Below are 144,179 nucleotides of genomic sequence, written 5' to 3'. Positions count from 1 at the left end.
CAAGCCTTCTTCCTCTCCCTCTCTCACCCTCTATGCAAAATGGTCACTCTCTTTCTCACTCTCTCTCTCGAAATGTTTCACAAATGCGCGAAATGAAACGCGCTCGGGTTTCGGCCCGCTTTTTTTTCTCTGTGGGGCGTCGCTATTTGCGACGCTAATAGCGACACAAATAGCGACCCGCTATTCCTGCATTGCTACTCGTCGTCGCTATTCTTGCGTTTCCTTGTAGTGTTTGTAAAAATTGAGTGAGAGTGAGGACAAAAATTATCTCATAGAGAAATTTTCACAATTACAAGAAGAAAAACTGAATAGACAAGAGGTGTGTGATCATTAGAAAAGAAGCCAAGGAAGAAATCTTCAACAAATTAATCAAAAAATCAGAAATAAAAATATAAAAAAAGGGGATTTGGTTTTGACATATAACAGCAACTTGGATCATATTTTCCAAAACAAATTCCGAATGAAATGGAAAGGACCATTTAGGATCACAATAACTTATAAAAATGGGACTTATGCATTAAAAGATTTAGATGGAAAGGCACATAAACAAAGAATCAATGGATACATATCAAAGAAGTATGTCTCAAGATTGATGACAATTCAACTGGAGAAGTGGTCAGAATAGAAACACATAGAACAAAAGAGTGAGGAAATTGATTGGATGATAAATGTAGCATCATTTTATGAAAGCAACTAATACGAATGAATACTTGGAGACTAGGGGGAGGGCTAAGTGTGTCAAGCACTTTTACGTAAACAAAAAACCCCTTAGAACACCTTTAGATAGGTAAGATTTTTGTAGCTTAGTTATTGTGTGATTGTTTGTTTTGTTGCTTTGTAGTTGGATTTTTGTGTTTGTTTAGATCAATAATGGTTATTGTCGTTTTGTTTGGATTTTTTGAGTGTGAAAACATGATAGCCTTGGTCAAGATTGGTGTTTCCTTGGATAGGTTGGAGCTAGAGTTTGTTGATAACTACTAAACATCTTAAAACATATGTATTTTCTTGCATATACTCTTGCACATCATGAGGATTACTGATTCATGAGCACTTCACATTGTACTAATTTAGATACACTGCACCCACGGGTTGTCTCTAGATTTTATCAATTACTTCCATGCCATGGGTTGGGTTGATGCATGTTCTACACCTCGTTGAGTACTAGCATGGCATGATGCCTCCTATAGCTATATGCAGTAACTTTTAGACGTAGGCGCACTTGAGAGAGCACCTTCATGTTCATCTTAAAACATATGTATTTTCTTGCATATACTCTTGCACATCATGAGGATTACTGATTCATGAGCACTTCACATTGCACTTATTTAGATACACTGCACCCACGGGTTGTCTCTAGATTTTATCAATTACTTCCATGCCATGGGTTGGGTTGATTCATGTTCTGCACCTTGTTGAGTACTAGCATGGCATGATGCCTGCTATAGCTATATGCATGTTCTGCACCTCGTTGAGGACTAGCATGGCATGATGCCTGCTATAGATATATGCAGTAACTTTTAGATGTAGGCGCACTTGAGAGAGCACCTTCATTGTGCACGCACAACTCTTTGTACGCAGGAGAATGATATATTCATCACAAGACTTAGAAATACTAGTTGAGCGGCAAAGGTGGTGGTTAGGTGAGTCTTGAGAGTTGTGTAGGATGCCTTTAGTTGTGGCATGTATTGTTTTCTTGATCAATATCATGAGGACAATATTTTCTTGAGAGATTGTGAGATTTTGGGAGAGTAGAGAAGAGTACAACATTTTTCATTGCCAAATGATAAGATGTGAGGTTAGGAATTTATAGTAATTAAAGATTTGTATTTGCATCTTGCATAGCACACTACCACATGTAGATCGACTAGGCACTATGTTTTTACCAATGCATACATCTTTTTGAGTGTAGCATTGCTTGTATGATTGCATAGCATTGATTCAATTTTGTAGTTCTTCTCAATGTCATGTATAATTGTTAAGCACGAAATTTGATTTCAAAAGTATACTTTTAGTAGGACACAATGCATTATCAAAGGTAAGTACATCTGAAGCAAAAGTTGTTTTTGAAGACTCAAAGTGTGTGTACATTATTGTAATATTTCCATTATGAGAATATTTCTAAACCCACGTGATAGTCATGCAAGGGAATTCCAACATCCAAAAATATGCCGATGGTGTGATTTTCGAATTACATACTACGTATCTTGATCTCCGCTTGCATAAACGAGTTAAAGGAATTTACGTGGGAACCTCCTCCTAGAAGGCCAAAAGGATAACCTTTAGATTAAAGGAAATTTTTTTATTACTTCCCCTTTTTTCCCCCAGCGGCTGTCATGCTGGAAGGGAGGGGAATAGCAAGGATGACTAAGCATCCTTGCTGGGGGTCGTAGGGTGGGATAAGCCCCTGCATGAGCAGCGTGGGGAGGGGAGGTACCTCTCCCCCTCCTGTATAAACCCTGTGGGAGGAAGGGAAGGATAGGAGGAAGAGAGAGACGGACAGCCTTCGCCCTGTTGAAGCCAGGAGCTGTGTGAGAAGGGATGATGCTGCAGATTAAGGAGGAAGCTACGGTCGCCACAATCGTGAGGAAGGAGGAGCTGAAGCAATGATATGTTGCACCAGTCGTAGCTGAAGGAGGGCCATGTGGTAGTCATGAAGGGAGAAGGGCATTATAGCTGAAGGACGCAACCGTGAGGGAGAGGTGGGTGTGGCTTGAGAGAGGTGGGGGGGGCTGCCGTGGAGCAAACGCCGCCAGTCAGCAGCCGTTGTTCAGCCGCCATCCCTCGCCGTTCAGCCACCATCGGATGCGAGCTTGCCACGTAACCCCTTTTTCTTCCCCCACGTGCCTTCTAGGAAGCCTTGGAAACTTCCAAGGGTGGCTTCCTAAGCCCCCCTTCGTGTGGCCTTTGGAACTAACCCTTCTCTCCAATTTTTCCCCTAAGGGCCTTAGGTCTCTTATCTATAGCCTTTAAGGCTACCTTCTCCCCCTTTAAATTCCTCCCTAAGGGCTCCCTTAGGGTCTCTTTTTTTCCCCCTAGAGTTTCCCCCTTAGGGCTTTATAAAACCCCCTTTCCCCCTTTGCGTTCTTAACAAAGGGATTCTTACCCCCGGAAAACAAAGCCTTTCCCTTGCCTTTTTTTCCCCTTTTTTTTTCCCCCGGTTTTAAAAATTCCCTTAGCCCTTCCCATGGTTTTAAATTCCCTTTTCCCCCGAAAACAACTCAGACCTTAAAAGGTCTTATTTTTCCCCCCTCCGTGTTGGATTGGAGATTTTCCCCCATAAAGGGGTTTTTGACCTTAAAGGTCTTATCTTCCCAGTCTTTATTTCCCCTTAGGACCCTTGCTCATTATAACCCTCAAACTACCCCCTTATATCTTCTCCTAAGGCCTTGTTAGGCCCCCTTTTCCAATAACCTTTAAGGATACTTCTCCCCCCCTTGGAGTTCCTCCCTTAGGATTCTGTAAAGCCTTTTTTTTTCCCAAGAGAATTTGTCCTTAGCCTTTCCTTCAAAACTCGCAAAATACCTTGAGGTTTTGTTTTTCTTCCCCCACTTGAAAAAGGGAAGAGAGTGCTAAGTGTTTTCCGAAAGAAGTGTAAAGCTGCCTCCACGTTCAACAGACTACAATTGCGATGCCTCCTAAGAAAGTCCAAGGCGGAGCCGCGGGAGGGTCATCTCCCAGTATCCATGTGGATATCTCACCTCAAAGCCAGGTTTTCTTCTTGTTGTTAATTCAGGTTTTTAGTCAATCATGCAAAGAAAAATTGTTAAGGAAATATATTTATTTGTTCAAGTTATTTTTAACAAAGGAGCTAGCTTATGAATGACAATTAGCTTTCTTCAAATTGCATCAAGCATTATAGAATAATAGGCAAAACTATCCATTTACTATAGTAATATAGTCCTAAAATGAAGAAATTATATCTTGCACCATTAGTCTTGTTCCTTTCGCAAACGAATCATGGTAAAATGGCTAAATTCATGAAAGGCTTCTTTCGATGCTCAAATTACTAGGGAGTTATCTTTGCTAATTGTACATCTTAGCAACTGTTGTTATTTGGCATGAGTTCATCTTTAAAGAAAACGGAAGTTAGATGTTAGGAATTAACAAGTATAAAAATTAGATATACGAACTCATTTGGAAAGAAAATGTAGTGGGGAATCGCTAGATGCCACTCTATTAACACTTTTCCCCTACTATTTGAGGACTTGGAACTAATAAAGTGTGTATACACAAATTCCTCAGCTAGGCCTTTTTGTCCCAAGGAGTATTGTCATCTTTGTATCATCTTGGCATTATGCTATATGCCAAATTAAACTGTATTGATTAGGAAGGTTAATTGTCACAAGGATAGTAAAACCATGACAAGACCAGTGAGATTACCTTCCAAAAGATAACCAAACCAATCTAAACATAGAAACATTCATACCCTAAACACTTGATTACTTTCCTTACCGTAGGGACAATAAATTCATAAAGATAAGAAATTAGGGTTTGTCCATAAGGTTCTTAAATGAAGAAACCCTAGACCTAACATACGCCAGCTTAAGGAATCTAAACAGATTATTCCATCGCCGGACTTGCGCAACATGTATGAAATCATTTTGTGATTGATTCACAAGGAGAAAAGGGAAAAACCCTCTACAAGGACGGCAGATCCTTACGCAAGTTATCTTGCAAAAAGACGTAGTTTTGGATATCCTTCTAAATAAGGAAAGTTGTAAAATAGGAACTAGCATATCTAAGGTACCTTAGGGTTAACCAAGTTGGGTATACCCTACACCCGAATATAAGGGATCTTGCCAAGTTTACAAGACATCTTGAGAACGACTGGTGATACACTCAAAAAGGAAAGAACACTTCCTTAGCAGTTTGCCATACAACTGGGTTGATTAATGGAAATGTTTGTGCTTGCTAGAGATTTTAGGGCTCTGTTTGAATTATGAATTATAAATTAAAAAAGTACCTATACTTCAGGTTAAAGGCCTGAAGGGAGAGGCAGCTTCAGTTACCCCCGACTGCCTGCCTGACCCTAACCAAGGGGGTTGTTGACCGCACCGGGAACGTTGACCGAACCCGCCGCGAGAGGTCTCTCCGTTGAGTTCTACTTGGAGCAGGAGGACACTTGGGTGCCAGGGGGGGCTCTGGCCGTAAATTCCTCGCCTTCCGAGTCCTGCACAAGAGGCTAACGTGACTCGGGATTGGATCTCGAGGCCCGCATACTAGTTGATAGGTGGAAGCTTGGAATAGTGATCCCTCGAGATTACTGGTTAGCCTTCAGGGCAGATTATGGACAAGCCTACAGGCGGAACTTCTTATAATTCAAAGATAAAATGATGAGATGTTAAAAGAACTTGCTTGATATTGTTTTTATATGTCACATGATAAGATTACGTGAAGGAACCCGTGCTTAACAAGATTAATTAAAGAAGCTGATTGTTATATGTCAAATTAATGTGTTAGATAATTACATAACTAAAACAAACCGAGGAAAGTGCGGAGGATGGACCATGGGTCCATCCTACGGTTGGGTGGTCCCGGTTAGCCTGGAACTTTTCTCATAAATCTCGAAAGACAGCGGAATGATCATCATCATCAAAAAGAATAACGAGAATGATGACCTAGAGTTACGTCTTACCCGATTTACGTTGTTTTAGGGGAACGGAATGGGACTATGCCTTATGGCAGAGAGGTTGAGCTTTGCATCCCTCTCGTTTCCCATTCTCCTTGAACCAAGTGCAGTGTGAATCCGCTTCAGACCTGGCGTTTCTGCGTAAATTAGTTCACTCGGGTCTGGCGCTAGTTGCTGTTAGCTAATGACCCATTAGGACAACCCTAATTCCGATCGATCCTAAGTGGGAACGGCCAGGATACTTCCGCTACGTGGCAGACGCGGGAAGAACTAGATCGCAAAACCCATAACATTCCATGGGAGTGTCGGGTGGAGCTTTCTAGACGTCCTTTCCGATGGACTGCTAAGACGTGTCCTGGATGATACTAGGGGACACGTTACAATTATAGTGGTGTTTATGGAAGAATACATGTGGACAATTATGAAGGATTTTTCAATTTGTCTTGAATGCACAAGGCAAGTATCGTACCTGCAAAAAGTGCTCATATGGGTCCACACGATAGCTCATTGTTAAGGTGGCCATGTGATTTTGAGCAATAGTCAATTACTCCTAACTTTTATGGAAATGTCAAATCAAGAACTTATTTTCATATAGAAATCAAATGGAATTGTATAATTTGTGCTTGATTGAAAATTTTGGAAGTATAAGAGATCATGGACCTTGCATGAGGACTTGGGAATGCATGTGATGGAGTATAAATGCTATGAGTTGGTTAGCAATTCAAAGGGTAAAACATTTTCTGATTTGGTTTAAAGTTTTGAAGTTGCTCAAAGATATACTCCTTTGGTGTTGTTACTAAAATGTTTTGAATCCTTGAGCAAGAAGAAGTGGTAGAGATTTGCAAAGAGAGATATTTTTTGTTTATCAATTGGGATGATGGTTGTGTAAGATTGTTTACTATCAAAGATAGGGAATGTATGGTCTATGCTCATACATTCTCTTAAGCTAAAGGACTCATCTTGAGTGTCACATGGCGTGCTAATGTAAAAAAGTATTTTTTTAGAGGATTGGATGGATGCATTAGAAATTTAATTGTGAGAATAGAATCACAACTACATCAAGGGAGGAAGGAGTTCTTGGTTTGTGGGCTGGTGCTGGTCCCACAGCCATAAGAAATGGTGTAAATCAAGAAGAAAATTCTAGATCTGTTGGTGGGATTGTGAAAGCATGTTGTTTGCAACCAATATATGTCATTAAGACATGGATTTGGTTGATAGAGGGGGTCATTATAAGGGGATATTGCACTATGGAAAGTCAATTGTCTAGCAAGATGGAGTAAGAGCTTTAGGGAGGGGTCTCACTCCATTTGCAACACACTTAACCCTAAAGAATACTCTCCTGATGGGATCAAATGCAGCTCTACTTATGACATTCAAGGATCCTAAGACCAAAAAGAGTAGCCCTATTGACCCCTTTTGAGGTTGTGAAGATCAAAGTTCAGTAGCATTGAGGATTGTTTCTACATTTTTTATGCTACAACAATTATCCATTGTGCTAGAAAAATTATCTAGGAAAATGAGGGGTAGAAAAACTTAGAATTGGTGATTGAAAAATAATTGTTGAAACAATGTCCCAAGGAAAGTGTGAATAGATGTAGTTAGACTTTATCTTTGACAGGAAATTCACTATTTCTCACAATAGTACTTTTAGTAGTGTTTATTTCTATGGGTATACAAAATAGATGTTGTTGACAAGGAAGACAAACCAAGCTGAAGACTTACAAGCAAGAGGCCAAGCCAAAACTTGTTACAAAGGTTCTTGCAGCAAAGATGAGAAAACACTCAAAGAGTCAAAGACTGAAGAGAAAAAGTAGGAAGTGAAGCCATTATAGGAACTAAATAGCAAGAAGGCAAGAAGCAATCTAAAGTACCTAAAGCTGCAAAGGCAGATGAAGAATGTGACAAAGAGAAATAATATGAGAAGTAATTTAAGGAAGAAGAAAATGTAGAAACAAATGGACATAGCTAGACCACTTTTTCTAACAAGCGTAAAATGAAATGTTCTTGACTCTTATAAAAGCAAAATTTAATGATAAGAAATTAGCTCATAGTGCCCAAGAAGGGATCGGCCTTATTGATGAGTTATTTGTGGAAAGGTTTGGACTTGTAGCTCTACAGGAAGAAAACCCTAAGATAAATAAATAAATAGATATATATATATATATAAGATCAAGCTTTTAGCTAACTTGCATGAGTAGCATGGGGCTAGTCGACCGAAGGCTAGCTGCTTTGGATATTACGTCCAGATTTCGTTAGCCCAAGAGGGCCACTCAGTTTCTTTAGAGGAAGTGCTTTATTTCATTAGGCCAAGAGGGCCTATTGTTTGTTTAGTACAGGTGTGGTTAATGGTTTCTTGTTTTAGTTCTGTGCTAGAAAGGTTTGAAGACGAGCTTGGAAGGAGCCTTTGTTGCGTGGAAGCTTCTCGTGGCCCTATCCAGGTGATATCTCTCCTTTTTGAGTACCGTGTTATTCTGCTATATGTGTCTGTATACTTGTTGGGGGATTTTTCTTTTCTTATTGGGGACCAGCGTCCAAGGCATGGAGTCCCAGGTTTAGGTTAAGTATGTCTGAAGGGAGGTCTGAGTAGTCGTTGCCTCCTGTAAAGACATTGTCAAGCATTGAAAGAACTATTTTAGAAGGGAGTTCTAGTGACCCTATTCTGCTAGCCTCCTAGGCAGCTGTTCCAGGAGTTCTTGTTAGTTGTGAGGCAGTTAGAGAAGCCTGCCGAAAAAGGAAAAATGAGGATAAAGGAAAAGAAACCCTGAATATCCCAAAAGACAATAAATATATACAAAGGTGTGTAAAAAGGGGTTCTAACCCCTATAAAAATAGAAAAGAAAAGAAAGAAAAATTTCTGAGTAATTGATCATCGCCTAGCGGAAGGCCTGGTAGGTTCCTGGGGACGAGTCAGACCCGGGGCCGATGCCTTGTCTTCCTAGGGGTGGCTTCTTAGTATCGCCTTGCGAGGGCTTGGTAGGTTCTTGGGTACCGAGACAGGACCTGAGGCCGATGCCCTGTTCTCCTTGGGTCACTACGCTCAGCTCCCTCCTTTTTACATGCCCAAGTATGGAAAAATGAAAACCCTAAAAGAAGAAATGTGCTACAAGAAACTACTTCTTGATCAGGCTATTGGAGTCCTCGCCTAATAAGAGCTCCTAGTTGTGTTGTCCTTAGTTAGGTAGGTAGTTCAGACCACCACTTAGGGTAACCTCTTTGACAGTTCCTTTTAGTTTGGCCGTGTTGGAGCGGGTGGTTAATGACTAGCTTCGGACCTTTTATCAGATTATGCTAGGCCTACTCCTTGTGGATGTCATGCCTTGGTTCTGTCAGGGGGTAGGGTGAGCATTGTGCTGTGTCTAGTATATATCTATTTTTGTATCAGCTTGATGCTTCCTTTGGTTGGTTTGTGCAAATCTATTATGGGATTCAACGGGCTGAGTCACCCTATCCCGTGGTCGCCAATGAGAACGGAATTTTGATGCTGAGAAGTGCTTAAAAATAGCTAAAAATTACCAATATCAAGGGAAAAATATTCAATGTCGAAGGCGGCAGCTCGACTAGGATGATTTTAAGCGTCAAAGTGCTTTAAAGGCGCCCGAATGACACTTGTTGATTTTTGATAATTTTTCAGACTGTCGTGCGGATTGTCAGGAGATACTGGCCAATGCGAGATGTCAAGCCAGACACCCAAGATTTTTCAGAGCTTGAATCGGAGCTAGGATGGCGAAATGGCCACAAAATGGTCAAGATATGAAAAGGTGGACACTTGGGAGGCCAAAATTGGGCATGCCTTTTGAGTTTGGACCCCCTCTCTAAAATTTTATGCACCTTATGAAGCAAAAAACATGGAGAGAGAATGAGGGATGAAGAAAAAACGTGGAGCAACATGGCGGCCATTTTTTGCGCCCTCTCGTGATGGAGATGGAGTATGCAGGCTGAAAGCAACCCATACAATCGATCATGGGGCTGATCTTCTCCCTCTTGATGGATCTTATCGCCTGTCTTCGCCTGTCAAATGGTGGCCTCAATAGAAATCTCTGATTTCAGTCTTTTCCTCTCCTCTCTCTCTCTCCTCTAAGGGCAGATTCATGTGGTGAAGAAGAAGAAGAAGAATGGATGACGGATGCTTATCCAATGAAGACCGGATTGCTCCATGGTGCAAGAGGAAGGAAGATTGCTGATTGTGGTCTGTCATGAGTATTAATGGTGGCTAGAAACCAGTCCCGAGACATGGCAAATAAAAACGCGCAACCCCCAAAGAACGGTAATTTCATTTTTACAAAAGAAATTGGTATTTTATGCAATTTACTTCATGAGTATTTGTTCCCATGGGATGATTATGCATCATAATGTTGTTTGCTATGAGTTTGATCAGTTTATTCTTAGAAAATTAGAAAATCATAAGTATTATGATTGAAATTAATGGTGTAAAACTCGTAAAACACGCGAAATAGAGGAAAATTGGGTATTTTTGATATATAAATGGAAAATATAATAAGACACACCAAGTAAATTTGTGTTTTGTTGCAAACAAACCTAAGGCCTACAGCCCACAACTCATTTTGTATTTTCAGTTATTTAATATCGCAAAAAAAACAATAAAAATAGGAAAAATGGGAAAAAATAGATTTTGAGTGCCGAAAATTAAGGAAAAATAAGAACCATGCTTGTGGATGTATGGGGGGTCTGAAGTATAAGGTTTAGCCTCAATTCAGACCTACCTTTATGTTTTAGTGAGTTTTTATTGCTTTTTATACAATAAAAATGTGAAAAATGAACCCTAAACCGGTTAATAATGCACAACCTAAACGGGTGAGGGGGTAGAGTGTATAAAAGGTGTTTAAATGCTGAATGAAATGATGAAAAGCTTGCTGGTTTTATGCATACCATTTAGGTTGGTCGATAAGTAAAGATTAAGAATCTAGTAGCACGAGGGTTTCTCGGTGCTAGGTTCATGCAACGCCGCATACGAGCGATAGTCAAAATCATTGAAAGAAATGTTTTCCACATGTGCACAATGCTAATTTTTCTTTGTTTCAGCATGCAGACATTCACAATTTTCATGAAGCATAAAATGATAAAAGGTATCAGACAATACCTCCTGGATGCATTGCACCTGTATTCTCTAGATCGTGACCAATGTTGAGTGAGTAAGGTTGTCCCAAGCTATAGGTAGGCATTGGGTCCTAGGGGAAAGGAAGTGAGGAAAATGGTACATTCCTGGATACAATCAACTGGTACCTTGAGTGGAACTATGTGCAATATAGTGTTATATATGTTTACGACGCATCGAGGGGCCAATCCCCAAGGTGTAGGAGAGTCGCAGTGAGGTAGCGGCAATCAGCCGTGGGATGACCTCCTATGTTTGTACTTCGTGCTATTCGGCAATGTGTTAGGGACTCCCTCTGAGGAGTGTTAATTGGGTTAGAGTTGGACTACGAGACGTGATACGAACGCAAGATGTTTAGGAAGATGATGTATGTGTCATCCACGCTCCTGGCCGCGAGGCCATGGGATTGTTGAGTGCATGATAGGCTAGTGCATGAGCCAGTGCGAGCCAGTGCCGGCTCATTTTAGGTCCCATCAGTTTGGATTTTTTTGATCAATGAATTAAAATATAAATGGATATCTAATACTTCAGGTTGAAGGCCTGAAGGGAGAGGCAGCTTTAGTTACCCCCGACTGCCTGCCTAACCCTGACCAAGGGGGTTGTTAACCATGCCATGAATGTGGACCGAACCCACCGCGAGAGGTCTCTCCATTGAGCGCTACTTGGAGCAAGAGGATGCTTGGGTGCCAGATGGGGATCTGGCCGTAAATCCCTAGCCTTTCGGGCCCTGCACAAGAGGCTAACGTGACTCGGGATTGGATCTCGAGGCCCGCATACTAGTCTACGGGTGGAAACTTGGATTAGTGATCCCTGTGGATTGCTGGATAGCCTTCGCACAGATTATGGATAAGCCTATGAGTTGGACTTTTTATATTTCAAATATAAATATGATAACCTGTTAATAAGGAACTTGTTTGACATTGTTTTTCTATTTCAAGTTATATGATTACGTGAAAGAACTAGTGCCTAACGGGCTAATTAAAGAAGCTAATTGATACATGTCCAACTAATGTGTTAGGTAATTAAATAACTTAAACAACCCAAGGAAAGTGCGAAGGATGGACCATAGGTCCGTCCTACAGATGGGTGGTCCCGGTTGGCCGGGAACTTTTCTCAAATCACGATGGAGAGCACGAAGATCGTCAAAGAACACAAACAACAAAAGCGTTGACCTAGAGTTATGATTGATCTCGATTTACACTGTTTTAGGGGAACTGAATGGGACTATGCCTTATGACAGAGAGGTTGAGCCTTGCATCCCTCTCGTTTCCCATTCTCCTTGAACCAAGTACAGCGTGAATCTGCTTCGGACCTGGCATTTCTGCGTAAAGTAGTTCGCTTGGGTCCGACGCTAGTTGCCGTTAGGAAATGACCAATAAGAAAAACCCTAATTCAGGTCGATCCTAAGTGGGAATGGCCAGAATACTTCTGCTATGTGGCAGACGCGGGAAGCCCAAGATCGCAAACCCCGTAACATTCCATGGGAGTGCCGGGCAGAGCTTTCTAGACATCCTTTCCGATGGACTGCGAAGACGTGTCCTGAAGATACAAGTGGACACGTTACAGTTGGTATCAGAGCGAACCAACAAGGAATTGTTTTTATGAAATCTTAATAAGATGAAGTAAAGTAAATGTTGATGTTCCAAACGTTTTCTTACTTCCAATACTGTCTTGTAGAATTACAAAGCGTGGAACAAGTTCTTAGTATTTCGAGTCATGTTTATGACTGCAATGCATTCTCTGCATTATCGACAAAGGGTTGAGATGATGAACATCTTGGAGCAAATCTATAATCCATCACCTTTGTACATGGAACTGGTACACAGATCGGATGTTGTATGCTCGCATAGTGAATACCCGAAGGTCCTCAAGAACAAAAGAACTCTACTTTTTGCACAAAACTCAAGGTAAAAAGCATGCACGACATGAACAAGAGACTAATTGGGTGCAATCTCCCCCTATGCCTTGTGTGAGCGCTCCACAAAGCATGTATTTTATGTATTAATCATCTTCAAGCTCAAATAATAGCCCAAATTACAAAATAGCACGCTTTTGGCTTTTGAGTTTGCTTTAGCACAAAATAGAAATAAAGCTAATGGGCAGGCGCCCAAAGAGTCAGGCGTATCCAATACAATGTCCAAATACAAATATCATAATCGTGCGCCCATGCGCATACAAAATAATAAATAAATATCCAACGCCTCAATAAGTAGGCGCGACAAAATATAGGCACCATGCCTAAGGTATGTGCCCATCAAAATATAAGTGATAACTCGAATACACGCTATCCTCCAATGCTTTCCTCCGCCACTGCTGCTATCTCTACACATCAACTGATCAACTGGTTAAAAATCAATCCTAACCTTAATTTATTACGAGTGCGCACTCTAAACTCATAAATGCTTATTAATTTAATATGTATTTTGTGGAATCACCCGCTATGGAATCACCCATGTACACACTAAATTAATGAAACGCCCGAAAAGGATAGGCATCCCCATCAACTTCTCGCACCAAGAATCCACTTTGTGTATGAGCCCCGGTCAACAAAGTTTACGGAATCCACCGTAAAACCTCACGGAATCCACCGTGAAATATGCCTCCTGGCATCATACCCCCGGGGTGGGATAGCAATTGACCTCAATTGCTATTAGCTCAATGTGGAGCTAAGAGAGTGGGGAAAGCATTTAAGTCTCTAGCATGCATCCATTGGGCTTCATCTACATGATAGTTTTTAAACTTGACCAAATATCTAGAATATCTTCGGCCAGTTCTAGTGGTCATAAAGTCTATATCTAGAATAGCTTTAGGTTCAAGTATTTCAGTCTCTTCATCTAACAAAGGTGGGTTTTCATAAACAGGGTGTACAGGTATTTGGCCTCTAAAGGGTCGTAATAAACTAATGTGAAATGTGTTGTGAATTTTCTAGTGAGGTGGTAATTCTAATTTAAATACATTGTCATTGATTTTATGAATGATCTTAAATGGTCCATAGAATGTAGGTGCTAATTTTACAACGGGATGTTTATCTACACTTTGTAATCTACATTTTTCTATTCTCAACCAAACATAGTCATCAACTTTGAAATTCATTGCTTGTCTTTTCTTATTGACTTGTTTGGTATATGATTGCTGGGCTTTGGCAATCATGTCTTTAACCTCATCAAAAATAGTAGCGTGCATAGTAGCAGTATCATCAGCACTCTGAATTGTATTTGATAATGATGCAACATGTGTAGACAATCTATAACCATAAATCACTTCAAACAGTGCTTTCTTTGTAGATGTGTGTGGTGTATTGTTATATGAAAACTGAAGTAAATGCAAATGTGTGTCCCATGTCTGTGGTTTAGAAATAGTGTAAGCACGTAAAAGATAAAAAATAGTACGATTAGTGGCTTCTATTTGTCCATTAGTTTCAGGATAAAATGTAGATGAGAAATCAATCTTTGTTCCTAGGTTAGCAAACAAAGTAATCCAAAAGTTGTTACAAAATCTAGAATCACGATCAGAAATAATAATTTTTGGTAATCCATGATTAGTGAAAATTGTTTTCAAAAACAATTGTGCTGTCTAAGATGCTGTTAAAGTTTTCTTACATGGGATGAAATATGCTTGTTTACTAAATCTGTCTAGTACAGTCCAAATCATGTCATGGTTAGCTTTAGTATTAGGTAAGCCAGTAATAAAATCCATAGAAATTTGTTCCCATGGTCTTGATGGAATAGATAAAGGCATAAGTAATCCATACTATTTACCATGATGTCTCTTAACTCTTTGACAAATCAGACATTCAGAAACAAAGTTAGATACATCAGTGTCCATATGTGGCCAATAAAAATATTCAGTCAATGTACATAAAGTAGATATGATATCTCTATGACCTTAATATGGAGGACAATGAATCTCATGCAAAACAAAAGATCTAAATGGAATTGTAACACAATCTCTTTTCATAAAACATGAATCCATCATTATAAGACAGTGAATCAATAGAAATCCAGTTATTTCCAACTAATTTATTCCAATCAGCATGAAAAGTAATGTCCTGATGATAAGTATCTTTCATAGGAGTTAGAGAATCAAATGATATAACAGAGATATTATGAATGGTGGGTCTTCTACTTAATGCATCGGCCGCTACATTTTCTTTACCTGGTTGATATTGAATAATTGGATGAAAACTCTGAATAAAAGCTGCCCATTTGATATGTCAGTCAGATATTTGAGGTTGACTAAGTAAATGTCTAATACTTTGTTGATCAGTCTTAATCATAAACTCAGAACCCATTAAGTAATGTTTCCATTGTCTTAAATCTTGTACCGCAGCTAATAATTCTTTATCATATGTGGAATATTTAAGTTCGGAGGGTTTCACTTTACAACTAGAATAGGCTATGGGATGATTATCTTACATAAGTACAGCTCCTATTCCAAATCCACTAGCATCAGTAACTACTAAAAAGAATGGTCTATTAAAATCAGGTAGTTGTAATACAAGAGCATGGGTTAATGCATGTTTCAATAAATCAAAGGATTTCTGTTAATTATTAGACCAATGATAAACAATACCTTTCTTTAAAAGTTTAGTCAAAGGCAAAGCTAGTAATGAAAAATTTCGCACAAATTTCTTGTAAAAACTAGCAAGACCTAGAAAAGAATGTAACTCATGCACACTTTTAGGTATAGGCCAGTTCAATATTGCTTCTATCTTCTTAGGGTCAACCTTAATACCCTCTGATGATACAATATGACCTAAATATTCAATTTCCGTTTGAAAGAACTCACTCTTTTCCAGATTAGCATACAATTGATTATCTTTCAACAACTTGAAAACCAAGGACAGATGTTCATAATGTTCTTTCTCATTTTTACTAAAGACCAAGATATCATCAAAGAATACAATAACACAATACTGATATTTCAAAAATATACGATTCATCATTCTACTAAATGTAGCAAGTGCATTAGTCAATCCAAAAGGCATCACTAAAAATTCATAATGACCAAATTGTGTTCTAAATGCAGTCTTGAATATGTCAGAATTATCTAATCTCACCTGATGATAACCAGATTTAAGATCTATTTTACTAAATATGGCAGAACCTTGCAGTTTATCCATAAGATCATCGACTCTAGGAATTGGATATCTATTCTTTACTGTAATCTTATTTAAAGCACGATAGTCAATGCACATACGATAAGTATTATTATTCTTCTTTACCATCAAAACAGGTGCACCAAATGGAGAACTACTAGGTCTAATCAGTCCTCTATTTAGTAATTCCTCAACTTGATTTTGAATTTCTTTTTACTCTATCTAGTTATGCCTATATGGTGCTTTACAAGGTGGTTGTGTACCAGGAATTAAATCTATTTTGTGGTCTTCAGGACGTGAAGGAGGTAATCCAGGTGGTAGATCTTCAACAAAACAGTCTTTAAATTGTGCAAGGAATTCTTTATGCCTAGGGTGCATATGTTTTTCTTTAGCTTGCAGTTCATTCACCCAAATTAGATAAGATTTACTACTTTTGCATAATGCACGTTTAGCTTGGGTATGAGAAAGCAGTGGAAAAGCATTAGATGCATGCATACCATACAATGTAATATGTTTTCCTTGAAAATGAATATTAATTGAATGCGTGGAATAATCTATATCAGGGTTATGCTGATGATGCCAAGGCATACCTAAAATAATATCACTGGACTGTAATGGTACAACTAGAAAATTCCTTCTTTCAGTGTATTCACCAATTTGAATTTCTAAATCATGCACCTCTTGTGTTCCATTATACCTTGTACCTAAGAATGTTACTTTAATGTGATAATGCGCAGGAACAGTTTGTAATTTCAACTCTTTCACTAACTTTGTAGAAATAGAATCACGTGTATTACCATCATCATGCAAAATGATCTTTTCTTTTCCATGCACTAAACATTTCATTGTCAACAAAGAATGTGAAGTTGGTATACCTGGTAAAGTATCCGAAGGAGTAGTAATGTCATCTTCATCTTCTGTAAAGTCAGGCATTTCTTCATGTTCTTCATCTTCCATTGCTCCAAGATAGTTGATATGGATAGGTGGCTTCTTCGATTGGCAATTGGCTACTAGATGTCCAGGTTGATGGCAGTTGTAACACACTATAGGTTTGGCTTTAGATACATTGTTTGCAATGGTAGGAAGTCTAGGAATATATTTAGGATTTGGCTGTGAAGTTGGCTTAGGGTTTTGATTGGTATTCGATGGCAAAGCAAGTGGTTTTACCCAAGACTTACGAAAAGATGATGAAGGAAATCGACCTTGATTGAATCTTCTAAAATTTGAATTGAATTGCTTAAATCCATAGTTACCATTGGCTTGAAATTGTTGTGGACGCTTGTCTCTTCCTCGAAGCTTGTCTTCACTATCATGAGCTAAATAAATTGCATCTTCAAGAGTTGCAGGCTTGAACATATTGACTTCAACGTAGTAATGCCCAAGTAATCCAGACATATACTTGCGCTTGTGAGTCGCTTCAGGTACGTCTTCAAGCATGCGTAACTAGAGTAATGCATTCCAAAAGCATTCGGTGTACTGAGCAATAGGCTCATAATCTCTTTGCTGAAGAAGGTCCCATTGCTTTATGGCTTTTTCATGGAATTGTGGAGGAAAGAAATTCTGCATAAACTTCTTCTTGAAACTCTCCCAGGTAGTGGGACAATCTATACTCTTACAAACCACGGTCTACCAAAGAGATGCTCTATCCACTAAATGATTAGTGACACACTTGATTTTATCTTTTCAGCGTATGTTTCCTCATGAAAGTAATCATCAAACTAACTGATGAATGCAAGAACAGTTTTTCCATCTCGAGTGCCATTGAAAGTACAGAATTTGAAATTTCTTTTACTTATATTTGTTTCTTTGCAGATGGATTGAGCTTCGAGAGTTGCATCGATGGTATGTCGGATAAGGTCTTCAGATTGTGGTTCCTCCTTGTCGGTAGTTGATCTTTGTAAATTGGCCAATTGAACTTGCAATGCTTGCCAAGCTCATCGTTCTTTGTCCAACTGCATCATAATTAAATCCAACTTTTACTCCATCGTAGGTTCAGGAAGATCGCCTTTAGCCATCAAATCATCCATATTTTGTTCCGTCATCCTGCAAAACTTCAAAAGACCTCACACTCTCAAAATCCAATTAGTGGGATGAGCGTAGCTCAAGATCGAGTGTACAAGGCTTATATATTTGTATGTGGCTTTCACAGTCTTCGTCTTTGGCAATTTTGGAATTTAAAATCTTTGAAAAATCTGCGTTTTGTCCTTCTGCATGTGCTGAAACTGGTTCAGCAAGTCTGCGTATGCGAACAGTATCTTCCAGGGAACAACTTTGCAGTTCGGTACTTCTGCGCAGGAACAGTCCTTATAGGAGTTTTGAACACAAGTCAGTTTTGACTTCAGGTTACTTGCTAGACTTGCAAAGTTGCAGACTTACGAAACTTGATCAACTTGGTAGATTTATGTGACTGATGACTTACAGAACTTGCAGGATAGGTAAATTTGAACTTGAGGAGTTGGAGAACCTTAGTAAACTTAGATTACTAAGAAGCTTTAAGCTTCTCAACCAGTCGTCAATTTTTAGGACATATTCATGTCCTCGACGGAATTTTCACCGCCGAGCACGTCCTCTTGCCATTTTTGTTGACGATTTTGATAATAAGCTTCTTTAAGCTTAAAACTAAGCTTTCTCCCCTTTTATATTAAGCTTTTAAGTTTTGTGAAAGATATGAGCTTATCTTTGTATATTCACGACTTGGAGAAGAGGATGTAGGAGTGGTCCTTTGCCGTTGCATGCCCGTCCTTCGCGATTAGAGGCTGGAAACAGAGGTTCTTGACCGCCAAGAATCCACCCGTATCGACCGTTCGCAATGAGACTAACCGTAGAGCTCGATCGTTCCAAGAGCTCCGCCTTCGCACAAGATGGTTAGCGATTGGAAGCTCTCGATCTCAACTTCGCTCTGATACCACTGGTACATAGATCGGATGCTGTATGCTCGCGTAGTGAATGCTCGAAGGTCCCCAAGAACAAAAGAACTCTACTTTTTGCACAAAACTCAAGGTAAAAAGCATGCACGACATGAACAAGAGACCAATTGGGTGCAATCTCCCCCCATGCCTTATGTGAGCGCTCCACAAAGCATGTATTTTATGTATTAATCATCTTCAAGCTCAAATAATAGCCCAAATTACAAAATAGCACACTTTTGGCTTTTGAGTTTACTTTAGCACAAAATAGAAATAAAGCTAATGGGCGGTTGCCCAAAGAGTCACGCGTACCTAATACAATGTCCAAATACAAATATCATAATCGTGCGCCCATGCGCATACAAAATAATAAATAAATATCCAACGCCTCAATAAATAGGCGCGATAAAATATAGGCGCCATGCCTAAGGTATGCGCCCATCAAAATATAAGTGATAACTCGAATACACGCTATCCTCCAATGCTTTCCTCCGCCACTACTGCTATCTCTACACATCAACTGAAGCATTCACAATCATTAGTAAAATAATACAATTAAACCGGTAAAAGTGAATACCTAGTAGTCTTCAGCTACATAAATAAATCAGTTGGTTAGAAATCAATCCTAACCTTAATTTATTATGAGCACACACTCTAAACTCATAAACGTTTATTAATTTAATATGTATTTTGTGGAATCACCTGCTATGGAATCACCTATGTACACACTAAATTAATGAAACGCCTGAAAAGGATAGGCGTCCCCATCAACTTCTCGCACAAATAATCCACTTTGTGTATGAGCCCCGGTCAACAAAGTTTATGGAATCCACCGTAAAACCTCACGAAATCCACCGTGGCATGGAATCGACAGTGAAATATGCCTCCTGGCATCAGGAACGAAGATGGACAGGTGCCTCAGGAATCTACTATATAGCCGCCCACCGATTTGCTTATCTACAAACCAACCTAAAAAGGATTAAGTGGTTGGAAGACTTGTAAGTCGTGAAGCTGTTCATTTTTGTGGAAGCTCACGTAAACTCAACTTTACATATTCGAGGTTGAAGGGTTGAGATGAACTCATATGTGTATGAGGAAGTAACCCGTGTGATCCCCATCAACAGGATTAAAGTGTTGGGGCACCATGAGAAGAATGGGTTCCAAAGGAAAGGATACCCCGAACTTCCAATGACTTACTGATTCCTGAAGATCCACGACCCGAAACCATACCATTATACAGTTCCTGTAGATAAATGTAATACAACGTTGTTCTCCCCAAATTAAATGTAATAGTTGGCTTATCATCGCAAGAAATGTTGTATTCCGAAAGGGCTATGTCCATATAAATACAAATAAGACTTCTTTTTATCAATGCCTGATTGTGCATGAGAATTGATAAAAATTTAAGTGGTTAGATTGCTTGGGTGATAACGGAATTGAAGAAGTAATATAAGTCAATAACATCTATCGTATAATAACGTTAAGAAACCTTTATATAGGCACAATCCCAGGTACAGGTTCCTAGTTCGCCTCCTACATCAAGTACTGCTGTAATCCAGGAGAAGAAGTTTCTTCTCAAGCAGATTAAGCCACCCTTTGACAGGAGAGGCAGATCCGTCCAAGCAGATGCTGAAATTTAGATTGAATCCATGGAAGATTACTTCGAAGTAGCTGGTACTGCATCCGCCAAATAGGCTATGTTCGCCAAGTTGAAGCTCACCTGCGAAGCCAGGCTTTGGTGGAAGCAATGGTGTAGGGATCAAGGGATCGCGAAGGGATCCGTTACCTGGGAGAAGCTAAAGAAAGCCATGCAGGGAAGATACTTACCACCTGCATATCGCATGCAGAAAATGAATGAGTTCTACGAGCTAAAACAGTTGGGACTCACTCTTGAAGCATACTATTCCAAACTTGTCTCACTTCTTAAGTATGCGCCGCAGATGGACATGACACAGCAGGTGTCCAAATTTTGTGCTGGCTTAAATCCACCAATAAATACTCGTCTCGAATCTATGCGTCCATCAGATCTTCAGGACGCACTCATTCGATCTGCCCCTATAATTCAGGAGGTGCAGGCTAGACCAAGAGGCAACAAAACTTGGTCTTATAATGACCCGAACAAAGGCACATTCAGACCTCAAATGAAGAGAGTTCAAGGTCATAATCAGGGACAAAGAAAGAAAGCAAGGACTAATAACGTCAACAACTTTGTTCCTACTCAAAGCAATGGTCGAAACCTTCGTTGTTTCCACTGCAACGAACCCGATCATTTCAATAGGCAATGTCCCAAACTTGGAGGAGGACATCGCCAAGCACCTTTCCAAGGAACGGGCCGTGGTCAAGGGGCCGCTACTCGAGGCAGAGGAAGAACCTCCTGCATTGCCAATAGGCAAATGTGTGAAGAAGAAGAAGAAGAAGATCCGACCATGGAAGCAGAGTTTGAAAGAGTGACAGTCCATGCCATTCTACACAAGAAAGGGCCGAATCGCCAATTCTCAGTGATTCAGACACCGTCAGACTATCAAGGTAAAAGTTTCAAGACCTTGATTGATTGTGGCAGTACACATTCCTTTATCTCACTAGTTTGTGCAAAAAGACTAGGAATAGCCAGAGTAGAAGCACCTATCTTGCTTGTGGAATTGGAAAATGGTCATGAGGTTACTTGTACCAGGCAAACTGCTAAGGTGGAATTCTTTCTGGGAGAAAAAATGATTTCGGTCAAATTTAGAGTCATGAGTTTAGGTATCCATGAATGTCTACTCGGAATGGATTGGCTTAAGCCTAATGATGCCCACATTCATTGTGGAAAGGGTCAAGTTTCCTTTCGGAACTCTGAAAGGGAATTAGTCACAACTCAACGTAAGGCTGTAGTGCTAAAAATCCAATTGGCCAAAGTATCTCGGATCATAAAAGGAGTCAGAAAAGGATTACCTATGTACTTAATTAAGCTCAACAAGTTAGATCAGAAGCAAAAGTCTAGTGAAGAACCTTCTTGGCTAAAGGAATACGCGGATGTATTCCTTGAAGAGTTGACAGAGCTCCTGCCTCAAAGAGAAGTGGATCATGAGATTAAGTTAGTACTAGGAGCTGTGCCAATTGCAAAGAGACCTTATAGAATGTCCATACCAGAAGCAATTGAGCTGAAGGAATAACTCAAGCAACTACTAGATTAGGGCTACATTCGGCCTAGCAGTTCACCATGGGGAGCTCCAGTATTGTTCCTAAAAAAGAAAGTTGGAACACTTCGACTATGTATTGATTACTGAGGATTGAATCAATCAACGGTCAAGAACAAGTACCCTATTCCTAGAATAGATGAGCTTCTTGGTCGTCTTCAGGGTACAAATATCTTCTCCAAGATTGACCTTAGGTCAGGTTACTATCAAATAAGGATCAAGGAAGAAGATATCCCAAAGATAGTCTTCAACACAAGATATGGGCACTTTGAGTTTCTAGTTATGTCATTCGAGCTCACAAATGCACCTGTCACTTTCAACATGCTAATGCAAGATATCTTTAGGCCATATCTTGATGATTTCGTGCTCAACTTCTTCGACGACACTTTAGTCTATTCTAAATAGGATGAAGATCATGAACCCCAACTTCAGATTGTCCTTGAGATAATGAGGTCACATAAGATGTATGCTAAAATGAAGAAGTGTGCATTCTTCAAGCATCAGACTGAATATTTGGGATTCATCTTATCAACAGAAGGAATCTTAGTGGACCCAGCCAAGGTCAGAGATGTGCTAGAATGGCCAATACCAACATTCATCAAAGAAATACGCAGCTTTCTTGGATTGACAGGATGGTATAGGGTCTCCATAAAAAACTATGCATTGACTGCAGAACCTCTAATAGACTTACTGAAGAAGCAAACAACCATTGCATGGTCAACTCCCAAACAAAATAGCTTCGATAGATTGAAGCAAAGTTTGGTATCAGCACCTATCCTAAAACTTCTAGACCTCAATAAGGAGTTCGAGGTAGTAATTGATGCTAGCACACTTGCCTTGGGATGTGTGCTCATGCAGGAAGGCCATCCTGTAGCATACTCTTCAAGGAATCTGAAGAGTCGTGAGAAGAATTATGCTACCCATGATCTAGAATTGCTAGCTGTCATCCATGCTCTAAAGCTCTGGAGACACTACCTATTGGGTAACAAGTTTACACTAGTAACTGGCCATAAGAGTCTCAAGTGGATCTTTACCCAGAACAAGCTCAACATGAGGCAACGTCGGTGGATAAAAGTACTGGAGGAGTATGACTTTGAAATCAAGTACTGACCAAGGTAAGAGAATGTAGTTGCCGATGCACTCAGTCGCAAGGCATTCCTTAATTCCCTAATCTTGCAGAACCCATCTCCCTAGCTACAAAAGTATCTATGCCAAATAACCCGATACTTGAGTTAGCTAGAGAGGATGCATGTCATGATCCAACCTATCAGAAAATGCTAAGGGAAATCTCTATCAAAGATCAGGATCAAAAACTGCAGGCTAAGTATCATGAATTCTCTATTAATAGTGGACTTGTCTACTATAGAACAAGGCTGTGTATACCAGCAAGCCAGTCACTTAAGCATAAGATATTATCGGAAGCTCATGATTCCCCCTTTGCAGGACATCCTAGCTATGCCAAGACTCTTAATGCAGTTAGGAAGAGCTACCATTGGGAGAGGCTTAAAGGTGACATTCTCAAATATGTCACCGAGTGTTTGTCTTGTCAACGTATCAAAGCCGAACATGTCAAGATGCCAGGGAAGCTGCAACAGCTTGACATTCCCCAAATGAAATGGGAATTCATCAGTATGGATTTTATTGTAAGGCTACCCCAAGTCCAGGGAGGATACAACTCCATCATGGTTGTGGTTGGCATGCTTACTAAGGTTGCACACCTTATTCCAGTAAATACAAACTATAAAGCCTCAGACATTGCAAGATTGTTTATCAAGGAGATATTCAAGCTACATGGGCTACCAAGAAGAATTGTTAGTGATCGTGATTCTCTCTTCACATCACACTTCTGGAGAGCCATCTTTGAAGCCATTGGGACTCAACTCTGTTTTAGCACAGCTTACCATCCGCAAACGGATGGCCAAACAGAGCGAGTAAATCAAATCATCGAGGATATGCTTAGGGCATACTGTTGTCATGAGCCAAAAAGGTGGATTCAATACTTACCTTTGGTTGAATTTTCCTACAATGCTTCTTACCAACAAAGCATTCAGATGACCCCTTTCCAAGCATTGTATGGTCATGACTGCCAAAGTCCCCTAAACTTCTCAGATCCAACCTTGAGGGTTGAAGCTTCAAGGCAGATGTTGGAAGAGATGGATGATCAAATAAAGTCAATAAGATAGGACATCCAAGCTGCCAAGGATAGATAGAAGGCCTATGTAGATTTGAAGCATCAAGATAGAGTCTTCGAAGAAGGAGACATGGTCTTCATTCGCATATGCCCAAAGAAGACTTCCCTATCCTTAGGAGATTGCAAGAAGATAAGTCAGAGGTATTGTGGACCGTACAAGATCCTCAAATGCCTAGGACCTAATGCTTATAAACTGCAACTCCGTGAGAACCTAAAGGCTCACAATATATTCCATATCAGCCTATTGAAGAAGTATGTACCTAATCCTAACCATATACTTGATGACCAACAAATTGTAATGCCTAGTCAAGGAGTCCTTGAACTAAGGCCTGGCAGGATCTTAGATGTTAGGGAGAGAGACAATTGAGATCCAGAACCTTGAGAGAATGCCTCGTCCCAGTGGAAAGATTATCCCGAAGAAGATGCCACTTGGATAGATGAAGGCACTCTCAACCATCAATATCCCCAATTTATCTCGAGATGAGGACATCTCGATTCCTCTAAGGGGGAAAGAATGTAATATTCTGATGGCTTTAGGCTCATGTGAACTGGCCATTAGGAGATAATGGAATTATCCTTTAGATAAAGGCAAATTTTTTTATTTTCCCTCTCCTCCAGCCGACTGTCGAGCTGGAGGAAGAGGGGATTAGTAAGGTGGGCAAGTTCATTTCTGGAGCTTGCCAAAGCTTGTAGCCATGCGCGATGACATGCAAGGGAGGGAGGATCCCCCTCCCCTCCCCCCTATATAAACCATGGGAGGCTAGTGGCTATGGTAGCCTGGGGAGGTGGACGAGATGGAGCTGGAGACGTTGTGAGGAAGGGAGAGCTTGAGGCATTGTTGCCACTATCTGAGGAAGAGGAGGAGTTGAGGGGAGACGCGGCAAATCAACGCTAGGAGGGCCCATCATTGCTTGGCCAAGGAGGAGCCACCTGCAAATTGCCATTGTTGATGTCTGTCGATTGTACCCCCCCCACGAGTGCTTCTAGAAGCTTCTAAGCTTCTAAGGGGGGGGAGGCTCTATAAGCCCCCTTCCCCCCCCCCCCAAAAAAATTTTGACCTTAAAGGACTTACTCTTCCCTCCCCCATGTCTTAAAAACCTCCCCTTAGCCCCCTTCCCATGGACTTTGGGATTACTCCTTTCCCCCCCTCCAATTTTTCCTTTAAGGGCCCTTATGCCCTTTCCTATAGCCTTTAAAGGCTACTTTTTTCTCCCCTTTAAAATTCCTCCTAAGTCTCTATAAGCCCTTTCCCCCCAAATTTCCAAAAAAGGCCTTCATATGGTACCTTTAACCTTTATTTCCCCCCATATAAAATTCCCTCATGTGCCTCTTTAAGACCTTTCCCCTTCTCACACAAATTAACCTCATGAAGGTCTTACACACTTTTTTTTCCCCTTTCTTTTCCACTGAGCCCCAAGACCCAAAGCCCTTTTCTGTGAGCCCTCCTATTGCCCTATCAAGTGGGGTTTAAAATCTAGTTACCCCATTGAGATCAAGGCCTTTTGCCCACTTTTAAGCCGGGGTTTTAAAGACCCTTCCTGGAGGAAATCCCCACTCAGGTTCGTAGGAGGAAACCTTCTAGAAACCGTTTCCGACGGATGGTGCAACTTATCGCAAAGGAAGCCACGGTGGAATTTCAAAAAGGAATTGTAAAGTTTCTTCGATGACAGAAAGACTACAATTCCGATGCCTCCTAAGAAAGTCCAAGGCACAGCCGCCGTGGGAGGGTCGTCTCCTAACATCCAAGTGGACATCTCACCCCAAGTCCAGGTTTTCATTCCTAATTTTTATTTGGTATTTTTATAATTCAATTGTGCAAAGGATAAATGTGGAAAATAGGATGCATTCTTGCATCTTAAAGGCTTTAGAAAAATTAGCTCACGACGGAGGAATTTAGTCATTAATATTTTCAATAAAACAAGCAGAATAAAGGCCGCATAAATGCATTTCTAGTAAATAGCTTTACGCAGTGCAATGAATTAAAATTGGATTAATGTCCATTGTTATAGAACGGAATTAAAATAGTATACTTCGTTTAAGCATGGAAGTATAAACTGCATATCACACTATTAACCCATATTCTCTTCGCAATGAATCATCATGGAAAGTGCTAGGAGTCCTTAGGAAAGTGCAAGGCATGAAATGATTCTTACGATGCATAACTCTAGGAAATTATCGTTTGTCAAATACATAAATTATCAAGTAAAAGGTTGCTTGTTTAGCATGAATTTTGTTCGCAAGTTATAGGAAGATTAGTTGAAATTAACCTAACCTATGCCTGACCCTAAATTGATAAGTTAGGGTTGAAAGATCAATTTATGCGTAGACAACGAGTCATGTGTTTATGAAATGATAATGTAGCTATCTTCAAGAGTTAAACAAATTGGCACAAAACCTAAACACTTCAACCGCGGAGTACTCGTTTAGAATGAGTTAAATTCCAAGAAATTCACTAGAAAATTAATACGTGACCTAATCATACGTATTGCTAAAACTGAAACTCCTATACCCTAAATACTTGCCCACATTCACCAAATGTAGGGACAGTGAAACATATTTGGGAAATGATCTAGGGTTTGTCCTTAAGAATCTTACAAGATGGAACTTGGAACCCTAGGACTGACGACGTCAGACCAATGTAATTAGGAATAGATTGTTTCATAACTCCACTCGATGAGTAGAATAGTCTCATAGTTCGATGCGACACTTGCGCAACAAGTGCAGAGTCATATGATCTTGTGATTGGATCACAAGGAATGGCCAATTCTCGCAATGAGGTTGAAGGGTCCTTACGCAAGCTATCTTGCAAGAGGATGAATAATCATCCTAATTTAGTATCTTTCTTGAGTAAAGATAATTGCTTGGAGCAAAGGACAAACCAATAAATTGGTATAACATATGAACTTAAGGTATTGACCAAGTTAAGTTAGTAGGGTACGCCCTAACCCAAGATATAGGGATCTTTCCAAGTCGCAAGTCATCGCGGAAGGAGTGCTGGACGCATTCAAAAGGAAGGACTCATTCCTTAGTAGTTTGCCAACAAAAACGACCAATGGATGTATTTGTGCTTGTTACAGATTTAAGAGCACTGTTTGGCTTTGTTTGATCAATGAACTAAAAGATAAATGGATATCTAATACTTTAGGTTGAAGGCTTGAAGGGAGAGACAGCTTCAATTACCCCCGACTGCCTGCCTGACCCTAACCAAGGGGGTTGTTAACCATGCCCGGGAAAGTGGACCGAACCCGTTGTGAGAGGTCTCTCCGTTGAGCGCTACTTGGAGCAGGAGGATGCTTGGGTGCCAGAGGGGGCTCTAGCCTTAAATCCCTTGCCTTTCGGGCCATGCATAAGAGGCTAATGTGACTTAGGATTGAATCTCGAAGCCCACATACTAGTCTACGGGTGGAAACTTGGATTAGTGATCCCTATGGATTGCTGGATAGCCTTCGAGCGGATTATGGATAAGCCTACGGGCTGGACTTTTATATTTCAAATATAAATATGATAACCTGCTAATAAGGAACTTGTTTGAAATTGTTTTTCTATGTCAAGTGATATGATTACGTGAAAGAACCAGTGCCTAACAGGCTAAATAAAGAAGTTGATTGATACATGTCCAACTAATGTGTTAGGTAATTAAATAACTAAAACAACCCGAGAAAAGTGCGGAGGATGGGCCATAGGTCCATCCTACGGATGGGTGGTCCTGGTTGGCCAGGAACTTTTCTCAAATCACGATGGATAGCAGGAAGATCGTCAAAGAACATGAACAACAAAAGCGTTGACCTAGAGTTATGATTGAGCTGAATGGGACTATGCCTTATGGCAGAGAGGTTGAGCCTTGCATCCCTCTCGGTTCCCATTCTCCTTGAACCAAGTGCAGCGTGAATCCGCTTCGGACCTGGCGTTTCTGCATAAAGTAGTTCACTTGGGTCTGACGCTAGTTGCTGTTAGGAAATGACCAATAACGAAAACCCTAATTCAGGTCGATCCTAAGTGGGAACGGCCGGAATACTTCCGCTACGTGGCAGACGCGGGAAGCCCAAGATCGCAAACCCTGTAACATTCCATGGGAGTGCCAGGCAGAGCTTTCTAGACATCCTTTCCGATGGACTGCTAAGATGTGTCCTGAAGATACAAGTGGACACGTTATAGTTACTTTCATAAAATGATGCAACATTTATGAGTCGATCAAAAATTGAATCGAACACTCCATCCCTAAATTCTTCAAACTCAAAACCCAAAAAAATCAATGGCACATAACTTCAAAGTAACTTCTTAGTGAACTCACAAAATTTATCCACAAATTTCTATTTAAAATCCAAAAAATAATCCAAAATTCTCAAACCATCCCACACTATCAATACAAAACATCTCATCATCCACAACAATTGGCATACCCCTCCCATCCTTCCAAAAGGGACACATGACAATTATAGGGTTTTGCAGTAATGTTATAACCCTTTTTCTATGTTGTCAAATTCATTTCCATCCACAAAGACATCAAATATCCTAGAAAAATTTAGAAAAACATCTATATCCACATCTATATCCTAGAAAAAATGAGAAAAATATCCACATCAAATGTCCTAAAAAAATGAGAAAAAGATCTAAACACACCTATATCCACATCAAACTGAGACTCATCAAAACAAGAAACCTCTCCAAGACATCAATCCAAACCACTTCTTCAACAAAACAAGACTCCAAATCTTCAACTTCACAAATAGAATAATCAACCCTTTCCACAACATTCTCACAAACTCACTCAAGATACTTTTCACAAATAGAAACCTTAGGCAACACATTAAGGTCATAGTCCATTTCCAAACACAGTATTGTCCAATCCTCTTCAACTTTAACCTCACAATCTCTTTCAAACTCTTTCCCCTTAGTGTTAAATCTCTCTTCCCTCAAATTTTAATACTTTTTATAGCCTTATCCAAATTACCTCTCATATTCTCATCTGTATCACTCTCACGATCCTCAAAACCCCAATCAAAATCATAATCAAAAACCTTATAAGAACTCAAAGAAACCAAAAGGCTGCTCGATCAACCACATAATAATCCACACAACTATAAAGAAGCATGATATCGGGTCTACTCAAAACAACATTAGCAACACAAAAAACAAAACCCTCTCCAGGGCTACTCAAACAATCATCAACCAACTCGCAAGATTCACCAGAGTCTACAACACCAACGCCATCAAAATCACAACATGAGTCAGAACCCATAACCTCAAAACTCTCTTAATCAACAATCTCACTACCAAACTCACAACAAATATCAACAAACTCATCAAGTAACAAGTTTAAACCCTCAACTTCATCTTGGAACCTTACAGTTTCTAAGCCCTCCCCTCAAGGTCTTCTAAAAGACTCAAAAAATCCTCCTTGATTCTCTCTTCATCTCTCAAACACTCAAATCTATATTCAAGAAATTCTCGACTTTCTTATCTCTCCCCATCTCTCTCAAGATTAAGTACCTCAATTGCAATAGATGACACCTCCTGATCAAAATCACTTTCTAAACTCTCGTCCTCACTATCATCTTCTCCAAAACTATCACTCTCTTCCACATTTTCTTCTTTACTCTCATCCTCATTCACTAGTTCTTTTCTCGAAAGACATATCAAACTTGTTTGTTGTTCCCCTTCAATCATAGATTGTTGTGATTCCTTTTCCCCAGTCTTGTATTGATTTTGCTTTCCTAAGCCAAGGTCTATCCAATATGAGCGGAAAAGCTCCCAACCCTATTGGCATAACATGACAAATAATTTTCATAGACACTCCATAAACCTCCACTTCCAAATTCTGAATGATACCTAAGCACCTCACTTTAGCATGATTAGAAAGCCTGATTCAAAATTTTGATCGTTCAACAATTCGAAGTCCAAACTGCTCTGCACAAACCTAAGGAATCACACTAATTTATGCTCCTCCATCAATATTTTCTTCACCTATGTTCTGATTCTTATACCAATCATCAACAATAGGAAAAATATCGAAAAATTATTCTACACTCAAAAATTGAGAATTTTCTCCTATTAAAACCTAAAAGTTTTGTCCATTCCCTTGCCGATTTTGGTCTTTATCTTCAATGTTAGGTGTTCCAAATGATTCTTTCTTTCTAATTTTCTCAAATTTTCTCTTTTTCAATGGCAATCACTACAACTTCTTCAAAAGTATCCAATTCCTTAATTTCCAGTTTTGTTCTCACATTTCACTACAAATTTTTAACACAATGTTTAGTTTTCTACATTTCAGGTGCTCTTTCTCTTGGGTCTAGAGATGCATTCCAATGATTTCCAAGTCTACTGTACTCAAAGGCAAAAATTCTACAATCTTATGTTCTTTTTTCTAAAAAGTCTGTATTCTTTTGCAAAGATCTTGGGAAGTTTCAGTTTCCTTAAAAGGTTCAAGAAATACATGCTTGGTTGCTTCATATTCCATTGGAATATGAGGATTTCTAATTTTGAGATTTTTTCATAATTATGAAACCAATTACAACCTTCATCCAATAGTTTTAGAATTTGGAGTCTCAGCATTGAGTCACTTATTTGCTACTGGATAATACATCCAAGCTCCAATTTTTCGAGGAATCGCTTAGAGGATCCTCTCCTTTTTTTCCATAGAATTTAGGAAATGAATTGGTCATCAAAAAACAATGTCAAACAAGAAATTGATCCATAAAGCACAAACAAAGTCAACTTTTTCGACACTCCTTAGCAGGGGCACCGAAAAAGAGATGTTAATTGAGCAGTGATAAACAACAAGCCTCACTCACTACCCACCAATAATGAGATGTTAAGGTGTGTTGGATAGGATATTGAATTTGTTATCAAACAATTCAATACAAAAATTTGGAAAGTTTCACAAACACGACTCGAACAACACCCAAACCCAAATAAAAGTACTATAGCTCTAAAAAATTTTAAGAGACACATTGGGTAAAGCATACAAAAAAATTCAAACATGAAAATCTTGAGTCCAAAAACAAATAATCTTCTTCATACCTCTTAAATATTCGATACAAGAAGTGTCATCTCAGCAGTGTCCAAAACTCTCCAGTAAGTTGCTCATGAATATGTGTGTATCACGTGGGTTCAAAATAAGGTATTTTTAAAATACTATTTTTTTACATTTTTTAAATACAAAAAGGTAGGGATTATTTATAGATTGAATAGAAAAGGGTTATGTTTTATTTCATAAAAATTCATAAATAAGGATATTTATAAATAGACTATGAATGCACGTGATGTACAGGATATACATATAATAACTTCCCCGAGCCAAAACTCTTGTAGTGACTCATAAACTTTTCATGAAGAATCATAAGTTGTGTATGGGACCCTCCTCTTACAAGTCCACAAATTTCATTCAAAGCACGAAGGGCCCTTCCTCTTCACTTACTTATCCTTAAATAGATGTCTATACACACATTGAGATTTTTGAAAGATTTTGCTTTCTAAAGGTTAAAAAAACTTAAACATTTAGGAAATATATTAAGATTTATATCTTTTATAAGTTTTGTATATTCCTAAATTTTGTTGACTTGTTTGTCATACAGGTTCTCCACTTCTTTCCTAAGGTCTTCCTCTCAAAGCTTTGACCAATTGGAGCAATTCTTTCTTACGGCTTGTCATGCCTGCTTTGCGGGTTAGAGTGATACATTTGTTTGTATAGAACTCTAGCTAGAACTCTTTCAAGAAACCGCTTAAAGACAAATCTTTTCTAGAGGTTTATGATATTGCTATACGGAAGACATTTAGAGAGTGGGTTTATTAGCCCAACAAAGGATTTGTTGCTTCTGATTTATTGCAAGAATTTGAAGAGCGATACAACCAGTTGAATGCACTAGAGCAAAGAGCTCTGAACTCAGAGAAAATGGAGTTATTCTTATAGGCAGTTGATCCCACACTTCACGATGAGTTGGGAGAGCTTCTAGAGGAACATATGCAACCTATGGGATTGAAGAAGGATTGGCAAGATGTTGTTGATGTAGTTTCTACAACATTGACAAAGAGGCAGAGATGGAAGGTTCACTTGCAGAACATAATGTAGTTACCATTAGCGATGTCTTCTCCTCATTCACTTCTCCTACTTCTCTTATTGCACCATCCACTACTTCTCCTATTACTCATCCTGTGTCTATGCCTATGCCTATTCATGTTGCACTTGTCAGACCATCTGCAAAACTGACTATCGAAGATATGGTAGAGGATATTTCAAAGAACTTAAAAGACCTACCAATCAAGCTGACTAGAATGGAGTAGTAGCCTAATCCGGCTCCAATTTTAGCCCCAACTTCTTCTACTCTTGCAAATTCTTCCAAGAATGATCTTGTGTATCATTGCACGTGGTGTGATAGTCCAGGTCATGAGTAGAAGGAGTGTCAGGATTTTGAAGAGCCAAAAAGGCTAAAGCTAGTAGTTTGGAGGGACAAGATGATATGATTTAGAGATACAGAGCAATTGATTAAACCAAATTTTGGTAAGGGTGGTATGAATAAATTGTTGGAGGAGTCTCTTTTGCACTATTCTTATGTGATGCGAGAGGTGGCAAGAGAAGTTGTTCTCTATGGCCTTGAATTAGAGAAATGTTCGAAGGGCACATCTCCTTTATGGTCCTATGCACTGCATGCAGAGAAAATGGGGAAAGCTTCAATATCTGAGATTTCATCTATAGGTGATGCGATCAGGAAAGGGACTCGATGGGATGATTGAGTTGATATTTTTTCTATCTATGCTTGTATTTCAAAATCTCAAGGATTTGAAGCGCTTATTGAGGAGAAGTAGAAAATAGATAATGATCAGCATGAAGGTTCAAAGAGGGTGACTAGGAGAAGTGATCCAATTTCTCGTCCTTCTTCTTCATGTCTAGAGCAGATCTTGGCTGATGTTCAGAAGCTAAAAATAGAGGAGGATTAGAAAGGCCCAAAGACAAACGATCCAAAGCCAAAAAAGCAACCTCGATTCAAGCTGTCGTTCAACATTGAGAGGACTATGGACTTTGAAGAAGGTGGTTGAGGATCAGATTCTTAACTACAAAATTTAATTCAACCTTGGAGAAGTCTTGGGGATCGCCAAAAGAGAATTTCATGATGTTATCATTGACATCATTAAAAAAAACTTCATATTATTGAAGAGTCGACACATGATATGATCCATTGAGAGTACTAATTCGGATGCTCATATGATGAATGGGATGAACAAGGTCTTACAGGATTTTATTCTAGAGCTTTCTATGTCTTTCATTGATGATATGCCTATTAAGGGTTGTCTTGAGAAAGAGAAAGATGATACTTTAGATGATCATGGATGCACGTACTTTGTGGTTGTGCATATAAGAGCTATTGAGAGGATTGTTTGCAGGCTAGAGGAAGTGAATTTGACCTTGTTGGGGACTGATGTCTATTTTTGGTGCTAGAGACATTTTGATTGTTGGAAATATGTGTGGTTATTATGGCAGGAGACCTTCCCCTGTGAAGGTTGATGCAATAGAAAAGATTACAAAGACTTGCTTTGCTACTTCGTAGGTAGGTTCTTGGAGCTTGTGTATTTTATCTTGTTTGGATTCCTCATTTTTCTCATATTGCAAATGATCTCTACCAGCTCTCGAGGAAAGGGCAACATTTTTATTGGGACATGAGGCACACTAGAGCTATGTAGAAGCTGAAGAGATTGTTAAGAGAGTTTCTTAGACTCTTTGGAAAGAAAATTATGAGTTTGGGAGACCTATTATACTCATTGTTGATACTAGTCCTATGGCATTGGATGGGCTATTGGCCAAGTTGATGTAGATGGGAATAGGTATGCTATTTGGTTTAGGGTGAAAGTCCTAAACAAATGACAATGCAGGTATCCACAGATTAAGAGGGAGCTCTTGAGAGTTGTCATGGCTCTCAAGAATGATAAAGAGTACTTCATTGGTGCTGTTGTGGTGGTCGAGACTGATTTTTTTCCTCCTCTAGGTATGATCACGAGTTGTTCTACTCCAAACATTGCCATGATTATGTGGATTGGATACATAAAATCCATGAATATTGAGTTCAAGCACATAGCAGGTAAAGACAACCTAGTAGTAGCCGATATGCTTTCACGAGCAAGGTATGATGATATGGATTTTTCTTGCATTGATGGAGTTGATGATGGGGCTACTCTTTCAGCCATGTATGTTGATCATACTTGTCATGTATCTACTTTGGAGAGCTTTGATGAGTCTTTGTATAAAGGAGAGTATTTGCAGATTGGTCGTTATTTGAGTACCATGTCTGGACAAGATGGATGGACTGATGTGGACTTCAAGAAGATTAGGAGAAAATATTATGGTTTCTTCTTGCGGAGTGAACTACTTTGGAAGCATCCATGGAAGCAAGGAGGACAAGCATTGAGAGTTGTATGTGATAGAGCTTCACAAGTGCAAATCATGAAAGAGTTTCGTGAAAGTCTTTGGGATGGATAGAGCTACTTGGGTAACCTATGAGAAGATTAGAGAGTGCTATTGGTGGAGAGGCATGCACATAGACATCTCATAGTTTGTTGAGACATGCATTGATTGTTAGTTGTTTTCTTCAGTGAGGCATAGAGACAAGCTTCACCCTACTTATCCATTATGTATTCACTATAAGTGGGTTCTTGATTTGATTACTATGCCTATTGGATTGTGAAAGATGTGTTACATTTTTTTGACACAAGAAGATCTCACAAATCAAGTGGAAGGAAGAGCATTGAGGACAAAGACTTGGAAACATTATAGCAAATAGAGGTGAGTTCGATGCTGATGAGGCTAAGGAGTTTTTCATATACCTTAGCATTAAACTTTCTTTGACTCACCAGAAGAGTGAAAGGCCATCTGCAAATTGTGAAAGCCTTGGCCAAAGCATGTGTGTGGTAGACGGATCAAGGAGTGAAGGAGTGGCCTAGATTGTTGCATTACGCTTTATGGGCTGATTGCACTACCCATAGTGTGACCACAGGTTATATGCCAACTGAGTTGATGTATGGACAGAAATTGGTCATGCCTACAAAGACTTGCACACTTACTTGGAGTGCTTTATCGTGGCAGCAAGATTAGATGACTAGAGAGTATTTTTTGGCTCTTCGTATTCATTAGTTGGAGAGGAGATCTAAGGATATGGAGAGAGATTTTCAAAAGCTCAGAGTGGCCAAACTTCAAAGCAAAGACCGACTTGATAGGAGACATAGATTGAGACCTAGAGAGATTGAGAAGGAAGATTGGGCGTTGGTCTATGACAATAGTCTAGGTAACCAGTATACTGCTATCCACAAGGTCCGCCGTGAAGTAGCATGAACAGACTCTACAAAAAAAGAAACAACTACACATCAGTCCACCATACAATAATGCATTTTAATTAAAATTAGTAACTACAAACAAGAAAGATGAGTGACTTATTGGGCCACCATGTGCATACAATTGGTCGATCAATGCAGTGAGACCGTGTCTCTTTGCATATCGAGTCCCTAGGTCAGTGAAATCACGGTTTGTAATGGAGTACTGGAAAGAAAACAAAATACAACTGTTAGAGACACAATTGTCAGTACAAGGGATATTGCAAAAAAAAAAGCGAGAAGAACAAAAGAAAAACTTACAAAGTCCTCCAGATAAGTCATATGGCCGCCACTCCCAAGATGATGAACCACTCATTCCTCCAGTCATGTCCTCACTCCCTCGCACTGTTGTCTCCAACATCTTGGAGAATTTGTAGCCTCCTCCCTGAGTCGGCGTGAGTCATTTGCGTCTAGCCACTTTAGCTTTGAGGCCCCACTCTTAAGTGCCTTGCGTGCGTCCGATCATCTATGTGACATGTACACATGCATGTACTCCATCATCCAACTTATGGAAAACCTATTTTTTGCGGCGGGTACTAGAGAATCCTCATGCAAGGATTCTACCATGTAGTCCTTTCTCCCCTCCGGTACGTTCTTCCAATGATCCAAAACGTTGTGCCAAAAAACTTGTTGGCACAACTCTCTCATACAAGCCATGACCCTCCTCCCCTCATCATTCGGTATGACGGCTCCTGTCCTATCATCTACAAGGTATTCATACCCCTCTGGGATATATCTAAGATGTGTCCTCTCCCACCTGTGAGCAAGCTCATGGGCATATCCAGGAGACCCCATGTGCATCTGGTGTACCTACAAGGGTGGTTTATCTTGGAGTAGCACCCATAGAGGTGCCACCTGTAGGCGGGTGGGAAAAAGCTAGAGTGACTAGAGTAAACATCCCCATAGGTGTGACAAATCCCACAAATGATGCAACTCCAATGAAATGATGAGATGGATACATTACGTTGGTACCTCCACAAAAACCACATGAGCCACGCTCTCTCGAACCTACATGAGAGTGAGGAGTAGCACATGTATCTTGAGCCAACCGTAGGCTCACTACATCCACATCTTCGTAGATCCCCCTGAACCACTCAATGGCTCGTATATTGGCAGACTGTCGACCATCGTGCTTGCTCATTTCTTCCATGGCGACCCCCTCCTCCCACAAAATCTTAAGCTCATCGACTAATGGATGAAGCTACATGTCCATATTCTTGACTTTGTAGTGGCCAGGAATGAGCAAGCTAAGGATGAGGTTTCCTTTCTTTGTAGAAAGCCATGGAGGGATGTTGTAGTTAACAAGGACTACAAGTCATACATTGTAAGAAGTTGAGTGTAGACCGAATGGATTCATGCCATCCATAGCAAGACCGAGCCGAAGATTCCTTGGCTCTCGAGTAAATCTTGGAAAGGTAGAGTCAATGTGACTCTATGCACATGAATCCCCTGATATTCATTGGACTCCATCTGTGGATCTATTCTATGCATGCAACGTTGTCAAGCTCGCCATACCAGAGGTACAAAATATGTGATGTATATGGGGGATAAGCGAAAACTGTCTAATAACTTTTTGAGGGATGTTTTGCCCTTGGAAGTCCTGTCGATAGCTGTGAGCACCACACTTTGGGCATGTCTCCATAGTTTCATATTCTCCTCGAAACAGTATGCAATCATTGTCACATCCATGGATGCTGTTGTAGTCCATGCCAAGCTTTCGTAAAACATGTCAGGTGCCATTACGAGACTCAGGCATGGTATTTGCAAGTGGTAATAAATGATACTTTAGTAATGTAAAAAGAAATCATTAAACACCTTGAAAAAGCACAATTGTTTCTTATGAGGGTGCCAAAAAGAAATCAAGAAAGTGTATGTAGAAGATATCTAAACAACTCACTCACACTTGCATCGCTCCACCCATATCTTGCTTGCACACTTAGAAGTGCAAGCAATGTCTTCAAGGGAGACATTCTGCACCCATCATATAACGGTATGGATGCTTTTTCTCTAAGCAGATCAAATGTCTCGACATCCATGGGTATCAATGCATCAATCATTGCCTCCATCTCAAGCTCCAAGATTGTAGGAAAGTCTGAAAGGCTACCTGTCTCCTTTGGTATTGATGGTATAGATTGGGTAGTGCCTTCCAAGTGGTGGATTGGCTCAGGCATTCCATCCATCACCCGCCCACGAACTCTTCTAACTGGCCACAAAATGTGTACTCCTCCTTGGGATGAGACGTCACCTCCCTGTAATAAAATTTACGGCCACATCCAATGTTTTTGTATATGATATTCAATTAGTTTGTGAATACAATGCATGATTGATATACACTTTTCTTATTGTTTGCTCAAATTTTGAGATCACTTGATCAATGATCTCTAATGTAAACTCACCGAAGCATTGTACGTGTTCTATAGACAATCGACGTTTTCGTCTAATTTCCAACTTACATTGAGAGCAAGCACATGGGACCAGCTCATTAAGATACGCCTCCGGATCTTGAACATCATGGCCTTCATCATTTTTCATTTTGTCTACGTTATGACAAACAATTTGTTTTTGTTATCATTCTTTTTTTTCTTTCTTAAACTATTTGAGAAGGGATTTAAATTAATGTACGTAAAGTCTCCACCCACCTACGAACAAGTATATAGTATGTAAATTCTAATATGCTATTCATGGGTACCAACAATGGATTCAAACAATAGTATACTATGGTCTCACTAAAGGACGATGATAGATTGATAGAAGATGTGGTGGTTGGAAATGCAGTAGAAAAAAATATGGATGCTACAATGGAGGAGAAAGTGAATTGTTTTTGTATGTTGCACCATTCCTCCATGGAGATGTGGCTTGCTAGGTATAAGTAAGTTCCAAGGAAGATCAGGAAGAAGCACGATCTGAATTTCGATGAAGTATGCGCCATTGACCAATTCAATATCCCAAGGGCATGGAGGAGATGCCGTGGTTTATGTCAACGCGATGGTTGCATGGAGCTTTGAGGTCAAATCAAGGAACATATTCATGTGCACATTGTTGCATCCATAGTGTCATTACAAAATCTTGCATCAATAGGGTTTGTATCCTTTTATCATGTCTTCATAATCACCTCTATGTTTATAGTAAGACTTGTATCATTTAACAAAAAGTTGCAAGACAATGTCCAAGTCTATAGTAGGGTTGTATCCAAGATTCAAATGTTTCTCCCATTTCTTTCCTTCACTATCTGTGCTAGGAAGAGTGGTATCCAAAGAGGCTACACTATCATCACTTACTGCTTTGATTCATGCATTGTGCCCTAGCAAGAAAATATGCTTTGAAATAGAACTTCATATTCATCCACTCGTGATTCGAGATCAAATGCAATGTCAAATCCATGATATGAAATCAATCAAACAATGTCCACACAAAAATTATGAATGCACTGAAGAGAATGTGCCTAGCATAACTACATGTGCTTGTGCGTCATGCAAAAATGCAAACAAAAAGACACGTACAATAGAAAAAAAAATCATAATGATGCTAACTAATGAGATCAAAATCCTGGAAAAAAAATCCGCCCTTAGGTTCGTATTGGTGGACGTGCAGCATCACTACATCTGCAATCAATCAAACAATGTCCACACAAAAATTATGAATGCACTGAAGAGAATGTGCCTAACCTAACTACATGTGCTCTTGCGTCATGCAAAAATGCAAACAAAAAGATACATACAACATAAAACAAATTCCTAATGATGTTGACTAATGAGATCAAAATCCTAGTAAAAGGCTCTGCCCTCAGGTTCACAGTGGTGGATGTGCAGCATCATGACATCCACCCCCTCCAAACCTGCACATCCTCCAGATGGGCCATAGCTACCCATCCTCATCACCGCTAAGCTCGACAGCCAATGTGAGCTCCTAATCTTTTGCAAAATCATGTACAATGTCCACATACTTATCTACATCATCTCCTACCTCAAGTCCATCATAAAACTCATCATCCAACTCCTCAACTGCATAGGTTGCATCATCTCTCCTCTTGAACAATTTGATTCTTTTTCCTATAGTCAGAATCCACAAGGCCGTACCATTAAGTTGTGCTAAGGAATACGAAGCACTGTTATGGACATGCTACACTGTGTTGTAAACTCTGGTGAATCTTGCGAGTTGGTTGATGATGGTTTAAGTAGCCCTGGAGAGGGTTTTGTTTTTTGTGTTGCTAATGTTTTTTTGAGTAGACCCGATCTCATGCTTATTTGTAGTTGTGTGGATTATTATGTGGTTGATTTAGGCAACAATGATGAAGAAAAAACTTCATCGGGCAACCTTTTGGTTTCTTTGAGTTCTTATAAGGTTTTTGATGATGATTCTGATTGGGGTTTTGAGGACCGTGAGAGTGATACACATGAGAATATGAGAGGTAATTTGGATAAGGCTATGAAAAGGATTGAAAATTTGAGGGAAGAGAGATTTAACACTAAGGGGAAAGAGTTTGAAAGAGATTGTGAGGTTAAAGTTGAAGAGGATTGGACAATACTGTGTTTGGAAATGGACTATGACCTTAATGTGTTGCCTAAGGTTTCTATTTGTGAAAAGTATCTTGAGTTTGTTTGTGACAATGCTTGAAGAGTTGGAGTCTTGTTTTTATGAAGAAGTGGTTTGGATTGATGCCTTGGAGAGGTTTCTTGTTTTGATGTGGATATATGTGTGTTTAGATATTTTTCTCATTTTTTCTAGGATATTTGATGTGGATATCTTCCTCATTTTTTCTATGATATTTTTCTCATTTTTTCTAGGATATAGATGCGGATATAGATGCTTTTCTCATTTTTTCTAGGATATTTGATGTCTTTGTGGATGGAAATGAATTTGACAACATATAAAAGGGGTTATAATGTTACTTCAAAACCCTAGAATTGTCATGTTTACCTTTTGGAAGGATGGGAGGGGTATGTCGATTGTTGTGGATAATGAGATGTTTTGTATTGATAGTGTGGGATGCTTTGAGAATTTTGGATTTTAAATAGAAATTTGTGGATAACTTTTGTGAGTTCACTAAGAAGTTGCTTTGAAGTTATGTGCCATTGATTTTCTTAGGTTTTGAGTTTGAAGAACTTAGGGATGGAGTGTTGGATTCAATTTTTTATCGACTCATAAATGTTGCATCATTTTATGAAAGAAACTATTGCACATGAATGCTTGTAGATTGGGGGGAGGGCTGAATTTGTCAAGCATTTTTGTTGCTAAAAATTAAAAACACCTAGAAAAAATGTAGATAGGTTGGATTTTTTATAATTAGATTGTTTGTGTGATAGTTTGTTTTATTTTTTTGTAGTTGGATTTTCTATGTTTGTCTAGCTCAGGATTTGTTTTGTCATTTTGTTTGAATTTTTTAGTGTGGAAACTTGATAGCCTTGGTCAAGGCTGGTATTTTTTTTACAGGTTAGAGCTAACATTTCATAGAAGCTGCCAAACATCAAGGAACATGTATGTTTTCTTATCAAGACTCTTGCACATCACATGGATTTATGGGTTCATGAGCATTTCAAGTTGCACTTGTCAGATACACTGCACTTGGGGGTCGTCTCCTATTCTTATCAAATACTTCCATGCCATTGCTTAATTCTATGAGTAATTTTACACCATCATTGTGAGCATTAGCATGGCATGAGGCCCCTTTCAGCTATATGCAAAAAAATTTAGTTGCACATGCACTTAAGAGAGCACCTTTCATTGAGCATGCATTGTTTCTTACATGCACAAAAGTTAGGATATTTAGCACCGAGTTACAAACCTCTAGTTGGGTGGGAAAGGTGGTTGGCTGAGTTTGAGGGTCATGAAGGACACCTCCAATTGTTAGATGGATTGTTTTCTTGGTTGTTATCTTGAGGATCATTATTTTCTTCAGTAACCATGAGATTTTGGGTGGGTGGAGCGGAGTATAACATTTTCTTTACTCAGTGTTGAGAGATGAGGTTAAGGATTTAATTTAAACAAGGCACCCTGTTTGCACATTGCATGACACACGTGCACATGTAGATAGGATGGACATTATTTCTCCAATGCATACATATTTTTGAGTGGAGCATTGCTTGTTTGATTGCATCACATGTATCCGATTTCGCATATTTCTCAACACATATGTGATTGAGCATTGTGTGTACAATTTCGTGGCGGGTTCGGTCCACGTTCCCGGCGCAGTCAACAACCCCCTTGGTTAAGGTCAGGCAGGCAGTCGGGGGTAACTGAAACTGCCTCTCCCTTCAGGCCCTCAACCTGAAGTATAGATATTCATTTAATTTGTAATTCATAAATCAAATAGTGCTCTAAAATCTCTAGCAATCACAAACATTTCCATTAATCGACCTTGTTGTTTGGCAAACTGCTAAGGAATGATTCTTTCCTTTCGAATGCATCAGCACTCGTTCCAAGGTGTCTTGCAACTTCGCAAGATCCCTTATATTCTAGGTTAGGGTGTACCTTTTTAACCCAACTTGGTCAACCCTAAAGTTCATTGGATACTTTAGTTTCCAGTTTTTAACTTTCCTTATTTAGAAGGATATCAAAGAATACATCCTTTTGCAAGATAACTTGCATAAGGATCCGCCATCCTTGTTGAGGGTATTTAACCTTTCTTCTTGTGAATCAATCACAAGACTATATGACTTCGTACTTGCTGCGCAAGTCCTACAATGAAATAATCTATTTTAGATTCTTTAAGCTGACGTATGTCGAACCTAGGGTCTCTTTTTCAGAACCTCAGGGACAACCCTAGTTCTTTTACCTTACGAATTTATTGACCCTATAATTAGGGAAGGTAGTCAAGTGCTTAAGGTATAAACATTTCTTTGGTCTTTAAATCATTCCCAAGGCATATTTTGCAGCATGGTATTTCTAATTTTAGATTGATTTGGTTATCTTTTGGAAGGTAATATTGAGATCACCTCGGCACGATTTGTTATCCTTGTGACAATTGATTTTTCAATCCTAAACTTTATTGCTTTGAGGTAGGTAAATTCAATTTAAACTTCCTTTTTCCTTGCAAACGAAACTCATGCCAAATAACAATCTTTTCCTTGCTAAGATATGCAATTAGCAATGATAACTTCCTAGTAATTTGAGCAACATTTAAAAAAAACCTTTCATGAATTTCATGATAATTCGTTGCAAAAAAAAAAGAATAGGGTTAATGGTGCAAGATGTAGTTTTTATACCTTCAGGATTTAACTGAAATATACTACTATAGTAAGTAGATAATCTGGTTCGTAATTTGTTATAATGCATGATGTTATTCGAAGGAAACTATGTTCTATACATTATCGTTTGTTCAATTAAACTAAATTCCTTCATTGTAAATAACTCGAAAAAATATATCCTATCCCTAACAATTCATCTTTGCATGATTGACTTAAAATCGATAAAAAACCAAGAAGGAAAAACCTGGTTTTGGGGTGAAATATCCACATGGATATCGGGAGACGACCCTCCCACAGCTACTCCTGGGACTTTCTTAGGCGGCATCGCAATTGTAACCCTTCGGATGTGAAGGCAGCTTTTACTCTCCTTTTCGGATTTCCACCGTCTCTCTTTCGAGGCAAGGAGCCGTTTAAATGATTGATCTCGAGAAGGGATAATAAACGGCTCCTTGCCTCGAAATCAAGAAAGTGTATGTAGAAGATATCTAAACAACTCACTCACACTTGCATCGCTCCACCCATATCTTGCTTGCACACTTAGAAGTGCAAGCAATGTCTTCAAGGGAGACATTCTGCACCCATCATATAACGGTATGGATGCTTTTTCTCTAAGCAGATCAAATGTCTCGACATCCATGGGTATCAATGCATCAATCATTGCCTCCATCTCAAGCTCCAAGATTGTAGGAAAGTCTGAAAGGCTACCTGTCTCCTTTGGTATTGATGGTATAGATTGGGTAGTGCCTTCCAAGTGGTGGATTGGCTCAGGCATTCCATCCATCACCCGCCCACGAACTCTTCTAGCTGGCCACAAAATGTGTACTCCTCCTTGGGATGAGACGTCACCTCCCTGTAATAAAATTTACGGCCACATCCAATGTTTTTGTATATGATATTCAATTAGTTTGTGAATACAATGCATGATTGATATACACTTTTCTTATTGTTTACTCAAATTTTGAGATCACTTGATCAATGATCTCTAATGTAAACTCACCGAAGCATTGTACGTGTTCTATAGACAATCGACGTTTTCGTCTAATTTCCAACTTACATTGAGAGCAAGCACATGGGACCAGCTCATTAAGATACGCCTCCGGATCTTGAACATCATGGCCTTCATCATTTTTCATTTTGTCTACGTTATGACAAACAATTTGTTTTTGTTATCATTCTTTTTTTTCTTTCTTAAACTATTTGAGAAGGGATTTAAATTAATGTACGTAAAGTCTCCACCCACCTACGAACAAGTATATAGTATGTAAATTCTAATATGCTATTCATGGGTACCAACAATGGATTCAAACAATAGTATACTATGGTCTCGCTAAAGGACGATGATAGATTGATAGAAGATGTGGTGGTTGGAAATGCAGTAGAAAAAAATATGGATGCTACAATGGAGGAGAAAGTGAATTGTTTTTGTATGTTGCACCATTCCTCCATGGAGATGTGGCTTGCTAGGTATAAGTAAGTTCCAAGGAAGATCAGGAAGAAGCACGATCTGAATTTCGATGAAGTATGCGCCATTGACCAATTCAATATCCCAAGGGCATGGAGGAGATGCCGTGGTTTATGTCAACGCGATGGTTGCATGGAGCTTTGAGGTCAAATCAAGGAACATATTCATGTGCACATTGTTGCATCCATAGTGTCATTACAAAATCTTGCATCAATAGGGTTTGTATCCTTTTATCATGTCTTCATAATCACCTCTATGTTTATAGTAAGACTTGTATCATTTAACAAAAAGTTGCAAGACAATGTCCAAGTCTATAGTAGGGTTGTATCCAAGATTCAAATGTTTCTCCCATTTCTTTCCTTCACTATCTGTGCTAGGAAGAGTGGTATCCAAAGAGGCTACACTATCATCACTTACTGCTTTGATTCATGCATTGTGCCCTAGCAAGAAAATATGCTTTGAAATAGAACTTCATATTCATCCACTCGTGATTCGAGATCAAATGCAATGTCAAATCCATGATATGAAATCAATCAAACAATGTCCACACAAAAATTATGAATGCACTGAAGAGAATGTGCCTAGCATAACTACATGTGCTTGTGCGTCATGCAAAAATGCAAACAAAAAGACACGTACAATAGAAAAAAAAATCATAATGATGCTAACTAATGAGATCAAAATCCTGGAAAAAAAATCCGCCCTTAGGTTCGTATTGGTGGACGTGCAGCATCACTACATCTGCAATCAATCAAACAATGTCCACACAAAAATTATGAATGCACTGAAGAGAATGTGCCTAACCTAACTACATGTGCTCTTGCGTCATGCAAAAATGCAAACAAAAAGATACATACAACATAAAACAAATTCCTAATGATGTTGACTAATGAGATCAAAATCCTAGTAAAAGGCTCTGCCCTCAGGTTCACAGTGGTGGATGTGCAGCATCATGACATCCACCCCCTCCAAACCTGCACATCCTCCAGATGGGCCATAGCTACCCATCCTCATCACCGCTAAGCTCGACAGCCAATGTGAGCTCCTAATCTTTTGCAAAATCATGTACAATGTCCACATACTTATCTACATCATCTCCTACCTCAAGTCCATCATAAAACTCATCATCCAACTCCTCAACTGCATAGGTTGCATCATCTCTCCTCTTGAACAATTTGATTCTTTTTCCTATAGTCAGAATCCACAAGGCCGTACCATTAAGTTGTGCTAAGGAATACGAAGCACTGTTATGGACATGCTACACTGTGTTGTAAACTCTGGTGAATCTTGCGAGTTGGTTGATGATGGTTTAAGTAGCCCTGGAGAGGGTTTTGTTTTTTGTGTTGCTAATGTTTTTTTGAGTAGACCCGATCTCATGCTTATTTGTAGTTGTGTGGATTATTATGTGGTTGATTTAGGCAACAATGATGAAGAAAAAACTTCATCGGGCAACCTTTTGGTTTCTTTGAGTTCTTATAAGGTTTTTGATGATGATTCTGATTGGGGTTTTGAGGACCGTGAGAGTGATACACATGAGAATATGAGAGGTAATTTGGATAAGGCTATGAAAAGGATTGAAAATTTGAGGGAAGAGAGATTTAACACTAAGGGGAAAGAGTTTGAAAGAGATTGTGAGGTTAAAGTTGAAGAGGATTGGACAATACTGTGTTTGGAAATGGACTATGACCTTAATGTGTTGCCTAAGGTTTCTATTTGTGAAAAGTATCTTGAGTTTGTTTGTGACAATGCTTGAAGAGTTGGAGTCTTGTTTTTATGAAGAAGTGGTTTGGATTGATGCCTTGGAGAGGTTTCTTGTTTTGATGTGGATATATGTGTGTTTAGATATTTTTCTCATTTTTTCTAGGATATTTGATGTGGATATCTTCCTCATTTTTTCTATGATATTTTTCTCATTTTTTCTAGGATATAGATGCGGATATAGATGCTTTTCTCATTTTTTCTAGGATATTTGATGTCTTTGTGGATGGAAATGAATTTGACAACATATAAAAGGGGTTATAATGTTACTTCAAAACCCTAGAATTGTCATGTTTACCTTTTGGAAGGATGGGAGGGGTATGTCGATTGTTGTGGATAATGAGATGTTTTGTATTGATAGTGTGGGATGCTTTGAGAATTTTGGATTTTAAATAGAAATTTGTGGATAACTTTTGTGAGTTCACTAAGAAGTTGCTTTGAAGTTATGTGCCATTGATTTTCTTAGGTTTTGAGTTTGAAGAACTTAGGGATGGAGTGTTGGATTCAATTTTTTATCGACTCATAAATGTTGCATCATTTTATGAAAGAAACTATTGCACATGAATGCTTGTAGATTGGGGGGAGGGCTGAATTTGTCAAGCATTTTTGTTGCTAAAAATTAAAAACACCTAGAAAAAATGTAGATAGGTTGGATTTTTTATAATTAGATTGTTTGTGTGATAGTTTGTTTTATTTTTTTGTAGTTGGATTTTCTATGTTTGTCTAGCTCAGGATTTGTTTTGTCATTTTGTTTGAATTTTTTAGTGTGGAAACTTGATAGCCTTGGTCAAGGCTGGTATTTTTTTTACAGGTTAGAGCTAACATTTCATAGAAGCTGCCAAACATCAAGGAACATGTATGTTTTCTTATCAAGACTCTTGCACATCACATGGATTTATGGGTTCATGAGCATTTCAAGTTGCACTTGTCAGATACACTGCACTTGGGGGTCGTCTCCTATTCTTATCAAATACTTCCATGCCATTGCTTAATTCTATGAGTAATTTTACACCATCATTGTGAGCATTAGCATGGCATGAGGCCCCTTTCAGCTATATGCAAAAAAATTTAGTTGCACATGCACTTAAGAGAGCACCTTTCATTGAGCATGCATTGTTTCTTACATGCACAAAAGTTAGGATATTTAGCACCGAGTTACAAACCTCTAGTTGGGTGGGAAAGGTGGTTGGCTGAGTTTGAGGGTCATGAAGGACACCTCCAATTGTTAGATGGATTGTTTTCTTGGTTGTTATCTTGAGGATCATTATTTTCTTCAGTAACCATGAGATTTTGGGTGGGTGGAGCGGAGTATAACATTTTCTTTACTCAGTGTTGAGAGATGAGGTTAAGGATTTAATTTAAACAAGGCACCCTGTTTGCACATTGCATGACACACGTGCACATGTAGATAGGATGGACATTATTTCTCCAATGCATACATATTTTTGAGTGGAGCATTGCTTGTTTGATTGCATCACATGTATCCGATTTCGCATATTTCTCAACACATATGTGATTGAGCATTGTGTGTACAATTTCGTGGCAGGTTCGGTCCACGTTCCCGGCGCAGTCAACAACCCCCTTGGTTAAGGTCAGGCAGGCAGTCGGGGGTAACTGAAACTGCCTCCCCCTTCAGGCCCTCAACCTGAAGTATAGATATTCATTTAATTTGTAATTCATAAATCAAACAGTGCTCTAAAATCTCTAGCAATCACAAACATTTCCATTAATCGACCTTGTTGTTTGGCAAACTGCTAAGGAATGATTCTTTCCTTTCGAATGCATCAGCACTCGTTCCAAGGTGTCTTGCAACTTCGCAAGATCCCTTATATTCTGGGTTAGGGTGTACCTTTTTAACCCAACTTGGTCAACCCTAAAGTTCATTGGATACTTTAGTTTCCAGTTTTTAACTTTCCTTATTTAGAAGGATATCAAAGAATACATCCTTTTGCAAGATAACTTGCATAAGGATCCGCCATCCTTGTTGAGGGTATTTAACCTTTCTTCTTGTGAATCAATCACAAGACTATATGACTTCGTACTTGCTGCGCAAGTCCTACAATGAAATAATCTATTTTAGATTCTTTAAGCTGACGTATGTCGAACCTAGGGTCTCTTTTTCAGAACCTCAGGGACAACCCTAGTTCTTTTACCTTACGAATTTATTGACCCTATAATTAGGGAAGGTAGTCAAGTGCTTAAGGTATAAACATTTCTTTGGTCTTTAAATCATTCCCAAGGCATATTTTGCAGCATGGTATTTCTAATTTTAGATTGATTTGGTTATCTTTTGGAAGGTAATATTGAGATCACCTCGGCACGATTTGTTATCCTTGTGACAATTGATTTTTCAATCCTAAACTTTATTGCTTTGAGGTAGGAAAATTCAATTTAAACTTCCTTTTTCCTTGCAAACGAAACTCATGCCAAATAACAATCTTTTCCTTGCTAAGATATGCAATTAGCAATGATAACTTCCTAGTAATTTGAGCAACATTTAAAAAAAACCTTTCATGAATTTCATGATAATTTGTTGCAAAAAAAAAAGAATAGGGTTAATGGTGCAAGATGTAGTTTTTATACCTTCAGGATTTAACTGAAATATACTACTATAGTAAGTAGATAATCTGGTTCGTAATTTGTTATAATGCATGATGTTATTCGAAGGAAACTATGTTCTATACATTATCGTTTGTTCAATTAAACTAAATTCCTTCATTGTAAATAACTCGAAAAAATATATCCTATCCCTAACAATTCATCTTTGCATGATTGACTTAAAATCGATAAAAAACCAAGAAGGAAAAACCTGGTTTTGGGGTGAAATATCCACATGGATATCGGGAGACGACCCTCCCACAGCTACTCCTGGGACTTTCTTAGGCGGCATCGCAATTGTAACCCTTCGGATGTGAAGGCAGCTTTTACTCTCCTTTTCGGATTTCCACCGTCTCTCTTTCGAGGCAAGGAGCCGTTTAAATGATTGATCTCGACAAGAAAGCAAGAATATCAAAAATATTATACTCTTTGTATGAAACAAGAACATGGTCATAGTGTGGCTTGGATATATCGGAAGGAAAGAAGGATGTTTTAAGACTCAACATATCAAATGCAATAGTTGGAATCTCTTCTTCATACACAAGTGTATACATAGAAAGATAGGAATGAATTAGAGCATTTTGCATCGAGAAAAGGTGTTATGATGTGCCATAGAATTTGTATCAGGTGATCATTTACAAGTTGAGGAAGGCAAGCCATGTTACAATGATAATGAAGAAAGTATTGTTGCAAGTTTTAGGAAGAGAAAACAAAAATACTCATCATGAAGAATAATGAGAAGGCTTACAACATCAAGTCTATTGCTTCCAAAATTGTGTTTACTTGTAATTAGGACAAAGTATATGAATGTACAATAATCATGAAACTAGAGCCGACCAATGCTATCAACATACTCTTGAGGAGCTTTAAAGGTGTTATGAATTAAACAGAGTCCATCAAATATGAAATTAATCTCTTGTTGTAATATTAAAAGAGCATTACTAATGTCATAATGATAAGGAAGTCCATTAGCGATGTTGGAGGGGTTTTTGTCGAAAGGTCATATCCACCGAGGATTAGAGATAGAAGGAAGTAGAGATAGGAGATGGAAGAGAAGAAAAACAATAGACAAGAGGCAAACATGATAAAGACAAAGCACAAGTATTGATAGAACCTAAAATCCCTTGTTTGGCACTACTCAGAAGCAATCTCCAAGCATTAAATCTCCTCGAGCTTCCTCATAGACCAAGAACGTGGATCAAAACAATAGCTTCCTCTCTGCTACTCGGAACCCAAATTTGATGGCTCTGTTGGCTTTGAAAGGGGGTAAAACTCCAAGATAGATGCATATCCTAGAATCTCCCAGTTCACTCCTTCTTCTAGTTCAAAGTGTTGTTTTCAGACTATGAACTGTGATCACGATGTGTGCGATTTCTCCCATCTTTTCTTATTATTAAAAATCCCAAAACTAGTTGAAAAAGTAAATTACTTTTTGCATGCCATCCTAATCTAGAAGCTTTTCTAACTTTTAGGATTTTTTCAATAAATATATCAAAAATATGCTAAAAATTTCCAAAAATCTAGTATTTTTAGACCATGCATGCCACGGATACTAGCACTAATGACTCAGATCACATTGACTCTCTACATCAATAAGAAAGTCAAATAATGATGTACTCTAGAGTTTTTCACACTGTGCTTGCATAGTGGCACAACAATGGGCTAGATAATTATCATATCCTAACCATGGGTTTGGTTAACAACAAGCTCATGTATTGCATGCTGGGAGAATATACCAATTTTGGAAACTAGACGATCATTTGCAACACGAGTGAATTGTACAAAAGAATATATGGAAGCAAAGGTGATTGGCTTGTTTGCGGCAATCATTGACATGAAGAGTCCTCATCTTCATATTATTGAGTAATGGAGATATCTAGTAATGATTGTACCAGCTTGATGGATATGATCATGGTTGCTACACTCAGGTTAGATATAACAAAGACCATAGGTGATCTTTTGGAGAATATATTGCACCTGGTGGTGTTTCAAGAGACATACGACCCACTGTGCACAAGGTTCAAGGCACTAGGGCAAAGGTGAATCTAATTTTTAAGAGCCAAGTGAACTGAGGAACAAAAGCAAAAGGATCAAATGGCAAAGGTTTTGAAGGCTATGACACAAGTGGTTATCATTAACGTGCTCTTAATAAATGGCATCATTTTTTTTCGAGCTTGCTACAAAGACTTACAATATGTTGACCTAAAACTACAACATCTACTTTGGCAATATTCTGAAGATCATGGCACAAAAAATGAAACGCATATATGGTAGCCTCAAAAGCATCGCAAATGAATGCAGAAAGGTGGAGACTTCCGTGTTTTTCAAAAAAACAAAGATGAAGAATAATAAATGAAAAGATAAAATGTTTTGAAAAGCTTATAAAAGATATAAAGCTTAATGTTTTTTCTCAACCTTTAGAAAGAAAAATATTTCAAAAAGCTCAATATGTGTGTAGATATTTATTTAAGGAGTAAGTGAAGAGCAAGAGGTAGATATTTATTTAAGGGGTAAGTGAGTATGGTTCTTTGTGAAGAGCTTATTGAACTATTCTAGAGTTTTGGATGTCGCTCAGATGAGGCTTAGTGTATCGAATATTTAAAAGGTATGAAGAAGACTATTTGTTTTTGGCGGACTCAAGATTTTCATGTTTGAATGTTTTTATATGCTTTATCTAGTGTGTGTCTTCCAATTTTTTAGAGCTATAGTGGTTTTGTTTGGGTTTGTGTGTTGTTCGAGTCCTGTTCGCAAAACTTTACAAATTTTCATTTTGAATTGTTTGATACAAAGTCAATATTCTAACCCCCACTCCTTATTGACTCATTCGAGTAGTGAGTGAGGCTTGTTCTCGATCACCGCTCGCTTAACAACGAAACAAATGCAAGTTCATCCAAAGCAAAAGTAGTTTTCGAAGACTCAAAGTGTGTGTATACCATAGTGGTGTTTATGGAATAATGCATGTGGACAATTATCAAGGAGTTTCTATATTGGCTTGAATGCATAAGGGAAGCATCGTACCTAGGGAAAGTGTTCAAATGGGTCCACATGATAGGTCATTGTTAAGGTGGTCATGCTATTTTGAGTTGTAGTCAATCACTCCCAACTTTTATGAATTTTTCAAATCAAGAAATGTTCTTCATACAGATTTCAAATGGAATTGTATAAGTTGTGCTAATTCAAAGATTTGGAAGTATAAGAGATCATGGACCTTGCAAGAGAACTTGGGAATGTATGTGGTGGAGTATAAACATATGACTTGGTTAGCAATTCAGAGGGTAAAACAATTTCTACTTTGGTTCAAAGTTTTGAAGTTGCTCAAAGATATACTCCTTCACTATTGATGTTGAGACTTTTTTAAGTCTTCCGCAAAAAGAAGTGGTACAGATTTGCAAAGTGAAAGAGTTTTTTCTTAGATACGATGATGGTTGTGTAAGATTATTTACTATCATTAAAGAAGAGGAGAGCATGGTCTATGCTTGTAGATTCTCTTGAGCCCCAGTTGTCCACCTATAAGAAATCATCTATATAATGTGCATTCAAATGATATTAAGAAATACCTTTTCTTTATATGCTACAAGGCCTTAAAATGACTCCTTTTACTTTAGTAAACTTATGAATCTTATTTAAATTGTAATTAGAAAATCCATTTTGTAAATGTAATCCTATATATTATACTAAATATAACGCCCTTTCTTTTGAACTTAGGTGGTATCTTGCATTTTCTCTAAGGTGGACCCCCTAGGCTCTTGAGCTGAAGGACTCATCTTGGGTGTCACATGCATGGAGAGAGTTTTTGTTTATTAGCTGCAATGATGGTTGTGTAAGATTGTTTACTATCAAAGATGGGGAGAGCATAGTCTATGCTAGTACATTTTCTTGAGTTGAAGGGCTGATCTTGAGTGTCTATGGTTCTTTTTAGAGGATTGGATGGATGCATTAGAAATTTGAATGTGAGAATACAATGACAACTGAATCCGGGGAGAAAGGGGTTCTTGGTTTGTGGGCTAGTGGTGGTCCTATAGTCATGAAAAATGGTGTAAATCAAAAAGTAATTTCTAGATTTTTTGGTGGGATTCTGGAAGCATGCTATTTGGAACTAATAGATATCATTAAGACCTGGCCTTCGTTAGACAAAGGTGGTCATTATAAGGGGATATTTCAATGTGGAAAGTCAATTGTCCAATAAGGAGTGAGAGCTTTATGGAGGGGTCGTACTCCATTTACAACATACTTAACCCTAAATTATACTCTGCAAATGGGATCAAATGTAGTTCTATAGATAGCATTAAAGGATCCTGAGACAAGAAGATTAGCCTTATTGATAGTTTGGCTGTGGAATTTGGTGTAGGTGTCTTGGAGGCCCTCAGGATCCTGGCTCCTTTTGATGTTGTGAAGATCAAACTTTAGCATCATTGAGGATTGTCTCCACATTTTTTATGCTAAAACAAAGGTCCTATCCATTGTGCTACAACAATTATCTAAGAAAAGGAAGGGTAGAAAAAGTCATAGTGGGTGATTCAAAAATATTTGTTGGAACATTGTCCCAAGGAAAGTGTGAACAAATGCAGTTAGACTTGATCTTTGAGAGGAAGTCACTCTTTCTCATAATAGTACTTCTAACAGTGTCTATTCTTGTGGATACAAAATGGATGTTGCTGTAGATGAATCTGATGACTTTGATGATGAAGACTCAAAAGAAGAAGATTTTGTGATGAGGAAGACAACCCAAGCTAAAGGCTTTTGAGCAAGAGGCCAAGCTAAAACTAGCTACAAAGGCTCTTGCAGCAAAGCATGAGAAAGCACTAAAAGAGTCTAAGACTCAATATAAAAATCAGGAAGTAAAGCCACACAAAAAAACAATGAGAAGGCAAGAAGCAAATTACAGTACATGAAGTTGCAGAGAAAGATGAAGAAAGTGAAGAAGAGAAAGAAGAAAAGGAGTATCTGGAGAAAGTATTTTAAGGAAGAAGAAACTACAAGAACATGCGAATATAGCATGGCCACTTTTTCTAACAAGCTTAGAAAGGAAGGATGATAATTTGTAGTCAAATAATAAAAATAAGGAAGATTGTTAGAAAAGTTTAAGAAAAGTGACCTACAATGAAACATTTTTGGCTCTTAGAAAAGTAAAACTTAATGAAAACAAGCTTTTTTGTTAGAAAAAACCTATATATAAGAGAGAGGACACTGAATCAAGGACCCTTCTTCAAGTTAATTTCACACTTCTTATGTGAGAAGAGAGGAGGGACTTTTATAAGCTTTCACGGGTTTTTTTTGTCAAATTTCTACATGCCTAAGGTTGAAGGCTCAATGTATAACCACTACCCAAAAGATGTATGAAGAATACACACAATTATGTTCTTTTGAACTCACATTTTTTAAAATTTTGTTTAAAGGTCTTAGAAGTTCTACTTTGTGCATGATTTTTCTTGTAATTAAAGTTACAAGTGGCATAATCCTTCCTTTTTGCTTGTGTCTTGGTTGTTAATGTTCAAAAATTCACGTTGAGTGTAGTAGATAGACAAAGCCAATGAGATAAGTAACACTCCTTGTCATCTCATTCTTGGGTTTTGTGAGAGGATTATCTTTGATCACAACTTGTGACACATCTCTTTTAGGTCCCCCTATTGAGGAGTGCCAAAAAAAAAAACTTTGTTGAGATTTGTTGAGTTGTTTTCAATGGCTAGTTATTTTCCATAATTTCACGATACAAAAGGAGAGGATCCTCAATGATTTCTTAGAAAACTAGAGCTTGGATGTATCATCCAATGAATAACAAACTCAACCTTAAAACTTCAAATGTTAAAATTTTAATTGTTGGATGAAGGAAGAAATTGGTTTGAGGATTATGAGCAAACTCTTGGATTGCACAATCCTCTTGTTCCTATAACTACCAAAAATGCATTTCTTGACCGATTTAAGAAAACTAAAACTTTGTGAAGACCCTTGGCAAAAAATAGAAACTTGTCATAAAAAAGAAGACTGAACCATATAATTTTTTACTTTAGAGCACACTTGACTTGGGATCATTTGAACATATCCCTAGCCACAAGAGAGAGCACCGAACATGCTAAAAATAAAAAATTTTGTGGAAAAATGACAAGGAGAGGTGAGAATAAAAGTAGAAATTAAAGAACAAAGCACCTTTGAAGAAATGGTGACGATAGCAATAGAAAAAGAAAGAAATTTTGAGAAACTTAAAAAGAGGAAACCATATAGAACATCTAACAATGAAAACAAATATAAAAAATGGCACAAGGGGATGGACAACATTATTAAATTTTAGCAAGAGAAAATTCTCAATTAGCTCCACAAGTTGAGGATTAATTGTCAGGACAAATGTGCATCATGAGGCTAGGAGCTTTGAGAGGCACACCTTTAAGAAGAGGTAATGGGGGACTAATGGGACAAAATAGTCAATAAAATATGAGACCAAAAAAAGGAGGAAATGGAAGAGGATATTTTACAATATTGTTGATTTGTTATTTATACGAGGAGATAGGTCACATAAGCACAGATTGTCCATATCCACCAAAAGTAGGAGGGGAGATGTAATGTTTGCCTAGAATCTTCACAATCAACAAAATGATTATGGTATAGAAATAAAAGCCCATACTTCTTAAATACCAAGGCGTACGAAAGAAGAGAAAGGAAAGACTGACATAAACTATATCTTTGTCAAAAAAAGGGTGAGAAAAAAAAACTATACATATGATGCCAACAATGAAAAGGAGGAGAAATGTAGCGAGAGGTGAACCTGAGACTAGTAAAGTTTGTGAGAAAAGAGGGGGAAAGATAAAAAAAAAGAAAATAAAGAAGGAGAGAGAAAAAGAAAACCTAGAAAATATTATCATGCTTATGATATTCCTTTAGGGGAAGGGGAAAATGATTATTATTTGAGAAAGGATTTGACAGGTAGAAAAGCAGATATAACATTTGCTCAGCTGATGGAGTTGTGTCCTAGGATGAGAGGATGGTAGACGAAATTAGTAAATCCAAAAGAGAGAGAAAGAAAAAAAGGAACAATAAGAGTCTTGAGTGTAGAGGAGTTATCTAATAAATACCATATTAGAGAATCTGAAAATCTTGCATGTTTCACTTTCAAATAAGGATTAAAGATTTGAACAAGTGGCTAATTCTTAACCCCACACACTAAAAGGCTATAGGGGAATAGTGATGGCCACTTGCGACACTAATTAACAATGTCACTATTTGTGTCGCAAATGGCAGTCACTATTTGCATCGCTACTTAGACGAAAAAAACGGGTCGAAACTCGAGCACGGCATTTGGCGCAGAAGAGCGAAAGAGAGAGTGAACTACATCATGCATTTGAGAGGGAGAGGGAGAGAAAGAGGGAGAAGGAGAGCTTCTCACCGCCACCACTGGCATTCGTGAAGAAGAGGAGGAAGTGCATGAAGGGCGAAGAGGAGCCACCATCACAAAGAAGAGCCACACCGAATCCATCCTTGGACCTTTGTGGTGAGTGCATTGCTCCCTCTTGCCTTGTTCTTGTTTTTTATCATTTTCTTTTAGTTTGTTTTTGTTAAGAATGATGTGTATTGAAGGAGAAAGAGAGGAAATGAGAGAGGGAGAGGAAGAGAGAGGGAGGGAGGGAGAGAGGAGAAGGAATGGATGAAAAAAAGAGAGGGTAAGATCTTGTTCTTTAATTTCTTATTTTCTTGTTTGTCGTAGTAGTATTAGTAGTAGTAGAGAGAGAGAAAGAGATATTTTGTTAAAGGTGCACCTTGGGTGTGTTCGACACTTTGGGAAGGCGAGTAGTGGTGGTGGTGGTGGTGGTAGTAGTAGTAGTAGTAGTAGAGAGAGAGAGAGAGAGAGAGAGAGAGATAAAGGTTTTGTTAAAGGTGAACCTTGCGTGTGTTCGATGCTTTGGGAAGGTGAGTAATAGTAGTAGTAATATGTCTTCGACGCTTCGGAAAGGCGAGTACTAGTAGTAGTGGTAGTACTAGCGAGAGAGAGAGAGAGAGAGAGAGAGAGAGAGAGAGATTTTTTTAAAGGTGCACCTTGGGTGTATTCGATGCTTCGGGAAGGCGAGTGCTAGTAGTAGTAGTGGTATTAGTAGAGAGAGAGAGAGAGAGGTTTTGTTAAAGGTGCACCTTGGGTGTGTTCAACGGCGAGTATTAGTACTAGTAGTGTGTGTGTGTATATATATATATATATATATGTATGTATGTATGTATGTATATATATATATATATATATATATGTATGTATGTATGTATGTATGTATGTATGTATATGTATATATATATATATAGTTAAGATATATCTTAAGTGTATTCGACACCTTGGGAAGGCGCGGAAAGCCTATGTCTCTAGGCTCGATAAAGCGAAAAAAGGTAGCGAAGTCCGGTACAATACCACGGGACTGGGAACACTCAGACATAGGGTAGCTAGTCCCTCCACTCAAGTCTGGAGTGTCAACCTCATCTTGTGGAAACTGAAGCATCAAAGTGCACTGAAGTAGATCTATTAGAACGGCTTGATGGTGTTCAAGTTAGCTCTTAGTCCACCATATCTTTGAATCAAGTCATCTGCTCTAGAGACATATGTGTGAATATCTCATGTAGCTCCTTGTCACTCATCCCTCGACTCATCGTGCAAATCCAAATATCCACAAAGGTCACCTGCATAGACAAAATTTGATGTTGGCATAATCAATATAAATCAAGCAAAGCATGGTAATATAAATATTTAAAAAATGATCTTACTTAAAACGCATATCTTATGTACCCTTATAAGCGATTCTTCAACGAATTAAGTATGTGAATGCTCCAAGTATAACAAACCCTATGGTTCCATGTCAATCTCCTGACACAATTCCGCATACACTAGATGTTGGGAATAAAGGGCCATTGTGCCTTTTATATGTGCATGGGTGTGAACACACCCTTAGCACATTGTACTTTCATACATATATCTATCTAAAAACCTAAAGTGGTACAATCGTCATTGTACTGAAAAACATGTTCACTCTCTACTCCGCTCTCTCATACTCTCTCTGTCTCTCTCAGTGTGCGTAACGACTTTTTGCCTCGATCTCCATGCTTAATCGATTCCTACAAACTGGTATCAGAGAGCAGAATGCATGCTCCCCGAGGTCAAGCAGCTTATGTATAGCAGTTGAGTGTGTGACCATCCGCAGATAGGAAATGAGTAGCAGTTCTAGGTTGCAGTCACAGGTAAAGAACGTCAGTAAACAATTGAGCTAGTCGTGAGCTGCAGGCATCGTGGACAGTTAGGTGCGAGTAGGAGTCACTGGCGGATTCCTGGTGGGCAACAATCGGGGCTGGCTGCATGATAGGTAACGGACTGCAGCTGGTCCAGGGTCCAACTTGGACCAGGGCGACTACAAGCGTAACATGACGGGCGACAACTGAACGGCGACAGTAGGCGCTGACGAGTGCGACCAGCCAGGGGGGTTCCAGGCTCACAGTGATGCCTGGCGGGTCAAGGGACCTATCAGAATTTTTTAAAAAATCAATATTTAAAAAAATATTCATTTTATCCACTGACAGGGTTTTACGTGTGTAAGTACAAAATCTCAAATTTGTGTAATTCTAGCCCAAAAAGTTGGGGCTTTGCTAGACTAGGCACTGTTTGTGAAAAATTGAGGCATCTGCATTAGAATTGCATACATTTTGCGCATTTGAATTGGGGAATTCACCAAAATTGTTGAAATTTTACTCATTTGAGTGAAATTTCTCAACATTTGGCCCATAAATTTGGGCCTTTTCAGAGATTTGGGAGATTTGATGTAGGACAAGCAAATTTGTCTCAAAAATTGCAGGAATTTGTGACATTTTGTCCCTAACATTTGGGGCTTTTTATGTACATGCACAAATTGGGTTGAAATTGACCAAATTTCTTTACATTGAGGCACATTGGACCCCATGCAATTTGGGGCTTTTGTGATTTGGAAAAATTTTATGCAACATTTGGTCACTTTATGTACATGCAAGTTGAATCCTGTGCAATTTGGACATCAACACTTGGCAAAATTTGGGGGTTTTGCTGAAATTGCTTTATTTTGGCAAAATTGGACAGTCCTATGCATGATAGAGGAAATGCATATGTGTGTTTGATGCTTTTGAGTGAAATATTTTGGGGCTTTTGACCATTCATGTCAAATTTTATGCTCGTAGGTACATGTACAACAAAAGTTGCAGCTGAAATTTTGGGATTTCTCATGGAATGTGATGCACATGCCCTTTGAACAGCTATAATTAGGTGGATAATGCTGTAGCACTTGTTTTGGTGCTTCTAAAAACTTAATTACAGATCTAAAATCTATACTTCTAAGTGGTGATTTATTGTAGATTGATACTTGTCTGTACCTTGGTCACTTGAGTGACAATTTGGGCCTGTATTTGTTGGTTTTTTTATCACATTTGGGCTGAAAATCATGGCTAGCAACAATGACAGCAGTAATTTGATGCACATAAAGAAGCTTGAAGGTGCACATAATTTTGTAGTTTGCCAAAAACAGTGCTACAATATCCTGTTACAAAAGAAGTAGGCAAAGCTGATCAAAACCAAATTGGCAAAGCCCGTGGACATGGATCAGGGTGATTGGGATGAGTTGAATGAGCTTGCATGCTCAACCATAGAGCTATCAATTTCTGATGCATTGTTGTTCAACATTGAAGGTTTGGTTTTTTCATATGCTTTATAGACTAGACTAGAAGAATTGTATGCACACAAGAGTGCTGCAAGCAAAGTGTATTGGCTGAAAAAGCTTATGGATTTGCGTATGAAAGAAGGTACATCAATGTCTACTCACTTAAGTGAGTTTAACTTGATTTTCAGCCAGTTGGTTGCCTTGAAGTTCATGATTGATGAGGAATTTAAGGCTACTTTCTTGCTTTGCACTCTACTAGAGAGTTGGGATACATTCAGGAATGCTATGAGTAATTCTAATGTGATCCTTTTGTATGCTGATGTAGAGAGTGCTCTACTTATGGAAGAGATGAATCCGCAGAACAATGCATCCATTAAGTCTTCCAGTGCTTTGCATACTAGGGGCAGATCACAACAAAAGGGCAAATATGATGGCAAAGGGATGCATTAAATCATGTGGCAAAGATGTTGAATGCTATCATTGTGGCAAGAAGGGTCTCTTTAAACGTGACTGCTACAAATGGAAGAAAGAGAAAGGAAAAGGCAAGAAGACAGATAATTGCAAGGAAGAGAAGAAGGACAGTCAACCTAAGAAGAGCAGTTTAAAAATTAAAGAGGTGAATGTAGTCACTCATGACAATGACAGTGGGACTGATATACTCTTTGTCTCTTCACATTTTGGTGCACATGCTTTACTTGCAGATATAGATGATGACATGCATACATGGATTCTTGATTCAGGTGCTTCCTTTCATGTCACCCCTCATCGTGAGTGGTTTTCCGCCTATACACGGGGTCGACATGGTGTTGTCCATCTTGGGGACAACTATGCACGTGAGATTGTAGGTATTGGCAATGTGCAGTTACAAATTCAGCATGGCTTTGTCTTTACACTTCAGCATGTATGGCATGTACCTCAACTCAAGAAGAGCTTAATTAGCACAGGGCAATTAGATGATGATGGTTTTCATACCACCTTTGGTTATGGAAAATGGAAGATCTGTAAGGGATCTAGCGTTATTGCCAGAGGTTGCAAGGAGTGATACTTTGTATCCACTGCATGTATCTAGTGTGTGTGACCATGTTGTTGACATGACCAAGCAGCCAAGCGTTTCTTTGTGGCAATATGGCCGGTTGGGACACATGAGTCAAACAAGGATGAAAGTGCTTTCTCGTTTGGGTTACTTGCCTTGTCTTCGTTATGCTGATTTTTAGCATTGTGATCATTTCATTTATAGCAAACATGCACAGATGTCTCACAAAAAGTCTCTTTCTTTGAAATCTTCTTCTTTAGAGTTAGTACATTCTGATATATGCCAAATGCCAGGATTATCTTTAGGGGGAAAGAAATATTTTGTCACCTTTGTTGATGATACTACATGGAAAGTATGGGTTTACCCTATTCATAGCAAGGATGAAGTGCTTGACAAGTTTAAAAAATTCTTGGCATTGGCTAAAAATCAGATATATAAGACACTTAAGTGTCTTCACTTTGACAATGGTGGGGAATATGTGTCCAAGGCCTTTCTGGCATTTTGTGACATCAAAGGGATAAAGAGGGAGCTCATTGCCCCTCATAATCCACCCCAAAATGGAGTTGCAAAGCATATGAATTGGACCGTATAGGATAAGGTCCGTACGATGTTGTCTGATGCTGCATTACCCCATGGTTTTTGGGCAGAGGTTGTTATGACAGTCGTTCACTTGATTAATTGATCACCAAATAGGTCTTTGGGGGGGGGGGAGTTTCCCAAGAAGCGTGGTTGGGCAAGCCACCTTGATATGCTCATCTTAAAGTATTTAGCTGCAAGGATTTTGTGCACATTCGTAAAGAAAAACACAGTAAACTTGAGCCAAAGTCCTGTAAATGCATTTTCCTAGGATATATGCTTTATGGGCTGATCTCACTACCCATAGTGTGACCAGAGGTTATATGCCAACTAAGTTGATGTATGGACAGAAACAAGTCATGCCTAAAGATACTTGCACACTTACTTGGAGTGCTTTACTGTGGCAACAAGATTAGATTACTAGAGAGGATATTTTGGCTCTTCGTATTCATTAGTTGGAGAGGAGATCTAAGAATATTGAGAGAGATTTTCAAAAGCTCAGAGTGGCCAAAATTCAAAGCAAAGACCGATTTGATAGCAGACACACAGATTGAGACCTAGTGAAATTGAGAAGGAAGATTTGGTGTTGGTCTATGAGAGTAGTCTAGGCAACCAATATAGTGCTATCCAGAAGGTTTCAAGAGGATGCTTTGGGCTTTATTTGGTGTAGCATGTCCACGACAATGCTACATATTCCTTAGCACAGCTTAATGGTACGGCCTTGTGGATTCTGAATAAAATTGTTCAAGAGGAGAGATGATGCAACCTATGGAGTTGAGTAATGAGAAAAGGAGAAAGGAGATAGACATGAGAATAAGGAACGTGTTGTAGAGGAGGAGCTAACATCAACTAAGAGTTATCATTGACTGTCACTTTAGGGAAACCACCACAATGATTGCCATGGCAACACAATAATAGCAAATAGGTAACACAACCTCCAGTTCATCCACAATATGTAGTAGGAGATGGATTTGTATCATGAGAATACTTCCAAGCAAGTACTTCTCAAAAAGACAAACAATCTCCATCACTCCTTGCCTACCATTTGAATTGAGGATGTCCTTATCTCCATTCGAGAGATTCACTACTCTAAGTTCAATTAACTTATAAATGGTTAGCTGTATCTTTGAAGTGATATAACTCATAATCCTGATTGTAATATAAATAGTCCCAATTCTAACACATTATATATTACATATTGTATATTATGAATGAATATACACTAGAAAATGCAAGACCACTTAATCAAGTTAGTGACTATCTTGGCCTTTACAACCCTAGCATATCCCATGCCAATTGTAAAATTTAAGTCCTATTTCAATTCTTGAGAAATTCAAACACCATCAATCTATTATGCATGTGAATAGCTTGGTCACACTCTCATCACTCCATCCATACTTTGCTTGTATACTCGAGAGTGTGAGAAGGTTGTTTCAAGATGATGCACTCAACACTCCTTGTTTCATGAGTAGTGATTGAAGGTAATCCTCTCACATAACCCGTCGAGGGGTTCACTATATATATATCCTCTATATAACGTGCGTTCATGGCCTATTTATAAATATCCTAATCTATGAATTTTTCTTGAATAAAACACAACCCTTATCTATTCAATCTATAAGTAACCCCTTTATATGACACCCTTCTGTATGTAAAAAATGTATCAAAATGATGCTTTAAAAACCCCTTATTTTGAACTCACGTTATATATACATATATTTATGAGTGACCCCCCCCCCCAGCATAGCCCAAAAATGAGATGATAAGGAGTGTCAGTTATCTAGCTGACTTTATCTATCTACTACACTCAGTGACAATTTTTTTAAATTGGCAACCAAATTAACACAAGCAAAACCGAAGGACTATGCCACTTGTAACTTCAATTACAATGAGAAACATGCACAAAGTAGAGCTTCTAAGACCTTCAAACAAAGTTTTAAGAAATGTGAGCTCAAAAAAACATAAGTACGTATATTCTTCATACCTCTTTTGGGTAGTGGTTATAGATCAAACCTTCAGTTTCATGCTTCCAAAAATGTAACAAAAAAAATCCCCAAAAGCTTATAAGAAACCCTTCTCATAAGATGTATGTTCTTTTTTTCTACTGCATTTCAAACCACCATATCTTCGGTCAATCTATCATCGTCCTTCAGTGAGACCATAGCATACTATTGTTTGAATCCATTGTTGGTACCCATGCATAGCATATTAAACTTTACATACTGTATGTCCGTTTGTAGATGGGTGGAGACTTTACATACGTTAATTTAAATCCCTTCTCAAACAATTTAAGAAATAAAAAAATAATAATAAAACAAAAAATATTTTTCGTAACGTGGACCAAATGAAAAATGATGAAGGCTATGATGTTCAAGATCGTGAGGCGTATCTTAATCAGTGGGTCCCAGGTGCTTGCTTTCCATGTAAGCTGGAAATTAGACAAAAACGTCGATTGTCTATAGAACACGTACAACACTTCGGTAAGTTTACATTAGAGATCATTGATTGGATGATCTCAAAATTTGAGCAAACGGTAAGAAAAGTGTATATCAATCATGCATTGTATTCGCAAACTAATTGAATATCATATACAAAAACATTAGATGTGGCCATAAATTTTATTACAAGGAGGTGACGTCTCATCCCAAGGAGGAATACACATTTTGTGGCTAGTTAGAAGAGTTCGTGGGTGTGCGATGGATGGAATGCGTGAGCCAATCCACCACTTAAAAGGCACTATCCAATCTATAACATCAATACCAAAGGAGATAGGTAGCCTTTCAGACTTTCCTACAATCTTGGAGCTTAAGATGGAGGCAATGATTGATGGATTGATACCCATGGATGTCAAGTCATTTGATCCGCTTAGAGAGGAAGCATCCATACCATTATATGATGGGTGCCGAATGTCTTACACTTCTAAGTGTGCAAGCAAGATATGGGAGTGATGCAAGTGTGAGCGAGTTGTTCAAATACCTTCTACGTACACTTCCTTGATTTATTTTCGACACCCTCATAAAAAAGAATTGTGCTTTTTCAAGGTTTTTAATGATTTTTTTTTATATTGCAAAAGTATCATTTATTACCACTTGCAAATACCATGCCTGTCTTGTAATGACGCGTGATATGTTTTACGAAATCTTGACATGGACTACAACAGCATCCATGCATGTGACAACGATTGCATACTGCTTTAAGGAGAATACAAAACTATGGAGACATGCCCAAAGTGTGGTGCACAGAGGAATTGACAGAACTTCCAAGGGCAAACCATCCCTCAAAAATTTATTAGACACTTTTCGCTTACAAGGCATCACATGTTTCGTACCTCCGGTATGGCGAGCTTGACAACGTGGCATGAGTAGAATAGATCCATAGATGGAGTCAACGAATATCAGGAGATTCATGTGCATGGAGTCACATTGACTCTACATTTCAAAGCTTTACCTGAGAGCCAAGGAATCTTCCGCTCGGTCTTGCTATGGATGGCGTGAATCCATTTAGTGTGCACTCAACTTCTTACAATGTGTGGCTTGTAGTCCTTGTTAACTACAATATCCCTCCATGGCTTTCTACAAAGATAGGACACCTCATCCTTAGCTTGCTCATTCCTGGCTACTACAAAGTCAAGAATATGGATATGTATCTTCATCCATTAGTTGATGAGCTTAAGATTTTCTGGGAGGAGAGGGTCGCCATGGAAGATATGAGCAAGTGTGATGGTCGATAGTCCACCAATATATGAGCCATTGAGTGGTTTTGGGGGATGCTACGAAGATATGGATGTAGTGAGCCTACGGTCGGCTCAAGATACAGGTGCTACTTCTTGTTCTCGTGCAGGTTCGAGAGAGCGTGGTGTTGAGATATCAAGCTCCACTCGTGATATGCCAAGGTGACCATTGTGCATTTATGTCACCGATTTGTCAGTTTTGCAGATGCGGTTGGTACACCGCCCATGAATAATAGCTAGATGACAGCTATCCTTATCTACTCCAGTTCGTGGCTTAGTTAGTATGCCACCTTAGTTAGTTGAGTTTGGTTTGATACCCATATATAGGGTTCTTCTATTTCTATGTACTAGAGTTCTTTTTGGCTTACACAACTAAGAAGAGGAAAACTGTTTTCAGCCTCCACCTTTGTGTGTATTCCCCCATTGTGCAAGCAAGAAAGCTACAAGTGAGACTCCTTCCTTCTCTCCCACAATCTTGACATGGTATCAAAGCCTTGTTCGTGGTAAGGAGCTCAAGAAAGCAAGCCAAGCTCGCGGTGTTCTGGTAAGAGGACCAGTGTTGCTTTCATTTTTCTGTTTTGGGAGCAAGTCTCTGTAGGTAGCATAGCCAGAAAGTGCAAGAGTGCATTGTCTCAGATTGAGATGCCCTTCGCGGTGTAGCAAGAAGGCAGTATATGCTGCGGGAAATGGGCTTTAGCCCTAGGTTGCTCTGTTTTTTTTATTTGAGGCCATTTCAGGGCCTGTTTTGGAGGCAGAAGTTTTCTGCACACACTCAGAAAAAGGCCCAGTTTTATACTGTGCGACCACTGTTCTACAGGTTGGTGAAAAGTTACTGTAGAAATTGCATCGTATGCCTATGCGCAGAGACATTGGGAGTTACAGAATCATCCTTGTTGCATGTTGATGAAAAATCGTCACTAGGAAGTGACTGTGTGGTCAAATACCACTTTCATCAAATTTGCAAATTTTCCCTTGTGAGGCTGAAGCTGTGTTCTTTGCAGTGACAGAATTTTTTGCAGTGTTCTGTAATGGCATCTGATTCTCTTTCACAGATTGTCACTGAAAAGCTTGACAAGAACAACTTCCAAGCATGGAAGTTTAGAATGACAAATTTCCTTATGGGAAAAGGATATTGGGAGTTCGTTGCAGGAAATGAAGAGGAACCAGTTCTTCCTGATGTTCCCAATCAACAGCAAATGCAAGCATTTAAAGCATAGCATGAGAGAGCCAGGAAAGTTATGTACTGGCTGTGTATCAGCATTTCAAACTCTATGATTGTGCATATTCAAGATGCAAGTACGCCAAAGGAGGCATGGGATACTTTGTCAAAAATGTATAGCACAAATACGCAAGCCAGGAAAATGTAGCTCAAGTAAGAGTTGCACAATGTGCAAAGAGAAAATATGAGCATCAATGACTACCACATGAAGGTGAAGAAGATTGCAAATGCACTTGCTTCCATTGGGTCGCCAGTGGAAGATGATGATTTAGTTTCCGTGACCTTGAATGGTCTAGGAAAGGATTATGCACAGTTCCGAACATCCATTTCCGTCCGTGAAAGATTTCTTGATTTTGAGGAGTTGATTGCTCTTCTAATTTCTGAGGAGTAGAGAAATGGTGGTGCATCTTCTTCAGGAGGAACTTCAAAAGAAACTGTCTTCTACTCAAATGCTGGAAGAGGTAGAGGCAGAGGTAGAGGAGGCCGATTTGGAGGCCGTGGTAGAAATCAGAATATGCAGCAAACTCAAGAAAACCAGTCCTATGGAGGAGGACGTGGTAACTCTAGAGGCAGGGGGAGCCAAAGAGGTCGTGGTGGATGGCAAAGAGGCCAAAATGCAAACAGAAATGTTGAATGCTACTACTGTGGAAAAATGGGTCATATGGCTAAAGACTACTATAAAAAGCAGAATGACATCATGAATGGAAAACTGCAACAAGGAAATTATGCATCTTCTAGTAGATAGGGTGATGACAGAAATGGCAGCAAATGAACAATTCTATGACAAGTGTAGAAGAAAGCAACGATGTATGGTATGTTGACTCAGGTGCATCAAACCACATGACAGGTCATGCAGAATGGATGGAGGATGCAAGGAAAATGGAAAAACCAGGATTTGTGGAGACTGGTGATGATACTACACATCCTATTGTGCAGATTGGAAAAATTCCTTTGTCTATGCAGGATGGGAAAAAGAAATACATGTCCGATGTATTTCATGTCCCGAATATCACCAAGAATTTGGTTTTTGTTGGTCAAATGGTTGAGTAGGGCTTGCAGGTCAGATTTAATCCTCATGGATGCTTTGTTGAGGATATGAAAAATAAAGGTTGCTTGATAGCAAAAGGAAAGAAGAAGGGCAGAATGTTTACGTTGGATGCAGACATGTCTGAATTGAGTGCAACAATGTTTGCACATGGGACCGGTGTAGTTGCAGATATTGATATCTGGCATAAACGCATTGGTCATGTTAATGTACAGCGACTTGCCTAAGGTCAGATGGAGGGGGAAAGTACCTCTCAAATGAGTTTGCAAGGTTCCTGCAGGAGCATGGCATAAAGCAGCAATATTCATGCAGTCATACCCCACAACAAAATGGAATTGCAGAAAGGAAAAATAGGCATATTGGAGAGGTATCTCATGCCATGCTCAACGAAAAAGACTTGCCAGATTTTTATTGGGCTGAGGCAGTTGCTACAGCAATCTACATAATGAACAGGACTCCCACTGCACCAATACATGGGATGACTCCAGAGGAGAGGTATACTGGTAGAAAACCAGATATTTCTCATTTGAAGATTTTTTGTTGCATTGCCTATGTTCATGTGCCAGATGAGTTGAGATCCAAGTTGGATCGAAAAGCTGAGAAGTGTATCTTTATTGGTTACTCTCTGCAGTAGAAAGGGTATAGATGCTATAATCCTTCTACTCATAAGTTTACAATGAGCAAATATGTTTTTTTTAATGAGATGAGTAGCTGGTATAAACCATTAAATGTGATTGATGATGTAGATGCACAAAATGGTAATGCTACACAGAATTCACAGCAGCAGTCACAAAATATTAGTGGACCTGGAACGTCCTCTAGCAGTGGTTCACATTCTTCGCCATGGACAGGCAGATTGAGATCAGGAGAATCTTCTCAAAGCAATGCAGATAGTGATATTCAGATATCACAAAAAGGAAAAGAGAAGGTAGATCAACCCATGTTTGATGTGAATGCAGGTCACTCTTATATGGATGGTGAATCCAGTGGCTCAGAACAGAGCATTGATGATGAGTTGGGTATTCCTTCTATTGTTACACCTGGAGTAAGGAAGACCAGGGATGTTTTGAGAGCACCTAGGAGTGAACCTACTTTGCGCAAGTCTACCAGAGCTAGGTATCCTATGGATAGGTTGAAATATGATGGATTTACAGCCATTCACTATGCCTATATGGTCAAAGTAATACATGAACCAGAACCCACTTCTTTTGAGCAAGCCATGGGAAAAGAAAAATGGGAGAAAGCCGTGGATGAAGAAATGGATGCCTTGGAAGCAAATGCTACATGGGAATTGGTACCTTTGCTTAGAGGTAAGAATGCAATTGGTTGTAAGTGGGTTTATAAGGTGAAACACAATGTAGATGGTTCTGTGAATAGATATAAGGCAAGATTAGTAGTCAAGGGGTATGCACAAACATATGGCATTGATTATGAAGAAACATTCAGTCCGGTTGCAAGGATGGCAATCATAAGAGCAGTCATTGCTATGGCTGCATCAAAGGGATGGTCTTTACATCAGATGGATGTAAAGAATGCCTTCTTGCATGGTGATTTGCAAGAAGAGGTCTATATGGAGCAGCCACTAGGTTATGTGCATGCTGTTCATCCTGAGTTTGTTTGCAGGTTGAAGAAAGCCTTGTATGGCTTGAAGCAAGAACCTAGAGCATGGTCTGACAAGATAGGACAGTATCTTGCCACTATTGGCTTTCAGATTTCCAAGGCAGATTTCTCACTTTATGTGAGAAAAATAGAGAAAGGTATTATGCTGCTTGTCATTTATATTGATGATTTGATTATGACAGGTGACAGTGATGAAGATATCCTTCATGTAAAAATGCTATTGAAGCATAAGTTTGAGATGAAGGATTTGGGAGAGCTGCGTTATTTCTTGGGCATTGAGGTGATTAGATCACGAAGTGGGATACAACTCTTGCAGTGGCAGTATGGATTGGATATGTTGTCCAAATATGGGATGAGAAGCTGTAAGCCTATTTCAGTTCCTTTGGAGCAGAATGTGAAGCTGAGCGCAGATGCAGGTGAGCTTCTGGAAGACCCTACTATGTACATACGCATAGTAGGAAGCTTGATTTATATGACTATTACCAGGCCAGATTTGAGCTATGCTGTTGGATTGGTAAGTCAATTTATGCAGGCTCCAAGGAAACCGCATTTGGATGCGGCTAGATGCATACTCAGGTATGTGAAGTCCACATTGTAGTATGGACTATTTTATGAGACTGGGGTTCAGATACAGTTGCATGGATACACTGATGCTGATTGGGCTGGTAGCATTTCTGATAGACGATCTACCAGTGGATATGTGTTCTCTTTTGGGAGTGTTGCAGTCACTTGGAGCAGCAAGAAACAGCCTATAGTTGCCTTATCCGGCACAGAGGTTGAGTACAGGGGCGCAATAATGACTGCATGTGAGGTAGCTTGGTTGCATAAGCTACTTTATGATATGCATCAGCCTACAGATGGGCCAGTTGTCATTTATTGTGACAACATGAGTAGTATACACTTGGCAAATAACCCGGTCTATCATGCTAGAACAAAGCACATTGAGGTGAATTATCACTATGTGCGGGAGAGGGTTTTACTAGGTCTTATTGATCTAGTTTATGTCAGCACAAAGGATCAGGTAGCCGACATATTTACGAAGGCATTGGGCGCAGAGAAGCTGCGCAAGTTCAGAGACTTGCTTGGTGTGCAGGAATTGGGATTGAGCTCGAGGGGGAGTGTTGAGATATTGAGCTCCACTCGTAATATGCTAGGGTGACCGTTGTGCATTTATGTCACCGACTTGTCAGTTGCAAATGCGGTTGGTACACCGCCCATGAATAATAGCTACATGATAGCTATCCTTATCTACTCTAGTTCGTGGCTCAGTTAGTATGCCACCTTAGTTAGTTGAGTTTGGTTTGAGACCCATATATAGGGTTCTTCTATTTCCTTGTACTTGAGTTCTTTTGGCTTACACAACTAAGAAGAGGAAAACTGTTTTCAGCCTCCACCTTTGTGTGTATTCCCCCATTGTGCAAGCAAGAAAGCTACAAGTGAGACTCCTTCCTTCTCTCCCACAATCTTGACACTCCTATAGCCTGATCAAGAAGTATTTTCTTTTGGCACATTTCTTTTTTTTAGGGTTTTTATTTTATACTTGGGCATGTAAAAAGGAGGGAGCTGAGCGTAGTGACCCAAGGAGAATAGGGCAGCGGCCTCAGGTCCTGTCTCGGCACCCAAGAACCTACCAAGCCCTCGCAAGGCGACACTTAATCCTTTTCTGACGCTCACTTTTATTTACGCTCCAACCTTCCTAACTTTCTTCTTTTGCAGCAAGATGCCACCCCTAGGAAGACAAGGCATCGGCTGACTCATCCCCAAGAACCTACTAGGCCTTCGCTAGGCGATAGATCAACTGCTTATAAATTTTCGTTTCTTTCTTTTCTATTTTGATAGGGAGTTAGAACCCCTTTTTACACACCTTTGTATATCTTCATTGTATTTTGGGATATTCAAGGTTTTGTTTCCTTTTATATCATCATCATTTTTCTTCTGGCAGGCTTCTCTAACTACCTCACAACTAACAAGAACTCCTAGAATGGCTGCCTAGCAGGCTAGCAGAACAGGGTCACTAGGACTGCCTTCTAAAACAGGTCTTTTGATGCCTGGCAATGTCTTTACAGGAGGCAACAACTACTTAGACCTCCTCAGGCATACTTAACCTGAACCTGGGACTTCATGCCTTGGACGCCGGTCCCCAACAAGAAAAGAAAATCCCCCAACAAGTACACAGACACATATAGCATAAAACACGGTACTCATAAAGGAGAGATATCACTTGGATAGGGCCACGAGAAGCTTCCACGCAACAAAGTCTCCTTCCAAGCTCTTCCTCCAACCTATCTGGCACAAAACTAAAACAAGAAACCATTAACCGCACCTGCACTAAACAGACGACTGGCCCTCTTGGCCTAATGAAGTAAAGCACTTCACCACAAAACTTGATCGGCCGTCTTGGCCTAATGAAATAAAACAATAAAACCTCACAAAATGGGCCCTCTTGGCCTAACGAGATCAAACAGAAGAGCACCTACACATCCCTCCCCAAAAGAGTACAAATATATAATAACATGCCCCTTTCCAAGGAGGAAAACCTAGGGCTCGCAGCCCTAAACTAAATGCATAAGGTTATGACCCATCCCTCCTGCATATATAGCAAGAGGCGTACGCATAATATGTTGTCTAATCAACCTATGGGTCTAGGATAATAATGCTAGATTGGTCTCGACTACTCTTTTCATCACCCATATCAACCATTGTCTACCATATATTGCATGCTCAAATAACATTCCCCACAAGCGACCGAGTCCTGTCTCATCATTGATCCCAATATCCAAACTAGCACCACAATTAAAGAAAATGTCTTCTTCATAAGCAAGATTTGCCTGTGAATCCGCAAACTGATTCAAGTAATGTGGAATCAGTTGAAAAGGCACTCTCTCAAACTCCTCAAGTAGGGTCATAGCAATACGATGATACATACAAAGAATGGGATTCCGCACTGTGTATGTCCCATCTAGCTGATTCAGGATCAACTGGGAATCCCCTTTTACTAACAACCGCTGAATACCACCTTGCTTGGCAATATGCAGTCCCATAATCAAGGCTTTATACTCCGCCATATTGTTAGTGAATCCTATCCCGAGATAAGCAGCTAACTTGATCATAACTCTACATCGGGGATCTCGGATTACTACTCCAACACTCCCTTTTTTATTAGGGCCCCTGGACGCTCCATCAAAATATAATGTGTATGTCCACAATGGGTTTATAGAGCCTGCCATCACGAACTCCTCTACTCGTAATTATGATAGTCAAAGTTTAGCATGTTGAGAGGATGAACTGACGGCTCCATCCCACCTTCTTCATTGAACTCAACAGGAATACTTGTTAACAGTTGTAAGCTGTGATGGCAGAAGACTTTGATCTCCCACACAAAGGTTCCATCTTCTTGCTCAATCACTTTGTATCCTTTGCTCCACCAGATGAGTTTCCCCTGATGGTATCTCTGCTCTAGATATGGGTGCTCCAAATAAGGAATTAACCGATCCATCAACTAGCTCTTAGCTCTTTTGTAGGTCTCAAATCATCCCCAGCATGGACTTGCAATGCAGTTCTCTAGATTAGCATACTTAGAAATAATAAGGTTTAATCTTATTAAGATTAACCTTATTTTTAAACTCTACTCCCTGTAGATCAACTAATAAAGCCGTAGACCTATTTTTCCCCAAGCCTAACAATCTTGTAGGGCCCATCCCATTTAGGTTCTAGCTTTCCTGGAAACAGCTCCCTACACGCATCGTAGTACAGAACTAATTGCCATTTCTTAAAGGTATACTTCTTCGCTTTGAGGTCATGCAACTGCTTCATCCGACGTTTAGCTACTCCTGGTGTAATAACCTCTGCAATTTCAGCTCATCCAAATGGGCTATGGTCGTAAAACATTCAAAAAGGGAATCCTCATCTCCCAAAGAGTGGTTAATTGCAAACCGTATGGTTGGTAACTCGATTTCTAGGGGTAACACATACTCTTCCCCATAAACCAATTTAAATGGAGTATGGTCGGTAGCTCGCTTGAACGTTGTATTGTACACCCATACTGCCACATACAACTTCCTGTCCCAGTCTCGTTTCTTCTCAGAGACTATTTTGGACAAGATACCCACAAGCTGCTTATTAGTACTTTCAACTTGCCCGTTTGCTTGTGGATTATAAGGGGTTGTTTTATTGTGCTTGATTTGCCAAGCTTTAGTCAAGCTTTTAATCATTTTATTTAAAAAATGGGTTTCACGGTGCGACATTAGTTCCTTCGGTGGACCAAAACGGCAGATAATCTGCTCTAAAAGAAAACTTGCAGTCTCTTTTGCATTATCCTACCTTGTCACCCGCGCTTCTGACCATTTTGTAAAATAATCAGTGGCTACTATAATGTATCTCTTCTGGGTAGTAGATGACGGGGTAATAAGACCCACAAAGTCAATGCCCCACTTCTCAAATGGAAGGATAGCAATGATAGGCGTAAGTGGGCATTTCCTATTCTCTTTGTTGTCATGTCTTTGACAGGTATCACACCTCTTAACATGCTCAAAGGAATCTTGGAAGATGGATGGCTACCAATATCCTTCTCTTAAATATTTCTATGCCGTCAACCGTCCAGCGAAGTGCCCTCCACATGCAAAGTCATGACACTCCTCCAAGATGAAAGGAACCTCATAAAGCATCACACATCAGTGATAGATATCATCAACTCCCTACTGATATAGTGTCCCTGCTATTAAGGAAAATTTTAAATCCTGTTGTTTGATTTTTCTCTTTTCTGACTTTGATAAACCAACTCTAGTCTCTCCTATCGATAGATAATGCGTAATAGCAGCATACCAAGATGGGATAGAAGCTGTATCAATTTTAAACATTTCTTCAATATCACTTCCTTCAGTCAAAATCTCTTTCGGCTCCCCGAAATCCACAAGGAATTCCACAATACCCTGCAACCTCAGTGGCTTACTCTTAATCTCATAATCAAACTCCTGCAAAGTGATTAACCACTTTGCCAAACGATCACGCGGTTGTAGCTTATTCATAAGCAATCTAAGCCCTTTCGCCTTCGTATAGAACACTACCTTTTCATAGAGGATGTAGTGCCTGAATTTCTTAGTCCCAAAGACCATTGCAAGACACAACTTCTCCATGTAGGTATAATTGATCTCTGAAATGCCCAATTTTCGACTAGCAAAAGCTATCGAATGATACCACTTTTCCTCCTAGATTTGGGCTAAGGAGCAGCTTATATTGTGCTGCTGAAAATATATAGAACACCTCGCCTCTTTTAGGTGTTTTTAAAACGGGTGTTTTTACTAGCTCTTGTTTCACATCCTCGAAAGCTACGTTACAAGGGTCGCTCCATTCAAATAGACAGCTAAAGGATAATAAAATCATTAATGGCAACATCCTTTCTACCAAGGCATTTATAAACCTCCGATAGTATCCTATCGATGAGAGAAAGCTATGAGCCTCTTTCGGAGTGCGTGGTGGACTTATAGCAACTATGACCTTGATCTTTTCAGGGTCAGTTGCTATCCCTAATGAACTGACCACATGGCCTAGCAATAGCCCATAAGGCACTCCAAAGACACACTTCCATGGTTTAAGAGCGATACAAAATTGTCAGCGGTGCTCAAAGCACTTTCTTAAAATAATCAACATCCTTTCCCTTACAGTGGCTGCCCCTAGGTCATCGATAAATACTTTCAACTCATCTGGGGAGATGTCACCAAAGGTCTTGTCTGTTGTTCGTTGCCATGATCCAGGTGCGTTGCACAGACCAAAGGCCATCACATGGTACGCAAAAGTACCAAAGACAGTAATAAAAGTTGTTTTCAACTTATCCTCTTCTGCAATTGCCATCTGGTTGTATCCTGAAAAGCAATCAATTAATGAATATATTTTCCTACCCACTAATTGATCCAAAATTTGGTCAATAAATGGCAACGGGTATTAATCCTTAAAAGTCTGCTTATTCAGCTCTCTAAAATCCACACATAGTCGGATCTGGTTGTTTTTCTTCTTCTTGATAACAACTGGTGAACACCATTCCGTCTGTTGTATAGGGAAGATTAAACTAGCTTTCCGTAACTTCTGTAACTCTTCAAATAGACCGTCCCTCAATTCAAAAGGCATACGCCTTACCTTCTGATGCACAAGACGATTGCCTTCTTTTACAGGAATAGTATGAATAGCCAGGCTGGGAGAAATGCCTCTCAGCTAAGCAAAGATATCACAGAATTCTTGAATCAAGGACACATAATCCTCCCTTTCTGTTGAAATGAGCATGGAACCTAACTTAATTGGCCGCGAATCATTCAGCGTACCAAGGTCTAACTCAATCACATCCGCGTCTCTTATCCTATCTTGCGGCTCTATCGGCTCATTTAGAGTTATCTTATAAATATCTTCTATAGTGGACCCCTCTTTAGACTCGTCACTGGATGATGTCTCACTACCAGATGGATCATCTGCTGTCTCTAATTCAGTAGAAGATAAAGGATCTCTCTCACTCTGAGGAGACTCAGGGTAAGCATCAACTATTACTCGATTAGCACCTCTATCTAGAATCACTCGACCGGCAAGTATATCAACTTGACAGTCTGTTCGTAAGATCCAAGGCCTACCTAGCAAAACTCGATAGCTAGAATGTCCTGCAAATCTTATCACCCTAAAGTCCAAGAAGCATTCTACACTTGCAACTGTAACATGGACCTTAGTAACGCAACCTTCTAGTTGTATTAGACTATCATCAGCCATTCTAAGAAGGGTGGAGCTGTCTTTTCGGATGCCTAGACCCAACCTCTCCATCAATTCTGAACTCATGATATTGACGAAGGATCCAGTGTCTACAATAGCCTGTTCCACCAATATTCCATCCACATAAGCTGGAACCCTAGGGCAATTCTTTTCAGCATGATCAAACCAATCTTCCCCTGCTCATGCTATGCCCAAAGGTTCTACAATATACCCGATACGCAAGATCTTCTTAAATTCCTTGCATACTCCTGGAGATAATTTGATCAACTATAGAAGGTTTATGTTTGGTTTAACTTCACAAAGAGAACTTGCTAAATCAAAGTCATGATAAGTAGCCAAAGCTCTCTTTTCTCGCCAAACCATCCTTTCTTTTGGTCTTTGGACCAATTTTGATGCTTCTTTCTTAGCTCTTGCCTTCATTCTTGGCACTTCCTCATCCTTCTTAGGATCGACTTTCTTGTCAGTGGGCCTTAGAGGTCCACCTTCCATATTAGGACTCTGGACTTGTGTCCAATTATCCCCTTGCCTAGGGTTTTCCTCAATCGGTTTTTCCTTATCTTTGTCAACCTATTTAGCCTTTTGGCCTCTTGTCACGACTCTTAGGTTAGAGGTTTCAGCATCATTGACTCGTACAGCCTCAATAAGGCTGACTCCATTGCCTTGTGGCAACTTTTCTATAGTGGTCTTTCCCCTCTGCAATATTTGTTGGTGCATCATTCTGCTGCAAGTTATTTCCTTGCACTCTATGATTCACAGGGCCTGGCTGTTTACTCCCTTGTTGGAGGGAACTAATCTTACTCCGACAGGTAGTAGCTAAATGGCCCAACTTCCCACAAATGTCACATTTAACATTTGGACAGTTTCTAGGGAAATGCTGTCCACCACACCACTTACAACTGAATCTTGAGGGTCCACCCTCTTCAGGGCGTCGACTCCCTATCAGATTCTACTGCTTCTTCAAGAAATTAACGTCGACAGCTATTTTTCGATATTGTTCGGAAATCATGTCGGTATAATGCTTCATCATATCCTTAACTTCACCAAGGACATTAGATGCACTCGGCTCATAGCCTCGATCATTGACCCGTTGTTCCATTGGCCTAACAATCTGATTTGGCATTGGTTGTTGAACCACAGGAACGACATTAGAATTCGAAACTTGGCCTCCAACATTTGGTGGAGTCAACTGACTTGCCATAGGCATAGTCACACTGGAAGGAGCTGGCAGCAAAGGTACATTTTGAACCATACTTCCTCTCCCATTAGGGTTAGTCATAGGCATCCCTTGACTTCCATTCGTCAATGGCACATTGCCTCCAGGTACTAAACCTGCATTAACATTCATTCGAGAGGAGTAGGCCGTTTGTAATCGTGCTTCTACTCGTTCTGCCCACGTAATAGCGGTGTCTATATCTGCCAAGACCACACTGCTCAATTATACTTGAATATTAAAATCCAACCCATGCAAAAAGTATTGCAATTGGGCAACCGGTGGAATGGGAATGTAATTTTGTAAGTTACGAAACACTTCCTTAAGATTCTTGGCATATGCTTTCACATTCTCATGAGGGTCTTGGCATGTTACATTCAACACACGCAACCAATATTGGCCACCTCCTTCAGGGGCATATTCTCCTCGAAAAGCTGCATAAAATTGATCAATTGTGGTTATGGTTCCAGACTCTATGATGTGATACCATACCGCAGCCCTTCATTTTAACGTCATATTAAAGAACATCATGAGATGTCCCTCATCTTGGATGCGATAATTGAACATCAGTCTTTGGAATTCACAAATGTGAAATTCTACATCCTCTTCAGCTAACCCATTAAAAATGGGCAAGGGAACTCCTAAAGCTGGCAAATCTGGCGTCCCTGCAGGAATTGCAATAGGTTGTGCCATGGTGACAATCGGATTAGCAATGGGAGTTTGAATTGACGGAATCACACCCCCACTTGAAGTGGGTAGACTTGGTGGAAGAAAGGAAGAACTTGCGCTTCCTCCTGCACCTAATGGACTATGTGGAGCAGTTGGGTTACTAAGACCACTACCTCTTATGCGTATCGAGCTACTCCTTTGAGAAGAATAACGACTTACGATCTGTAAACCGCCGTCTAGCTCTCTCACCACGTTCTGTTTTTTGTATTTTCGCTTGACGGTCCTTGTCAGAGGACATAAACCAACTTCCTTTTGGTCCCTAGAAACCCTAGATTCAAAAACCACCACTTATAGGCAGCTCCTGGTAGATGCACCACTGATGGGACCTCAAATGGGCCGGCACTGGCTATGGCACTAGCCGGACCTCATGCTTATGACACACAAACACCCTCACGGCCTCGCGGACCAGGAGCGTCAATCTAATGCTAAAGGACAAACTGTCCTAAAGCTTAATTCATGCGTTTATAGTTTATAGTCCAACGGTTCCCTTAAACTCCTCAGAGGGAGAACCCATACTTATTGGCAATGCCATGATCACACACATATGGAGGCAACCTTACCAACTAATAGTCAGAGCCCCACTGCAGCTTTCCTACATCATAGGGATTGGCCCTTTGATGCCTTGCTCGACATATAATACAATCGAACAAAAAATCCTCTCTTTTATATTTCTCGTATTTCCAAGAGATATACCATGTCTCCTCACTTAACAATCCCTTAGGAAACCAACCCTCTATCATACGGCAAGGGATAACCTCACACTCTCAATCGTGGATCAAAGTCCTAAGAAAACAATTGCTATGCAGTCCAGGAGATTTTCCTTTGATACCATGAACCATGCATAAGGCATAATGTGAATGATTTAGTGCACAAACAAAAGAAAATCAGCATTGTGCATCGTGCGAAACCAATCTTTCCATGATTTCCATGCTAACGTTTATGTATTGAAACGAGAAGAGACACCAAGCCTTACGCTCATGCTGCCTATTTTTTTTATTTTAAAACAACGCTCTGAAGGCATGATGCAACACATAAATATGATTTAAGATTATACTTTGAGGCTTTACCTCTCTGTCACCCTACCGTTTAATGTTTTGCATTCGTTGATAGGTGTAAGAGTCATTTTATGTGTATTTCTTTATAGAGAAAGTGATAAACATACACAAAAACATAGAAACGAGGGTAAACCAAGCCCAACCTCATGCTCTGCCTTCGTTAGACATTGAAAAAACACTTATGTAATTTTTTGGAATTTTCCTTTTATCGTTTCCTAATTTTCTCCCATTTAAAACCTATTTTTCACCATTTTTTGGTATTTTTTCCTCTATTTTCTTCAATGAAAAATGACTAAAAATTAAGATTGATTGTGGGCTATGGCCTTAAGGTTTCTTGACAACAAAATTTCAGGTTTTGTAGATGTTATGTCTCATATTCCCCCTTTATTTTGCAAAAAACTCCCATTTTACCCCTTAAATGCATGTTTTACGGGTTTTAGAACATTACTTTTAGCCATATCACTTATGATTTTCTAATTTTCAGAGCATAAACTGATAAAACTCATAGCAAATAACATTATGATGCATAATCAGCCCATGGGAACAACATTTCATCAACCAAATAGCATAAAAACTCATTTTTTCTTCATAAAAATTGAATTGCCGCTTAGGCTTCATGTCTCCGGATCTCAGTTTTGCTATGGGACTGCGGGTTAGCCCTCATTCAATGTCCAACATCTTCAAGATCAGCAATCTTCATGTCTACATTCACCCAGAAGCAATCCGGTCTCATCCGGACAAGCTTTCCTCCACCATTCTTCATTTTTCTCTTGCACACAAGAGCAACCCTTTAGGGGAGAGAGAGGGAGGAGAGAGAAAGACTAAAATCAGAATTCTCCATCCAGGCCATCATTGGACGAGTGAAGGGTGACAAAATGATCAGCAGGCAGAGGGGGATCAAGGCCCATGATCAATTGGGTGGGTTGCATTGAGGTTGCAACCTCCATCTCCAAGAATCAAGCGAAAAAATCAGCGCAGCTGGCGCCCCCTTCTCATGTTTTTTGCCTCTTCATCTTGCCCACGATTTGCATGCTAAGTTTTATGTTGTATGAAATTTCTTGGGCTCCCAAAGGTCACCACCCACTTGGCCAAAAATAAGTCCACCCCTTTGCATCTTGACGGGTTTCTTGGCCATTTCCCCATCCAGGCTCCAAATCGAGCTCTGAAAAATCCTAGACGTCCGGCTTGACATCCCACACTGGCTGGCAACTCTTGACATCCCACACTGGCTGGCAACTCTTGACAACCCGCAGTCTGAAAAATTATCAAAAATCAACAAGTGTCACTCAGGCACCTTTTAAGAGTCATATTTCACTTGGTGCTTAAAATCGTGCTAGCTGGAGTGGCCGCCTTCGATGTTGAATATTTTTTCCCTAAATTGTGGATTTTTTGGCAAATTTTAGGCACATTCGGAGCTCAAAACTTTGCTCTCAAACAAGATCTTACCGTCTCTTTGTTTTTCATCCATTCCTTCTTCTCTCTCCCTCCCTCTCCCTCTCTCATTTCTTCTCTTTCTCCTTCATACACATAATTCTTAACAAAAACAAACTAAAGAAAATGAAAAAAAACAAGAACAAGGCAAGAGGGAGCAATGCACTCACCACATAGGTCCAAGGATGGACTCGGCACGGCTCTTCTTCACCTTAGTGACTCCTCTTTTCCCTTCGTGCACTTCCTCCTCTTCTTCATGAATGGTGGCAGTGGCGGTGAGAAGCTCTTTTTCTCCCTCTTTCTCTCTTTCTCTCCCTCACCCTCTCAAATGCATGATGTAGTTCACTCTCTCTTTCACTCTTCAACACAAAATGCTGTGCTCAAGTTTCGACCCATTTTTTCCATGTTAGTAGCAATCCAAATAGTGACTTCCATTTGCGGTGCAAATAGTGACGTTGCTAATTTGTGTTGCAAGTGGCCATCGCTATTCCCCTATATCCTTGTAGTTTGTGGGGTTAAGAATTAGCCACTTGGTCAAATCTTTAATCCTTATTTGAAAGTGAAACTTGCAAGATTCTCAAATTCTCTAATATGGTATTTATTAGATAACTCCTCTACACTCAAAACTCTTATTGTTCCTTTTTTTCTTTCTCTCTCTTTTCAATTTACTAATTTCTTCTACTATCCTCTCATCCTATGACATAACTCCATCAGCTGAGCAAATGTTATATCAACTTTTCCACCCATCAAATCCTTTCTCAAATAATAATCACTTTTCCCTTTCCCTAGAGGAATATCATAAGCATGATAATGTTTTCTGGGTTTTCTTTTTCTTTATCCTTCTTTCTTTTCTTTTTTTTAATCTTTCTCCCTCTTTCCTCTCCAACTTTACTAGTCTCAGGTTCACCTCTCGCACATTTCTCCTCCTTTTCATTGTAGGCATCATATGTATAGTTTTATTTTCCTCGCCCCTTTTTTAACAAGGATATAGTTTATGGGGGTCTTTCCTTTCACTTCTTCCGTATGCCTCAATATTTAAGAAGTATGGGCTTTTATTTCTATACCATAATCATTTTGTTGATTGTGAATATTCTGAGGCAAACAATACATCTCCCCCCCTACTCTTGGTGGATATGGACAATTTGTGCTTATGTGACCTATCTCCCCGTATAAATAACAAATCAACAGTATTCTAAAATATCCTCTTCAATTTCCTTCTCTTTCTTATCTCATATTTTCTTGACTATTTTGTCCCATTAGTCCCCCTTACCTCTTCTTAAAGGTGTGCCTCTCAAAGCTCCTAGCCTCATGATGCACATTTGTCCTAACAATTAATCCTCAACTTGTGGAGCTAATTGAGCATTTTGTCTTGCTAAAATTTTATAATGTTATCCATCCCCTTGTGCCATTTTTTATCTTTTTTTTAATTGTTAGATGTTCTATATGATATCTTCTTTTTAAGGTACTCAAAATTTCTCTTTTTCTATTGCTATCATCACTATTTCTTCAAAGCTTCTTTGTTCTTTAATTTCTACTTTTATTCTCACCTCTCCTTGTCATTTTTCCACAAAATGTTTTATTTTTAGCATTTTAGGTGCTCTCTCTCTTGGTCCTAGGGATGTGTTCAAACCATTGCAAGTCGAGTGTGCTCTAAAGTAAAAAATTATATGGTTTGGTCTTCTTTTTTATGACAAGTTTCTATTTTTTGCCGAGGGTCTTCACAAAGTTTTAGTTTTTCTTAAATTGGTCAAGAAATGCATATTTGGTAGCTTCATATTCTATAGGAACAAGAGGATTGTGCAATCCAAGAGTTTGTTCATAATCCTCAATCCAATTTCTTTCTTCATCCAACAATTAAAATTTTAACATTTGGAGTTTTAAGATCAATTTTGTTATTCATTGGATGATACATCCAAGCTCTAGTTTTCTGAGAAATTGCTGAGGATCCTCTCCTTTTGTATCGTGAAATTATGGAAAAGAAATTGCCATTGAAAAAAGCTCAACAAATCTCAACAAAATCAAAATTTTTTAGCACTCCTCAATAGGGGGACCAAAAAAGATGTTTCACAAGTTGTGATCAAAGATAATCCTCTCATAGAACCCAAAAATGAGATGACAAGGAGTGTTACTTATCTCATTGGCTTTGTCTATCTACTACACTCAACGAGAATTTTTGAAATTTAACAACCAAGACACAAGCAAAAAGAAAGGATTATGCCACTTGTAACTTCAATTACAAGAAAAAATAGTAGAACTTCTAAGACCTTTAAACAAAATTTTTAAAAATGTGAGCTCATAAGAACATAATTGTGTATATTCTTCATACCTATTTTGGGTAGTGGTTATACATTGAGCCTCCATCTTTAGGCATGCAGAAATTTGACAAAACAAACCCCTGAAAGCTTATAAACGTCCCTCCTCTCTTCTCACATAAGAAGTGTGAAATTAATTTTAAGAAGGGTCCTTGATTCATTTTCCTCTCTCTTATATATAGGTTTTTTCTAACACAAAAGCTTAATTTTTTTTTCATTAAGTTTTGCTTTTCTAAGAGCCAAAAATGTTTCATTGTAGGCTTTGAAAAAGCCTAAGAGTTTTTTGTTTAAACAATGCTTTTCTTGAACTTTTTTAATAATCTTCCTCATTTTTATTCTTTGTCTACAGATTATCATCCTTCCTTTCTAAGCTTGTTAGAAAAAGTGGAAACACTATATCTGCATGTTCTTGTAGTCTCTTTTTCCTTAAAATAGTTTCTCCAAACACGCCTTATCTTCTTCCTCTTCATCACTTTCTTCATCTTTCTATGCAACTTCATGTACTGTAATTTGCTTCTTGCCTTCTCATTGTTTTTTTGTGTGGCTTTACTTCATAATTTTTATATTGAGTCTTAGACTCTTTTAGTGCTTTCTCATCCTTTGCTGCATGAGCCTTTCTAGCTAGTTTTAGCTTGGCCTCTTGCTTGGAAGCCTTTAGCTTGGGTTGTCTTCCTCATCACAAAATCTTCTTCTTCTGAGTCTTCATCATCAAATTCATCAGATTCATCCCTAGGAACATCCATTTTGTATCCACAAAAATAGACACTGTTGGAAGTACTATTATGAGAAAGAGTGACTTCCTCTCAAAGATCAAGTCTAACTGCATTTGTTACACTTTCCTTGGGACAATGTTCCAACAACTATTTTTGAATCACCCACTTTGACTTTTTCTACCCTTCCTTTTCTTAGATAATTGTTGTAGCACAATGGATAGGACCTTTGTTTTAGCATTAAAAATGTGGAGACAATCCTCAATGATGCTAAAGTTTGATCTTCAAAACATCAAAAGGAGCCATGATCCCGAGGGCCTCTAGGACACCTACACCGAATTCCACAGCCAATCTGTCAATAGGGCTAATCTTCCTGTCTCATGATCCTTGAATGCTATCTATGAAACTACATTTGATCCCATTTGCAGAGTATAATTTAGGGTTAAGTGTGTTGTAAATGGAGTAAGACCCCTCCATAAAACTCTTACTCCTTATTGGACAATTGACTTTCCACATTTCAATATCACCTTATAATTACCACCTTTGTTTAACTAAGGCCAGGTCTTAATGACATCTATCAGTTGCAGATAGCATGCTTCTAGAATCCCACCAAAAAATCTAGATATTGCTTTTTGGTTTACACCATTTCTAATGACTATAGGACTAGCACTAGCCCACAAACCAAGAACCCCTTCCTCCCCTGATGCAATTGTGATTGTATTCTCACATTCAAATTTCTAATGCATCCATCCAATCCTCTAAAAAGAACCATAGACACTCAAGATCGGCCCTTCCACTCAATAAAATGTACCAGCATAGACCATGCTCTCCCCATCTTTGATAGTAAACAATCTTACACAACCATCATTGCAACTAATAAAAAAAAACTCTCTCCATGCATGTGACACCCAAGATGAGTCCTTCAGCTCAAGAACCTAGGGGTCCACCTTAGAGAACATGTAAGATACCACATGAGTTCAAAAGAAATGGCATTATATGTAGTATAATTTATAGGATTACATTTACAAAATGGATTTTCTAATTACAATTTAAATCAAATTCATAAGTTTACTAAAGTAAAAGGAATCATTTTAAGGCCTTGTAGCATGTAAAGAAAAGGTATTTCTTAATATCATTTGAATGCACATTAGATAGATGATTTCTTATAGGTGGACAATCGGGGCTCAAGAGAATCTACAAGCATAGACCATGCTCTCCTCTTCTTTGACAGTAAATAATCTTACACAACCATCATCTTAGCTAACAAAAAACTCTTTCACTTTGCAAATCTCTACCAGTTCCTCTTGCCAAAGACTTCAAAAAGTCTCAACATCAATAGTGAACAAGTATATCTTTGGGCAACTTCAAAATTTTGAACCAAAGTAGAAATTGTTTTACCCTCTGAACTGCTAACCAAGTCATAGTGTTTATACTCCACCACATACATTCCCAAGTCCTCTTGCAAGGTCCATGATCTCTTATACTTCCAAACCTTTCAATTAGCACAACTTATACAATTCCATTTGAAATCTATATGAAGAACATTTCTTGATTTGACATTTTCATAAAAGTTGGGAGTGATTGACTACAACTCAAAATAACATGACCACCTTAACAATGACGTATCATGTGGACCCATTTGAACACTTTCCCTAGGTACGATGCTTCCCTTATGCACTCGAAACTTGCATTTGTTCCTTTGTTAAGCAGGCGATGATCGAGAACCTCGGTGGGTTCACTATATATATATTCTCTATATAACGTGCGTTCATGAACTATTTATAAATATCCTAATCTGTGAATTTTTATTGAATAAAATACAACCCTTTTCTATTCAATCTGTAAGTAACCCCTTTATATGACACCCTTCTGTATGTAAAAAATGTATAAAAACAGTGTTTTAAAAACCCCTTATTTTGACCTCACGTTATATATACATATATTCATGAGTGACCCCCTCGAGTCGAGAACAGCCTCACTCACTACTTGAATGAGTCAATAAGGAGTGGGGGTTAGGATATTGAATTTGTATTGAACAATTCAAAATGAAAATTTGTAAAGTTTCAAGAACAGGACTTGAAAAAACACATGAACCCAAACAAAACCACTTTAGATCTAAAAATTTGGAAGACGCACACCAAGTAAAGCATACAAAAATATTCAAACATGAAAATCTTGAGTCTGAAAACAAATAGTATTCTTCATACCTTTTAAATATTCAATGCACCAAGCCTCATCTGAGCCACATCCAAAACTCTAGCAATGTTCAATCAACTCTTCACAAAGAACCATACTCATATATGGGACCCCCTTCTCACAAGTTTACAAATTTCATTCAAAGGGGGAAGACCTCTTGCTCTTCACTTACTCCTTAAATAAATCTCTACACACATATTGAGCTTTTTGAAAGCTTTTTATTTCTAAAGGTTTAAAAAACTTAAACATTGAGAAAAAACATTAAGCTTTATATCTTTTATAAGCTTTTCAAAACATTAAATCTTTTCATTTATTATTTCTTCATCTTTTTTTTTTGAAAAACACTGAAGTCTCCACCTTTCCACATTCGTTTGCGATGCTTTTGAAGCTGCCATATATGCGTTTCATTTTTTGTGCCATGATCTTCAGAATATTGACAATGTAGATGTCACAACTTTAGGCCAGCATATTGTAAGTCTTTGTAGAAAGTGCGAAAAAAAATGATGTCATTTATGAAGAGAACATTAATTATAACCACTTCCTCCATTCTTGTGTGTCATAGCCTTCAAAACCTTTGCCATTTGATCATTTTGCTTCTGCTCCTCTGTTCACTTGGCACTTAAAAATTAGATTCACCTTTGCCCTGGTGCCTTGAGCCTTGTGCACATTGGGTTTTGTGTATCTTGAAACACCACCAGGTGCAATATTTTCTCCAAAAGATCACCTACGGTCTTTGTTCTATCTGACCTCAATGTAGCTACCATGATCATATCCATCAAGTTGGTACAATCAATGATTGCCACAAACAAGCCAATCGCCTTTGCTTCCATATATTCTTTTGTAGAATTCACTCATGTTGCAAATGATCATCCAGTTCCAAAATTGGTATATTCTCCTAGCATGCAATACATAAGGTTGTTGTTGACCAAACCCATGGCTAGCCCAATGTCATGCCACTATGTAAGCATAGTGTGAAAAACTCTGGAGTACATCATCATCAAACTTTCTTATTGATGTAGAGAGTCAATGTGATTTGAGTCATTAGTGCTAGTGTTTGTGGCATGGATGGTCCAAAAATATGATATTTTTGGACAACTTTAGTCTATTTTTGATAATATTTATTGTAAAAATCCTAAAAAGTTAGGAAAGCTTCTAGATTAGGATGACATGCAAAAATCAAGTTACTTTTTTAGCTAGTTTTGGGATTTTTCATAACAAAGAAAGATGGGTGAAATCGTGCGCCTCCCGATTGCATTTGACAATCTAAAAACAACACTATGAATTGGAAGAAAGAGTGAATTGGGAGATTCTAGATCAGGCATTGGTCTTGGGGTTTTACCCCCCTTTTGAAACCAGTAGAGCCATCAAATTTGGGTTCTGAGCAGCAGAGAGAAAGCTTTTGTTTTGATCTACTTTTTTTGTCTAGGAGGAAGCTCCAAGAGATCTAATGCTTGGAGATTACTTGTGAGTAGTGCTAGACAAGGGATTTCAGGTTTTGTCAATTCATAATGATTCGATTCATTGTGCTTTGTCTTTATTGTGTTTATCTCTTGTCTATTCTTTTTCTTCTCTTCCATCTCCTATCTCTACTTCCTTCTATCTCTGATCCCTAGTGGATACGACCTTTCGACAAAAACCCATCCGACATTGGTAAATCGGATGTGAAAGGTCGTTCAGAAGGAAAGTCAAGATGGGGGAGCCTTCGAATACTGTTTCTTGTGATGTTTTGCAGTAGCTAGTATAGAATATGAATATGCTTATGCAAGTACAACAACAAGAACATGTGATGGAGGCTTTTGCTATAAGAGAAACTATTGTAATGAATGCTTTGCAAGCAGTTGAGCATGAGATGAAGTTGTTCAATGGCAGGAATGTATCTATATATGTACATACTTATGCTCAAAAAATGAAATTATTTGGAGTAGCTCAACTTGCATGGAGCTTGTATTTTGTTCAGATCACTATACATGAACTAAAAGTGCGAATTGTTGAATTGTACATGCAAGATGCTGACTAAGTAGCTTTCAAGAAGACACTCAGGCAAGAATTTTACATTGAAGACACCAGTTTGATTACATGAAAGACTTTTCAGGAGTGGATTTTACAACCCAATAAGGGTCGATTTGAGCAGTTATAGATCTTGTAGAATAGCAAGCTCTTCCAAGTCAAAAAATTAAATTGTTTGTACAAGCAGCAGATCCTGAGCTTTAAGAGAAGCTTGATGATTTGTCGGAGGATCAAATTACAGAGACAACTATTAAAACAGAGTGGAGACATGTCAAGGAAGCTGTTAGTGCACTTGTGAAAAAGCATAGAAGAAGAGAAATATTTCATGTCTCTAGCTTGCCTACTGTTATGAGCAAAACAATTGATGTATCCAATAAGCCACCCACTTCTATGGCTAACCCTATGACGGTACCTACTATTGTTCCCACTGTTAGGGAAGATGTGTTAGACAAATTGGTCAACAACATGCAGGATCTTCAATTGAAGGTCCGAAAATTGAATGAAAATGGACAAGAGGAAAGGGAATAGGCATTAGCCCCTAAGCTAGGAAAAATATGTATGTGGTGTGATAGTTTGCAGCATGAGAGAAAGGATTGTGCTTCCTATCGCGAGGCCTTGACATGACAGCTCATCTTTTGGAAAGATGGTGAGATCCATGCATAAGAAACGAGATTACCTGTTCCTTTGAATTTTGGAAAGGGAGGTATGTAGAAGTTGTTGGAAGACTTGGTTGTTCGAAATGCTTATGTGGCTGTACATGCTTCTACTTTTGGTCTATAGTTGTATAGAATGCATGGCAAGTCCAAGGGCTCTGAAATACAGACACGTGCTTTACATGTAGCTAAAAAGACAAAGGTTACTGATGGTGAAATGTCTCATGCAAGACAAGACATTTGTGACATAATTGGTTGAGAATCACTGGTAGATCCATATTCAGTGTATGCATATTTAGCAAAGGTACAAAACACGGATGTACTTGTGGAAGAGAAATGAAAGAGAGATGAAGATAATGTAAGGACATCTAAAAGAGTGACAAGAAGAAGTGTTGATCAGCCCCCTCTCCAATTTTTCCTTTAAGGGCCCTTATGCCCTTTCCTATAGCCTTAAAGGCTACTTTTTTCTCCCCTTTAAAATTCCTCCTAAGGCTCTATAAGCCTTTTTCCCCCAAATTTCCAAAAAAAGTCTTCATATGGTACCTTTAACCTTTATTTCCCCCCATATAAAATTCCCTCATGTGCCTCTTTAAGGCCTTTCCCCTTCTCACACAAAATAACCTCTTGAAGGTCTTACACATTTTTTTTTCCCTTTCTTTTCCACTGAGCCCCAGGACCCAAAGCCCTTTTTCATGAGCCCTCGTATTGCCCTCTTAAGTGGGGTTTAAAAGCATGTTACCCTGTTGAGATCAAGGCCTTTTTCCCACTTTTAAGCTGGGGTTTTAACGACCCTTCTTACAGGAAATCCCCACTCAAGTTCGCAGGAGGAAACCTTCTAGAAACTGTTTCTGATGGCCGGTGCAATTTATCGCAAAGGAAGCCACGGTGGAATTTCAAAAAGGAGTTGTAAAGCTGTTTCCACGACGGAAAGACTACAATTGTGATGCCTCCTAAGAAAGTCCAAGGCGCAGTCTCGCGAGAGGGTTGTCTCCTAACATCCAAGTGGACATCTCACCCCAAGTCTAGGTTTTCATTCCTAATTTTTATTTGGTATTGTTATAATTTAATCGTGCAAAGGATAATTGTGGGAAATAGGATGCATTCTTCATCTTAAAGGCTTTAGAAAATTAGCTCACGACGGAGGAATTTAGTCATTAATATTTTCAATAAAACAAGCAAAATAAAGGCCACATAAATGCATTTCTAGTAAATAGCTTTAGGCAGTGCAATGAATTAAAATTGGATTAATGTCCATTGTTATAGAATGGAATTAAAATAGTACACTTCATTTAAGCATGGAAGTATAAACTGCATATCATACTATTAACCCATATCCTCTTCGCAATGAATCATCATGGAAAGTGCTAGGAATCCTTAGGAAAGTTCAAGGCATGAAATTATTCTTACGATGCATAACTCTAGGAAATTATCGTTTGTCAACTGCATAAATTATCAAGTAAAAGGTTGCTTTTTTAGCATGAATTTTGTTCGCAAGTTATAGTAAGATTAGTTGGAATTAACGTAACGTATGCGCCTGACCTTAAATCGATAAGTTAGGGTTGAAAGATTAATTTACGCGTAGACAACGAGTCATGTGTTTATGAAATGATAACGTAGCTATCTTCAAGAGTTAAACAAATTGGCACAAAACCTAAACACTTCAACCGCGGAGTACTCGTTTAGAATGAGTTAAATTCCAAGAAATTCACTAGAAAATTAATATGTGACCTAATTGTACGTATTGCTAAAACTGAAACTCCTATACCCTAAATAATTGCCCACATTCACCGAATGTAGAGACAGTGAAACATATTTGGGAAATGATCTAGGGTTTGTCCTTAAGAATCTTACAAGATGGAACTTGGAAACCTAGGACTAACCACGTCAGCCCAATGTAATCCGGAATAGATTGTTTCGTAACTCCACTCAATGAGTAGAATAGTCTCATAGTTCGATGCAACACTTGCGCAACAAGTGCGGAGTCATATGATCTTGTGATTGGATCACAAGGAATTGCCAATTCTCGCAATGAGGTTGGTAGATCCTTACGCAAGTTATCTTGCAAGAGGATAAATAATCATCCTAATTTAGTATCTTTCTTGAGTAAAGATAATTGCTTGGAGCAAAGAACAAACCAATAAATTGGTATAACATGCCAAGTCGCAAGTCATCCTAGATCGAGTGCTGGACGCATTTGAAAGAAAGGAATCATTCCTTAGCAATTTGCCAACAAAAACGACCAATGGATATGTTTGTGCTTGTTACAGATTTAAGAGCACTGTTTGTGAGAGCGGAATTTTGATGTCGAGAAGTGCTTAAAAATAGCTAAAAACTACAAATATCAAGGGAAAAATATTCAACGTCGAAGGCGGCAGCTCGACCTAGGAGGATTTTAAGCGTCAAAGTGCTTTAAAGGCGCCCGAGTGACACTTGTTGATTTTTGATCATTTTTCAGACTGCCGTGCGGGTTGTCAGGAGTTACCGGCCAATGCAGGATGTCAAGCCGGACGCCTAGGATTTTTCAGAGCTCGAAACGGAGCCATGACGGGAAAATGGCCATAAAATGGTCAAGATATGAAAAGGTGGACACTTGGGAGGCCAAAATTGGGCATGCCTTTTGAGTTTGGACCCCTCTCTAAATTTTTATGCACGTTATGAAGCAAAAAACGTGGAGAGAGAATGAGGGATGAAGAAAAAGCGTGGAGCAACATGGCGGCCATTTTTTGCACCCTCTCATGATGGAGATGGAGTATGCAGGCTGAAAGCAACCCATACAATCGATCATGGGGCTGATCTTCTCTCTCTTGATGGATCTTATCGCCTGTCTTTGCCCGTCAAATGGTGGCCTCAATGGAAATCTCTGATTTCAGTCTTTCCCTCTCCTCCCTCTCTCTCATCTAAGGGCAGATTCATGTGGTGAAGAAGAAGAAGAAGAATGGATGACGGATGCTTGTCCAATGAAGATCGGATTGCTCTGTGGTGCAAGAGGAAGGAAGATTGCTAATTGTGGACTATCATGAGCATTAATGGTGGCTGGAAACCAGTCCCGAGACATGGCAAATAAAAACCTGTAACCCACAAAGAATGGTAATTTCATTTTTACAAAGGAAATTGGTGTTTTATGCAATTTGCTTCATGAGTATTTGTTCCCATGGGATGATTATGCATCATAATGTTGTTTGCTATAAGTTTGATCAGTTTATGCTCAGAAAATCAGAAAATCATAAGTGTTATGATTGAAATTAATGGTGTAAAACTCGTAAAACACGCGAAATAGGGTGAAATTGAGTGTTTTTGATATATAAATGGAAAATATAATAAGACACACAAACTAAATTTGTGTTTTGATGCAAATGAACCTAAGGGCCACAACCCACAACTCATTTTGTATTTTCAGTTATTTAATATAGCAAAAAAATATAAGAAAAATAGAAAAAATGGGGAAAAATAGATTTTGAGTGCCGAAAATTAAGGAAAAATAAGAACCATGCTTGTGGATGTATAGGGGGTCTGAAGTATGAGGTTTAGCCTCAGTTCAGCCCTAACTTTATATTTTAGTGAGTTTTTATTGCTTTTCATACAACAAAAAACATGGAAATGAACCCTAAACTGATCAATAATGCACAACCTAAATGGGTGAGGGGGTAGAGTCTTTATGCATACCATTTAGGTTGGTCGATAATTAAATATTAAGAACCTAGTAGCACGAGGGTTTCTTGGTGCTAGGTTCATGCAACGCTGTATACGAGAGATAGTTAAATTCATTGAAAGAAAGCTTTTGCACTAAGCAAAATGCTGATTTTCTTAATTGTTTGAGCACATGGACATTCACAATTTGCATGAAGCATAAAATGATAAAAGGTATCAGACAATACCTCTTGGATGCATAGCACATGTATTCTCTAGATCGTGACCAATGTTGAGTGAGTAAAATTATCCTAAGTTGTAGGCCAGGCGTGGGTCCTAGGGGAAAGAAAGTGAGGAAAATGGTACATTCTTGGATACGATCAATTGGTACCTTGAGTGGAACTATGTGCGATATAGTGTTATATATGTTTAGCGATTCATCGAGGGGCCAATCCCCAAGATGTAGGAGAGTCGTAGTGAGGTAGAGATAGTCAGCCGCCGTGGGAGGACCTCCTATATTTGTACTTCGTGCAATTCGGCAATGTGTTAGGGACTCCCTCTAAGGAGTGTTAAGTGGGTTAGAGTTGGACTACGAGACGTGATACAAACGCAAGATGTTTAGGAAGATGATGTATGTGTCATCCACGCTCCTAGTCGCGAGGCCGTGGGGTTGTTGAGCGCATGATAGAGGTGCGGCTAGTGCATGAGCCAGTGCCGGCCCGTTTTAGGTCCCATCAGTGGTGCGTCTACCGGGAGCTGCCTATAAGTGGCGGTTCTTGAATCTAGGGTTTCAAGGGACCCTAAATTACCCATAAAATGGGGTTTGTTCAAGGATGGAAAAACTTGGCTTTCCCTGTACAAAACTTACTAATGGACTTAGTTAGTTATGTAGAGCATGAGTCCTCTGCAGAAGATAATTAATGTGATGAAAAGAGTAGCCCAGTAGTGGTTCGCCTTGGTGTGGTCTCGATCCAAGAGAAATCATGTTTAACCATCCATCAACCTAGAGAGCATGAAACAAGCATGTTGGAAACTATGGTAGTTGTGGCATCAACAAGTCACCATGCTAAAGCCATAATGCCATGGGAAAGTGCGGATATACGATGGAATATGCTTGTGGTTGAAACATCCCGTATAATGGGCCACCATGATGACATAGTAGGCATCACAAGGATGCTAGAAGCCCTAGCTGTCAAGGGAAAACCGTTGCTTAAAAGGCACGGTTTCGAAGTTTTAAGAAGTGGTAATGATAAATCTGCTTTAGATAAGGACCAAAAGCTCTTATATAAAACCGTTATGGACTTTTCTTTTAAAGGGAAAGGTATGGAAGACCCTCTAAGAGGGGATCAAAATGACATGTTGAAACTTATAGGACTCCCTAGACCACTCATTGAGTTGGCAAAAAGGGATGTGAATGAGGATATTAACCCCCCTACATCGGAAAGGGCGGGGATGGAAGAGGTTAAAGATCCTAAGAGGCTGGACCCAGATCATGGTGAATACGAAGATTTTCATGACCCGGTGTTGATCCCAAAAGGAAGGACTAAATGTCCTCCTCTTTATAGGGATCTCCCAGTGTTTTATGGGTTGCCAAATGAGGATCCGATGATTCATTTAAGAGAATATGACCTAACTTGCATTGCAAATGGGTTCGATGATATACATCGGATGCTTGTATTCCCAAGTATCCTAAAGGGAGAGGCAAGGAAATGGTACTGGAGCCTCCCAAGAGGATCGATCAGATCATTTGAGGAGTCTTGTGATAGATTTCTAGATGAGTATGAAAAACAGCTCCCTATGATTCAGGTCTTAGGGTAGCTTATGCAGTTTAGAAAGGAGTCTTATCTTTCTGTTAAAGAGTGTGCTAGAGCCTTTGATAGTACTCTTAGGCTTTGGCCAAGAAGAGCCATTGCATTAGCAGATGATGTGCTATGTGAGCTCTTTCTGAATGGCTTAGAGATTAATACGCAAATCCAAGTGGGACCGCGGAATCCTAAGTCGTTAAGGGAAGCAAAAATTCATGCCATCGATTATGAGGGTCATATTCATAAATGTTGGGAAAACTTTTGGAGTTTTCCCCGCTCAGTACAGGTGCATCCCAGCTTCCAATCATTTCTGCAAGGAGACAGCTCACTTGTTGATACCAAGGCAGCCTATCAGGGGAACCTTGGTGGCAAAAATCTCAAACCAGAATGGCCATCCTATGAGTAGTAATGACATGCCTCTCAGTGAATAGGTTCCAAGCCATGTAAGTCCCATTAGGGCTTGCAACACTTCCACGAGAGATAGTTTTGATGGAAATATGGATCGCACTAATGGGCCTATGAGTGTTGATAGGAATTCTGTGTGTGGTTCTCATTCTGTTGCTAGTAAGGCTCTTGAGAGACCTTTGGTGTTGGAATCATGCTTTCGGGTGGATGTTGTTCCCTCCAGTGAAAGCATAGTTCTTATGGAAGAAAATTTACAGTATGGGCATAAACAAGTAAAGACATCTTTTGTAAAGAGGATGCAAAATGCTAAAAGTCCACCTGTGCTTCACAAAGTTCATAAGGATGTGAGGCCATTTGGCCATAGGGATGAGTTTGCATTGAGTTTGTTAGACCAGTGCAGCAAATTGAGGGAGTGCAAGAATATTAAGGGAAATGTGAGATGGGTTTGGAGACCCAAAATCTCCAAAAGTATGGTAGGAGTGTCGAATACAAGGCCAAGGATCCCATCTGGATATATTCTGTTGAACCCCCAAGAGGGTAAGATTGGATATACATCTAACCATATACACTGCCTTGGGATACACCCATGTGATGTGCCTAGGCTTGAAGCTCTACCTAGTTTGGGTCGCAGCACTGATTTATGTGAAAAACCAAATAGGGGAGGTTCGAATGAGTATAAAGCTATGATTATTTTTGCCAAAGGAGCCACTCAGCCGCTTGAATGACTAGTTTATTCGGATTACAATAAATGTAGGACATGCGAGCCCACTAAGGCCTTTCATTCTAGCAAAGTGGTTGATCACTTTGCAGGAATTTGATTATGAAATCAAGAGTAAGCCACCAAGGTTGCAAGGCATCGTGGAATGTCTTGTGGACTTTGGGGAGCCGAAAGAATCTGTGGCTGAAGGTAGTGACATGGAGTTGTTATTTAAAATAGATACGGCATCTATTCCCTCCTGGTACGCTGCAATAACGCATTATCTATCAACGGGAGAGGCGGGATCTGAATTATCTAAAGCTGAGAGAAGGAAAATTAAGCAGCAAGCGTTAAAGTTTGTCTTGATCGCATGTACATTATATCGGCAAGGGGTTGATGACATCTATCACCGGTGTGTGATGCCCGACGAGGTGCCATTCATTTTGGAAGAGTGCCATGATTCTGCTTGCGGTGGCCATTTTGTTGGACGGCTTACAACACAAAAGGCTTTAAGAGCAGGTTATTGGTGGCCTGCCATCTTCCAGGATGCGTTTGCGTATGTTAAGAGATGCGATATTTGTCAACGACATGATAGTCGAGAGAATAGAAAACGACCACTCACCCCTATTATGGCGATACTTCCATTTGAGAAGTGGGGAATAGACTTTGTGGGTCCTATTACTCCGTCGTCGACTACACAAAAGAGGTACATCATTGTAGCAACCGACTACTTCACGAAGTGGTCGGAAGCACGTGCAACAAGGAAAGATGATGCTAAAGAAACTACTAGTTTCCTTTTAGAGCAGATAATATGCCGGTTTGGTCCGCCGAAAGAAATAGTGTCGGACCGCGGAACCCATTTCCTGAATAAGGTGATTAAAGGTTTGACATAGATGTGGCAAATTAAGCATAACAATACAACCCCATATAATCCGCAAGCCAATGGGCAAGTTGAAAGCACCAACAAGCAGCTTGTGGGCATCCTATCCAAAATTGTGTCGGAAAAGAAACGGGATTGGGATAAAAAGTTATACGTGGCAGTGTGGGCCTATAATACAACCTTCAAACGAGCCACTGGCTATACCCCGTTCAAGTTAGTATATTGGGAGGAGTGTGTCTTGCCTTTAGAAATTGAGCTGCCGACTATTCGATTTGCCATCAATCATTCTTTGAACGATGAAGACGCACTTTTTGAGCGCTTGACGACACTGGCACATTTAGATGAGCTTAAGTTGCAGAGCTTATTGCACCAAGAAGTGGTGAAGCGCCGAATGAAGCAGTTACACGACATCAAAGCCAAGAAATACACCTTCAAGAAAGGACAGCTTATTCTGTATTATGATGCACGACGTGAATTATTTGCAGGCAAGCTAGAGCCTAAATGGGATGGGCCCTATAGGATCGTTAGGATAGGAAAGAATAAATCCACAGTCTTGTTAGCTGACCTTGAGGGGATAGAATTTAAAAATAAGGTTAATCTTAATAAGATTAAACCTTATTATTTCTGATTGCACTAATACTATGACTGCCTTGCAGGTCTAGGCGAGATCGATCAAACATCTACAAGGAAATCGTGATAGAGGTTGATGGGTCGTCTGATCCCTTATTTAGAACACCCATATTTAGAATAGAGGTATCATCAGGGAAAGCTCATTTGGTGGAGCAAAGGATACAAGGTGATTGAGCAAGAGGGCGGGACATTTATTTGGGAGATCAAGGTCTTCTGCCATCACTGCCTACAAATTTTGATGAGCATCCCTGTTAAATTCAATGAGGATGGAGGGATGGAGCCTACAGTCCACCCATTGAATATGCTGAATTTCGATTACCATAATTATGAGTAGAGTCCAGGATGGCAGGATATGTAAACCCTTTATGGACGTACACCTTGTACTTTGATGGGGCATCCAGGGGTGCATGCAAAAAAGGTAGTGTAGGAGTTGTCATCCGAGACCCCCGACGACGCATTGTCATGAAGCTAGCTGCTTACCTCAGGGTGAATTTTACCAATAATATGGCCGAATACAAAGCCCTGATTATGGGTTTGAATATTGCGAAGAAGGGTGGTATCCGCTAGTTGTTGGTGAAAGGGGACTCTCAGTTGGTTTTAAATCAACTCAATGGGACGTACATGGTACAAAACCCCATCCTTTGTATGTACCATCATGCTGCCATAGCCCTGTTAGACGAATTCGATAAAGTGTCTTTTCAGCTGATTCTACGGAATTGGAATCAGTTTGCCGATTCTTTGGCTAATTTTGCGTATGAAGAAGACCTCTTCTTTAATTGTGGCCCTTGTCCCGATATATCTATTGATAGTGAGACAGGACTCGGTCGTTTGTGGGGTATGCTTTCTAAACATGCCCTCTTTGGCAGACGATGGTTGATTTGGGTGATGCAGAGGGTAAGCGAGACTCATCTGCCTTTATTGTCTTGGACCCATAGACTGATTCGACGACATGTGATGCGAACACCTCTTGCAATATACGCAGGAGGGATAGGTCATAATTTAATGCACTTAGTATAGGGCTACAAGCCCTGTTCCCCTGGGAATGGTATGCTTTTATGTCTATCATGGTTGTTTCCAGGAGGATGTTATGTGTAGTATTGTTGGATTTCATTAGGCCAAGAGGGCCGATTCAGTTTTGTAGTGAAGTGTTTCACTTCATTAGGCCAAGAGGGCCATTTCCCTGCCTAGTGCGGGTGCATTTAATTGGGTTTTTGTTTTAAGTGTTGTGCTGGACATATTTCATGGTTAGTGGACTTTGGTGGAGCCTGGAGGAGCCTTTGCTGCGATGGAAGCTTCTTGTGGCCAATCCAAGTGATACCTCTCCTTTACGAGTACCTTTCTTTCCTGTTATATATGTATTTGTCGAGGGGACACATTTTTGTTGGGGACTAGCAACCAAGGCATGAAGTCCCAGGTTTAGGCTGAGTATGTTTGAGGGAGGTCGGAGTAGTCATTGCCTCCTGTAAAGACATTGTTAGACATTGAAAGACCTGTTTTAGAAGGAAGTCCTAGTGGCCCTGTTCTGCCAGCCTGCTAGGCAGCCATTCTACGAGTTCTTGTTAGTAGTGAGGCAGTTAGAGAAGCCTGCCAGAAGATAATAATGATGATGCCAAGAAACTCTGTACATCCTAAAAGATGAATATCGATACGAAGGTGTGTAAAAAGGGGTTCTAACCCCTATCAAAGAAAAGAAAAGAAATGAAAATATATAAGCAGTTGATCATTGCCTTGCGAAGGCTTGGTAGGTTCTTGGGGACGAATCAGACCCGAGGCCGATACCTTGTCTTCCTAGGGGTGGCTTCTTGCTGGCAAAAGTGACAAAACAAGGAAGGTTGGAGCGAAAATAAAAGTGAGCGTTAAAAAAGGATTAAGTGTCACCTTGTGAGGGCTTGGTAGGTTCTTGGGTGCCGAGACAGGTCCTGAGGCCGATGCCCTGTTCTCCTTGGGTCACTATGCTCAGCTCCCTCCTTTTTAAATGCCCAAGTATGATGGATCAAATAAAAATCCTCATAGAAGAACTATACTGAAAGAAAATACTTCTTGATCAGGCTATAGGAGTCCTCGCCTTGTAGGAGCTCCTAGTTGTGTTGTCTTTAGTTGGTAAGTAGTGCAGACTACCACTTAGGGCAACCTCTTTGATAGGTTCTTTTTAGTTTGACTGTGTTGGAGCAGCTGGTTAGTGACTCACTTCGGATCTTCTATTAGATGATGCTAGGCCTACTCCTTGTGGATGTCATGACTTGGTTCTATCTAGGGGTAGGGGGAGCATTGTGCTGAGTTTTATTATATATTTGTTTTGTATCAGTTTGATGCTTCTTTGGTTGTTTATGTGCAGATATGTTTGTGGATTCGATGGGCTGAGTCACCCTATCCCGTGGTTGCCAATGAGAGCAGAATTTAGGTGACGGGAAGTGCTTAAAAATAGCTAAAAATTATGAATATCAAGGGAAAAATATTCAATGTCAAAGGCGGTGGCTCGATCTAGGACGATTTTAAGTGTCAAAATGCTTTAAAGGTGCCAGAGCGACACTTGTTGATTTTTCATAATTTTTCAGATAGTCGTGCGGGTTGGCAAGAGTTACTGGCCAATGCGGGATGCTAAGCCGGACGCCCAGGATTTTTCAGAGCTCGATTCCGAGTCCGGACGAGGAAATAGCCACAAAGTGGTCAAGATTTGAAGAGGTGGACCAAAGTTTGGCCAAGTGGTCATGACCTTTGGGGAGGGCATGTAGCATTTTATGCAACAACCAAATCGTGGAGAGAGAAGAGATGAGAAAACGTGGTCAGAGAGGGCACCGATTTTTGCGCTCCATCCTTGGGGATGGAGATGGCAGCCTGCACACAACCCATACCACCGACATTACCCCCGAATTACTCCTTCCCTGCTGACTCTATTGCCTGTCTTCGCCCTCAATTGATGGCCTGAATGCTGAGATGGAAATCTAGTCTTTCTCTCTCCTCCCTCTCTCTCTTCTAAAGGCAAGTTCATGTGGGGAGAAGAAGGAAGAATAAAGAATGATGGAGGCTTGTCCGGCATGGATCGGATTGCTCCAGGGGCTGGAAATGGTGATTGGTGATTGTGCTGGACATGAAGTGCTACTGATTTCCAAATTTGCAGCCATGGACATGAAACCCGAAACACGCAAATAAGCGGTAATTTAAAATTTTCAAAGGAAATTTGAGATTCTATAGCTTTTGATTGATGAAATGTTGTTCATGTGGGCTAAAAATTGTTCAAGTTGCTGTTTTCCATGAGTTCTTGCTGGTCATAATCAGAGAATCAGAAAAATATACATCTTGTGGTTCAAAATAATACATTAAAACACGTAAAACATGAAAAATCAAGGGAAAATGATGGTTTTTTGGCATAAAAATGGGAAAGTAAATAGGAACATCAACTAAACTTTCACTTTTCTACAAGAATGAACTAAGGGCCATAGCCCCTAATCTGTTCTTAATTTTTAGTAATTAAATAATGCAGGAAAATAAAGAAAAATACAAGAAAAGGGTGGAAAAACCCTAAAAAATAGGGAAAAAATACATTTTGGGTTTCAAAAAATAAGGATAAATAAGAACAATGTTTGTGAATGTTTGTGGGGACTGAAGCATGAGGATTTGCCTTAGTTCAACCCCACTTTCTTGTTCTAGTCTGTCTTTTTCCGGTTTTTTCACATAAAATGATGTCAAAATACCCTATAAACCTATCCAACGATGCACTATTTAAACGGGGAAGGGTAGAGGAGTTGAAATATGTCTAAATGCCGTGTGAGATGATGGGAAAGTGGCTGATTTCTATGCATAGCATTTAGGACGGATGATAATTAAAATTAAGAGCTTAGTAGCACGAGGATCACCTCGGTGCTAAGCCCATGCAACGAAGCACGAGCGGTAGTTGGAAACCATTAAAAGAATGTTTTTGCACTTGTGCACGATACTGTTTTGCTAAATGTTTGAGCACTAGGCATCCACCAAATGCATAGAGCATGAAAAGAATTTAAAAGTATCAGTGATCAGCTCCTCGACATGCATTGCAATTGGTTTATTAGAACATGACCTACGATGAGAGGCAGTGAGTGAGGTACCTAAGCCATAGGCTAGTCGTGGGGTCAAAGGGGAAAGCAAGTGAGGAGAAAATGGTACATTCCTAGACATGCTTATTTGGTACCTTGAGCGACGTTTGTGCGAACTGTTTAGATGTTGAGTGACGCATCGAGGGGCCAATCCCCAAGGTGTAGGAGAGTCGCAGAGGGTTGACGGCATTCAGCCGTAGGAGGAACCCCATATGTATGTGACTCGAGCCTTTTGGCTATATGAAAGGGACTCCCTCTGAGGAGTAATATTGGGTTAGGATCAGTTGGACTACAACGTATTACAAACGCGATATTTAGGAAGGCAGAGATTTTGATAGACGCTCCTGGCTGCGAGGCCAAGGGGTTCTCTTGTGCATAGGGATGAGGCCCGACTAGTGCATGAGCCAGTGCCGGCCCGTTTTTAGGTCCATCAACTAGGTATAATGGTACACAGGAAGTGCAAGACTTAGAGATTCAAATTGGTCAATACATTGAAAGAAGAAATTTCTTAGTTGTTCCATTACAGTCGAGTGACATTATTTTAGGTATGCCTTGGCGACACTAGTATAACCCAGATATAGATTATTCCACACACTCAATGAATATTAATTTTCAAGGAAAATCTATTACATTATATGGTATGCATGCATCTAATGTTTTCCCACTGCTTTCGCATACTCAAGCTAAACGTGCATTACGCAAGAGTAGTAAATCCTATCTTATTTGGGTGAATGAATTGCATGTAAAAGAAAGTCATATGCATCCTAGGCATAAATAATTTCTTGCATATTTTAAGGACTGTTTTGCAGAAGACCTACCATATGGTTTACCTCCTTCACATCCAGAAGACCATAAGATAGATTTGATCCCTAGCACACAACCACCTTGCAAAGCACCATATAGGCATAACCAGATAGAGCAAAAAGAAATCCAGAGTCAAGTTGAGGAATTACTAAATAGAGGATTGATTAGACCTAGCAGTTCTCCATTCGGTGCACCTGTTTTGTTAGTCAAGAAAAAGAATAATACCTATCGTATGTGCATTGACTATCGAGCTTTAAATAAGATCACTATAAAGAATAGGTATCCCATTCCTAGAGTTGATGACCTTATGGACAAACTGCAAGGATCTGCTATATTTAGTAAAATAAATCTTAAGTCTGGTTATCATCAGGTGAGACTAGATAAGTCTGACATATTCAAGACTGCATTTAGAACACAGTTTGGTCATTACGAATTTTTAGTGATGCCATTTGGATTGACTAATACACCTGCTACGTTTAGTAGAATGATGAACTGTATATTTCTGAAATATCAATATTGTGTAATTGTCTTCTTTGATGATATTTTGGCGTTTAGTCAAAATAAGAAAGAACATTATGAGCATTTGTCATTGGTTTTTCAGTTATTGAAAGAAAATCAACTGTATGCAAATCTTGAAAAGAGTGAATTCTTTAAAACAGAAATTGAGTATTTAGGTCATATTGTATCATCTGATGGAATTAAAGTTGATCCTAAGAAAATTGATGCAATATTGAATTGGCCTGTACCTAAAAACGTGCATGAGATACACTCATTCCTTGGTCTTGCTAGTTTCTATAGGAAGTTTGTACGTAATTTTTCATTACTTGCTTTACCATTAACCAAACTTTTGAAGAAAGGAATTGTTTATCATTGGTCCGAAAATCAACAGAAATCCTTTGACTTACTGAAACATGCATTAACCCATGCCCCTATTCTACAATTGCCTGATTTTAATAGACCATTCTTTCTACTAGTGACCGATGCTAGTGGATCAGGAATAGGAGCTGTACTTATGCAAGATAATCATCCTATAGCCTATTCTAGTTCTAAACTGAAACCCTCTGAACTGAAATATTCCACATATGACAAAGAACTATTAGTAGTTGTACAAGCATTAAGACAGTGGAAACACTACTTAATGGGTTCAGAATTTATGATTAAGACCGATCAACAAAGTATTAGACATTTACTTAGCCAACCCCAAATCTCTGACCGTCATATCAAATGGGCCTCATTTATTCAAAGTTTTCATCCTATCATTCAATACCAACCCGGAAAATAAAATGTAGTGGCTGATGCATTGAGTAGAAGACCTGCCATTCATAATATTTCTGTCGTATCTTTTGATTATTTGATTGCTATGAAAGATACATATCATCAGGATATTACTTTTCATGCTGATTGGAATAAATTAGTTCAAAATAATTTGATTCCTATTGATTCATTGTCATATAATGATGGATTTATGTTTTATGAAAAGAGACTGTGTGTTACAATTCCATTCCGATCTTTTGTTTTGAATGAAATTCATTGTCCCCCATACCAAGGTCATAGAGGTATCATATCTACCTTACGTACGTTAACTGAAGATTTTTATTGGCCGCATATGGATGCTGATGTATCTAACTTTGTTTCTGAATGTTTGATTTGTCAAAGAGTTAAGAGACATCATGGTAAACAGTATGGATTACTTATGCCTTTGTCTATTCCATCTAAACCTTGGGAAAAAATTTCTATGGATTTCATTATTGCTTTACCTAATACTAAATCTAACCATGATATGATTTGGACAGTTGTAGATAGATTTAGTAAACAAGCATATTTCATTCCATGTAATAAAACTTTAACAGCATCACAAGCAGCACAATTGTTTTTGAAAATTGTTTTTACTAACCATGGATTGACAAAAGTTATTATTTCAGATCGTGATTCCAGATTTTGTAACAACTTTTGGATTACTCTATTTGCTAACCTAGGCACAAAGATTGATTTCTCATCTGTATTTCATCCAGAAACTAATGGACAAACAGAAGCCACTAACAACACAATTCTAGATCTTTTACGTGCATATACTATTTCTAAACCACAGACATGGGACACACATTTGCATTTATTACAGTTTGCATATAACAATACACCACACACATCTACAAAGAAAGCACCGTTTGAAGGCATTTATGGATATAGATTATCTACACCTATTGCATCTTTGTCAAATAGAATTCAAAGTGCTGATGATATTGCTAGTATGCATAACACTATTTTTGATGAGGTTAAAGATATGATTGCTAAAGCCCAGCAATCATATACCAAACAAGCCAACAAGAAAAGACAAGCAATGAATTTCAAAGTTGATGATTATGTTTGGCTAAGAATAGAAAAACACAGACTACAAAGTGTAGATAGACATCCAGTTGTCAAATTAGCCCCTAGATTCTATGAACCATTTAGGATCATTCATAAAATTAATGACAATGCATTCAAGTTAGAATTACCACCTCATTGGAAAATTCACAACACATTTCACATTAGTTTATTGTGACCATTTAGAGGCCAATTACCTGTACACCCTGTTTATGAAATGCCACCTTTATTAGAGGAAGAGACTGAAATACTTGAACCAGAAGCTATTATAGACACTGACTTATGACCACTAGAACTGGTGAAGATATTCTAGATATCTAGTTAAATTTAAGAACCATCCTGTAGAGGAAGCACAATGGATGCACGCTAGAGACTTAAATGCTTTCCCCACTCTGTTAGCTCCACATTGAGCTAATAGCAATTGAGGTCAATTGCTATCCCACCCCGGGGGTATGATGCCAGGAGGCATATTTCACGGTGGATTCCGTGCCATGGTGGATTTTGTGAGGTTTTACGCTGGATTCCATAAACTTTGATAACCGGGGCCCATACACAAAGTGGATTCTTTGTGCGAGAAGTTGATGGGGACGCATGTCCTTTTCAGGCGTTTCATTAATTTAGTGTGTACATGGGTGATTCCATAGCGGGTGATTTTGCAAAATGCATATTAAATTAATAAACGTTTATGAGTTTAGAGTGCGCACTCGTAATAAATTAAGGTTAGGATTTATTTCTAACCAGTTGATTTATTTATGTAGCTGAAGACTGCTAGGTATTCACTTTTGGCGATTTAATTGTATTATTTTACTAACGATTGTGAATGCTTCAGTTGATGTGTAGAGATAGCAGCAGTGGCGGAGGAAAGCATTGGAGGATAGCGAGTATTCGATCTATGGATTATATTTTGATAGGCGCCACGCCTATATTTTGTCATGCCTATTTATTGAGGCATCGATTATTTATTATTATTTTATATGCGCATGGGCGCACGGTTATGTTATTTCTATTTGGACATTGTATTCGACGTGCCAGACTCTTTGGGCACCGTCCATTAGCTTTATTCCTATTTTTGTAAAAGCAAACTCAAAAGCTAAAAGCTTGATATATTTTTGTAAATTGGGCTATTATTGAGCATGAAGATGAAATATACATAAAATACATGCTTTGTGAAGCACTCACACAAGGCATGGGGGGAGATTGCACCCAATTGGCCTCTTGCTCTTGTCGTTCATGCTTTTTACCTTGTAACTTGTGCAAAAGGTAGTGTTCATTGTTCTTGGGGACCTTCTAGCATTCACTACGCGAGCATACAACGTTTGATCTGCGCACCATGAACCATTGCAATTTGCACCTTTTTTAGATCAACCCATATTTTGTTAAACACATTGTAATAAAAAGTTACATTTTTTAAATTTTTCATAGGACATAGTCCTTTCGATGTGAAAGTAATCTCCAAAAACATGTGGAATCTTGCAATTCATGGAAATTCTTGCAGTCCTTCTTCTTCTAGTTCAAAGTTTTGTTTTCAAACTATGAATTGTGATTGCGATGCGTGATATTTTTCCCATTAAGAGCTCAAAAGATGAGTGGGCTGCCTCTTACCTACCCAGCCTCCAATTCTCAATAAGAGAGCTAAAGAAGGACACCCCCAAGCCAAAGGGAGGATGGGCTAGGACATCCCTTTCCTGAGTGAGTGGAAAGAATCAAAACACAACTTCACAAGGGAGAATTTGTAGCCCACCTTAAGGGAAATGAAGATGATGGAAGGTTAAGAGAGGTGACACTACAAGATATAGGCCTTATACCGGTGTTAAAAGCGACGAAAATACAAATAACAAAATTTGCCCCCATCGTCGCAAAAAGCATGGTTATTGGCAATGCCATAGAACAGTCACTATCAACGTCGCTATCAGCATCGGTATTGGCGTCGGTATCAGTGTCGCATTTGGAATGCTGATACCGACACCAATAATGACACTGATAGCGATGGTTTGCGATGAAAATAACGATGCCAATAACGATGTGAGTAGTAAATTTGCGATGCTAATAGCAACGGTAAGAGGAAAAAAAGAAATTGTGGCAGGGCAGCAAGCTTCCTTGCCACATGTAGCACTATGTACTTTATTTGAGCCATACAAAATAGTTTTTGCACTGTATACAATGCTCTTGCAAACAAAAACAAAGTATATTGAAATCATAACACTAATACATGAAATAAATATATAATCGCATAATAAGAAATTTGTACAATCATGACAAGATATCACTAATACATAAAAAATGTCTACACAGATTAGGCGACCAAAAAATAAAGGTGTGTGAGCTCCAAGGGTCCAAGGGTGAGCTACATATCCTCGCCCTCCGAAAGCTCATCCCACCGCAAACGAGCATCGAACGGACTCTACAAAAAAAGAAACAACAACACATCGGTCCACCATACAATAATGCATTCTAATTAAACATGGTAACTATGGACAAGAAAGATGAGTGACTTACAGGGCCGCTGCATCTATACAATCGGTCGATCAATGAAGTGAGACCGTGCCTCTCTGCATATCGAGTCTCAAGGCCGGTCGGATCGTGATTTGTAATGGAGTGCTGTAAAGAAAACAAAATGCTAACTGTTAGAAACATGATTGTCAGTACAAAGAATATTGCAAAAAAATAAACAAGCAAAACAAAAGAAAAACTTACAAAGTCCTCCAAATATGTCATGTGGCCGCCACTCTCAAGATGATGGACCACTTTGGCCTCGAGTTGTGCCCTCGCCGCCTCGCGTTGCTAACTCCAACGTCGCAGAGAATCTGTAGCCTCCTCCCTCAGTCGACGCCAGTCATCCGCGTCTAACCACTCAGGCTTTGTAGCCCCACTCTTGACTGCCTTGTATGTGTTGCATCGTTTGTGTGACATATATGCACGCATGCAATCTATCATCCAGCCCGTAGAAAATCTATCTACTGAGGTTGGAACCGGAAACTCCTCATGCAAGGATGCTACTATGTAGTTATTGCTCCCCTCTAGTATGCTCTTCCAAAGATCTAAGACGTTGTGCCCAAAAACTTGTTGGCACAACTCTCTTATGTGAGCCATCACCCTCCTCCCCTCATCATTCATGATGATGGCTCCTGACCTATCATCGACTAGATATGCATATCCCCCTGGGGTCTACCTAAGATGAGTCCTCTCCCATCTGCGTCCACGCTCCTGAGCATATCGAGGAGACCCTGTGCATCCTGTGTACCAACCGGGGTAATATCTCTCGGAGTGGCACCCATAGGGGTCCACCTGCTGATGGTTGAGTAAAAGTTGGAGTAACTGGAGTAGACGTCTCCACAGGTGTGACAAATCGTGGAGGTGACGCAACTCCAGCTGAACGACGAGACAGAGACACCGCATCCGTATTTGCACAGCATACATTTGAGCCTGAGTGGCGCTCCTTGGTACCGCCATGAGAGCAACGAGTCACACCTGTATCCCATGTCGACCGCGGGCTCACTCCCTCCATATCTCTTTAGTGTCCCCCTGACCCTGAAGCACTCCCTCCCTTTGGCCCAAGTCTGGAGCATTGAGCTCAACTACTCAAAGCTGAAGCATCCGATCATGCTGAAGTAGATCTAGCAGAGCATCCTGATGAAGATCGAGACAGCTCCTGGTCTGCCATATCTCTGAATCTCGTGATCTGGTCTAGAGACATGCGTGTGAAGATATCCTATAACTCCTCATCGCTCATCCCTTGACTCATCTTGAAAATGTCACCTTCACAGATAAAAAATGATGTTAGAGTAATTAATTTAAATGTCACCTACACAGACAGACAAAAAATGATCTGGTCAACGAATTGAGTAAGTGGATACTCCAAGTATGAAGTATTCTATAGTCCCATGTCAATCTCCTGACACAACTCTGTATACATTGGAAGGTTGATAGACATGTCACCACAAAAGGATGAGTCCACCTCGTTCTCAAAGAATTCTTTAACTCCTATATTTCCATCATTGGCAGCCGATGCTGGCTCCAAGCTTTCGGTGGCCTCCACCCTTTGCAATATCGACCCCTCTATTTGCATATTGTCTTCATCTATGCTTGAAACATCGCTTTGATCATATACTCTCGCACTTCGGAGAGTTGAAGGTATAGCATACCACCATCGAGGTTGTCGGGGGTTTGGATAGAAGATTACGTGTTCACAAACACGTACAAGAGAGTTTAAACCATTGTGACATGTACCATGTCGTAATACAATTAACAAACAAATGAGTCCATACACTTGTTCACAATGGGCTAGCAACACAAATGTGTCGCGCAAATCCGTCCATTTTTTTTTCGAAAACTAGTTCGAGAAATCCAGATGGACCTCTTCGAACTGTTGCTCCAGCTCCTCCAAGTACCACTTTGAACCACTGTACATTGAATAGTATCATGAAGAAGCTACGATAATCCACCGTAACAATACTTTGTAAGTTTCCCAAATACTCCATCTCATCTACAACCGTGTTTGGATCCGTTGCTCGTCGTTGGCTCTCCTACTCGAACCTTGCCATGATACCACAGTCCATTGTGGAGCGCATTTTGTCAATACGCTCCATGCAAAAATGCCGTCCACGCGACCATGCTACACTATATATTTTGTACTGTACATTGAAACACTCAAATTAGTTATCACATATAAAATATAGATACGACAAATCCTAAACACGTCATCACCTTTGGACTACATCCCCTCGAGAATTCCCACTCCTCCATTGAGATCTCTGTCCCTTCGCAAGATACTGCGGTCAAAGCTCCGTGCAACCATCACGTTGACATGAACCACGACATCTCCTCCATGCCCTCGGGATATCGAATCGTTCGATGTCGCATACTACATCGGAATTCAGGTCACGCTTCCTCTCGATCTTGCCTAGTGATCTCTGGTACTTGGCGAGCCATGTCTCCATAGAGGCATGGTGCAACATACAAAAGTGATTCACCTTCTCCTCCATTGAGGCATCCATTCTTTTTTCTACCCCATTTCCAACCACCACATCTCTAGTCAGTCTATCATCGTCATTCAGCGACCATAGCATTTCATTGTCTGGATCCACCATTGGTAGCCATTGTGAAATATGCACTAGCACCTCAGATACCAATTAACCTTCATCCATGCTACGTTTTGGTTGAGCTCGTTGTCACACAAAGCCTTTCAGGGTTTTCATGAAGCACTGCAAGAAGAATATCCATCGCGTATGGACAGGTCTAACAATCTCCACTTTATCTACAAGATGCACAAGAAGGTGGATTTGTATCGTGAGCATGTTGGTGGGCATGTATTTCTCAAAGAGAGAGACTATCTCCACTGCTCCCCACCTCGCAGATTCAATAGAGGATGTCTTAATCTCCTTTTGTGAGATCCATTGCACCAAAGTCGAGAACCTGTAAATGGACTCGCGTATTCCTGGAGTAAGACATCCTACAATCGCGATCGGTAGTACAAACTGCCACAAATGAGAAAGCATTATGAATAATGGCTACACTCCAAATAGAAAAATGTGCATGCCAATTATAATCCATTCATAGTACAAACTTGATATATCTTATGCTAGTCATGGAACTTTAGCCCTAATAATTGGTCGTCTTTAGAAAATGCAAACCTGAGAGAATGCATCATACCCGTCGGAGTGCGGATAGACTTAACTGTTTGCTTCACAATGCGCTCTTCTTTAGTGGGCAAAACCCAAGGAGCGTGAGGTAGCTGCATGCGACCATCAGCACTCGACTGCGGCCAAAGTGCCTCCATCTTACCTACCTCCTTCAAATCCATTCGTGCCCCTATAGTGTCTCTCTTTCCTATGATGTGGTCCCATAGCAAGCTGCCCACATTCTTGAAAATATGCATGGGATCCAACAAGTGGTTGACCTGTAAGTGGGTCCAATATGGCAACTCATAGAAAACTGAGAACCACTATATTCCGTTTGGATGTGACTCCGCGTGGACCATTTTCAGCTCGTACTAGCTTGCGGCGTTCATACATATTGGAGGTCGTCCAAGAAAACCTTCATTGAGTTCATGATCCTCTGGCAAGAAAGCGGCGTGTCCTTGATATACCATCTTCTTCATGCTTCGTGACTTCGAGAGTCTAACTGTGGCACGCACAATGGACATGCATGATAAGCTGAGGTAACCAGACATGTTCTAACACCACCACCTAGTGAATACAAGCTTAAACGAGATAAAATATAGATATTGCCAATGAGAATGGAGGCCTGTTCACCTGAGCACTCTCCGAATCCTGGAAAGTCATGTATCGTCCACATGAGAATGGCTCGAATATTGGCTGATCGCGCTGACCATCGCACCTACTCATATCTTGCATGGTGACTCCCTTCTCCCACGAAGATACATGTCCATATTTTTTACTTTGTATCGGCCGGGGATGAGTAAGCTAAGGATGAGATGTCCTTTCTTTGTAGAAAAAAAGCCATAAAGGGATATTGTAGTTGATAAGGACTATAGGCCCACACTGTAAGAAGTTGAGCACAGAACGAATGGTAATATATGATATTTCAATAACCTGAAAAAAATCATAAAGTCCTTGAAAAAGCACAAATGTTTTTAATAATAGTGTTGAAAAAAAAATCAACAAAGTGTATGTACAAGGTACCTGAACAACTCGGTCACACTCGCATCGCTCCACCTGTATTTTGCTTGCATACTTAAGAGTGCAAGCAGTGTCTTCAGGCGAGATACTCGGTACCCATCATATAATGGTATGGATGCTTCCTCTCTAAGCGGATCAGAAGTCTCGACATCCATGGGAATCAATGCATTGATCATTGCCTCCATCTCAGGCTCCAAGATTGTAGGTAGGTCTGGAAGGTTGCATGTCTCCTCTGGCATTGACAATATAGATTGGCCTTGCAAGTGGTGGATTGGCTCATGCACTCCATCCATCGCACACCCACGAACTCTTGTAATTCGCCGCAAAGGGTGCACTCCTCCTTGGGATGATACATCACCTCCCTGGATAGAAAATTTGCCAGCCAGACCCAATCTTATTGTATATGGTATTCAATTAGCTTGCGATTACAATGCATGATTGATATTAACTTTTTTTACCATTTGCTAAAAATACGCAATCGCCTGATCAATGATCTCAGATTGAAACTTGCCAAATCATCGTACGTGTTCTATAGACAATCGACGTTTTCGTCTAATTGCCAGCTTGCATTGAGAGCAAGGACATGGGACATGCTGATTGATACGCCTCGCGATCTTGAACAACAGGACCTTCATCGTTTTGCATTTTGTCTATGTTACAACAAACAATTTGTTTTTATTATCATTCTTTTTTTTCTTAAATTGTTATCCTCTCCTTCCATATCTCTCTTTTTTTTTCTTTCTTAAATTGTTATCCTCTCCTTCCGTCTCTCTCTCTTTTTCTACGTTACGACTATGACCACAATCACGACCACGACCACGACCACGATGACCACGACGACCACAACCACGACTACGACCACGACCACAACCATGACCATGGCTACAACTATGACTACAACCACCACCACCACTACGACTACGACAATGACTATGACCTTGACTACGACTATGACTACAACCACAGCCACGACCACGACCACGACTATGATTATGATGACCACAACCACGACCCACGACCACGACTACAACCATGACCGTGACCATGACCATGACCATGACCACAACTACGATGACCACGACCACGACTACAACCATGACCATGACCACAACCACGACCACCATGACCATGACTACGAATACGACTATGACCACGACTATGACCACGACCACGACCACGATGACCACGACCATGACTATGACCATAACCACGACCACGACCACGACCACGACCATGACCACAACGACCATGACTATGGGTAGGTTGTACTCACTAAGAATAGAATTGGCGATTCACCTCATCTTCTCTCCATCATCAATAGAATTCTCCTTTACCATTTACAACTCACCTATCTTCTCTCCACACTATTTCGCACTACAATCTCTATGAGGGCATGAGATTGGGATCTCCACAGATACCAAAGCATGATGTCTAGCTTGATGATTGCATATATACTACTAGTACTCATGGAATAAACCTTAAAATAGTTATTATGCTCAAATATATGCTTGTTAGAGCATAAATTTGTTCCTAAGACTATTCTAAGGAAGAAAGAGGGTTCATGATAAAAGAGTGTCCTTCCTTGCAAGTGATTTTATATTATATTTATTAATTAAAATTGATAGTTAAAGATGAGTTTCCTAAGAGATCTTGTGGTAATGTTATTTTAGTTTGCAAAGCATATATATGAATGATGTTGTTTTAGTTTTCTGTATTTGTCTTTTTAAGAAGAGATTGATTTTTATGGAATATCCAAAGTTATTTTTGGAATTAAGTTATAAAAAATGAATGTTTTTCATACTAATAGGTTGATCTCCTTCGTTGTATATTTGCGTGGTGGGGGCGAGGACAAGCCACATGTATGAGATGTCTCTTTGCAAGAAGAATATTATGCTAGGAGGCACAAGTATGCTCGGGCTCTCTAGCCATATATCCCTTAGGTTTGTTGAGGATCGGCCTAACCCCTATGAGCCTAGGATGAGCTTATTGTAAGGTCCTATTTACTTTTCTCTCTTTCTCTCCCTCCCTCACCCTGACCCTCTCTTTCTCTCTTTTCCTATTATATTTAATGATTTTTCTCTCTTTTTCTCTCTCCTCTCTCTATCTCATTTCTTTTTCTCTCTCCTCTCCATCTCTCCATTCCCTTTCTCTCTTTCTCTCCCTCTCTCATTTCCTCTCCCTCTCTCACCCTCACCCTCTCTTTCTCTCTTTCTCTATTAGGTTTAATGATTTTTTTCTATTTTTCTCTCTCCTCTCCCTCTCTCATTTTTTCTCCCTCTCCCCTCCCTCACCCTGACCCTCTCTTTCTCTCTTTTCCTATTAGATTTAATGATTTTTCTCTCTTTTTCTCTCTCCTCTCTCTCTCATTTCTTTTTCTCTCTCCTCTCTCTCTCTCTCTCTTTCTCTCCCTCTCTCATTTCCTCTCCCTCCCTCACCCTGATCCTCTCTTTCTCTCTTTCTCTCTTTCTCTATTAGATTTATTTATTTTTTCTCTTTTTCTCTCTTCTCTCCCTCTCTCATTTCCCTTTCTCTCTTTCTCTCCCTCTCTCATTTCCTCCCTCTCCCTCCCCCTTTCTTTCTCTCTCCATCCCTCTTCTTTTTCCATTTCCTCCCCCTCTCCCTCTCCCTCTCTTTCTCTCTCTCTCCCTCCCTCTCCCTCTCTCATTTCCTCCCCCTCCCCCTCCCCCTCCCTCTCCCTCTCTTTCTCTCTCTCTCCCTCCCTCTCCCTCTCCCTCTGCCTCTTCTTCTCTCTCATTTCCTCTCGCTCTCTCAATATACACAAATTATAAAAAATAAAATAAAAAAGAGAGAGAATACACTCTCCCTCCCTCTCGTTCTCTCATTTCATCCCCCTCCCTCTTCCATTTCCTCCTCTCCCTCTCCCTCCCTCTCTCTCTCTCCCTCTCCCATTTCCTCCCTCTCTCTTTCTCTCTCCCCCTCTCCCTCTCTCAATATACACAAATTATATTTAAAGAAAGTAAAAGAAAGAGAGAATGCACTCTCCCTCCCTCTCCCTCTCTCATTTTCTCCCCCTCCCTTTCCCTCTCCCTCTCCCTCTCCCTCTCTTTCTCTTTCTCTTTCTCTCCCTCCCTCTCCCTCTCTCGTTTCCTCCCCCTCCCTCTCCCTCTTTTTCTCTTTCTCCCCCCTCTCTATCTCTTTCTCTCCCTCCCTCTCCCTCTCCCTTTTCTCCCCCTCCCTCTCCCTCTCCCTCTCCCTCTCTTTCTCTCTCATTTCCTCTCCCTCTCTCAATATACACAAATTAAACCCTAAACAAGTAAGAGAGAGAGAGAACGGACTCACTGTAAACATTTACAGGAGGGTTTGGCGGCTCCTCTTCGCGACGACGGCTTCTCCTCTCCTTTGCAAACGGCGGCGGCGATGGCAGTGACAAGCTTTCTTCCTCTCCCTCTCTCACCCTCTATACAAAACGATCGCTCTCTCTCTCTCTCTCTCTCTCGTTCTCCCTCTCAAAAAGTTTCAAGAATGCGCAAAATGAAACACACTCGGGTTTCGGCCCGCTTTTTTTTCTCTGTGGGGCGTCACTCTACCGCTATTTTTGTGTCGCTACCCGCCGTCGCTATTCCTTTGTTTCCTTGTAGTGTGATGGCTCCTAATTTCTCCTATGAACATATATATAACATGATGGAATAAGGATTCCCCACCAATAGAGCATATGGCAAGTCTTACTTAATAAGTTAAAGTATGAATGTAGAGGGAGAATTTGAAGAGAGTACATATGATCTAGACACCATATGATCTAGACATCATATTAGAATATAAGAGAGAGAGAGAGAGAGAGAAAGAGAAGAGATGAGAGGGAGACAAGAGGAGAAGAGTTAGAGGAAGCTTAGCATTATGTATTCATGGAATGCTACATAAAAAGAGGAGACTCACTCATAGCTTACCTCAAAGAGATGGACTAGCATGAGGGTGTTGCATAATGTGCTCTTAGTGGCTCCCCTTTGGGCTTGGTGATCTAGAGTGCTCTCATGTGCTTGTGATTCTCATTCTTTACATCTCCATTGGCATCTTATATAGCCTCCATGAGGGATTATATTAAGCTAATCTTCTTGATTGACATAATTCTAGATTATGTATAATGGCATCTTTGATAATATAGAGAATAGTGGATGGGACAAGTCCCCACCTTGGTCATCATGCAAGAAGCTAAGGGTGGTGGTAGACAAGCTAGAGAAAGGGAGCTAGATTACAAGAGGTGGGTGCCCAAAGCACATTATTATAATACATTTACAAGAAGGATAAAATATGAAGTTTATGTGGTAAGGGTGAATGAGAGAAGAAAATTGCCAACAGCTAGTAGCCTATGCCTTCATAACTTCAAATCGGTGAAGAATCTGAAAGAAAAATCTTTTGCAACTTTATAGACCAGGTCGAAATAGGTTGGGTATTGCAAGAATTTTATTGATATTTGATTTTTTTTGGGGATTTATTAAAATTATTAAAAACGGTTTCCAAAAGCTACTTTAACTTTACTTCCTTATATATATAAATACATATAAGCATGTGACAAAGGGAATCCATGCTTGTAAGCTTTTGTGTAAGATCCAAATGACACCATGATGTGGACATTGACTTGTGTACAAGGGTGAGGTGTTATCTAATGATGGTGATAGATCCCAAATCTTGGTGATGCATTTGGAGCCCAAGTGTAGTTGGAGGTTAATCATTTGAAAAAATCTATGCACTCACTCAATCCCTAGGTGCAATCCATTTTCATTGTCACTCAGTTAACCCATCCCTTTTCCCCTTTACATTGACATCCCTCCTAATAACTTGTGTTTTTACTTGCTAGAGTTATCATAACTGAGAAGCAATGTAGCATATCTAGTGCTTGAAGAGTAAACCCAAAGTGATAAGATGTAGGGTTTAAGCTATGGGTAAGGCTCTTGATAGGGATTTTGGCAAAATTTTGTGATAGAAATCCGATTTGTAAAAAAACCCAGATCATTAGCCCTCCCCTTACGGTAGATGCATTCATGCCTCTAGCTTACAAATGATGGTGTAATAGAGTAGGGAGGACTGCATGCCCTCATTGCTAGCTCTTTGTTGAATGACTGCTCTAAAGTGTCCCTAATTCCTTGAAAATAAGGCTTGAGTCGCCATCCATTTACCATTGTCTTGTGAACCCTCGCATCCATGTCACCTAGCTTATAGTTGCCATTTGGATATCTCCTTATGACCATGAATGGCCCTTCTCACTTGAACACAAGTTTAGCATCCTTTCTCTTAGCAAAGCGGTTATCATAGCATAGCACAAGTGATCCTTCCCTTATGTGTTTTCTAGCCAACTTCTTTTTAAATGTCTTCCTCTTCTCTTCAGCCTACATTGAATAGTGTTGGACTATTATTTCTCTATCTAAATCTAGCCTCTCTAGATCCAAGATCCTTTCCTTTGACTTCTTATCTTGATTCTTCTATTGATGGGCTACTAAAATACATAAGTTGGTCAGTGCCACCTCTATAGGAAGCAAAGCCTTAGCTTTGCCATAAACGAGGTGAAATGGAGTATAGCCAAGTGAGGTTATTAATGAAGCCATGTAGGCCCAAAGAGGTGCACTCAATTTTTTATCCCAATGCTTGGGGTGCTGTGTACTTGCTTGGTAATTATCTTACAACTCAGCCCATTCACATTTTTTACCAAACCACTACGCTGTGGATAGTAGGGAGTAGAATACCTACGCTTGATTTTTAGCTTTGCCATTAGCTCCCCCACCAGATTAGCCCTAAAACCAGGACCTCGATCAGAGATAATTTCTAAAGGTGTGCCAAACCTGCAACAAATTTTTTCAAACACAAATTTTCCCACTTCTTGGGTTATGATCCTACTAGTTGTTGAAGCCTCAGTCCACCTCATCATGTAGTCCACACCCATTATGATGTATTCCTTACTAGACTGAGTTCGTGGGAGTGGCCCTATTGCATCAATCCCCCATTTCTCAAATGGGCCATATGTAGTTATGGGATTTTGTTTCTCATGCACTAGCTTCCTTGGTCCGGCCTTTTGGCAAGCATCACAAGTGCAACACCAATGTTGCATATCTTGACGCAGACTAGGCCACACAAAACTAGCTTGAAGAATATTTCTTTTGGTTATTTATTGAGCAAAATGTCCACCATATACCCCCTCATGGTAGCTCTTAATCACATCCATAATCTCATTTTCTATTGGCACCCTTCTAAGCACTTCATCCTTTCCTTTGCAATAAAACACATCATTTATCAAGGGATATTTAGTGGCCTCAGTAGCCAACCATCTTTTCTCTGTAACATATCCACCTGTTCCCTTTCAGGACACGTCTTAGCAGCCCATCGGGAAGAGACTCTAAAAGGCTCCACCCCGCACTCCCAAGGAATGTTACGGGGTTTGCAATCTAGAACTTCTCGATTCGGCCACATAGCGGAAGTATTCCGGCCATTCCCACTTAGGACCGACCTAAATCAGGGTTTTCCCTAATGGTCACTTTCCTAAAGGGCAGCTAGTGTCGAATCGAGGCAAACTACTTTATGCAGAAACTTCAAGGTCGAAGTGGATTCATGCTGCACTTGGTTCAAGGAGAATGGGAAACGAGAGGGATGCAAAACTCAACCTCTCTGCCCATAGGCCATAGTCCCATTCCGTTCCCCTAAAACATCAGAAATCGGGATTATAGTAACCTAAACTCTAGGTCAGCGACCTTGCTGTTCATTTCCTTTGAGAAGAGCATCATTGCAGTCCATTTTGATTGAGAAAAGTTCCCGGCCAACCGGGACCACCCATCCATAGGACGGACCCATGGCCACATCCACTGCACTTTCCTCAGGGTTGCTTTAGTTTTCTAATTACCTACCACATTTAATTCGACATGCATCAAGCAGCTTCATTAATAGCTAGTTAGACACTAGTTCCTTCACATAATCTTAGCACTTGACATAGAAAAGCAATGTCAAACAAGTTCCTTTTCAACAGGTTATCATATTTATCTTTGGAATACATCCATAAAATCCACCCAGTAGGCTAATCCATAATCCACCCGAAGGCTATCCAGCAATCCACAGGGATTACTAATCCAAGATTCCGCCCACCGTAGACTAGTATGCGGGCCTCGAGATCCAATCTTGAGTCACGTTGGCCTCTTGTGTAGGGCCTCGAAGGCAAGGTATTTACGGCCAGAGCCCCCTGGCAACCAAGCGTCCTCCTGCTCCAAGTAGTGCCCAACAGAGAGACCTCACGTGGCAGATTCGGTCCACGTTCCCGGTGCGGCTAACAACCCCCTTGGTTAGGGTCAGACAAACAGTCGAGGGTAATTGAAGCTGCCTCTCCCTTCAAGCCTTCAACCTGAAGCATTAAATATCTTTCCATCCTTTAGTTCCTTGAGCAAACAATGCAAATAGTGCTCCCAAACTGTTACAAGCACAATCAATTCCAATGGTCATTTATTTGACCAACTGCTAAGGAGTGAATCCTTCTCTCCGAATGCATCCAACATTCGACCCGAGATCAATTGTGACTTGGCAAGATCCCCAAGGGCTTGTTTGTTAACCCTTTTGTCCTTGGGTTAGGGCCATACCATGTTAACTCAACATAACCAATACCTTAGGTTTCATACATTAACCATAAATCCTAGCGACCATGTCACTCCAAATTGTTGACTGATCCTTTGCTTCCAAGAAAATACCTAATTTCCCTTAACTTGGCACTTTTTCCCCAAGAAAGGTAATGTAGCAGGATGACTACTCATCCTCTTGCAAGTTAAACTGGCGCAAGAAACTGCAAACCTCATTCCAAGGAATGGCAAAACTCTCTTGTGATCAAATCGCAAGATCATGCGACGTTGCAACTTGTTGCACAAGTGTCGCATCTATTCCATGGGATCATTTCACCCATCGAACGGCGTTTTCTGGTCACGAAATTATCTCTAGACGAGAAGCAGGGTTTAGGCTGACTTATTACCCAACCCATTCCTAATTGCACTAGGCTCGGTCCTAGGGATTCTAAACTCAAACCAAGATTTAACATTTGAACGAATGATCATTAGGGTAGAAACCCTAGATCATTACTTGCATGAGCGTCATCTTAACCCTACATTCCATGAATGTGGGTAGGACCTTTGGGCATGAGGGTTTCCACTTGGCAACAAGTGCGAAACTAGATCGAGTCCTTAGCGTGCTAAACCCTAGTTAGCACTTGGGGTATTTATCGTATCGATTTAGCCATCCTATGAAAATCCCTTGCGGGTTATGTGATTTAGATAATCCAATTTACTTGTCTTGCGACAAGGATGAACCATTCCCAGAGATTTTAACTTGATCTAAAACGGAAAAACTAGTTGCAACATGTCACAATTCACGTAAACACGCGATTCATTGCTTCTACGTACCGCTCAATTCGCAATAACCCTAACTTTTCTTGTTAAATCAAAACGCATGATAAATTTCAGAATAACTGCAATTGAACCTACTAGGTCTTACATTCAAGGATCATGCCCGCAATTCTTTTCCTAAGCTTTTAAGATTTAATGCTTTTAATGAACCATGCAGCCTTTCCCTAAATACACTCTTGATGAATGAAATTTTTCGTACGACAAATGTGCTACATGCAATCATTTCCTAACTACAATGTAGTGAAATTCATGCCAAAAAAAACTAGAGTTAACCTATTCCAATTTGCAATCACATGCCACACGCAAAGTTATTGAATCATTTCCGCGCTCTTCTATTTTCTATGGGGTTAATGACTTTCCCTAATGAATCATTACAATGAAGATTTGTCTAAAAATTCGATTAATCTTTCCATACCTAGTCAAAGGTGCACTTTAATAATTTCAACCTTATAATGATAGGCAATAGGTGTTCTAGGCTGTCACTTTGACATGTACGACAAGGCAACATACTACTAAGGAGGTTAAATAAATAGACAATTTCTTTATATGGAAAATACCAATGACCCAATTTCATGTCATGAACTAATTCTAATCATTGTTTAAATAGTCGATTTATTTCCAGTTGCATTTAACTTGACTAGGTGATTTTGAGCATGCATAGGTGCTTCCTAATCCATGAAGTTATCTTGATTAATGCAATTCTTTTGCATGGAATCAAAATTAGTAAAAACTTGGACTTGTGGGCTCGAGGAGATATCCATGTGAATATTAGGAGAGGAACCTCCTGCAAGCACGACTTGCGACTTCTTGGGGGCCATCGTGGGTGTAACTACAAAATTGCCTTTGCCCTTACGTGATCGGTGAATTTTCTTGCCTTGGTACGCAGCCTTAAGATCTTGCCCTTCTCCCTTGTACGCAGGAGATACCTTCATGGAACTTTCGATCTTTAAAAGGCCGGGCTTGTGAGACTTGGGCTTATGGGATTTGGAGCTTTGCTTGGGGAAACGAGGCTTTTACTAGGAAGCTTGCGGAAATGGGGCTTCATGAGAGGGCTTGCGAAAATGGTGTTTCCATGAGCAGGCTTGTGGGATTTGAAGCTTGTTTGTGGAAAGGGCTCTTGCGAATGGGTCTTGAGGAAAGGGAGACTTTATGAACTTCTTCTTCTTCTCTTAAAAATCCTGGGGGCTAGGAATGGACTTATGGGGGATTAGTGGGAAGGGGGTTTAAGAAAGCCCCTTAGAAGCTTCTTAAAAGAAGCTTCTGGCTACAGACAGTAGCCACGTGGAAGAGGGAGGGGTAGTAATGGAGTAGAAGGTGACGTCGAGTGGGGGAAAATTGCCTTGTCAGGGAATCGGCGGCCAAAAATGGCGGTGTTGGTAGCTGGCGTGGGCGATGGACTTGGCAACGGCAGCAGTGGTGTCAACAGCAACTTCCTCCTCTCTCTCCATGCAACACGGTGTCCTCTCAGTCCTCCTCCTCATGCACCCACTAAGGGGGGGTTTTTATAGGCCAAGGGGGGAGAGGAGACTCTACCACGAGGCCACTGCATGGCTTCCCCCCCCCTCATGCAGCCCACAACTCCACTAAGCCCATCCCCCCACATTCCCTCTCCTCCAGCCATGCATCGGCTACGAAAAAGTGATAAATATTTTTAAAAATTGCTTTAATAATATCCATTTTTCCCTTTCCAAGAGGGTGTTTACCCACGATTTGCGGATTTGAACCCCCGGGCTCGCTTTACAATGGGGAGGTCTCGATTTCTGGCACGCGGGTTACAGATTACACTGCCAGCAATTCCAATACGGAAGATAACCTTTGCACGAGGTTTACACGGTGTGCAGGAGGTCAATATTCACGAGCGGAAATATTACATTCTCTCCCCCTTGGAGGAGTCGAGATGCCCTCATCTTGAGAAGAACTGGGGGTATTGTTGGTTGAGAGTGCTTTCATCCATCCAAGTGGCATCCTCCTCAGGATAATCTTTCCACTAGATGAGGCATTCTCTCAAGGTTCTGGATCTCAGTTGTCTCTCCCTAACATCTAAGATCCTGTCACTTGAGGTAGACTGTCAGGGATACCTGAAGCTGCCTCTCCCTTCACGCCTTCAACCTGAAGCATTAAATATATTTCCATCCTTTAGTTCCTTGAGCAAACAATGCAAACAGTGCTCCTAAACTATTACAAGCACAATCAATTCTAGTGGTCGTTTATTTTTCCAACTGCTAAGGGGTGAATCCTTCTCTTCGAATGCATCCAGCATTTGACCCAAGATTAATTGCGACTTGGCAAGATCCCCAAGGGCTTGTTTGTTAACCCTTTTGTGCTTGGGTTAGGGCCATACCTTGTTGACCCAACTTAACCATGACCTTAGGTTTCATACATTAACCATAAATCCTAGCGACCATGTCACTCCAAATTGTTGACTGATCCTCTACTTCCAAGAAAATACCTAATTTCCCTTAACTTGGCACTTTTTTCCCAAGAAAGGTGATGTAGCAGGATGACTACTCATCCTCTTGCAAGTTAAACTGGCGCAAGAACCTGCCAACCTCATTCCAAGGAATGGCAAAACTCTCTTGTGATCAGACCGCAAGATCATGCGACATTGCAACTTGTTGCACAAGTGTCGCATCTATTCCATGGGATCATTTCACCCATCGAACGGCATTTTTTGGTCACGGAATTATCTCCAGATGAGAAGCAGGGTTTAGGGTGTCTTCTTACCCAACCCATTCCTAATTGCACTAGGCACGGTCCTAGAGATTCTAAACTTAAACTGAGATTTAACATTTGAACAAATGATCCTTAGGGTAGAAACCCTGGATCATTACTTGCATGAGCGTCCTCTTGACCCTACATTTCGTGAATGTGGGTAGGACCTTTGGGCATGAGGGTTTCCACTTGGCAACAAGTGCGAAACTAGGTCGAGTCCTTAGCGTGCTAAACCCTAGTTAGCACTTGGGGTATTTATCGTATCGATTGAACCATCCTATGCGAATCCCTTGTGGGTTAGGTGATTTAGATAATCCGATTTACTTGTCTTGCGACAAGGACAAACCATTCCTAGAGATGTTAACTTGATCTAAAAGGGGAAAACTAGTTGCAACATGTCACAATTCATGTAAACACGCGATTCATTGCTTCTACGTACTGCTAAATTCGAAATAACCCTAACTTTTCTTGTTAAGATCAAAACGCATGATAAATTCCACACTAACTTCCATTGAACCTACTAGGTCTTACATTCAAGGATCATGCCCGCAATTCTTTTCCTAAGCTTTTAAGATTTCATGCTTTTAATGAACCATGCAGCCTTTCCCTAAATACACTCTTGATGAATGAAATTTTCCGTATGACGAATGTGCTACATGCAATCCTTTTCTAACTACAACGTAGTGAAATTCATGCAAAAAAGAACTAGAGTTAACCTATTCCAATTTGCAATCACATGCCACACGCAAAGTCATACAATCATTTCCGCGCTCTTCTATGTCCTACGGGGTTACTGACTTTCCCTAATGAATCATTACAATGAATATTTGTCTAAAAATGCAACATGCGATTCATCTTTCCATGCCTAGTCAAAGGTGCACTTTAATAATCTCAACCTTATAATGATAGGCAATAGGTGTTCTAGGCTGTCACTTTGACATGCACGACAAGGAAACATACTATTAAGGACGTTAAATGGATAGACAATTTCTTTATATGGAAAATACCAATGACCCAATTTCATGTCATGAACTAATTCTAATCATTGTTCAAATAGTCGATTTATTTCCAGTTGCATTTAACTTGACTAAGTGATTTTGATCATGCATAGGTGCTTCCTAATCCATGAAGTTATCATGGTTAATGCAATATTTTTGTGTGGAATCAAAATTAGTAAAAACCTGGACTTGTGGGATATGGGAAATATCCATGTGAATATTAGGAGAAGAACCTCCCACAGGCGCGACTTGCGACTTCTTGGGGGCCATCCTGGGCGTAATTACGGAATTGCCTTTGCCTTTACGTGATCAATGAATTTTTTTGCCTTGGTACGCAGCCTTAAGATCTTGCCCTTCTCCCTCGTACGCAGGAGATACATTCATGGAACTTTGGATCTTTAAAAGGCCGCGCTTGTGAGACTTGGGCTTATGGGTTTTGGAGCTTTTCTTGGGGAAATGGGGATTTTACAAGGAAGCTTGCGGAAATGGGGCTTCACGAGAGGGCTTGCGGAAATGGTGTTTCCACGAGCAGGCTTGTGGGATTTGAAGCTTGTTTGCGAAAAGGGCTCTTGCAAATGGGTCTTGCGGGAAGGGAGGCTTTATGAACTTGTTCTTCTTCTCTTAAAAATCCCGGGGGATAGGAATGGACTTATGGAGGATTAGTGGGAAGGGAATTTAATAAAGCCCCTTAGAAGCTTCTTAAAAGAAGCTTCTAGGAAGCTTCTGGCTATAGACAGTAGCCACATGGAAGAGGGAGGGGTAGTAATGGGGTAGAAGGTGACGTTGAGTGGGGGAAAAATGCCTTGTTAGGGAATCGGCGGCCAAAAATGGCAGCGTGGCAGCTAGCCTAGGCAGCGGACTTGGCAACGGCAGCAGCAATGTCAACAACAACTTCCTCCTCTCTCTCCATGCAGCATGGTATCCTCTCAGTCCTCCTCCTCATGCACCCACTAAGGGGGGGTTTTTATAGTCTAAGGGGGTTGAGAAGAGTTCCACCACCTGGCCACTCCATGGCTTCCCCCCTCCTCATGCAGCCCACAACGCCACTAAGCCCATCCCCCCACACTCCCTCTCCCGAGTCGTGCATCGGCTAGGGGAAAGGGATAAATATTAAAAAGAATTGCTTTAATAATATCCATTTTTCCCCTCCCAGGAGGGTGTTTACCCCAAATTTGCAGATTTGAACCCCTGGGCTCGCTTTGCCAATGTGGAGGTCTTGATTTCTCCCATGCGGGTTACAAATTACACTGTCGGCAATTCCAATACAGAAGATAACCTTTGCATGAGGCTTATACGGTGTGCGGGAGGTCAATATTCACGAGCGGAAATATTAAATTCTCACTCTTACTCATATGTGTAGGTGCCTCACCATGCTCAAGAAAATAAAGGACATCTTGTAGTTGAAACTTACCTTGAAACAAGGGGAGCTTTATTGCAATGATGCCCACCATTACGTCTTTCAAATTTTCTGCTATTAGAGTATTTGCATCGTCGTTTGTGTGCCTTGGCACAAAATAGATTTGGACTTTCTGTAGCTTCCTCATGAGATTTTTAGCTTCTCTCATTTTCACAACTAAGTTATCATTTTTACAAGCCCAGATTTCTTTCATTTGCTTAACAATTAGCATAGAATCCCCAAAAACATTAAGTCGAGTGACACCATATGAGAGACATCACCTCAAACCTAAAAGCAAGGCTTGATATTTTGCCTCATTGTTAGAATGGACATCCTCCAAGCTGATACATTCTCCATAAAGTTTATGACCTTTGAGACTGAACACAACTATTCCTGTTACCGCTCTGTCTTTAGTACACATGTAGACCCCATTAAAGTAGAGAGCATGGGCATTCTCCACCTGTGGCAGGACCTCAAGAGGAGGTGTCTCCTCTTTTACCTTTCCCTTCTCTTTTTCCTTCTTTTGATGGCATCTATGAGTCAACAAATCAGTTATGCAGGCATGAGTAGAGTCCTCCACCTTGAAGGTGTAGTCAAACTCTTGGAATTGTATCACCCACTTAGCGATTTTGGCTGAAACATCCATGTGCTGTAAGGCATAGGGAAAATGCTCTTTTGTCATGATCATTATGAACGGCCTAGGGAGAAGATTTGGACAAAACTTACTTACAGTAAATAGTAGAGAGAGAAAACCATCACCTCCACCATCTTGTACCCTCATTCTAATGCTATCATTACTCTGCTAGAAAAGTAAACCGGCCTTATCATGCTAGTTTTAGCATTCTTTTGTATTAGTGCTGCCTCTAGAGCATCTTCCCCAAGACTCATGTTGAGAAAAAACTCTTGATCCTAGCAAGGCTGTAAAATTTTGGAAAGGGTGATGAGAGCCTTCTTCACCTCTTGAAAGCACCTTTCGCTTTCGTCCCTCCACACGATCTCCTAAGAGTGGGTGAAATGTTGTAGTGGAAACACTAATTGGGAGAGGAGATGAATGAACTGACCTATATATCACACCTTCTAAATGAAAGAGGTTACTTGCTTCACAGAAGATGGTGACAGCATCGCCAATAGGGCCTTAATGTTTTTTAGATCCGCTTCAATGCCCCTCTCACTTATGACATGCCCTAACAAAGTTACACTATCGCCAATATGACACTTCTCATGGTTTAGCTACCCCCGTATTTATGCGAGGCGGTTGAAACCTTCATCCACCTTCCCTAGATGTAGAGCCTTAGAACTATAAATACAAAAATCATCAATAAAGACCTTGATAGACTTATCAAAATATGACCGAAAGACATAATTCATGAATCGTTGGAAGGTAGCTTGGGCATTTGTTAATCCAAATGGCATTACTTTGTAAGCAAAACACCCCCAAGGCGTGATGAAGGTGGTCTTTTGTTAATCCTCCTTAGCTATTCGAATCAGGAAATAATCTAAATACCCATCACAGACAGTGTTTCTCTCATGCCCGGCCACCTCATTGAGTATTTCATCCTCAAAGGAAAGAGGGAAGTGATCTCTCTTTGTTGTAGTATTTAGTGGCTTGTAGACCGCAAAAATCCACCATTTTTCATTCTTCTTGAATTTCACCACTACATGTGAAATCCACTCTGAGTCCCCTATTGGATAGATGAAGCCTGCCTTCAAAAGTTGATGCACCTTAGTGAGTAGAGTGTTTTGTTGAACTACTCCCAACTGTTGTAGTCACTGTACCACTAGTCTTACTCCATCTTTTGGATTAATGTAATGTTGTACTGTAGTCATACCTATGATGTGTTCATAATAAAAAATAAAAAGTGCATAGTGTTTTATCACCACTTCCATGTAGGATGCCTTCTCCTCAACTAATAGATCCTTAGCCAACATTTTTTCTCACCCCTCCTTCTTGACCTTTAGAAGCTGCTACGAAATTTCACTACTAGAAGGCCCTTTCAATATAATCCTCATCACTTCTAGAAGCTTTCTTCCTCCTCATTAGAAGACATTCCCTCTTTCATAGATGACCAATCCTCATTGGAACTTTATTCATCAGCGGTGGTTTCTAACACAAGATTCTCATGTCAGCCCTCCTTCATGTTATAGATAGTGCTTTTCCATTTTTTTTGCAGTCCCTACATGGAATGTTACGGGGTTTGCAATCTAGGACTTCCCGCGCTACCACGTAGCAGAAGTATTCCGGCCGTTCCCACTTAGGACCAACCTAAATCAGGGTTTCCCCTAATGGTCACTTTCCTGAACGGCAGCTAGCATTGAACCCAGGCGAACTACTTTATGTAGAAACACCAAGGACGAAGCGGATTCATGCTGCACTTGGTTCAAGGACAATGGGAAACAAGAGGGATGCAAGGCTCGACCTCTCTGCCCATAAGGCATAGTCCCATTCCGTTCCCCTAAAACAACATAAATCCGGATTCTAGTAACCTAAACTCTAGGTCAGCACCCTTGAAGTTCATTTCCTTTGAGAAGAGCTCCTTGCTGTCCATTTTGATTGAGAAAATTTCCCGGCCAACCGGGACCACCCATTCGTAGGATGGGCCCATGGCCACATCCAACGCACTTTCCTCAAGGTTGCTTTAGTTATCTAATTACCTACCACATTTAGTTGGACATGCATCAAGCAGCTTCCTTAATTAGCTAGTTAGACACTGGTTCCTTCAGGTAATCTTAGCACTTGACATAGAAAAAAAATGTCAAATAGGTTCCTTTTCAACAGGTTATCTTATTTATCTTTGGAATATATCCATAAAGTCCAGTACGTAGGCTAATCCATAATCTGGTTGAAGGCTATCCATAATCTGTCCGAAGGCTATCCAGCAATCCACAGGGATTACTAATCCAAGATTCTGCTTGTAGACTAGTATGCGGTCCTTGAGATCCAATCGTGAGTCAGGTGGGTCTCTTGTGTAGGGCCTGGAAGGCAACGGATTTACAGCCAGAGCAGAGCCTCCTTGGCACCCAAGCATCCTCCTGCTCCAAGTAGTGCCCAACGTGGGTTCGGTCCACATTCTCGGCGTGGCTAACAACCCCCTTGGTTAGGGTCAGGCAGACAGTCTTGGGGGTAAGTGATACTGCCTCTCCCTTCAGGCCTTCAACCTGAAGAATTAATTAACTTTTCATCTTTTACTTCCTTGAGCAAACAATGCAAACAGTACTCCTAAACTGTTACAAGAACAATCAATCCAGTGATCGTTTATTTGGCCAATTGATAAGGAGTGAATCCCTCTCTCTGAATGCATCTAGCATTCAATCCAGGATCAATTGCAACTTGGCAAGATCCCCAAGGGTTTTTTTGTTTGCCCTTTTTTCCTTGGGTTAGGGCCATACCCTGTTAACCCAACTTAACCAACACCTTAGGTTTCATAAATCAACAGTAAATCCTAGTGACCATGTCGCTCTAACTTGATTGATCCTTTACTTCTAAGCAAATACATATCTTCCCTTAACTTGGAAATGGTCCCCAAGAAAGGTGATGTAATAGGATGATTACTCATCCTCTTGCAAGTTAAACTTGCGCAAGAACCTGCCAACCTCATTCCAAGGAATGGCAAAACTCTCTTGTGATCAAACCACAAGGCCATGCGATGTTGCAACTTGTTGCATAAGTGTCGCATCTATTCCATGGGATCATTTCACCCATTGAACGGCGTTTCCTGGTCAAGGAATTATTTTTAGACAAGAAGCAGGGTTTAGGGTGTCTTCTTACCCAACCCAATCCTAATTGCACTAGGCCATCAATGTTCGGGGTCCTAGGGATTCCAACTCAATCTGACTTTTAGCATTAGGCCGAATGATCCTTAGGGTAGAAACCCTAGATCGTTATTTGCATGAGCATCCAATTGACCCAACATTCCATGAATGTGGGTAGGACCTTTAGGTTTGAGGGTTTCTACTTGGCAACAAGTGCAAAACTAGGCCGAATGCTTAACGTGGTAAACCCTAGTTAGCACTTGAGGTATTTATCGTATCGACTGAACCATGCCTATACGAATCCCTCATGGGTTAGGTGATTTAGATAATTTGATCTACTTGTCTTGAGACAAGGAAGAGCCATTCATAGAGATGATAAACTTGATCTAAAGGAGAAAACTAGTTGCAACATGTCACAATACACGTAAACACACAATTCATTGCTTCTACGTACCACTAGATTCGCCGCAATAATCCTAACCTTTCTTGTTAAAATCAAAACGCATGATAATTTTCAGAATAACTTTCATAGAACCTACTAGGACTTACATTCAAGAATCATGCCTACAACCCTTTTTCTAAGCTTTAGAATTTCATGCTTTAATAGAGAGAAAGCATCATTAGTGTTATGCTTTAGTTAGAACACAATTTTTGGAAGAGTTGTATGAGGATGATTGGCTGAAAATAGGTCAATATCTCAATCTCATGACAAAGAAGGCTGAATGGTGTGAAGCGGAATTCAAAAGGATTAAAAGAAAAGCTTATAGGTTTTTCTTAAAAGATGGATGTTTATGGAAGCATGCAAAGAAAAAGAGAGGAGCTCCAATACATGTTTTGGGAGATAGGGCTTCTCAACAACAGGTGATGCAATAAGAGAGGGTATGGCCCCTGCACAACATCCACATCTGTGCACGACATCAACTGCGACTAGCCCCTGCAGCATGAGGCCTCCTCTGTGCCCTACTGCAAAATGCAGACCAGCTTGCTATATCGTCGCATCTCCTCGCCTTCGACGTCCACATCGATATCATCTGCAACCTCCAGCGAAGAGAGCCCGACATGGATCAGAAGTTGGTGATGATTCAAACAGTCCTGACAGCAGCTGTCTTACTGATGAGATTGCCATCAAGACGAGTGTTGCATGCATGCAATCACTTCCTTGCAAAAGTACTTTCATGAGTGGTTTCAAGTTATATCTAGCAAAAAAAGCTCCTTACAAAGGTCAATCCAAATCAAAGGCTCTTCCTCAAGGCCTTTCAGTTGAGTCTCTCATCGTCGACTACCTCAAGAAAATATCACAATTTATCTTGCATTACCTGAGGGACAGGTATGGTGGGCAATTGATGATGAAGGATATTCAATGATGTCTTACCGTGCCAGCAATATGGGCAGAAGCTGCCAAGAAAAAGATGAGGAAATGTGCTCAGGAAGCAGGTATGGTCAAGGGAGTGTCAAGCAGAACATGCTCAGAGGATGCAAGCCCTCATCCATTAAGAGTAGTTCTCAGTGCATGTCAAGATGGATGATGTAGTTTGCATTAATTAGAGTATAGAACATACATACTACCCCATATATCGCAACTAGAAAAAGATGAAACTCTCTTTATACAGAAGTACAAAAGAGGTAAATCCTTCATACACAACTGTTGAAGGTTGTCAACTAGAGGGTAGTATTGTCATTGAAATTTCACAGGACATGACAAAAGGCAAAGGACAGGAGGTGTATGTGCGCTGTCATCGTGTTAAGGGATGAAGGGTCTACCACCGGGGCTTTAGTGCAGAAGAGGAGTTTAGGATTCAAAGTTCAGGAAGGGAAAATAGATTGGGGTTTAATAAGATCCGGGATTTAGAAATGATTTAGGTATGGAAGAAGAATTCAAGCTTTTTCTCTATGTATTTAGCATACATGAACGGAAGAAATAACTCTGTCTTGATTACATCAAATGCCTCTGGATATATACATCATATCATAAAGAATATTTTTAGATTCTCAATTCAATTATGAATATCAAATGCAAGTTCTAATGGCTTTTATTTCAAGTACATAGATGGATTTCAACCCTTTGGAACAAGAATTATGTTGATAGACTCAAATACATTCAAGATTTGCGCCAAAGATACATGAAATGAATTGAAGAAGCATAATTTTAGCTTCAGCCCTGTTTTAAAACAGAAAATTCTAGCCTATAACCAAGCTCAAAATGAGTGCATAAACTCGTGAAGAAGCTCCGCTAATCATTAATGAACAAAGTCCTGATGAAAAGAGGTTATTTCCTTCCATTACAACCACATAAATCTCTTATTTGCTCATAAAAATGGACAATAACAGTGGGCTTCCCTGTTTATGACTAGTTATTTCAGCCCAGAAAAGCCCATATACCTTCAAAATCCTCACCCTTTGCTTGCCCCAAAGTCACTCAAGTACTTGGGTACAAGTCGGGCTTCATTGGACCAAGAATGAGGTAGACAAAATGAGAGAATTTTGTATGCAAATTCCTCATATAACTCCCAGTGAAGTTCTTCTGTATTCATAAGAATCCCATGATTTATATTATGAACAGTAAACTCTTTGACATTCAGCCCCTCCTAACCTGCACATCTTTTGGCATGTGCTGTTTGATAAGATTACAGGTCAAGGAGGGTCTTCTTTTGATATATCTTCATCTTCATTCTCTAAGTCTTTTTCTTCCTGCATGTCTTCAATGTTGAGATATCGAGCTCCACTCGTGATACGCCAGGGTGACCGTTGTGTATTTATGTCACCGACTTGTCAGTTGCAGACGCGGTTGGTACACTGCCCATGAATAATAGCTACATGATAGCTATCCTTATCTACTCTAGTTCAAGGCTCAGTTAGTATGCCACCTTAGTTAGTTGAGTTTGGTTTGAGACCCATACATAGGGTTCTTCTATTTCTTTGTACTAGAGTTCTTTTGGCTTACACAACTAAGAAGAGGAAAACTGTTTTCAGCCTCCACCCTTGTGTGTATTCCCCCATTGTGCAAGCAAGAAAGCTTCAAGTGAGACTCCTTCCTTCTCTCCCACAATCTTGACATGGTATCAGAGCCTTGTTCGTGGTAAGGAGCTCAAGAAAGCAAGCCAAGCTCGCGGTGTTCTAGTAAGAGGAGCAGTGTTGCTTTCATTTTCTGTTTTGGGAGCAGATCTCTGCAGGTAGCACAGCCAGAAAGTGCAGGAGTGCATTGTCTCAAGTTGAGACGCCCTTCGCGGTGAAGCAAGAGGGCAGTATATGCTGCGGGTGTAGGCTTTAGCCCTCGGCGACCTTGTTTTTTTTATTTGAGGCCATTTCGGGGCCTGTTTTGGAGGCGGAAGTTTTCTGCACGCACTCAAGAAAAGGCCCAGTTTTATGTTGTGCAGCCACTGTTCTACAGGTTGGTGAAAAGTTACTATAGAAATTGCATCGTATGCTTGTGCGCAGAGACATTGGGAGTTACAGAATCATCCCTGTTGCCTGTTGATGCAAAATCGTCACTAGGAAGTGACTGTGTGGTCAAATACCACTTTCGCCAGTTTTGCAGATTTTCCCTTGTGAGGGTGAAGCTGTATTTTTGCAGTGACAGAATTTTTTGCAGTGTTCTGTAATGGCATCTGATTCTCTTTCACAGATTGTCACTGAAAAGCTTGACAAAAACAACTTCCAAGCATGGAAGTTTAGAATGACGAATTTCCTTATGGGAAAAGGATATTGGGAATTTGTTGCAGAAAATGAAGAAGAACCAGTTCTTCCTGATGTTCCCAATCAACAGCAAATGCAGGCATTTAAAGCATGGTATGAGAGAGCCAGGAAAGTTATGTACTGGTTGTCTATCAGCATTTCAGACTCTATGATTGTGCATATTCAAGATGCAAGTACGCCAAAGGAGGCATGGGATACTTTGTCAAAAATGTATAGCACAAATATGCAAGCCAGGAAAATGCAGCTCAAGCAAGAGTTGCATAATGTGCAGAGAGAAAATATGAGCATCAATGACTACCACATGAAGGTGAAGAAGATTGCAGATGCACTTGCTTCCATTGGGTCGCCAGTGGAAGATGATGATTTAGTTTCTGTGACCTTGAATGGTCTAGGAAAGGATTATGCACAGTTTCGGACATCCATTTCAGTTCGTGAAAGATTTCTTGACTTTGAGGAGTTGATTGCTCTTCTAATTTCTGAGGAGCAGAGAAATGGTGGTGCATCTTCTTCAGGAGGAACTTCAAAGGAAGCTCTCTTCTACTCAAATGCTGGAAGAGGTAGAGGCAGAGGTAGAGGAGGCCGATTTGGAGGCCGTGGTAGAAATTAGAATATACAGCAAACTCAAGAAAACCAATCCTATGGAGGAGGACGTGGTAACTCTAGAGGCAGGGGGAGCCAAAGAGGTCGTGGTGGATGGCAAAGAGGCCAAAATGCAAACAGTAGAGTTGAAAGCTACTACTGTGGTAAAATGGGTCATATGGCTAAAGACTGCTATAAAAAGCAGAATGACATCATGAATGGAAAACTGCAACAAGGGAATTATGCATCCTCTAGTAGACAGGGTGATGACAGAAATGAGCATTTGTTCATGGTGCAGCACATGAATAATTCTGTGACAAGTACAGAAGAAAGCAACGATGTATGGTATATTGACTCAGGTGCATCAAACCACATGACAGGTCATGCAGAATGGATGGAGGATGCAAGGAAAATGGAAAGACCAGGATTTGTGGAGACTGGTGATGATACTGCACATCCTATTTTGCAGATTGGAAAAATTCATTTGTCTATGCAGGATGGGAAAAAGAAATACCTGTCCGATGTATTCCATGTCCCGAATATCACCAAGAATCTGGTTTCTGTTGGTCAAATGGTTGAGCAGGGCTTGCAGGTCAGATTTAATCCTCATGGATGCTTTGTTGAGGATATGAAAAATAAAGGTTGCTTGATAGCAAAAGGAAAGAAGAATGGCAGAATGTTTACATTGGATGCAGACATGTCTGAATTGAGTGCAACAATGTTTGCACATGGGACCGGTGTAGTTGCAGATATTGATATCTGGCATAAACGCATTGGTCATGTTAATGTACAGCGACTTAAATCAATGCAGGCCCAAAACATTGTTGCAAGATTGCCCAAATTCAAGGTTGCAGAAATGCATAAGGTATGTGAAGCCTGTCAGTTTGGAAAACAGGCAAGGAAACCATTTCCTAGACATGTTCAAGAGAGTGAGAAGCCATTGGAATTAATCCACTCTGATGTGTGGACTACTAAAGCTACATCTCTTGGAGGCTTCATTATTTTGTCACTTTTATTGATAACTATAGCAGAAAAGTTTGGGTGTATTTTATGAAAAAGAAAAGTGAAGTTTTTGGGCATTTCAAAACTCTTAAAGCTATGGTTGAAAAGGAAACAGGCCTGCAGATAAAATGCCTAAGGTCAGATGGAGGGGGAGAGTACCTCTCAAATGAGTTTGCAAGGTTCCTACAGGAGCATGGCATAAAGCAGCAATATTCATGTAGTCATACCCCACAACAAAATGGAATTGCAGAAAGGAAAAACAGGCATATTGGAGAGGTATCTCGTGCCATGCTCAATGAAAAAGACTTGCCAGATTTTTATTGGGTTGAAGCAGTTGCTACAGCAGTCTACATAATGAACAGGACTCCCACTGCAGCAATACATGGAATGACTCCATAGGAGAGGTATACTCGTAGGAAACAAGATATTTCTCATTTGAAAATTTTTGGTTGCATTGTCTATGTACATGTGCCAGATGAGTTGAGATCCAAGTTGGATCCAAAAGCTAAGTGAATCTTTATTGGTTACTCTCTGCAGCAAAAAGGGTATAGATGCTATAACCCTTCTACTCGTAAGTTTACAGTGAGAAGAGATGTTGTTTTTGATGAGATGAGTAGCTGGTATAAACCAGTAAATGTGATTGATGATGTAGATGCACAAAATGGTAATGCTGCACAGAATTCACAACAGCAGTCACAAAATATTAGTGGACCTGGAGCGTCCTCTAGCAGTGGTTCACATTCTTCGCCATGGATAGGCAGATTGAGATCAGGAGAATCTTCTCAAAGCAATGCAGATAGTGGTATGCAGGTATCACGAAAAGGAAAAGAGAAGGTTGATCAGCCCATGTTTGATGTGAATGCAGGTCACTCTTATGTGGATGGTGAATCCAGTGGTTCAGAACAGAGCATTGATGATGAGTTGGGTATTCCTTCTATTGTAACACCTGGAGTAAGGAAGACCAGGGATGTTTTGAGAGCACCTGGGAGTGAACCTACTTTGCGCAGGTCTACGAGAGCTAGGTATCCTGTGAATAGGCTGAAATATGATGGATTTACAGCCATTCACTATATGGTTAAAGTGATACAGGAACCAGAACCCACTTCTTTTGAGGAAGCCATGGGAAAAGAAAAATGGGAGAAAGCCATGGATGAAGAAATGGATGCCTTGGAAGAAAATGCTACATGGGAATTGGTACCTTTGCCTAAAGGTAAAAATGTAATCGGCTGTAAGTGGGTTTATAAGGTGAAGCACAATGCAGATGGCTCTATGAACAGATACAAGGCAAGATTAGTAGTCAAGGGGTATGCACAAACATATGGCATTGACTATGAAGAAACATTCAGTCCGGTTGCAAGGTTGGCAACCGTAAGAGCAGTCATTGCTATGGCTGCATCAAAGGGATGGTCTTTACATCATATGGATGTAAAGAATGCCTTCTTGCATGGTGATTTGCAAGAAGAGGTCTATATGGAGAAGCCACCAGGTTATGTGCATGCTATTCATCCTGAGTTTGTTTGCAGGTTGAAGAAAGCCTTGTATGGCTTGAAGCAAGCACCTAGAGCATGGTCTGACAAGATAGGACAGTATCTTGTCACTATTAGCTTTCAGATTTCCAAGGCAGATTTCTCACTTTATGTGAGAAAAACAGAGAAAGGTATTATGCTACTTGTCATTTATGTTGATGATTTGATTATGACAGGTGACAGTGATGAAGATATCCTTCATGTGAAAATGCTATTGAAGTAGAAGTTTGAGATGAAGGATTTGGGAGAGTTGCGTTATTTCTTGGGCATTGAGGTGATTAGATCACCAAGTGGGATACAGCTCTTGCAGAGGCAGTATGGATTGGACATGCTGTCCAAATATGGGATGACAGGCTGTAAGCCTATTTCAGTTCCTTTGGAGCAGAATGTGAAGCTGAGCACAGATGCAGGTGAGCTTCTAGAAGACCCTACTATGTACAGACACATAGTAGGAAGTTTGATTTAGATGACTATTACTAGGCTAGATTTGAGCTATGCTGTTGGATTGGTAAGTCAGTTTATGCAGGCTCCAAGGAAACCACATTTGGATGCGGCTAGACGCATACTCGGGTATGTGAAGTCCACATTGCAGTATGGACTATTTTATGAGACTGGGGTTCAGATATAGTTGCATGGATACACTGATGCTGATTGGGCTGGTAGTATTTCTGATAGACGATCTACTAGTGGATATGTGTTCTCTTTTGGGAGTGCTGTAGTCACTTGGAGCAGCAAGAAACAGCCTACAGTTGCCTTGTCGAGCACAGAGGCTGAGTACAGGGGTGCAGCAATGACTGCATGTGAGGTAGCTTGGTTGCATAAGCTACTTTATGATATGCATCTCTACAGATGGGCCAGTTGCCATTTATTGTGACAACATTCTAGTATACACTTGGTAAATAACCCAGTCTATCATGCTAGAACAAAGCACATTGAGGTGCATTATCACTATGTGCGAGAGAGGGTTTTACTAGGTCTTATTGATCTAGTTTATGTCAGCATAGAGGATCAGATAGCTGACATATTCACGAAGGCATTGGGCGCAGAGCAGCTGCGCAAGTTTAGAGACCTGCTTGGTGTGCAGGAATTGGGATTGAGCTTGAGGGGGAGTGTTGAGATATCGAGCTCCACTCGTGATACGCCAGGGTGACCGTTGTGTATTTATGTCACCGACTTGTCAGTTGCAGACGCGGTTGGTACACCGCCCATGAATAATAGCTACATGATAGCTATCCTTATCTACTCTAGTTCAAGGCTCAGTTAGTATGCCACCTTAGTTAGTTGAGTTTGGTTTGAGACCCATACATAGGGTTCTTCTATTTCTTTGTACTAGAGTTCTTTTGGCTTACACAACTAAGAAGAGGAAAACTGTTTTCAGCCTCCACCCTTGTGTGTATTCCCCCATTGTGCAAGCAAGAAAGCTTCAAGTGAGACTCCTTCCTTCTCTCCCACAATCTTGACATTCAAGTAGAGGGCTCATATCTAAGTCGTCAAGTTCATAAGTTGAAGATTCTCTTCGTTTGAAGAGTTTGATTCGTTTCTTGGCTATTGGCATCTTAATCATGGTCCCATCCATTTCAACCAAAGAGTAAGTAGCATTATTATGTACTACTTTTACAACATATGGTCCAAACCATCGCTTGGCTAACTTCCTATGAGCACTATATTGATTGTCCAGGCTGCTATTATAGACAAGTACCCAATCATTCTCTTGAATAGCTCTTGGACGGAGTCGATGATGCTTGTCAAACCTCTTCTTATTCTTTAATCTTGCTGTTTTCAGCCCTTCAATGGCTATTTTGACATCTTCTGGCCTTCTTTCGAGTTGCCTTATGCGCAGAGACAACAACTCTTCTCTATTCATGCCTTCATCCCAAGGTAAGATACTCCATGTGACAATGGATTCCTCAATAGGCATAACAAGTGGCTGTCCATATATAAGTTCAACCGGCATATATCATGTCACTGCACTATGGGTAGTTCTATCAGCCCATAATGCAAATGGTAGCATTTTAGGCCATTCCCTCATCTTTCCTTTGCATGATTTTGCTAAAGCTTTAAGAATTGGTTGATGACCTCTTTCACTCTCACCATTGCCTTCAGGGTTGTAGGCTGAAGTAAGAGATAACTTAATTCCCAATTGAGCAAAGAAATGGCGAGCCTCATCAGCATCCAATTCTCCTCTATCAACAGTTACTTTAGCAACACATCCATACCTGCAAAATACTTCTTCAAGTAAAAATCTACAAACAGCATGAGTAGACTTTGTTGTCAAGGCTTTTCCTTCCACTTGATTTGTGAGATCTTCTCTAGCAAGTACTAGATATCTCATGTTCCAAATTCCTGTAGGCATGGTTACTAAATCAATAACCCATCTATAGTGAATGGATAAAGGATAGGTAGGCTAAAGCCCATCTCTATGCTTTACCATAGAGTACATTTGACAAACATGACAAGACTCAACAAAATGCTCAATGTCTTTATACATGTTTTGCCACCAAAATTTCTCTTTTATTTTGGCAAAAGTGCCCCATATGCCTCTATGACCAGCCAATAAGCTTTCATGAAATTCTTGCATGACCTGTCTTTGAGTCTTTTTTTCTCCTAATACACGAACATGCGCCCTTCCTTTCTTTTTTGCATGCCTCCAAAGGTAACCATCTTTAAGAAAAAAACCATAAGCTTTTATCTTAATTCTCTTGAACTCTTCATTAGTCCAATCTTCCTTCTTTGTCATAGTGCTCAAAAATTGGCCAATTTTCAGCCAATCATCTGCATAATATTCTTCTTTAAAGTGTGAACAAACCATAACAAAACATTGAACATGTTGTTTACTAGCTGTCCATTGTCCTTCTTTCGTTGTTTCATCCTTGCTGATGTAAAATTTATTTTAACAGCTGAACTTGTTGTACTTGCTATAAGTTTTGTTGTACCTGCATTTTTGACTATTGAATCAACATTAGATTCAGCTATACTTGCTGTTTTCAGATTTGTACTTGCATTTACAGCATCATTTATAAACTCTGATTCTTCTTCATCCATCATTTCTTCTTTATCCCTATATCTGGCACGCGAAAGCATGTCAGCAACTGGATTATCTCTACCTGCAATATGTTTCAAATCAAGATTTAAGGATTTAATATAGGCTATCCATCTTAGCATGGCTATGTCGGAAGTGGAACAGCTGGTGATCATGCCCAAGAGTGAAAGGCAATCTGTTTCAACTATAACGTGTGCGCCCATGAAGTACTCCCTGTCACATTTTAATGCAGTTACTACTCCCCAAAGTTCCCTTTTAATTTGAGCATACCTTCTTTGTCGTTCATTAAGAACCTTCGCTCCAAAGCGGATTACATATCTGTTGCCTTCAAGGTCGTCTTGACCAACTGCCCATCTTATTCCAATAGGACTTGTGTCCACTATGAGTATAATGGGATGTCCATTAGAGTAATTAGCCCTCTTTAAAGTGGGGGCTAAAATCAGCATTTTCTTGAGTTTTCGAATAGCTTGAGTATGTTCTTTTTTCCATATAAACCTTTGGCCCTTTCTTAGCAGCTGATAAAGACTTTCAGCAACATGAGCAAAATGTGGTATCCAAATAAGGTAGAAGACACATGCACCAAGAAATCTTCTCACCTCTGAAACATTTGTACATTCTTCCTGCATATTGCTGATAGCATCTATTTTGGATGGAGAAGGCTTTCAACCATATGGACCACACATATGTCTGACCACAAGGACTTCTTCGACTCTAAAAACAGATTTAGCTCCTGAAAGAGTAAGATGGACTTCTTCTAATCTAGACAAGATTTGAGCACAATCATTAATATGATCAAAAACAAACTTTCGACATCCAAGTTCATTGAGTTCTTCATTTTTCTCATGAACTTCACATCCTTTGATTGGAACATCATCAAGAAAAGGAAGAGTTAATTAAGGAATATAATCCCTCAATAGTTTATGCATAACATTCATCATGTGAGCTAGTGAATTCGTAGCCCCTTGAGGTAGTGTACACATGCGGACTAGGCCAAGAGGCATCTTCATTGTGGTAATGTCTCGGCTTTCCAAAGCAAGCTGAAATTGGTCGTAGCCTGAATATAAATCTCCCATGGAATAGATTGCCTTACCTGCAAAAGCTTCAGCAAACTCATCAACAATTGGCCCTGATCCAACATTTCTAATAGTGACTTTATTGACAGGTTGCAAATCTTGAATGAATCGCAAAGATCCATTCTTTTTAGGTACGGTAAACCATCGGTTGGAATATGGAGCTGAAGATGGCTCCAATATTCGCATTTTTATCTTTTCATTTAGAAGTTCCAATAACTTAGGCAAATGAGCCCTTGGAACCGGAATTGTTTTAAGATTCCAAGGAACATGTGGGACTGTAAAAATCACCATTGGTGCCACAATGCTTGGATCCACACAGCCAATTTCATGTGGCTGAAATGAAAAGGCTTTGCCATGATTCTTTAACATCTGCATGAAGATTTACTTTTCAGCTGGCAAGAGGAAAGATTCTTCACCAATTTTCAGCTTTTGTAGACTTTTTGCTATAAATTGGTGACCAATATCTTTAGGATTACAAAGGCTTGGCTGTTTGGATACCCTTTCTGCCAGTCCTTCGCTTTCAGGCGGTAGAGGAGTAGCTACCGGCTTGACCTTTTTATCAACTGTTTTATACTTTGTTTTTACTCTTACTTCATCCTTGTTTGGCTGTTCAAAAGCTTCATAATCTGCAAATTCTTGAATTATGTCATACATATCCAATGTACATACCTATATGGATTGATTTTCAGCTTGATTTTCTGCATGAACAACTGTATAAATTTCAGCCATTGTATCATTATAATTCAGCCCATAAAATAGTCCTAAAATTTCTTCATCTTTAGGTAAAATGCTTCAGCTCTTGTTCCATATGACACAAATACTTTATTTTAGCCTTGTTCATGGTTGAAAACTGTTTATAACAACCCATACTATTGGCTGTAAAAACCTGCAAATCAGCTTTTGGCCTTGCCTCCTTTATATGTGGAGGCAATTTTTTGTGACATGATGCACTGGCATAGCCTCCACTTATAGCAGCGCTACCCGAAAACCCTTAAATTCTTGGGCATTAGGAGGAACATGATGATCTCTCAATCGATCCCTATTCCGGTGGTGATTAACACAAACGGTCAGGAATTGGACAGCTTTGTCATTATCCTTACTTCTTATCCGAGCATATGATGAACCATCATCAAGAGCCTTTGTCTCTAAATGAGACTCGGAAATAAATGGTTGTCCAAGAATGATAGGATAGCTGCAGGAATCTTGAACAAAGAAATGAAATTCATCTTTTACATTACCAATAGTAACTTGTACATAAGGACATGCTGCATAAAGATCGCTAGAAGAGTTATTGGCTGCCTTCATGCGCTATCCTAGGTCCACATCAATGGGCCATCCACCATTCTCATAGAGACTTCTTGAGATAACATTAATTTCCAAACCATGGTCTATAAGGGCAATGCATGGAGTTTCTTTTTCACCGATTTTAACAACAGTTTCAGTAGTCGCCCTTGCCCAATGAATATGGGAGTAGTGACTACTAGGAATAAAGTGAGCTTCACTTTCTTCTTGCATGTTGTGAAGAAGAGCCTCTTTCTTACGCATGGGCTGCACTTTAGATTGAGAAGTCCCCACCATAATGGCTTCTTCAATTTCTGCTTCATAAATGTCTTCATCTTTGGCTTCTATGGCTGCAATCAATTTTGTGATTGCCTCCAATCGAATCCCTTGAGTTTTCAGCTTCTCTTCATCCTGCAAATACGCATGAAGTACTTGCAAAAAAGCATGTACAAATTCTTTAGTTTCCTCACCAACATATTGTCTTTTTCGTTTAATTACATCAATTATTACATCATGAAATCCTCATTTTGCAATATCGAGAATTTCACCTAATGTAAATTCAATTCTACTTCCAAGAATCCTTTCTTCTAGGATCCGTTTAAGATCCGTTGCGGTCTCTATGTCAGACTGCAACTTGTAACTTGGATGTTTGCTTTTTCTTTTTCCTTCTGTCTTCTTTGCTTGAGGGGCATCTCCCATGTCAAACTCTGGCGGTGGTGGATTTTCAGCAGCCTTCTATTGGTCTCGTTTACTTCTTGTTATGCGTTTAGTCGGTCCTGAGGAAGAAGAACCGGCAACATCTTCTTCTCTTCTTCTCTTTTCTTCTATCATGGCTTCTTGATTATTAATTTCAGCTAACTAGGAAAAAGCTGAAAATGAATCCACAGGCTCGGTCCAACCGGTTCTTCCTCGAATACATTGACTAGCAGTGGTTAAATCATCTTTAGTTGCCTTGCCTTGCTCCATGCAATCCAAGGCCTGCATCCACACTTTAGATTTTGCATTAGTTTTACATGCTTTAACAATTTCATTATTTGGCTCAATTTGCAGCATATAGGTTGCAGCATCAACAGCTGCATAGGCCGTTCTTGTTGCCAAATCCTCCAATCTTTTCTTCATGCCACCGTTGCCGAAGTTTGGCTCAAGAGGAAGCCCGGTTTCGGTTGCATGAATTTTACCATCCTTCCAAAAGACTAATTTTTGTGCTTCAGCTTCACGGAATGCACCACACTTCCTCTTGTCATGCTAAAGGCTATCACACCAAATACAACATCTTTTGAAGCCTTCTCGTACGGGCCTTTGGGCAGTTGACCGACCCCATTCTTCTACTTTTATATCAAGCCTTTCCACTTTAGAATTAATCTCCGTTAGATTAAGATGGAGATCCCGCATGCTTTTAATTAGCTCATCCATGACATCCTTCTTTGGAGATGGAACAATAGATTTTCTTGGTTGCTCGGCCATAAAGACAGGAGGTCGAGAAACTGGAACCGGCTCCTTCATAGATTCAGTTGTTGCAGGGATTGATCCCCATTTTAGGCGCAATCACTCTCTTCGAGCAATCATATTAACTGCTTCAGTGACATCACACCAAGCAGTCTTCAATCCCATCTCAGAGTCAGGGTCTTCAAGTCGATCAGTTAATTTCTCTTGAAGAGAAGAATCTGCAACCTTTAGAAATAATTCAATCTTTTGACTTTCCATACCTTGTTGGTCGTCAGGATTGGGCAAATTTGCTTTCAAATTCTCGATGAAGAGCAGTGGGGTTAGACCCTTATTGGGCCTTTCGACCCATTTGGTGAAGAATTTCTTTGTCATAAGGTTAGAATCTTCAAGGAAAAATTCTTCTCGAAGAGCCTTCTTGAACACAGTCCATCTCGCATCTTTTTGGAAAAGACCATGAATTCGGTCTTGGAGACCATGCACAGCCAGACGTGCAAAATAACGGCTCCAGGCATGTTGAGGGACTCCAAAGAAGACCATCTTGTCAGTATAAAGGTGGATAAAAGAGGATATATTTTTCCCATTAAATTGCTTGAGCTCTTGTCCAACTGCTTCTAAGGCTTTAATGGCAGCAGCATCAATCCGCTCTTCTTCTTGTCTCCGTTGTTGTTGCAATTGCAATTGCTACTGAAATTGCAATTGTTGTTGTTGGCTTTCTTGCATTAGACGAACCAACTATTGCAAGGCATCTCCTCCCGAACTTGATGATTCTCCCATTGGACTTCTTCTTCCGCAGAGCGGACCTTCAGGTCGGGTTTACCACTATCGTCGTGTTAAGGGCTGAAGGTCTACCACCGGGGCTTTAGTGCAAAAGAGGAGTTTAGGATTCAAAGTTCAGGAAGGGAAAATAGATTGAGGTTTAATAAGATTCTGGATTTAGAAATGATTTAGGTATGGAAGAAGAATTCAAGCATTTTCTCTATGTATTTAGCATACATGAACGGAAGAAATAACTCTATCTTGATTACATCAAATGCCTCTGGATACATACATCATATCATAAAGGATATTTTCAGATTCTCAATTCAATTATGAATATCAAATGCAAGTTCTAATGGCTTTTATTTCAAGTACATAGATGGATTTCAACCCTTTGGAACAAGTATTATGTTGATAGACTCAAATACATTCAAGATTTGGGCCAAAGATACATGAAATGAATTGAAGAAGCATAATTTTAGCTTTAGCCCTATTTTAAAACAGAAAATTCCAGCCCATAATCAAGCTCAAAATGAGTGCATAAACTCATGAAGAAGCTCCTCTAATCATTAATGAACAAAGTCCTGATGAAAAGAGGTTATTTCCTTCCATTACAACCACATAAATCTCTTATTTGCTCATAAAAATGGACAATAACAGTGGGCTTCCCTGTTTATGACTAGTTATTTCAGCCCATAAAAGCCCATATACCTTCAAAATCCTCACCCTTTGCTTGCCCCAAAGTCACTCAAGTACGTCGGGCTTCATTGGACCAAGAATGAGGTAGACAAAATGAGAGAAGTCGTGCATAAGAGCAGGCTGAATACTTTTCTCTTAGATTTCCCCCTTTTATAGACTATTTCAACATGCATTTTCGTCAGACCAAATGGGCAGAGAAGTGAAGCTCTCACCGTGTTTACATCTTCAGCTTCTAGGCCTATTGATCTTCAGTTTGCATGCTCCAAAGCATGCACCATAGCTTCAGCTTTCTCCAGTTGTGCTCAGACTGTGCAGCTCACATTTTGCGCCGAAAAATGCGGGCTGCTCCCTACTCAGGCCCAGGTCACTTGTTGGTCACTTAAGTCTATTACTTCAGGTCCCATGTGAACTTAGTGGACTTTTGGCAACTTTTGGCATTTTTCTTGACTTCTGACCATATTTTTGCACCTGAATCAATGTGATTTATCCTGTAGACTGTCAATTACTTCCAGTTGACCAAGTTGTAGGTTCCCATAGACTTATTTTTCATCAATATACATGGTATAACTGAAAATTATATGCTAAATACAAAAGAACTTATGTAACTAAGTTGGTTATTGGATAACAATGTCTGAATTTTGTATGCAAATTCCTCATATAACTCCCAGTGAAGTTCTTCTATATTCATAAGAATCCCATGATTTATATTATGAACAGTAAACTCTTTGACAGCACATGCACTTTGGCAGGTCTACCATTGAGATGTGTGTTAAAGGCACCAATTTTGGTGATGGCAGCACTTTGGATATACTACCTGTTAACTTTGATCAAGCCATGGATCTACGTGATTAATGAGGTAGGGAGTCTGAATTTTTCAATATAACACATGTCACCTTTTTGTATGTAGCTTCTCGTGTGTTTATAAAAGCCAGCTAAGGCCATAAGAGCCTTTACTAGACAGATTATCAATCTTAAGGTAAGGTGCAAGGTGGACAGTTTTTGTAAAGGGCACCTTTCTAAGAAGCCTGCTAGTTGCAAGCTCTCTCTTATGTTTTTCTTAAAGAATAGCATAATCAGAATTGACATGCTGGAATATTTCTTGGTAAATCATTATGGCAGTTTACTTAGTTCCAAGGGTTTTATCTCAATGATGTTCACACTGAAATCAGCTCAATGAGGTAGCTTGTGTGGTAATGAGGTTTGAGTTGGAGTAATAGAATTCTTCATGTAGGTTTTAGCTCTCTCACAGTAAGGGTGAAAGTAAGATAACCAATTGGTTGAGGAACTGACACCTGATTGATAGCTAAACTGATTTTTACAGATGCTAGTACCCAAAAAGTGTCACCTGATTGATAGCTATCTTTTTACATACTCCTCTACCCTGTAGTGTTCTGACTTTGCATTGTAAGCCTTGTATATTCCAACCTCCCTTCTTGTGTATTCCAACCTCCCATGCCAATGAGAGAGGGAGAGGAGAGAGAAAAAGGAATGAGAGAGAGAGGAGAGAGAGGAATGAGAGAGAGAGGAGAGAGAAAAAAGAGAGAGGGAAGGAGAGGAATGAGAGGGAGAGGAGAGAGAAAAGAAAATGAGAGAGGGAGAGGAGAGAGAAAATGAAATGAGAGAGATAGGAAAGAGAAAAAGGAATGAGAGAGAGAGGAGAGAGAAAAAGGAATGAGAGAGACAGGAAAGAGAAAAAGGAATGAGAGAGAGAGGAGAGAGAAAAAGGAATGAGAGAGGGCAAGGAAGGGAGAGGAATGAGAGAGAGAGGAGAGAGAAAAAGAGAGAGGGAGGGAGAGGAATGAGAGGGAGAGGAGAGAGAAAAGGAAATGAGAGAGAGAGAGAGAGGAGAGAGAAAATGAGTGAGGGAGGGAGAGGAATGAGAGGGAGAGGAGAGAGAAAAGGAAATGAGAGAGAGAGAGGAGAGAGAAAAAGGAATGAGAGAGACAGGAGAGAGAAAAAGGAATGAGAGAGGGCAAGGGAGGGAGAGGAATGAGAGAGAGAGGAGAGAGAAAAAAAGAGAGGGAGGGAGAGGAATGAGAGGGGGAGAGAGAAAAGGAAATGAGAGAGAGAGAGGAGAGAGAAAAAGAGTGAGGGAGGGAGAGGAATGAGAGGGAGAGTAGAGAGAGAAAAGGAAATGAGAGAGAGAGAGGAGAGAAAAAGTGAAATGAGAGAGAGAGAGGAGAGAGAGGAGAAAACGAAATATTATGTGCTAGGTACTGAGTACTAGGTACTAAATACTAGTGTTCTATGATACTATATGCTAGGTCATAGAAAAAGAGAGAGATGGAAGGAGAGGATAACAATATAAGAAAAGAAAAGAATGATAACAAAAATAAATTGTTTGTTGTAACGTAGACAAGATGGAAAATGAAGAAGGTCCTGTTGTTCAAGATCGCGAGGCGTATCTTAATCAGCGTGTCCTGTGTCCTTGCTCTCAATGCAAGTTGGCAATTAGATGTAAACACTGATTGTCTATAGAACACGTATGACGATTTGGCGAGTTTCAATCTGAGATCATTGATCGGGCGATTGTGGATTTTCATCAAATGG

Source organism: Lygodium microphyllum, chromosome 12 (assembly GCF_053477565.2).
Source record: "Lygodium microphyllum isolate KBCC chromosome 12, Lygodium_microphyllum_v1.1.10, whole genome shotgun sequence".
NCBI lineage: Eukaryota > Viridiplantae > Streptophyta > Polypodiopsida > Schizaeales > Lygodiaceae > Lygodium > Lygodium microphyllum.
Note: the sequence above shows the minus strand (reverse complement) of the source record.